At 34.0% G+C, this 137,922-nt stretch overlaps 6 protein-coding genes, 1 long non-coding RNA gene and 3 pseudogenes across 10 annotated transcripts; 6 read left to right on the plus strand and 4 right to left on the minus strand.

Moving 5' to 3' along the window:
• Positions 1-12,396: 12,396 nt before the first annotated feature.
• On the plus strand, positions 12,397-18,523 carry LOC104901973 (putative clathrin assembly protein At5g35200). Of its 2 annotated transcripts, none has more exons than XM_048634636.2 (16): positions 12,397-12,551; positions 13,183-13,287; positions 13,386-13,455; positions 13,590-13,687; positions 13,939-14,080; positions 14,174-14,274; positions 14,445-14,528; positions 14,660-14,710; positions 14,802-14,867; positions 14,957-15,022; positions 15,104-15,184; positions 15,269-15,346; positions 15,950-16,099; positions 16,216-16,291; positions 16,481-16,596; positions 17,813-18,523. In XM_048634636.2, exons 2-16 carry the CDS (start codon positions 13,189-13,191, stop codon positions 18,194-18,196), a joined length of 1,662 nt encoding a protein of 553 aa, XP_048490593.1. In that variant the 5' UTR covers positions 12,397-12,551; positions 13,183-13,188; the 3' UTR covers positions 18,197-18,523. The 2 variants fall into 2 exon arrangements, with proteins under 2 accessions (XP_048490593.1, XP_010687911.2); XM_010689609.4 differs by having other exon boundaries at positions 12,399-12,612.
• A 4,271-nt stretch (positions 18,524-22,794) lies between these two features.
• On the plus strand, positions 22,795-27,529 carry LOC104901974 (uncharacterized). The gene is made up of 3 exons (XM_010689610.4): positions 22,795-23,535; positions 25,757-25,941; positions 26,833-27,529. Exons 1-3 carry the CDS (start codon positions 22,983-22,985, stop codon positions 27,322-27,324), a joined length of 1,230 nt encoding a protein of 409 aa, XP_010687912.2. The 5' UTR covers positions 22,795-22,982; the 3' UTR covers positions 27,325-27,529.
• Positions 27,530-28,042: 513 nt separating this feature from the next.
• On the minus strand, positions 28,043-42,576 carry LOC104901975 (hypothetical protein). 3 transcript variants are annotated; one of them, XM_010689611.4, is made up of 5 exons: positions 42,471-42,576; positions 39,868-41,606; positions 38,749-38,869; positions 29,960-30,019; positions 28,043-29,888 (listed from the first exon to the last, which is right to left on the minus strand). In XM_010689611.4, the coding sequence occupies exons 2-5, from the start codon at positions 41,490-41,492 to the stop codon at positions 28,227-28,229; spliced, it is 3,468 nt and encodes a 1,155-aa protein (XP_010687913.2). In that variant the 5' UTR covers positions 41,493-41,606; positions 42,471-42,576; the 3' UTR covers positions 28,043-28,226. The 3 variants fall into 3 exon arrangements, with proteins under 3 accessions (XP_010687913.2, XP_010687914.2, XP_048490440.1); XM_010689612.4 differs by having other exon boundaries at positions 39,868-41,601; positions 42,471-42,575; XM_048634483.2 differs by having other exon boundaries at positions 39,868-41,659; positions 42,471-42,569.
• A 2,337-nt stretch (positions 42,577-44,913) lies between these two features.
• LOC104901976 (vesicle-associated membrane protein 711) lies at positions 44,914-49,786 on the minus strand. The gene is made up of 4 exons (XM_010689614.4): positions 49,428-49,786; positions 47,434-47,624; positions 46,941-47,104; positions 44,914-45,386 (listed from the first exon to the last, which is right to left on the minus strand). Exons 1-4 carry the CDS (start codon positions 49,642-49,644, stop codon positions 45,299-45,301), a joined length of 660 nt encoding a protein of 219 aa, XP_010687916.2. The 5' UTR covers positions 49,645-49,786; the 3' UTR covers positions 44,914-45,298.
• Positions 49,787-54,317: 4,531 nt separating this feature from the next.
• LOC125492439 (uncharacterized methyltransferase At2g41040, chloroplastic-like) lies at positions 54,318-58,129 on the minus strand (annotated as a pseudogene).
• A 19,574-nt stretch (positions 58,130-77,703) lies between these two features.
• On the plus strand, positions 77,704-83,739 carry LOC104898609 (mediator of RNA polymerase II transcription subunit 32-like; annotated as a pseudogene).
• LOC125492644 (histone H3.3-like) lies at positions 78,481-78,912 on the minus strand. Its single transcript, XM_048635296.2, has one exon. It carries the CDS (start codon positions 78,910-78,912, stop codon positions 78,481-78,483), a length of 432 nt encoding a protein of 143 aa, XP_048491253.2.
• A 1,780-nt stretch (positions 83,740-85,519) lies between the features above and the next one.
• Positions 85,520-87,654, plus strand: LOC130589344 (alpha-1,6-mannosyl-glycoprotein 2-beta-N-acetylglucosaminyltransferase-like; annotated as a pseudogene).
• Positions 87,655-87,925: 271 nt separating this feature from the next.
• On the plus strand, positions 87,926-88,768 carry LOC125492643 (uncharacterized). The gene is made up of 2 exons (XR_008967475.1): positions 87,926-88,177; positions 88,440-88,768. It is a non-coding gene; the product is annotated as an uncharacterized LOC125492643 (long non-coding RNA).
• A 47,120-nt stretch (positions 88,769-135,888) lies between these two features.
• Positions 135,889-137,506, plus strand: LOC104901977 (36.4 kDa proline-rich protein). Its single transcript, XM_010689615.4, has 2 exons — positions 135,889-136,778; positions 137,197-137,506. Exon 1 carries the CDS (start codon positions 135,951-135,953, stop codon positions 136,773-136,775), a length of 825 nt encoding a protein of 274 aa, XP_010687917.2. The 5' UTR covers positions 135,889-135,950; the 3' UTR covers positions 136,776-136,778; positions 137,197-137,506.
• Positions 137,507-137,922: the final 416 nt, after the last annotated feature.

Genomic DNA, 137,922 nt, shown 5'->3' on the forward strand with positions numbered 1-137,922 from the left:
TTCGGTTCAGTTCAGATCAGTTTAGTTCAGTTCAGTTCAATTCAGCTCCATGCTTTTATAACCATTTTGTTAAATATTATTATTATGTTGGTATAATTTATTTTACTAATTACTCTTATTATTATATTATTATTATTATTATTATTATATTATTATTATTATTATTATTATTATTATTATTATTATTATTATTATTATTATATTATTATTATTATTATTATTCCTATTATTATTATTATTATTATTATTATTATTATTTAAATACATATCATTACTATTAAGTATTATTATTATTATTATTATTATTATTATTATTATTGTTGTTGTTGTTGTTGTTGTTGTTTCTATATATTATTTTATTTATTATAGCTTTACTCATTATTATTACTATTATTATTAGGAGGAACATGATTTAGGTCAAAGCACAAATAAACCCACTTTTTTTAGCCCATAAACCAATCAAATCGCATCAAGACGGTTTATGATGTAATTTTCGCGGTCCAACCCAATCATTATTTTTATTACTAAATATTATATTATCAAATCTAATATTAAAATAGTAATATTAATTTACTTCTTAGATATTATTGTTATTATATATCATCATCAAGTATTAATATATTAATACAAATAATATAAAATAATTATTATTAATTATCATTAATTATTATTATTAATTATTAATTTATGATTATTAATATTATTTATTTATAGCTATCATTTAAAAATATCCAAAATACTAATATTATTATTATTCATTATTATTACTTATCAATATAATTATTATGTAATATTTATATAAATAGATCATCCTCCCGGAAAACAAACAGCAAACTTTCCCTCTCTTTCTACTCCGTCTTCTTTTTTATTCTTGCAAACATTTTCCGTCTCTTTCTACTCCGTCTTCTTTTTTATTCTTGCAAACATTCTTCATTTTTTCTTGTAAAACGTGCATTGCGTTTCATATATTTGCATTTCTGTTTCCAATCTTCATTTTCCACAGTAAACAATTACTCCCTCTGTTTCCTAAAGATCTTCCCTCTTTCCGTTTAAGGGTGTTTCCAAAAGATCTTCCCTCTTTTGCTTTATTCCTTATTTGGCAAAGCAAATTTCCCTATTTACCCTCTCATGTCACTATCATATGGTCCACCATTACATTATTAATTCAATTTTACTTCCTTTTTCTCTCCTACTTTAACCCCTTTTTATTTGTTTATTTATCTTAACCCCTTTCTCTCTCCTACTTTACCCACACCATGCCCTACACAACTTGATTTTCCTTGGTATCTGTAGGAACAGTAAGTGGGAAGATCTTTAGGAAACGGAGGGAGTACTACATATGCCTAGTTTCTTCAAATCAATTTCCTGATTTTGTTATTGTATATTGCATACTTTGATGAACTGGGTGAACTAGGTTCCTTCAAAATATAGGTTGTAGATTTAGGGCATGTTCTCTTCAGCATAAAACAGCTGAACTGAACTGAACTGAACTGAACTAAACTAAAATAAACTGAATTGAATTAAATTAAATTAAATTAAATTGAATTAAATTGAATGTAATAAATATATAAATAATATTTTAAACAATAATAATATGAATATTAAATAATAATTATAATGATAAGTAATAATAATGAATAATGATAATAGTATTTTGGATATTTTTAAATGATACTTATAAATAAATAATATTAATAATCATAAAAAAAAAACTAATGATAATAATGATAATTAATAATAATTATTTTGTATTATTTGTATTAATATATTAATACTTGATGATGATATATAATAACAATAATATCTAAGAAGTAAACTAATATTACTATTTTAATAATTAGATTTAATAATATAAAAATATTTAGTAATAAAAATAATGATTGGGTTGGACCGCGAAAATTACATCATAAACCGTCTTGACGCAATTTGATTGGTTTATGGGCTAAAAAGTGGGTTTAGTTGTGCTTTGACCTAAACCATGTTCCTCCTGATAATAATAGTAATAATAATGAGTAAAGCTATAATAAACAAAATAATATATAAAAACAACAATAATAATAATAATACTTAATAGTAATGATATATATTTAAATGATAATAATAATAATGATAATAATAATAATAAGATTAATTAGTAAAATAAATTATACCAACATAATAATAATATTTAACAAATGGTTATAGAAGAATGGAGCTGAACTGAACTGATTGGAGGTGAACTGAACTAAAAATAAGCTGGGGAGAACAGGTCCTTATAGTGAGAGGAGAGAGAGAATGAATAGTTAGAAATGTATTGAAATTTTTAGGCCGAGAGGAGAGAGAGAATGAATAGTTGGAGCATTGTTTTTTTCTTTTATCTGATGGTCTTCAGTTCATTCTCACTCTTCACCAATTTGATCTCACTCTTCACCAATTTACATCCACCAAGTAAGACCATCAGATATTTGAAGTTCCACACTGTTGATTACATATTTGAAGTTGACTGGGCTGATGAGTGTGCGTGGATTTTCAAGAAAATTAGTTAAAGTAAAAAAAAAAAGTAGTTACAACAAATACAATTTTATTATTTATACTTATTTATTAAAGTGTTTTTAAATACTATTTGATTGTATTTCAAAGAATCTTATTCACAAAATGGAGGTGAACTTAAATACTTATAACTTGCATTTTCTTTTTGTTTACTACTTAGGGCCTGTTCTCCCGAACTTATTTTCAGTTCAGTTCAGCTCATTTCAGTTCAGTTCAGGTCCATTCTTTTATAACCATTTTATTAAATATTATTATTACATTGGTATAATTTATACCACTAATTACTCTTATTGTTATTATTATCTCTATTACATAAGGAAAGGGGGACCTATGGTGTCCTCTTTTGAACCGACTATTTTGCCCCCTTCCCTTTCTAAATTACAAAAAGCATATCAATACCAAAATGGAGGTTCAAACAAAGCCACCGGAAATTAAATTTCAACATCACTCACAAATCACTTATATCAGGAAAAATTACGAATCACTCAAAGAATTGAGAAAATCACGTTGAAGAAATCACGTAAATCACTACATGATCAGAAACTTTACAAAAAACTAAAATTAACTTAAAACTAAAACTAATATAGTAGAACGTCAATACATACAAACATTCACAAAATTCACTTACAAATCATTGTTCTAAAAAACCATTCACAATTACATACTCACAAAAATTACCTATAAACACAAATCTGAGAAAAACATAAGATTTTGACAGTCATATCATACATTCATCCCGGCGACTTTCGAACTTTCAAATAGGTACATAATTCTTTTAAATGGATAATAGCAATTAGTTGAGAAGGACTTTTATATAATTTAATTCATTTTCATATAAAATCAGAAAACAAGATGTGTATAAAATTTGATTAATTTATGACACTGATAAAAAGTAACAATTTTAGTTCTTTTTTATCAAAATTCCAATATAAAATTTTTACCCAAAACTTTTGCAAAATATCCATGTTCAATTAAAGGGGGTCTGTACTGTTCGGACAGTAAATAGTATTCTCAATTAAGAGAGGTGAATAATAACTTGGCTCTAAAAACTGCTTCCTCTAAAGAACGAGGATTAAGAATATTTTTGCAAAAAGTATAAAGTATGAATAAAAGGAAATGAAAGAAAAAGGAAAAAGTAAAAATAAAAGAAGTAAAAAGTGGGAGAAAAAAAAAGGAAAAAAGAAAAAAAAAAAAAAGAAAACAGAAGAGTACATCAAAAGCCAAAAGGAGTAAAAAGAAAACGAAGAAAAAAAAAAGAAAAAAGAAAATCGAAATAGAGAAAGGAAATCAGAAATCGAAGCATCAGACCCCTTTTTGCGAACTTTTCCAAAAATCCATTTTCAGAAAAATAAAATTACATTAATTTGCAAAATCAGATTGTGTATGAAAATTTTAAAATTTCATTTCAAATATAATTGAAACTCAAAGTGTTAAAATTTAAAAAAGAGAAAAATAAAAATGACCATCTCATAGAAAGTAGATTTTGTATGAAAAATTAAAATTTCATTTCAAATATAATTCAAACTCAAAGTGTTAAAATTTAGAAAAGGAGAAAAATTAAAATGACCGATTCATGCAAAATCAGATTTGTATGAAAATTTTAAATTTTATTTCATATATAATTGAAACTCAAAGTGTTAAAATTTATAAAAGGAGAAAAAAAACTGAAATTGTATTATACTTTTCGGTTACAAAATTACTGAAATCCATGATTTAAGAAATTACCTTTCTTTGTTACAAAATCGACCCAATTAGATCTACTGCTTCATGAGACTTGAATTGAAATGCTTGATTTTTTTGATGTTGACTTTAAAATCTACTGTTGCATGTATTTCTTTGATGCTGTTCGAAAATTTTCTGATTTTGTTATTGTATATTGCATACTTTGATAAACTAGTGAACTAGGTTCCTTCAAAATATAGGTTGTAGATTTGTAGTGAGAGGAGAGAGAGAATGAATAGTTAGAAATGTACTGAAATTTTTAGGCCGAGAGGAGAGAGAGAATGAATAGTTGGAGCATTGTTTTTTTTATCTGATGGTCTTCAGTTCACTCTCACTCTTCACCAATTTAATCTTACTCTTCACCAATTTACATCCACCAAGTAAGACCATGGAGATTAATCAGTTCCACACCGTTGATTACATATTTGAAGTTGACTGGGCTGATGAGTGTGCGTGGATTTTCAAGAAAATTAGTTAAAGTCAACAAAAAAATAGTTACAAATGCAATTTCATTATTATACTTATTTATTAAAGTGTTTTTAAATACTATTTAATTGTATTTCAAAGAATCTTATTCACAAAATGAAGGCGAACTTAAATACTAACTTGCATTTTCTTTTTGTTTACTACTTAGTAATAATAAGGCCTAAAAATGTCATTTCACCCATCGCGTGCATAAAAAGCTTTTCCAAACAGAAACTCAATTTTCTCATAAAAATTTTGACTCTTATGCGATGCGTGCTTGAATTTTTTTCGAAACAGAAACTCGATTTTCTTCGGCCTAAGAGTCAAAATATGAACATTAGACATACGAAGTATAATTTGTTTTTAGTTGCAAAAATTGATTGATTTAGTTTCTGTCACTTAAGTCTCTCACCATTCTTTTTTTTTTTCTACTTTTCAAAGTTAAATTCTACGAATAAAATAGAAATTTCATTGAATTTATTTATGATTTCTGATATTATAATGTTTTAGTTGATTTTTGAATTAAGTACAGTAGTTCATAAATTGTAAAGAAAGTGGACACTTTTATTTCAAGTCAATTTTTTCATAGGTTGTAGTTTGTAAGTGAATTTTTAAGTTTTTGTAAAGTTTTTTCATTTTAGTGATTTGCATAACGTAAATTATGCAATTTTATGATTTTAGTTGACTTGTGAGTGATTGTTATAATTATATTTTGGTATTTTTGTTTGAAGCCCCCTTTGATTTATAAGTGAATTTGTAATTTAGAATGAGGAGGGGCGCAAAATAGCCATTTCAAAAGAGGACACCATTGCTCCCCCTTCCCTTATATAATATATATATACAGATAGATAGATAGAGAGAGAGAGAGAGAGAGGAGGGCTCTTGTGAGAACACCTCCTCTATGTGAGAACACTTTTTTATGTGAGAATAAATATGGACCTTTGGATCTAATCTAATCTAACCATCCTAAATACACTTATGAGTAATGATATTTTCGTAATTTAGTTTAACCCTTACCCCCTTCTTCCCCACCCCTTTCACGCTACTTTTTTTCTCTCTCTATCTTCTCTTTCTTTCTCCTCTGCATTGTCGTTCATGGAGTTTTAGTTCTTCAAAGTTTTAGTTCGATTATTTGCGGATTCCACATTATTTTTTCTAGAATTTGTGTTGGTTACTATGATACAGCAGAGGGTCACTATGATATATAGCAGAGGGTTGTGTTGGTTACTATGATACAACAGAGGGTCACTATGATGTATAGCAGAGGGTTGTGTTGGAACTATGATACAGTAGAGGGTCACTATGATATAGCAGAGGGTCACCATGATATGGAAATATTAAATAATATTTTTTTTCTTGACTAATTTCTTTAAACATGTGATAGATTGGTTATTATGATATAATACATGGTCACTATGGTATTTTCTCATAGTTTTGCAGGCTTAGTTGCTCAATGTCGTTTTCTTGATTCTCTTGGTAACCTACGGACGAGATTCATTCTCACATAAAAAAGTATTCTCACATAGGGACCTATTCTCACCGGATCCCAACCTATATATATATATATATATATATATAATATATATTATATATATATATATATATATATATTAATATATATATATATATATTATACACTTAACAATACACATTCAAACTCATATCCAACATATTCATACATTAAAATCCATATTGATTTGCATTGAAGCTTCAAGTAAGATTGCTCATCATGTATGTCGTTACATAAGACCAAAGCGACAAAGGTATACTATCCTAAGGGTCAATTCCAATTTAATTTCAACAATTTATTTTTCATAACGTATATCTTAAGAAAATTCACGCTATTCCGTATATTCTTATCCCATCTTTTTAGTTCCTTTTTTTATTATATTTATATCCATATCCACACAAGATTGTATGACTTAATGGTTTTATCCCTTTACATGTTTATTTTTGTTAATCAAAGACCTAAATATATTCCAATGCTAAATGCAGATACTTTGGACAATTGGATTAGGTTCACTGTAAATTGATTGCATAATAACATATCACCAAAAAAAAATAGTCTTTTGTGTGTTTAGTGAACCAACATAGATTAATTTTTAGACTACATTAACATATTATATGGCTGTTTAACTGCATAAATCTTGACATGAATCAATATTAAGTAGAGGCCAGCAATGAGTGAATTGATTCCTGATCATACTCGTACTCTCACCCCCCAGCTCAATCTTTGGTTAATTGACCATGCATGCAGTCATGATGGGGAAATCTACATTGGTTAAACCCTAAGTTGTCCCTATGATTTTCCAATATCCAATTAGGTTTATAAGTCTTCCTTTAAAGACTTGTTGGCGACTTCTTCAATTTAAAATATTTTTTAAAACAAAATCTTTACAATAAGGTAATCAATTACGCATTCATCCTATGTAGGCAATAAAAACATGCCTACAACATATTACAATCAACTTTTAATAGATAAAAGTTTCATTTTTGATATTTTGTTGATAAATACAAGAGATATAACAATTACAAATTATAAGAACTACAACCATGAGTGTGAATATGATAGTCCATCACCAAGTTCTTTGACTTTTGCAGTTTCCATGATTTTCCCTTAGATTCTAATTGTAGAGTAAACAATCAGCCAATTTTTCGGGGGTCGAAGGCTTGGGAATAGTACCTTGCAAGAAGCCCAATTTACGTTTAGCATTTAGAGACATGCGAATTGCACGTGCCCATTCATCAAAGTTGTCATCTTTCAACTGAATCAGAGTGATTAAGTTGCCTGAATTATCATTGGAGCCAAGAAAATAGGCGGGATCTGGTTTGGAAATATTGGTTTATGTAGATTCTGTCATGGTTGTGAAAAATAATTCGAAGATCACGTTGTTTTTGGTTTGTTTTGGTTCGAGTGGTTTAGGGTTTCGGTGTTTTGATTTTTTTTTTCTTCTCGTCGATCTGTTTGATCGATTCTAGGTCGTGGGTGGAGAGGATTTTTCTCAACCTCTGGCTCTTGATACCATGTTAAATTTAGGTTAATGTTACGTGTGTCAATCTCATTCATCAATCAAGTATATATATACATCCTGCATCTAGAGGCCTATTAGGGGGAAATGTTATCCCTCAAATCTATCTTAAACATATAAAGATAATTCCTAACACAACACTACCACCACCACCTCCACCACCTCCATCACCACCACCAACACCACAACCACCACCTTCACCACCTCCAACCACCACCCCCAACCACCACACACACTACCACCACCACAACTACCCACCTCCACGGCTCCACCACCTCCACCACAAGATATGGTCAATACCTCAATCAATGCGGCTGTCTTGGTCTTCACCATCGCTTCAGTGCTTTTATCCAGCTATTCAAACCATGCAGTTGCTGTTATGCTTGTTTGGAAGTTAATAGGATTAGCAATAGCCGCATTGTTTGTCATTTTTGTTTTGCTTAAAAATATCCAAATACTAATATTATTATTATTCATTATTATTACTTATCAATATAATTATTATGTAATATTTATATAAATAGATCATCCTCCCGGAAAACAAACAGCAAACTTTTCCTCTCTTTCTACTCCGTCTTCTTTTTTATTCTTGCAAACATTTTTCGTCTCTTTCTACTCCGTCTTCTTTTTGATTCTTGCACCTCTCTTTCTACTCCGTCTTCTTTTTTATTCTTGCAAACATTTTTCGTCTCTTTCTACTCCGTCTTCTTTTTTATTCTTGCAAACATTTTCCGTCTCTTTCTACTCCGTCTTCTTTTTTATTCTTGCAACTCTCTTTCTACTCCGTCTTCTTTAAAGTACAAAGAAGAGGAGGGGGAATTCGAACCTGTGACTTATCGTACACAACACCTCAATCTTAACCACTAGGCCAAGACATCCTTGGTTAAACAAGATTTTCATTTATTCTGTGTTACATTAGGCCGAATTGTTATATGTTAAGATTTTCTCTCTACCTAGTTTAATTAGGTAGAGTTGGCTGACTTGATATGTATATGTATTTTTAGAAAGTTATAATGAGAAGCACAAATATAATTTAGATATCCAACAATTTTTGCACAATTTCAAAATCTAAAACACCATAACTAGTGATATTATAAAGTGTTGTTGAACTAACTATATTAAATATAGATAACATTTGAGACACAATGGCCATAATTTGTACTCATAAATGTGAGTACAATGCAAAGGATGAACTATTAAAAATTTCCCTTAAAAAAACTATTAAAAATTGACTTGTAAGTTTACTGATCTCAAAATGAATTATCACCTTCAATGTTCAATTTTTGATACTCCTAGTACAAGTAAGGAAATCTTATGCAATAATTGAGAAAATTTGTGGAAAATAATGTTACTAAGTTGCACAAAGGTCTGAATTTTGATGCTTTTAATGTAAAATACTTACAATACTTTGACTTTTATATTTATCAGTGAAAATTTTTAAATATTGATGTATTTAAATTTATTAGTAAAAATTATAAAATAAATAAATTTTAAACATGTTCCTCCTAGCTAATCCAATAATGTTAACATTCATAACAAAACTTTTTATTAATAAATTAGTGCAAATAAATTGTCAAAGTAATTAATATATGAATGCATGCATGTTAAATTCAGTATTTTGAAACAAAACAAGTATAATATAACTATTGTATTACTTCCTCTGCTTTTTTCGATTGTACCATGTTGGCTTTGTCACTACTCGTAAGTTTCACTTTGACTTGTTGTTATTGTTATTATTATTATTATTATTATTATTATTATTATTATTATTATTATTATTATTATTATTATTATTATTATTGTTATTATTATCATTATTATGATGTAGATTATGAGAAGATTAATTATTTGTTCGTATTATTTTAAAAGGCACTCCTAAAGTTGAAATTATTCTAGAATATTCATGTTAATTTTTTTCCAATAGGAGTGTCATAATATTGAGATTAATTTGAGAAAATAAGTGAAATTGAGATTATTCATGTTAATTTTTTTCCTATAATATATGCAATTTTGTATCATATTATATACTCCCTCCGTCCCAAAATATAGTTCCCATTTTATTTTGCACAGTCTCCAAGACGTACCTTTGACCTACGAAATCTTCTATTTCTTATTAGTAAAAAATATAAAAAGTTGATATTACGAATTTATACATTGAGACGAATCTAACAAGACCCCTCATGAATATGTTTTTTTTGTATACATTAGTAAGAATATTTGGTTAAAGTTTTTAAAATTTGACTCTCAAAATAGAAATGGGAACTATATTTTGGGACGGAGGGAGTAGTTAGTTTTCTACAAATTTTCTAAGTTAAGAAAAGATAAAAAGAATAAACCTAAGTTGGTTTGTGGAGTGTTGTAAATCCGTAACTAATCTCCACCATCGATAACTTGTTCACATAAGACAAATAAAATGGTTACGTTAATCAATGAGATTACGCATCAACGGTTTACACTTTGTTGTACTTTGACTTCATACGCATCGTACGCTTCCGTATTCTGACACAACCACTCAATATTTTACCCTACTAGTAACTTTCATGAACAAATCAAATTAAATGATTCCTAAAGCATAATACTCGGATGAGGAGCTAGCTCATGTGGTAGAGCACTCCCCTCTAATCTTTGAGGTATGGGGTTCGATTCTTACTCCAACATTATGTTGGGGTATTTCCTTAGCATGTTGGGCTGACTTAATTTCCCAATAAAAAATAAATAAATAAAGCATAATACTCACCCCTTAACGAAATACTAACCATAATTGTTACACTATGATATTTTTACACTATTTGTAAATTTCATTTTTATCATCATTTATGATTTATATGCGGATGAAAATATAGTCATGTAGGCAGTGGCGGATCTTGAAAGATTTGCTATAGGACCCAGATTTCTCCATAATAACATATTATGATGTCGTGTAAATTGTTTTTGTATGCTGGGTTTTGGTCTCTAAACTACAAAGCTTCATTTTTTTTGAAAAAAAAACTACGGGGGCCAGGCCCAGGCCCGTCCCAATGAAGATCCGTCATTGCATGTGGGATCTTTTTAGATTCATCATAACATGTATTTTATTAATATGTACTTTTTATAATTTTTACAAATACAAAACTAAAAATATATATGTCCTCAAAGTTTTGCGTTGGCATGCGTGAAAGGTGTATGTGTGTTGAATAAAATGAAACAGAGGGCGTAATTCGATTATAAGACAAAAATATAAAGATTTTGACTAATATTAACAGGGGAAATTTGATAAGATGTCCATAGTCCACGTTACTTGTGTTGATCAGATCCTCTAGAGTTTTAAAATAAATAATAATTCTACACGGTAGAGTTCGTTAAATATCAGCCGTTGATTAAGAAATCAAAGGCTTGTATTTTCTTTCCCAAAAATCCCCCTTATTTCCCCCCGAATATCCTGCCCATATCTTTTCCTTTTCCACTAATTATGAGCCCTTGATTTTATAATATATGGTCAGGATTCAACTCTACTTTGTAGAGTTTTCATAAAACTCTAGAGGATCCGAACCCATGTCACTTAGGTGGTAAAAAACTTATCTAATTTTTTCAAATTTTAAAATTGATTTATAAAGGGTTCGAAAAGTGCGTATTCCTTCATTCTTATTAGTTGTTACATTGTTATTATTTTCTCTGGTTTTTAATAGAGTTGCTATTATTAACATTTTGAGGTACTTGTTTTTTACCCTCTAGCATTAAATGAGGGAAGAGTCGGGCAAATATTGCAAATAAGAAAAATTCAAACAATAAAACAATTTAAAAGTTATAAGCATTTAAGAAAAATGTGTTAATTTCTTTTAAAGAGGGAGTATTATCTAAAATTAAAAAAGTAGTTATTATGTAGGATGAGGTTCCCCTCAAAAAATGTAGGATGAGGTTTATTTCTGACCGTAAAAGAAAGAATGTCATATTTTATATTATCTCTTATCCTTTAAAATCCTCCTCTTCTCCCATACACATCAACTCTTTTGCAATTTTCGTTTTTCATCTTATCTCTAATTTCTCTTGTAAATAACAAAACAAAAGAAAACTAAATTATAACTTTATTTTTCGTATAAAAAATTCCGCCGAACCAAAAAAACCTTAATGCGTTCACATAAGTATTTGATAGATATATACCACCCAACTAAGAACATCAAAATTAAATGAATAGAGCATTAATTCAATTCATTTAAACCGTACCCATAAAGAGACTAAATTATGAAACTTACGAGGAATCACCAATGATAAAATTACATGTACAAAACTTTCTTTTCTCTTCGAAGATGTCCAGCAAAGTAAGCACATCATTCCACAAGAAAACAAACTCATCAATCAAGTAAAAAAAAAAACCAACATCAAAACACAAACGATTTTCGTTGCAGAAACATGAAATTCAACCAGTGCAACTAATCTAATTTTTCTTTCACTGAAAAAACATATTTGTTTTATAATCAACTCGTCATTTCCCATCCTATAATATACCTTTAGAGAATTTGTTTTCATGCATAACAAAATATATTACATATTCCTTGTCCAAAAATAAAGAGAATCCATTAATATATTTTTATATATTTCTTTTGACCACTTAGTTGCAATTTAAAGTTTGTTTTTTCCTTTGTCCTAAAAAAAGAAAAAGTAGATTTGAAAGAGAAGGAGAAGAATTATTGTCAATGGACTCATAGGACACCGACGAGCCACCCAGACCCCAAAACAAATTATTTTTAACATTTTCTCTCTCCTCTCGAATACTATTCTTCTTCTTCTCCTCCTTCTTCTTTTGTGGGTCGGCTTTTCATTACTTGCAAGGTCTCACTTTCTCTCTCCTCTTCTCTTTGTTCTACTCACAGTTCTTAACTTTGAGTTTAAGGTGAGTTGGGTTTTCATTTTCTTCTAAGTTTGCTTCTTAATTTGCTAAAAAGATTCATTTTTTAGCTTAAATTTGTTGAATTTTTTCCATTTTCATTTCTGGGTACTTGAGTTTTGGATCATTGATTGTTAATTATTGATTGTATAACTTGAAGTTGATGCTATTTACAGTAAATTCCAGCTCAATTGTGCAGAAGCTTAGCTGTTTTTTGAAAATATATAAAATGTTGATAGATCATGTTTTGTGGAATTTTATGTTTTCTGTTTGGCGTGTAATTAACTGTTTGTGTCATTTTTTTTAGCTAAAAATAGGTGTTGTATGTAAAAGAGTATAGAATTATGTGGAAGGGTGTTGGATTTTTCTGGGTGTGTCATAAAAAGTTGATGCTTTTCTTGTTGGCTTTTTCTGTCACTGAAGCAACATTTTTTTTTTTTGATCTGTGGTGTGGGTGTTTTTGTGTATGATGCCAAGATATGAGTAGTTGTAAACTTGTAATAAGACAACTTAGGGTGGTTATAAGATGAATTTGATTGAATAGAATTGAATTTTTGAAGAGATTTTTTGTTTTAGGGAGCCATGGCAGGAGGAGGTACTAATAGTAGTCTGAGGAAATATCTGGGATCCATCAAAGATACCACCACCATTAGCTTGGCTAAAGTTAATAGTGGCTACAAGGTAATCTCGAAAAGAATTCGAGGTCTTTTTGTGATCTTTTTGTTGTTTAGCCATTGTTTTTCTTGTTACATTTGTTTTATATGGATGGGTTTTTGCAGGAGTTAGATGTAGCTATTGTCAAGGCCACGAATCATGTCGAGCGGCCAGCTAAAGAGAGACATATCAGAGGTAGGTGTGCATGTGTTTTGGCTACCCGGGATTAAGTTTTTGTCATGGGTGGATTTGGGTTCTTTTGGGTATTTGTGTCATCTTATGAAGTAAATGAATCCTTAGCGAGTATTTTCTTTTACTCTTGTGTGCAGCAATATTTGCAGCAGTATCAGCTACAAGACCTCGGGCTGATGTTGCGTACTGCATTCATGCTCTCGCTAGGCGCCTATCGAGGACACATAATTGGGCGGTATGTGTCAATGTTGATCCGATGATAGTGTTAGTGATTGCAATGAGAATTGCCATACCTTCTCTTAAACTTGAACTTTAAATTATGCGCTATAATTTTGAGTTAGCTGCTTAAATAGTGGCTTTGAACAACAGTAGTTAATAGAAGTGGACCAATTAAGCTAACTATCGAAGATTTTGTGCAAGGTGCCATCTCATCTGGTTTAAGCTGCATTAAAACACCTTACCTTTTTTTTTCCTTTTCTGTCTTAGGTTGCTTTAAAAACATTGATTGTGATTCATCGTGCCTTGAGGGAAGTTGACCCAACATTCCATGAGGAGCTTATAAACTATGAGAGGAGCAGAAATCACATGCTCAACATGTCGCATTTCAGAGATGATTCAAGTGCAGGCGGTACTATTCCAGTCTCCAGATACCTGATTAATTCAACTAGTTGTTACTTTTGAATCAGAATGTTCATTGCTAAAGTTGTTATAATTCCTTCAGCGTGGGATTACTCTGCTTGGGTTCGTGCTTATGCCTTATTCTTGGAAGAAAGATTGGAGTGTTTACGCGTCTTGAAATATGATGTTGAGACCGAGCGCCCTGTAAGTAATTTAATTTCTTTCCCTCGTTTGCGTTTCCGCTTTCCTGGTTGTTTAGCTTATGACATTCATAACTTTCCATCATGTTCCAACTTGACTTTGGCTAGAACTTTCGGATTATGTCTGGAATTCCAGTAAGATAAAACAACATTTACCTTTTATCTTTTATGCAGAGAACAAAGGATCTTGATACTGTTGAGTTGCTTGACCAGTTACCAGCATTACAGCAACTTCTTTACCGAGTTCTTGGTTGCCAGGTAACGATTGTCTTGTTCTGTATGGCAAGTTTCTTTTATGGTGTAAGTGCCATAAAACATTTCATTTTCTGCAACTTGGATTGCTTTGATCCTGATATTCATATGCATGGACACTTGAAATCTTCCTGCAGCCCGAAGGAGCAGCGATTCATAATCATATTATACAATTAGCACTTTCAATGGTATGCCATACTTTTCCCTAGTTGACTCGGATATAATGTGCTCAGTTGTGCTGCCACCATATTGTTCTGACTTTCAAATAATTTTGAGTAGGTTGCTTCAGAAAGCACTAAAATCTATAATGCTATCAGTGATGGTACGGTTAACCTAGTTGATAAGGTAGGTTTATGTGCCACTCTTTTCCATCTCTACCTTGGTTAATCTTTCTGCGAAAATTGCTTACTTAGTGCAAAATTACTCTGCTACAGTTCTTTGAAATGCAACGAAGTGATGCATTGAGGGCCCTGGACATATATCGTAGAGCAGGACAACAGGTATGTGTCATGTGATTGAGATGCTTTGCTGATGAATCGGCTAGTATTATGTCTAGGTTTTGACATTTATTCAAATTGTAGGCTGAAAGGCTTTCAGAGTTTTATGAAGTATGCAAGAGCCTTGATCTTGGGCGTGAAGATAGGTTTACAAAAATTGAGCAGGTATATCAAAGCTCCTTTTGAACATACCTTCCTTTCTTGTTTGATCTTTAGCTGCTAAATAGTTTCTTCATGTTGATGATATAGCCTCCTGCATCATTCTTACAAGCCATGGAGGATTATGTGAAAGAAGCACCTAGGGGCTCAACTTTCCGCAAAGAACAGGTATGTCAAATGAATTTGTGGCTGATATTGCCATGTTACTTTGTGCCTCTTATTGAGAGTGCGGTGTTAAAATATATGGTTAATGTATACATTGGCAGTTGTCAGATTACAAGTGCGTGAACACTAAACAGCAATGTTATTTAGACTTGGGTATGCAGGTCGGATAGGGGAATGTGTCAAAGTGTCTGACTACACTGTTAACTGTTTTGTGAAAGTTTTGCACGATTATGTGTCAGTGTCTGATACTCTGATTAGACTATTTTGCCAAAGTTTTCCACTAGTTTGGCGCAAAATGAGGTGTCGAGATGACTATACTCTATACCTATGTCAGAGTATCGAGAATTTGACATGGGTACTTGAGGTAAAATGAAGAGTACAAGTAACATAGGTGAACAGTTTCCTGTGGGTTGATGGCATGACTTGATTCTTTTACCCGACTCTTTTGTTTTCTTTCGTTGTTGTCTTCTGCCAGGAATTTCTGATTATTTATTGAAATCTCTGAACAATTTTCTTTTCAATTCATTGAAATTTGGCATGCTCTACTGTAGTACTGTTGCTCGGAAGTTCCTCCAATCTTCTGATTCAATTATTCCAAATAACCAGGTCAAGCATGTGGTTGATGAAAAATCCACTGTAGTTCTAACTATTGAAGACAAGGATATTACCGATGTAAAGGAGGAAAGCCCACCATCACCCCCTCCTCCAGAGCCAGTTAAGGAGGAGAAAATTGTAGCTGAAGTTCCTGATTTATTGGTAAGTTTCACAATCATTGCCTTGAATGTTTGCTCTTACTCTAACCAAAATGTCATGTGCATGAACATTTGCTATCCCCGGTAAATGTATAATAGCTCACCTTTTAATTATTCTAGAGTATGGACGATCCTAAGCCAGTTGCATCAGAATTAGAGGAGAAGAACGCATTTGCTCTTGCTATTGTTCCTATCGGTAAGTTTCATGTTTTATTTGGAATATAGTTTTGCGATCATTTTTATTTTTTGCAAAGGGATTATCCTTTTGATATCACTGTTTGGAATTGGAATATGAACTCGAAAGCTATCTTGTGTTCAAAGTACGAACGGAATCCAGAATTTTTTTAAAAAAACAACTCAAAAGGGTTCATTTATCCTGTTACAGATGATCTATCAACCACTACTCCAGCCCCCAAGTTGCAAAATGGCACAACAGGATGGGAACTGGCACTTGTTACCGCACCAAGCTCAAATGAGAGTTCCATTGCCGCTAACAAACTGGTATTTCCTCACTTATATCAGTGTGTTTATATTTATAGTCCATGTGGAATTCATACAAGCAATGGTTCCCCACCGGTGAATACACCATTGCTATTACTGACTGAGTATGGATAATCTAAGTTCTTTTACTACTTACTTGAGAGGATTTCTCGTGCTCTGTGGGCCGTATTATATTATTAGCTTATTGGATAGAGGCATGGATACTGGTATGGGTTACAGTGCGATCATGGAGAAGTGAAAACTTTGAAGACTTCAAAGCAATAAATGATATGATAATATTTGTGCAAAGTTATTATATAAATACTACTCCCTCCGTCCCAAAATATAGTTCTCATTTCCATTTTAGGTGTCCCAAAATATAGTTCCCATTTCTATATTTAGTTCTACATTTTTCCGTAATTTGTCTAGAAAAACCGTGTCCCATCATTTATTTGCTTCTTGAAATTTGTTTTTTCCTTTGTTTATTCAACCAAAATGTTACAATTAATGCCCTTTCACCAATCATTCTCCATTCTCTCTCCTAAAATCATCTTTTCCCATACAACATTTATTTAAATAAATAAAAAATCTTTACTATCCCTCTTATATTCTACTTGCATAAATTACCGTGAAAAAAGGGAAATGAGAACTATATTTTGGGACGGAGGGAGTACTATACTAGGAATATAGTAGCGTCTAGCCGTTAACAGAAGTAAATAGTAGCGTCTAGCCCTACATATTATACAATTTTATATTCATTAAAATATGTTTTTGATGGGTAAATCCAGAAATTGAGCGTTCATGGATTAGTGAAATGTCTTTGAATACAAAGGCAGAGATCTAAGGAGGAGCCTCCTCTTTTCTCAATTAGATGTCTTTTTAGTTAACCTCTTATTTATTCTATAACTACAAAAGAAAATTATAAATGTGTCGAACACAAGAGTACCGTCTAGGAGTGTAGTTCTCATTGACGTAGGGCTGAGGTGATAAAATAAGATTGCCACCTTGCTCATCAATCTAAAAATTAAACTTTTTTATGTAAGTGGGTGAGGCGACGAAATAAGATTTTTTCGGGACACTATATGAAACACGGCCATACTGGACAGAGGATGCCTATCTATTAACGTAACCAAAAGCATTTCTAGACCTACTCCGATTATTGAATTTTTTTGAATAACTTTATGGTATGTCTTGAAATATGACATGTACTGATTATTCCTAACTTTTGGAACACAAGGCTGGAGGACTGGATATGCTCACATTAGACAGCCTATATGATGATGCAATGAGAAGAACTAACCAAACAGTAAGCTATAATCCATGGGAGCCTGCTCCATTGACCAACTCGATGATGCAGCAACCTGCCCACATCCCGATGATGCAGCAACCTGTCCACAACCCGTATTACGCCTCAAATGCGATGGTTGCACCGGCTTCTGTTCAGATGGCAGCAATGGCCAATCAACAGCAAGCATTCATGTATCAGCAGCAGCAGATGATGATGGGCCCACAACAACAGCCACCGGCAATGAACCCTTTTGGCAACTCGTATGCAGCCAACCCGTATGGTAATCCGGGAATGCCCATGCAAACATATAACTCATACACTGGATTGTTATGAGGTTCCACTTGGATTGTCTCCTAATACGAAATAGAGAACAAATGGCATACGCGTATACCGAGATCTTGAAGCGGAAATGATTGCAGCCTTGCAGGAGAGAAGTTTGTGTACCATATTTTGTGCATGTTTAGGTAGGGATATCAGGTTTATTATTTGATAATTATAGGGAGCATATTTGAATTGATTGATCATTCATGGTGAGAATCTAGATTAATAATTGTTGTAATTATTTGACCTGCTTAATTGCTGAATATTTTGAGCAGGTACTCTGAATTTATCACATACTTAAGATTTGAATAGCAGTTTGTACTGAATTTTCTTTGCTTATGAGTTATGACTTTAGTTCTGTGCCTTTTTTTTATTCTTTCCTGCATGATGCGTTGTGTGATTAAGTTTTCTTCACTTGCTAATCTAGTACTCCTACCATTTTGATTAACTGTTTAACTTGATTAAATTTCATGAGGTTGAAAGTAGCATTCTTGCCACTTTATCCTTACCTTTCTCTTTCCTGTATAATTGTAAATGACATACATTAATGTAATTCTATCAACTCAAATAAGGTAACGTAGGAAAAACCCACTTATAAAAGGTAGGTAGTCATCTTATGTTTAAGGTGATTTATAGCAAATGTCATAAATGAAAGTATATGTTTAAGATGATGCTTAAAGATGGCATGGGGTTTATTCGGTTATATAGTTGATCTTTTACCTGCAAAGTGAAGACGTTAAAAAAAAAATCTCAAATTAATTCTCAAATCAAATAAAAAAAAAAAGATCTTATCATAAACAAGATTAGATATCCAAATTTTTGGCCATGTCAACAATAATCCCTACTATAGTATTATAAACTGATAGTGCACCCAATCTAACACCATTTTTAAGGACATCGATTTGGGTCAACCGACATCTAAATATTAAAATGGTTCAAATCATAAATATTTACTATTTATTATTGCAATTTTCAATTAATAACAAATATTAGTTAGAATTATTCTTACTCTTTTATTTATATAAAATAATAAGAAATAATATAGCATATAAGAACATAATATCCTTGCTTAGGAGTAAAATTATTATAGGGCCTCATGAATGAAAAGTTTTATAGTAAGTCCATATTTAATCAACTAGTACAAATTTATTTATTTTTTTTGATTGGGAAATTAAGTCAGCCCAAGGGCTAATCCCTACCAAGGCTACTAGCCTTGTAGGAACTACCAGCACATTGGCTGGTAAAGCATGCAAAGCATGCTAAGGAAATACCCCAACATAATGCTGGGGGTAAGAATCGAACCCCTGATCTCAGAGATCAGAGGGGAGTGCTCTACCACATGAGCTAGCTCCTCATCCTTTTAATCAACTAGTACATGATTGGCCTAATAAAATACTATACTAATCTTCCCAAGGTAAAAAAGAAACACAAAATTATTAATATCCAAATAATTCAAAAGCACCCAAACTATCACTTAAACCATGATTACATCTACATGTGTTGTATTATTCAATCATCATCTAAGATCCTCCATCCACTTCGGTTATTTTCAAATATTTCATTGTTTTCTTTTTACAAAATATCGAGATGATTTCGGTGTTTGTTTGGTTGCAATGAAAATTAAACTTTCAAGGAATTTACAATTTATGTGAAATTAATTCCCTAAAATTCCTAGAAATTTACTAAAATTGTTTGGTTGACATCAAGGAATTTGAAATTCCCAGAAATTTTAAAATAACCAAGGGAGAGTAGGTCAATAAATTTCCAAGTTTGGTGACAATTACAAATTCTCATGTTTTGTGGGAATTACAAATTCCCAAGAATTTTCAATTATCCCATTTTTCTTAGTTCCTGTTAGGGGTTAATAATGGTAAAATGGTAAATAAAGCTAACAGTGAGTTAACAGAAGTGAGAAAAAGGTATCTGGTGCACGTTTTTGAAAACTCTAGGGTATATGGTGCATTTTTGAAACATTGAGGGTATATGGTGAATTTTTTAATTTGTCGGGGGTATTTGGTGAGAAAGTTAATATTTTTAATAACAGTAATACTAAAGTAATAACTAGTAGGTTTTCAAATTTCTAACTTTCTACCTTTTTTAACATATGAACTTTTTTTCTTACTAAAATAATAGAAATTCTGGTCCAATCAATCGCAACTTTTTGGGTTTGGACAGGACCGGACCAGAAACTCGGAATCGGGAATTTTTGTAGATCGAGGACCGGAATCTCCGGCCCGGTCCAAATTCTGGTCCTGACCGGTTTGTGCACCCCCTACTTCCTACTAACCAAACAACTGACCAGTTTAAAAATTTCTTCCGACATACCGAACAACCATTCAATATAAATAACATTTTATATAATAAGTTAGTTAAAGTAAAACCATGAAAATTCTGTCTAATTAAGGTTCTTAAAACTTGACTTTCTCTCCTCTCCTTTTTTTTTTCTTTCTCTCCCCTCTCTCACAAAACCCTAATTTTCAATATAGGGGCTACCACCATTCTTTTGGACGGTGGTAATCCCCATTTCTTCTTTTGTTACTAGTTTTTATGTTAATGTTTCTAATAAACTTCGGTCTCTCTTTCTATTGTAGAGTTTTTCTACCCATATATTTAGTTTTACTCTCTCTGTGAGATTTTGGAGACTTTCTTTTTGGATTTTTTGTATATTTCAAGAGGTTGATTTGTTGATCGAAATTTGTGCGAGGTTGCAACAGATGTCAGTACTTCGTTTACAATCACTTCATGAATTGAATCTGGTTCTACTTCAAAACTACAAAATATCGACAAACCCCCTTGCAGAAGGCTGTATCAGACATCGACGTGAAAGACAAGGGTTTTCAGAAGTGTTAGATCTACTCAACGATCGTGGTTTTGTCATATTAGAATTGTATTTATTTCATTTTGATATGTATTGGTTTAGTTTTGACTTCTATTGTAGATGTCGTAGTCGTATTTTGAATCATTGAATTAATTTTAATTTTTTTAAAAAATAAAATCATGAAAATTCAAACTTTAGGGATATTTGGTAAAATCCAAAAAACTAGTAGTATAAGATTTAAGATGAGAGGGAGTGTATATTATTAATGTAGAATTCACACAGTCTCTATAATTCATATTTCTATTTTTATGGTATCTCAAGGTCAAAAAGAACACAAACTTATATCCATATCCAAAAATAGGACTTTGCTATTTGACAACCTAATATATCCTACTAACGTCTTAAATATAGATTTTTATACTGTATATTTATACATTCATTTTTTATCTCTTCTTTCCTTCCCCTCCCCCTTTCCCTTCACCACCATTGAAACCACCAACACCACATCCACACCGCTGCCAACAACACCGTCGCCACCACCGTCGCTTTTTTTTGCTAATATTGTATCAATGAATGATTTTTTAAAAAAAAATTATATTAATACTCCCACAATGAGAGAAAATGAGAAAGTATTTGTATTCTAAATCTGAGAATATTTACTGCATTTACATCACCACTAGGCATTATCGGTGCCGACACACCATCACCGCCACACTGCTATGCCACCACCGCTGTACCCCCACCACTCACCCACACCCTTCTTCTCTCCTCTGTTTTCTGCATTTTCAGTGAATTTTTTTTAAAAAGAATATGGAGAGGCGTCCACCATGGACGCCCCACCATCGGTGGAGGCGTCCATGGCAGGCGCCTCACCTTGTGGTGGAGCGCTTGCCATGAACGCCTCCCTTTTTTTAAATTTTTTTTAGAAAAAATCAAAGAGAATTGAACAGAGGAGAGAAAAAGGGGAGAAGGGGGGGTGGGGTGTGCTCATGTCGTCGGAAAATGTTGCTGCCTTGATAGAGTTCCTTAGTGATGGTGATGAGAGAAAGTGGGAGTAAGGGAGTGATGAGAGAGAGAGGGGGTAAGGTATGGGAGTGAGAGGGTGAGAGAAAGTAAAATAGTATAAATACGTAATAAATATAAATATAGGGTGTTAGTAAAAAATAATAGGGCGGTGTTTAGCAAATCAGAAAATATTTCAAGAGGACCTAAACCATCATCTTAAAAAACATGATTAAATGTTGATAATGTGAATACTGAATAGTAATAACAAGAGGAATAATATTGATCCACATTATATTCAATCATCTTCTAAGATCCTCCCCTCCTCCCAAAATAGAAAGAAACATCATCTTAGATTATTTTCAAATATTTCATTGTGTTTATATATATATATTTAGTCATCATGATAAATAATGAGAAAAATCACATATAAAAGTTAGTTAAAGTAAAACCATAAAAAATTTAATTATAGGAATAGTATTTGATAAAAGGGAAAAGCTATATGCAGCCCTAAGGGCTGTATATAAAAAACTAAAAATGGAAATAAGTTGCATTAATTGATCATTTATTACATTGATTGATGCAAAAATTTTCCATAAATTCATAACTTATTTCCATTTTAAGTAGTGTATTTATGTCTTATATGCAACCCTAAGGACTGCATATAGCATAACCCTTGATAAAATCCGAAAAAGTAGGAGTTTGGAATTTAAGATGAGATTGAGTAATATACTATTGATGTACAACTCACAAATCCCCATAATTTATATTTCTATTTTCTAGTAAACCTTTAGTCCTTTACTATAAAAAAGCTCCAAAATATACACACAAAAAAGTGAACAACAAAACAGAACTTCAACTAAAATTCTCCATTATTTATACCTTGAAAAACACCTTCCATCATCATAATTTTCCCCAATTTTAAATACTTTTAAACCCTAATTTTTCGATGTTCATTGTTAACCACTATAATTAACAATGTCTTGGCTTTCAATTTCACTCCCAAACCCCTTTAAATCCCTTCAGATTTCCAACAATGAAGAACAAGAAGATGAAGAAGAACAAGCCCAAAACGACGTCGTATTTCCCGCCGGTGGAGTGAAGGAAGATTTCTCAGCGATCGGAGAAACAATTGGGCGTCAATTTCGCGCCTTTATTTCGCCGGAAACCTCAAATTCCGGCGAAAGTGGGTCCCCTTCTTCTAGAACTTTCGAGGGTATTCGAAGTGATTTGGAAGAAATAAAGGGAACCTTTAAATCTTCACTCTCCCTCCTCTCTAGTAATAGGGCTGTCTCTGAAATTTCTAAACTTGCTTCTAATTTTCTTCAATTTAATGATGAAAATGATGTTGATTATGTGAATAGTAATAATAATAGGAAAAAAAACGATGATGAAGATGAAGATGAAGATGAAGAAGAAGATGATGATGATTATGATGGGGTTGCGATTAATGATGAAGTAATTGAGTTTGCTAATCAGATTTCTAACCGCCCTCAACTTTGGAGTGAATTCCCTTTACCACTTGATCATGGTAATTTTTTTGATTTATCAATAATGGTTTTTTTAGTTGGAATTCATGATTATTATGTGAATCTTTTTTTCTTTTTGAATTTGGGGTGGTTGGTTTGCACTTTATAGGGTATTGGGTGTTTTTATTTTTTTTAAACCTCGTTTTAGGGTGCGTTTTCTCCACCTGAATTTATCCGAATTGAACTTATTAGAGTTGATCAACCGTGATTTCACCTTTTATTTCACTTGATTCGATGTGATTAGACCTAATTTGGGTTTTTGTGGTTGGTGGTGGTGGTGGTGGTGGCCGAGTTTTGGGTGGTTAGTATAATCTATGCAAATAATGAATTTTCTTTTCTTCATTTTTGCTCTTCCAATTTGGGTGTGGTTGTCAAATACGTATACCTTTTTTGTTCGAATTTATATATTGTGATCTTCATTCTGCATTTGGGGTTTGTTTTGCTTTTTGTGGAATTCAGAGTGGTTATATTTACCTTGCTATAATGACTACAATACAGACTTGAAATTATGATGTATTAGTATAATGATTGATTAAGTTGGAAAATGTCGAAAGAAGCTGGTAGAAACTTAGTTCTTTGTGAACTGCGAGTGTTGAATGTGGGTCTCTGAGTAGAAAAGTCGAGTTCTTTCTGATCTTTGAGTGTTGAATGTGGGTATTTGAGTTGGATGATTCACGGTTGATGCTAGAAGGATGATTTTTTCGTCGTGTAATGTAGAGTGGTGGCCATAGATCTTTCATGCTTCTTTCACGGGCCTTTTCCCCGAGTATGTTGCTTGTGGTTAGATGGTGAATGTTGCGTACTTTTGTTTTTATTTGTAAGTTCTCGATATTTTGTCTGGTTTGGTTCCTAATAGATAACAAGACTAGGCATGTGTCTGCAGTAATTGTGAGCTAATTGTAGCAGAGTAGCAGCTATAACAACCTCGGCTGAAAGAAGTGGTAGTATAGTGGGAAGTAGTACTAGTAAAGCAAATTGCAAGTGTGGTAAGTGGGAATACTTAATGCATAAAGACAGTGAGTAACTGAGCAAGAAATCATTACAGGCATATATGAGGTTCTTCACCTCTGTCTCTCAGTTAGCTTTTGAGGAGTTGGGAAATTTCAGATACTTCAAAATTTTACTCCCTCCATACCAGGTCAGGGATACTTAGAGCTGGGGCACGAGTGTAAAGGAGGGAAGAATTTTAGAGAGAAAAAAATTGGTAATAGTAGAATGTTTAAGTTTGAGCTGGGACATCCTTTTCCTGGTAATGTGTAACAATCATTTGGGAGGGAGGGAGTATCTGGATCTTGGGTTGTTCAGTAATGATTGAGACTACTAATGACCTATTTAGTAAGATTGGCTATAAATATATTTCGTTAAGAGTAAGCATTGCAGAAGCTTGACACGTGGGGTAGGCTGCTCAGGTGGGCAGTAGAGCTCTCCATATCTGAAGAAGAGTACAAGCCAAGGACAGCGATCAAAGCTCAAGCCCTAGCGGGGCTAGCAAAGAGCAAAGAGACTGGAAAGCTAAGACCTTTCCCCAACTGGTTGGTTTACTTTGAGACAGAAAAAACTACTCTTGGAGTTTTTTTTAGAATCAATAAAGAGCTTGAGCCAGGGGAAGAGGGAGAGCACCCGACTTGCTTGTTGACACGTGAGGGAAAATAGGAGTCTGAGGTGGCAACACCCCCCCCCCCCTCCATTATGCCCTTCTTATGATGGCAAAACAATGAATCACAACCCATTTTATACTTCATGGGTTCAAACTGGAAACTTCTACAAGAATCAACCATATATATTCCCATCACCACAATCAAAGTAAACGATAGAGTAAATGGATAATCCCCCTTTAAATTAAATAGGTTGACTCTCGGTTAATTCCATGCTCAAGGGCTAAAGCCAGTCGTCGTTCTGAAAGGTCTCCTTCTCTTTAAGAGACTTGATGGCCGGTATCCTCTCATCTTTATTCTTCTTACAATCATGGCAATTTTCATTAATCTCCAAATGAGCAGTTTTACATCTGCTATCAGACATAATGATGACAGTTTTCTATTATTTGTTTGTCAAGTTCAATGAGAGAATGTAAATAATGTTTTCTTGAAGGATAGAATAATTAAATTTATTTTATGTTTGGATGCTTCAAAATTTGCTTCCTGATTTCGCGAATTTTTTTATTACTAGTGAAAATTGCCAAATTATTATAGTTAAGTCCTCAACTTTGTCTTGTTTTACTTGCAGAGTTAGACATGTCTGAAGCTCAGTATGAGCATGCCTCAATTATTGAGCAGTTGGTTCCAAGTCTTGGTGATATCAGAAGCAGTATCAGCAGTAACAAGAGTGAGAAGCAATTTTGGATGATATATTTCATTCTATTACTTCCAAGGTTAAATGAAGAAGATGCAGAGCTTCTATCGACTCCTGAGGCAAGATTTTACAATTCCCTTTCTTTTTCTTAATTAAACTCATTGGGAATTTTTTGCCTCTACTTTTCATGTTATAATGTGCACTATATGGTTTGCGCTTAGAGCAGCTTTAGGCTATTCTGGTTAGCCCTGGGCTAATCAATGCCTTAATTTTCCTGCATTTTTCTTTCTTCTGGTGAAACAAAATAAGCTACTTTGTCTGCAAAATTAGTTGAAAAGATTTGGCTCCTCTTAATCATTGAGATGGTATACTATATAATTTCATTTCTGCTGCCCCTCCTTTCTTCATTCTTTTACCCCATATGCAGATTGTATCCTTGACCCTTAACAGCCCGTATGTTAACCGAGAGTAAACGATATTAATGGTAATAAATTTGTACGTAATTTTGTGAATAATGCCTCATGTGAATTCCATGGTAATATAACATCATCAGGAATGCGCTTTTGTTCAAGCATTTTCAGCACCACTCAATACCACCTCTATAGTGGTTATGGAAATTCTATGAAGAATAAGAGGTATTTGAGGATAGACAAACATTACCGTGGACATCAGCATGAGATCTCCTTCATGATATTACATTAAATTCTTTAACGTTTTCATGAGCATTATTTGTTATTGCCAACCTAATGGGTCATTAATGCTTGTGCTTGGAATGGAATATTGGCGCTTCATTGCTTTTGTGGTTTTGAGGCTTGTTTACTCTGATTGATCTTTTGGAAATAAATTCGTGACAAATCGCATGTAGAAGTGTTGCATGCATAGCTTTCAATTATATCTGGCATAACAGATTAAATGAGAATTATTGGAGATTTAAATATAGTGATATTTGAAGCCAAAGATGAGTTAGGGCTTCTGAGTGAATCATGTGATTTGTCGAATTTCTCCTGCAGATTGTTGACGCAAGAGAGACTCTGCTAAAGATGCTTCAAGCCAAGAAGAGTGAGGAAAATGTAATGACATCAGAGAATCCAACAAGTACCAAAAGCAATGAAACTAATAACACCAAGAAGCTTCTAGAGACAGAAGATGGGAGCAGTTTGATTTCTTCTAATGATCCTAACCAGTTCGATGCTAAGCCTGAGAATTCAAATGTGGATACTAGTACAGGAACTTCTGCTGCTGCTACAAAGGAATTTAAAAGTGAAGATGATGTCTCTTTCAGTGATCTTGAAGATGATAATCTCCTTAATAGAGAATCTAGCTTAGGGCCATCACAGTTACTGAGGACTTCATCACCAGATGGGTCCAATGATTGGGTTCAATTGAATAAAAACGTGGAATCCAGCAGTAGCCGGGTAAGAAGCCAATCAAGTTTACGAGAAAGAGATTCAGAGGGTGAGGACTCGACTGGTTGGCTTACAGTTGATGATTTCGATCCTTGATAGTTTTAGCAATGTTCTGAATCAATGGATATATTTGTAAAGCTTTTATTCGGCTCGTTTCTTTTCATTTCTTTTCTATCTATGCACTAGTGGTGTTTGAAATATTGATCTGTGAAAGATCTTTGTTTATATGCATCAAAGATGAAGTAATGCCATGTTTGCAGCAGCAAAAAAAAGTTGAAAAAATGCCATGTGCCCTTGTCTTTGTTTTGCTTATGGATCTGCTTTGTTTTGGCCTGATATGGAGGAATTATATGCCAACTTGCATATCTGAAGTGAAGGTAAGTGATATAAGTCCAAAATTATGTCAAATCAGCCATAAACATTGGTTTATGATTAGTTTTTGTGCACTTAACATTTAACCATCCAGTTAAACACAGTTCCCCTCAACAATTCTCAATGTACCCTATTTCCCATTTCCCAAATTACCCTTGTGATATCACATCTCAAAGTTATATTTAGGCAGCTAAAAGTTGGCAGGAAATTAGTCGAGGAAGTAGTTAACATCTGATAGTCCTCACCTAAATATTTTTTCTCTCTCTTTTAGTTGGATTGGATGACTGTCAAATTCCTACAGTTCGCAAATTTACTTATTTTTAGAGCATTACATCATCAGGGTTCTATGGCTATGCTGTCATGTTTCTCAGATTTTAAAACCTACTTCTGGCAATTTCTGTTTGCAACAGAAAGGCAACTGATTAGAATCATGCATGAACTGTTGATGTCAAAACATTAGCATTAACACTACCTTTTGAATTCATGTAAAAGTACAGGAGAAAAATTCTATCTTATTTACACAACTTAAAACTACGGTCAGTCATTTGCTCAAACTGGAGTTCCATCTCCTGATTTGAGCATCTCTACAACTTTATAAATTTAACTAGAAAGTTAACTTCAAAATTTCATGGCTTTGAACTCCGAGTCGAACGAGGGATGGAATTCTTCATACCAGGCTGATCAAAACATGGCCTAAAAGCAGGATTTGGATCAAATCCCGGAGGAAAGGCTGAATTTTGATTGATAACATCCTCACTCGTGGGTCTGCCAGCGAATGGTGCAGAAGGACGAGGGTTAGGAGAGTAATTTCTTTCTGCAAACTGCATCTGGGTTGATTTGGCACCTGAACTTTGATGCATGTAATTATTGGTAGCTGAGTTACCAACTCGAGGTGGTGGAACATGAGGGACATAAGGGTACTTTCCCTGTTTGAACGGCATCTTGGATGATATAGCAGCTGAATTTTTGTCTCCAAATTGCATCTGGGGTGATGGAGCAGTTGCACTTTGATGCATGATATTACTGACAGTCGGGTTAACAATGGGAGGCCGCGGGACATAAGGGGAAGAGTTGTAATCTTTGAAATCCATCTGAGATGATATAGCAGCTAGGTTTTTGTCTGCAAATTGAATCTGGGTCGATGGAGCAGCGGGTCTTTGATGAATAAAATTGTTGGCAGCTGGATTACCAATGGGAGGTGGGGGTACACGAGGGGTAGGAGAATATTCTCTCTCATCGAATTGCACTTGCGATGATAAAGTTCCTGGATTTTCGTGCACGAGACTATTTGCAGCTGGCTTAGGAAGATGAGCAGAAGGGTGATTCATGCTTCGGAGCTGTATTTGGGTCAATGGGGGAGGAGGGGGAGGCGGAGGCAGGGGAAGCAGATACCCAGAATCTGCAGGTCCTGACCCAGGAACTTCAGAGCTCGAAGAAAAAGACATTCCTGGCCTTTTTGCCGCCTCTTCCCTAATTTTCATGAAATCTGGTGGGCACCACTCAGGCATATCATCATCATCGAAAAGGTTTTTTGGTTTCAAATGGGATGCACCCTTCTCTATTGGTTTCGGCTCCTGCATAGGCAAACTTGGAATCTTCACATCAGATTGCAGCCCGAAGTTTTGTGGGGCCGTGGCTGGTCCTTGGGAATGTCCTGTTTGTTTCTGTTCTTGTGTTGGGAAGCTTGGTTTATGTGCTTCAGAATATTGCGCTGAAATAGAAACAGCAGAACTTACTGACTTTTGTTCAGCAGAAACAGGTGTCAAGACATGACTGCTCCTAATCTGTTGCATCTCTGAAGTTTTGCTCACTGAAGTTTGAGATATTGCAACTTTAAAATCATATTCAGGTAGATCATCATCATCAGAAAAATCTGCAGATTGTTTTGAGGGAATAGAGGGGATAGATAGAATAAGCTTAGTAACTTCCATTGACTGCTTAGGCTGATCAACTTCAGGACGAGGCAAAATCTCCGGACTTTTCTCTTTTACGTTATTCTCTACACTATCAACCGGCGTCTGAGATTTTCCTTGCTCGGGAAGAGATTCTAACTCGGAGCAAAGAGACGAGCCTGATTTTGTGGGTGGAGCAGAAGATGAGGTTTTCTTCCACACAACACATCCGATAAGTGGGTCTGATTTTTCTTTTATCGCGATCATTCCTTTGAAGAAACCATGTTTCGCAAGAATAGTGATAATTGCATCACTATGAGGACAGATGTACAGATCAACATCAGTAGACAACTTTGCAAATCCGACCCTTTTTCCTTCTTTATATTTTCTTGCAACCTGTAACCAGAAAGAACTGAGAAATTTCGAAAGATCATACTTTTGAAATGTAACAGGTAAGTGCTAATTACCTCCTTCATGCCTTTATGTTCAGCATCAGATGATCCGTCCTTCCAGCAAAGTGACATTACCTGAAATTTTTGAAGATTTTGAGATTTTCCAAGACATTTTAAAAAGTTCAAAAGTTGGAGGAAAAGAAGTATTAATACTTAGTAAACTTCAGTTTCATCTGAGAAAAATGCAAAAGCAATGAAGGATACTTCATAATGCAGTTGATGAATACAGTCCCCAGAAAAATAAACTAAGATTCAATGGCATTTAGGTTGGGCAGGCTGGGAAAGGGGATGTGTGTGTGCGTGTGGCAGCAGCTGACTGTAGAAGAAACAGACACTTCTGAGCTAAGAATCAAATTTTTACTTCGGAGTTGAATCTTTGAGTAGTAGTTTATCCAGAATGCCCGAGACTCACTGCTAAGATCAAAGCCATCAAAGACGACATGGTTGATAACGAGAATTTAAAGAGACAGCCAACATCAGAGTGGACAGCTCCAATGCAGTTGAAGTATTGGTATAGACGTAAAATCTGCCGCATTTTGCTCCATTCTAAGATATCAACAGGCTCAATCCCAAAACCAATAAAACATTCCATTCCCCACAGTTCTTGATGCTGTCAATAGAATCCGCCTATTTGCTAAACATGTTCTTGGGAAACAAAGGCGTATTTTTTGTAATTCTAACTTCGAGTAGGACCCACCATCCTCTTCTCTCTTGTTCTTCACGGAACATGTTTGGGACATAACCTTGTTCCCCATCAATATTGCCTCATTTGAAGCAATAGTGACAAGATATTGACGGATAGATAAGTTTGCATCCAGCCTTCAAACTACATAGTTGAGTTAAAACTATATAGTTGATATATTTAAGAACTTGTGTTTTCTTTTTAGATCTAATTCGAAGTGTAGACGTCAGTATAGTTTGTGAGTATCTGTTTGAATAAAATATACGATTAACAGATACTCCCTCCAGTATAGTTGCATTGTGGCTTGTACCATTCCCCATGATTACGGAATCGCCACGATTTCAGAAAAATTCCCTTTCATAGATGTTTTGTTGATTACTTGTCTTGCTTATCTAATTAGAGTATGATAACTCAAATCCTATAGGAACATCAACAGAACTGAACGCATGTTGATAACACATAATATTCAATAAATGTATTGTTCTGATGGTTGGTTAATATTCAATTCCCACGATACTCCAATTAAGAAAGAGTAGGAGACGTCCCGAAGTTCTAGAGTACTTCATATCTCTACTTGATAACCTTTTTTGATATGCACAACATCAGTTATGGGGAAGCTGATGCTGCTATTAAAATACAGCCTTTTTCCTGATAGAGACACATGCAAATGATGCAATTACATATTTTTTGGTGCTGTACAACTTGATGTTTGTGTAACTTCGCAAATTTTCTCTGGAAGTTTAAAGTCCCCATTTAAGGTAGGTCATCAATAATGAGCTAGGGAAGTTTAGCCAATAACATGTGCAACATGTCTGAAACCTTATCTAGTAAAACCGCTAAGTTAGCAATTCATTCATCTAAAAACTCCGACTTTAGAGGTTTTACTATCCATGTTAGAGGTCATTGGTTCATCAGTGCTCCTCTTGAGCCTAACCACTCGTAAACAGTGCAAAGTAGGCTCAAGGAAGCTTAGTTCAGCCCCACCATGATGTGAATGAGGCAAATCCAAGCTTGAAATGCGCCAAGCTCAAAGTTTTTATGATGTTCAACTTGATAACTTGTGAGCCTAATCAGACCCTACCCAAGAATCATTGTTTTGTTCAAGATAGTATGTTAAGAAGCACAATGGTGCGGTCAGATAGACAAACACATAGTAGAAAGCATCATGTGACAGAAATGATACTTTCTATTAACTTAACAATGATAACAATGAGATCAAATCCAGATATTGTTGTTCATTGCAGTACTTTTTTTTTTTTTTTGAGTGGGAGGTAGGCTAGTTTCATTAAGAATAAGAATTCAGAAAATCACATTGCAGTACACATTAGGTTGCTATTTCTTTCTATTCAAAAAAAAAAAAAAAAAGGTTGCTATTTCTTTGGTTTTGGCTATTGATTGATTAATTAGGCTGCCCAAGATTTAGCAATTTTGAGCTACTAAGTTATTTGATAAATAAGATGATGCTTTTGAATGTTTTGTAACGACAGATTTCAATTAGCATGCACATCTTAGAATAGTTCCATCAATATTCATAAGCACCATGACATTCTTTTTTGAGATTGGGAAGATGAATAACCTGCCCTAGGATAGGACTCGACCCAAAGGCCTAAGCACTTGGAAGGAGGAAGGAACCGTAAATGGAATCCTCCTCCAAGTTACCTTCACTTGGTAGGATTCAAACCCCTGGTGTTGAGGCCAAGTAGAGACGATAATGGATCTTGGACCCGGCCCGGATTCGTGAACCCCCTAGTCTGTTTTTAGGATCTAGATCCCAAAATTTAAGACTCATTGGATACGGTGCCTATCGTTAGAATGCGAATCCGAGTCTGACTCGAATCCCTAGATCTGTTTTTTTTTTAAAATTAACTTGTGAGTGGGCTACTAGGTTGATGGGCTTTAAACATTTGATCCTTTTTCTTTAAAACTCACGCTTTATTGAAAACCCTAACTCGTTACTCCATCCTTTGAAGCAACTCCCCTCTCTCCCGATTCTCTCTCTCCATAAGCCTTCAACCCCACCGACCACCAACCTTCAACGACCACAGTGACCACACGATCTCGCACACCACCCGTCACACGACCCCTGGCCACCTTCCCTCTCTCACCATTAGCTCACCATTAGCCCACCGCTCACTCGTCCCGAGTCATACAACTACTGCATGAATGCAAACTCTCCAGCTTCTCTCGCTCTCTCATTTCTCATGAGCCCTTCTCTCTCTCCCAACGACCGCTCCCTCAAGTCTGATCTCGTTAGTTGGCTCGTCTTGAGGTGAGCGTGCTTAAGAAGATGTAGACATGGACAACAGTTTCTTTAGAGTCTTGATCAATCATTAGGTCTAGAATTGATAAAATGGGTACATGTAATACACCGTAGCAATTTTTATGTTGTTGAATTTCTTTCTCATTAGTTATTAGCTCATACATTACTCATGTTGATTTTAGCATTTTGCAAATTGTGCTAGAATCTTTGTATGATAATGATTGCGATTTTGATTAGGAGTATTCAATATACAAGCGAAAATGTAATAACACTTTCCTAAGAAGGAAATAAATAATTACTTGCAACACTTTCTATTTTTGCTTTTCCTTTTCCTTTCTCTGTCTCTCTCCAATCACATGGGACCCTCTTTTTTTTTCCTCTCTACCGTTCTCCTACCCAAATTTTGCACTGAAGTTGATGGAAAAAAAAGTATTACAAGTAAAAAAAAGCGGAGGAAGTATCTTTTTATGTTGATTCTTTGACATGGGTGAAAAATTAAGATTTTTTTATATTTATGAATTCAACTAATATTTACTGCTTATTAAAGGTGTCTAATTTGAATCGATAACTCCAAAAAAAATGGTTATGAGCTTTGAATTTGCTTACGATATGTTTTGGACCTGAATCCGTAGGATCCGAAGTATCTGGGATCCATGTCTATTTTCCAGACCCATCGGATCAGGGGTGGATCTAGATCCAAACTCTATAATGGATCTGTATCCAAATCCATAAGGACCCGATCCATTGCCATCCCTAGATCCAAGCCAAACTAGGTATAATCACCTTTACGTATGATGATACTTTAGGTACCTTGTATTCCTAATGACTATGGAGATACCATACATATAACTGATATTATAATTAGTTTCGCTAAGGTACCATCGCAATAATTTCGTAACCACTTCATCAATATGTTCATTGTGTCACACAAACCATATCCCAAAGTTCATGGTAATAGTATTTATGACAAAAATTTACTTCCTCCGTCACTAATTTTGTGCTCCATAAGGTTACATAAAAAATTCTCATCCCCAACTTTTATAGCATTTAATTTGAGGTGAAAGGAGTACAAGATTTCGATTTTGAGTTTTGGCTATTTACCAAAACAAATTTGGCAACTAGGAAGAGAGACGGCAATCTAGTGAACCCACAAGATGTTGAATTACTATGTGCCCCCCTATTTCTCTTGTTAGACGTTAGTCACTAAAGGGTTGTATAAAAAGCCTTTAACTGAAGTTATCTTCAAAGGACATATATTCACATTCCTAACCTGCATGAAAGCCCGTCTTATAACTACTTGGCATAGCAACTGCAAGTCTGCAATGCTGCAAGTAAGCCACATATAATTCAAATGGCCTTTGTATCTTACATGGATTTTATTCTTGGTAAACATTTTATGCATGCACTGGCTAGCATTTTTGTGTAGTTACTTCAATTCACAGATGAGACTGTCAATATGGAAACTCATAGAGTCGTAATAGTCCAACAAGCAGAATTAAAAAACATTTCTGCAATGATGCTACTATATGCAATGTACAATTGCATGGCCTCCATTCTCCCCGTCATTATGAATTTTCGGGTTCTAAAAGAGAAAGGAGCACCACGTTCAATAACAAAGATGACAGTGGGTCGTATTGTGGCCTCTGAATGGCATGAACCATGGAGGTTGTGCCTTGCCATCGCAGGGGCTAGTCTAGGCCCATGGCACAGCAGCCCATGCTGTCCCTGGGTTGTGCCAGCCCATGCACCTTAAGACTTTACCTTTTCTGTTATAGATTGATTGTGCGGGGCCTGCCGGCATCGAACCTCATAACAGGTCAGGCCTTCAGTGGACTTCCACTAGCATGGCAGTGAATTTCTTTTCTGCGACTTCATAGTATATTCTAAACGGTTTACCTATGCACTTCTCAGATTCTAGTTACTAGTTTTAAGATGCATCACGCATGCAAATATGCAAGCTCCAAGAAAGCAATGAGTTGATTAACAATAATATAAACTTTCAGGATAAAATAGTGACACAAATAGGAAACTAGCCCAACATCTTAAACACGGAGATAATTTCTGAATCTTAAATATGCACCAGAGGCAAGAAGTAAGCAGGTTAGTTTAGTTATGGTGCTATTGAGTTTCATGAAAACACTTTGAGCGCATAAGCTACACTTCCAGTTACACGGAATGAACCGAGTTTTAAAGGCCTCAAAAATAAATATGACTGATGGAGTTATATTAGTTCTTGGAACATTCATATCTAGTTTAGATATTAACAGCATTCAGCTTCAATAACAATGTTTAAAGACAGACTTTTTACTTGAGAATGAATTCTGTAAGCTTCATTTAGGTGTACAACAGCCTAACACATTCAAACTAGATTCACCTGGTTCTATTTCTAGCATTCACACTGAAACAAAACACCAGATTTGAAGCCATCTGCAGCTAACAACCTCTCCTATTGAAAAATAAACATCTGGTTTTCTAAACTGCGGCTAAGTAGAGAATTAACGATCAATGTGATTAATATTTCTATCTTCTGATGAAAGAATTATTATTTGCTAAACAGGAAACAATCATTTCCTGAAGAGTGAGCACTGTAGCAGTCCACCTTACCACAATAGGTAAAAAGTTTACCGTGCATCAAAAGTATTAACTGTTACTAGTTACTACTATTTGTTGCTTTCTTCAATGCTTAATATGATCATATATTTCTTAGCACTTGATTCATCATAAGTCTCGATTACTAAAATGTGGTCCAGTTTGGGTCTTTCAAATTTTCCTCCTTCAAATGTTGTGCGTGGCTACACCTTCCATATCTTGCTAAGGACAGTATTCCCCTAACTACGATTTGTTCCCATAAAACTTCCATAAATGATTTTTGGAATAACATAAGGTCCTCCAAAGAAAGTGATTACTTGCGAATTTAGCTAATATAAGATGCGAAAGAATTTCCCAAGATGTACAAGCTTATGGTAAGCCGATCCCTTATCTGTTTGATTAAATTGATTGTGTACTCATTCATAGAAGAACAACAAGGCCTTTCCCTTTCCAACTAAAGCAAACTTTGCAAAACCGGATGTGCAAACTCCTCTCTTATGTCAAAGTGGCTAGTAAAGAGAAACACCAAAGCTGAGAATACCAAATCTAGCAATACAATTAGTGAGGACTATTCCTAGTAAATATCCTTATCCAAAGATGAGAGCAATGTAGTTTTTGAGTGGAAAGTTTGGAAATTGCAAGTGTCACCATCAACTAGGTCACGACCAATATGCTTATCTATAAAGGAACCAGCCCTTCAACAGAAGTAATCAAGCAAATTACTTTGAAAACAAAAACATTTCTATAGGCCAAAATAAAGCATAATGTGGTTCATTTCCCTTCAATGAGAAATCATGAGCTGGTAAACCATGTGGATTATTACTTGCCAATTTCTTATTCTAGTGCTTTCATGGTTCCAGAACTTCATGATGATGTGAAAATTTATCATAAACAATTTCAATACAGTTTTGTTTAAAAGTTATCTACAATATTCAGCTAATAGGTTATCGCAGACTAAATCAAAATGTCAATAAACTTCCTGTGCTTTTTAATTATTGTGAAGTTGCAGAGAGCTAATAGAATTCAAGATCAAGGATCTAATGCAATGCAAACAGTTTATTATTTGTACTTGCAACAGTAAGATCCTACATCTAGGTGGGAGCCAGATTGAAGACACTAGCTAATAAATTTTGATTGTGATTAGGATAATCATTATGAGGTAGTTGCCTTTGAATCATTGGAAAACTTACACCAAAGTACACGCAAAGTCAGCAATATTATACCTGCCAACAAATAACAAATATCAAAGTTATTGAGTAAAGTTTGTTTTTCTGCAACACAACTATATGGAAGTGAAACCTACATACTTCCCTAGGTCATAAAAAGTCCTAATCATGCTTGGGAGCATGACACCATAGAGCATTGAAATTCCAAGGAGTTAGCAAATCAAACATTCTACTCCACCAGTCCTCTATTATTTGTCCATAATTTCCTTTTTTATGTGACCCAAAATATGTGTCAATTATCAAGTGTCCACTAATAATAGGCAAGCGTATTGACATTTACAAATAGTGACTGGTTGTATAAAAAGTGAAAGACATCAATAGTAAATGATATCTATGTGACTATGTCTACCTTCTCCTTCGTCCCCTAATAATGACTATCCTCTATTCTAATTCAGTTGCAACTTAGGGTGAGGCACATTAACTCGGGTAAAGACAGATGAAAAGAGGACCCATGTGATAAGGAGAGATAGAAAGAAAGAATATCCAAAAATAATAATGGTGCAAATAAATTGAAACACCCAAAAGTAAGAAGTATTGCAACTATAACAGAACAAAGGAAGGAATAGAAAACGGAGCGAGTATTTTGTAGGTTCCATAGAACTCGAATTTCCCATGGCCAATTTACCAAAGTAGACAAGGACAAAAAGGCCAGAAGTAAATTGTTTCTTTGCCAAAATATTTCTGAGTCCCTTCATCATCTCCTTAAATCTACCATCTCCTAAAAGGCTCAAAGTATTTTCCCACTTATCTTCTTGCATGAATGTTCTCACCAGAGCCCATACCCTTCCCACCTTATAAAGGATTAGACCACTTACGTTTCTTTTCCTCCAAATCTCTCTCCTCTGTCGATCTTTCTAAACCATTAAATAAGCAAACAAAATCGTTGATGCAGGTCTCACTGGTCCCGTACTCTATGAGGAGTTCATATACTCATCAGTTTTCGTTTTCCCCGTTTCTTCTCAAACAACTCTAGACTCTTTAGAGATAAAGCTACGTATATTTGGACCTCCCCGAGCACCAATCCAGCAGGATTCAAACTCTGCTGTTGTTTCTTCTCTATTTATACAGATCCAGTCTTTTGTTTGCTTGCATATCATGTTAATATAGATTGCCATTGATTGCAATACCGTCTGAATCTGTCCACGGCGCATTTGAAAAAACATTCCATGTGTAAATTGTAATATGGCACACATGCATTGAAAGTTCAGATGTGCGTGTACCATGAGTCCACGACCATATACTATTGCCCCCTCCCCCAAATTGGGTTTTGAGGTAGCGAATGCCGAATAGTGTGTTTAGTAGCCATGGTAAAGGGAAGGGAGGGACGGGGAAACGTGGACTAGTGTCTTCCCTTCAAATTATTTTAATTTTGGGAGAATGTATATCACTCCCCAATCCATATCCTAATAAAGGGGGGGAAAAATCTATCACTCTCCCTGCTTATCTCTTCCTTTGAAATTCTCTCATCCAAACACACACGAAGTGTGCCAGTAGCTGCTTGGAGGTGGCACATTAACAGGCTAGATTATAGATGCATTGGGCAGAGTACTGAAGGTGAATGGAGATGCATGGGCTTAGAAATCAAGACCTGTTTCAAATCACCCTACCTTGTGGCCACCACCCTTAAATGATTAAAAATAACTGGCCAAACATCAATGAGAGATTAGGTTGATGTCGATAATGACTTGAGGAAACTAACATAAATCATGCTGGAAGCATATCTAAATTGCAATTTCATAGATTCATATCCAAATACGGATATATGTTGGAAACCTAACATCTATGTCATCTTTACAGAATTTAGGCATTTGAAACCTCTACGTGTGTCCCATTGTATGTAGATAATTGTATGCCTCTGGCATGAAACATAGGCAAGGAACAGATTTTCACTCAAATTTATGGAAATTATTAAGAATTGGAATATCTCCAGACCAATCTAAGCTAGTACCGTAGGACGTTCTACAGCCAGCACTCAAAGACTTTAAATTAGGAGAAGCACCATGTGATTGACGATGACATAACTATAGTGATAGATATTTAGTCTTACCATGAGTCCACGAGAGCGTGAGCGCGGAAGGTCTTGCACATACTTTTCAAAAGCCTCCAGTCTTACTTTCCCTTTTACTTCGACAGATTCAGACCAGCTGAAGTCCTGCATCTTCTCTCCACTACAAAATGAAAAGTACAGTACAAATTATCAGCTAAAGTTATTGACAAAGTTTCTTGCAATCATGCTACCTCTAAACTACATCCTCTAGGATCAATTAAATTAGAACAAGCACAACACAGATACAACTGAAAGTAAGAGCTGCAGTCCATTCCGCACAATAAAAGATGAATCCATATGATAGGACTTGGAAAGAGATTAAAACCAAAACGAGAGTGAAAAAAATTGCATGTAGATAATTACTAATTTCACGAATGAAAGCAAAGGTTCGCAATCAATGAGATATACTTCCTCTGTTTCTAAATAAGTGCAACATTTCTTGTTTGCACGTTTGCCAATGCATTATTTTAACCATTAATATCTTCAATTATCAATAAGTAAAAATTATAAAAAGTTGATATTAAAAAAATTCACATCCGGACGAATCTAACAAGATCCCACATGACTATGTTTTTCCTAAAATATAAATCACCAAAGCTAATTAAAGTTTAAAATGTGAATAGTAAACACTATGCAAATGTTGCACTTATTTTGAAACGAAGGTAGTATAAGATAGACCGACTGACCCCCCCCCCCCCCACAACACAAAAAAAAACAAAAACAAACCAGACCTCCTTTATTGAGTGCTGAAGAGTGCAGATAGAAAAATACAAACCGACTGAACATATCAATCATGGATATTCCAGATGATGCAAATGCTTTGAGTGCATCTATGAACTATAAACCAATTTTTTTTATGCAAAACGACAAAAGGCATCAGCTAATCTTACACCAGATTGGGCAAAGTTGGACCCTGATATAGTAAATTCTTACTTCAGAACAAGCTAAGCTGAATATACTTTCTATTATATAAGGTTCACTATTTATTCAATAATAGGCAACTAATAGAAACTAGCGGATCGTGCATCTTTTCTGCGTCTTAGAACAGATAAACTATACATCTCAAACAACTTATAGCACAATAATATCAGAATAGTATTATCAAGAATATGTAATAACCTTTTAAAGAAGGCAATAGCAGACACCGAAACAGAGGTACTCAGTTGAAGGGTGCCATCCCATAACTTCTCAGCAAATGCTGAAGCTCCATTTTCGGTCTTGCATTCATCGTCTAATTTAACTGAACCCTTCTCACCAGTGGTAGGAGGCTTGTCAAGAATAAAACCATCTTCACATTTCTTGGACAAATTTGTCTCCGCTGGAGGATGGTTTAGATTCTGAACAGTAGATCCTGGTGGTGATTTTATCAATTTAACATCATGACCACAACCTTGAACATTACGATCATTATTATCAGCTAAACCAATACCAGAAGCAGCACTCAAAAGTCTCAAAACATTTAAGAGATTATTAGTTTCACTCTGTAAGTTGTATACAGATGCACTGTCATTGTTCCCAGGTGCTTTACTACTGTCAAATCCAGTAAAATTATCAGTATCACTTTTTGTAACATTAGAGGAAGATCCACCCTTGCAGATATCAGCACCATCAAATCCAGAAAACCGACCAGCGTCACCATACTCTTTGATATTAGAAAGACAGTTCGCTTTGTAAGTTTCTTCTTCACAACGACCTTTTTCATCCAAACCCCCAATAAATGCTCCTGGCTTAATAGTATTTTGTGGCAATCTTGGTGATCCCCCCAATCTTGCAGATGCTTGTGCATAAGGATCTGATGCCATAACCTTAGGCTTTTCATGTGCAAAGCTCCAAAAATCCTGAGAATGAGGACCATTCTCTACCCGTGTCACACGTGCATTAAACTCACGGTTCTCATGGTGTTTAAGGTCTTGAGTCACTAGAAGAGGCCCATTTGATGTTCTTTGAGTCGTTACATGTGGATCCGATTCACAATTTCCATTCTGGGAAAAATCTTGAGTCATCGAAGGTAGCCAATTTGTTGTTTTTTGAGCCAATGCATTTGCATTTGATTCACGGATCTCATGCGGGTAAGAGTTTTGAACTGCTGGAGGCTGCCATCCCAATGCTTTATGAGTCGCTACATGTGCATTTGATTCCCAATTCTCACACCGACTAAAGTCTGTAGTCATCAAAGGGGACCTACTTAGCCCTCTAAGTGTGGCTTCATGCGAATTTGGTTTGCGATTCTCATGCAGGCTGAAGTCTTCTGTAACTGGAGGAGGCAAATTCAAGGTTTTCTGAGTATGAATTTCAGAGAGAGAAGATACAGATGAGGAACTTTTGTGACTGGGAGACTGCAACTGCCCACTAAAAGAAGTAAATCCAGTATATTCAGATCTAGAATCATTAAGAACCCTCTCTTTACGATGTCCATTCACTGCATAATCATTCTGATCCCACTGCTGACTTTGATCAGAATAACCGTTGAAATTCGATGATTCCCTCGGTTGAGAAGCTGGGGCAGAACTATGAATTTCTTTACCTTGTAAATTTTCAGCATTCAGCTTAGGGTACGGAATTACAGAAATACCATGCCTCGCATTTGCAGCAGATACAGTGTTTTGGTGATCAGAGGAATTTAATTTTCTTTTTCTTGATGACTCTGCCGAAACATCTCTATTCGAATGTGGAGGCAGAAAGGTAAACATGTCTTTGTCATATTGGGCACCTCGAAATGGCCGTGGCGGGCCTGGTGGCTGCATTTTATGTGCTTGCCAAATACTTTTCTCTTATCTACATGCTGTTGCTTTTGAAAGCTTCATAACCACCATGCAAAAATAACTCACTAGTAGAGCACATCAACGCCACCAACTGCTCTGAAAATCAGACCATTCACAGCACAAAGCAACATTATTCAAAGGCAGTACACCTACAAATATTGAAGTAGATAGGAAGCGGTCACAAACAGTTAAGGCAGTGACGCAACAAGAGTAGACGATCCACGAAATATCACGAATATTCTTATGTAAGCAACCCGCAAAAAGCAAAAACTCACAAAAATAGTGTAAAACACATACATGAAGACCTCAAAAACAAAGAGAAGATGGGTGAAAAGATGAAGGCCGAGAATGAGGAAAAAGACGATCTTCCAGGAGATATCAACGTAAAACCGCTGAAAGCATAAAGAATGTTTAACGAAGATGACATCCTACATGGTACACGTTTGCCCCCAATCGCCTAGCATTTCATTCAAGTAACTTCTCAGTAAAACCCTACAAATTTTCGATTTAACTACAATTCCAAACAACATTTCAACAAAGAAAAAGTTACTTCATCAAAAGAGCACTAGCAGGTAAAATTCTCATGTATCTTTCCTTATTGTACAAGTAAAAAAAATCCAACCCGTCACTACGTTCAAACAAATTCTCAGTAAAACCCTAGAAACCTTCAATATAATTACAATTTCTCAGCCATTAAAATTTTTCCAATCGAATTCAATATTACACCTCTTCCAATTACATCAAACGAGCAATCTTCATAAAACAAATTAATTTAACATCAAAGAAAGGAAAGCATAAATCTTTCTGCAGAAGAGCAATTCCGCAAAACATTCACAGTAAAAACATTCAATAAATTCAATCGAAACCCTAATTTTATCCTTCATACAAACAAACAATCAAAAAGAGTACAACAACAAATTAATGCATCAATAAATTAGAGAGTAGAAACAGAAGCAAAACCTTGAAAATGTCTTGGATTTGAATTTGCATCTGTTTGTTCGAGAAGGCCAAAAACTAAATTGCATGTAGCAGGAAAATTTTGAAGTGTGTGAAGTTTGAACTTTGAGTAGAAAGTGAGTGACGTGACGTGACTCTGTGAGTGAGGTGATAACAAGCGCAGAGCGTGCGTGGAACTGGAAACTATGTGCTCAACTGCTCATCGTACTGTTCAAATCTTCGCATATACACTTAACTACTCCTATATGCACCCGATAAGTGCGAAAACAAACAAAAGCTCAATTACTTAATAATATATGCGAAAAATTATTCATAAAATTTATTGTTTTTTTTTCTGTTTTTTGAAAGCCAATAAATCAATGATGATCTAAATATTTTGTTAATTGAGGATATAATGATAAAAGATGGTGAATTTATATTTTATTACTTAAGGGTATAAAAAGAATTACCATTTTTGATATCCCCCTCCTCTTCCCTTATATAATAGAGATCAAGGTTAACCACGTGCTCTTGGACTCTTGGTAAAGTGGTTGTTCACTTCGTCACTTAATCAATTAGTCGAGGTTGATATCTTGGTAGGTTAGTTGTTCAAAAAAAATATATATTAAGAATTAAGGTTGACCTAGTTGATCCTTTAAAATAAAAAAAATAGGTTCGATTTTTGAAAATAATTACCAAGATAATCATAATTCAATTTTAATTAGCTACCCATCTTTTGTAGGTGGGTTTTGAAAAAATTACCTAATAATTTACGATAGGCTTTTTTGATATTAATGATATTTTAAAACTATAAAAACCGTACTCATATCAAATATTTTTTTATTATAGATAGAGAAAATATCTAGATATTTCTTGAAGTTTGTTTTCTATTTAAAAACTCTAGTTTTCTATTATGATATAGGGTAGAGCTGGCAATTATCCCATATGAGTGGATTATCCACCCCCTCGCCTCAGATAAATGGGTGAAACACACGATGGGGTGGGTGACTTGCGGGTGGTGGGGTGAGATGGAGATGGCTGAAACTTTTTTGACTCATCACCCACTGCATTGATCTATCCATCTAATATACTAATAAATATAATAATAATAATAATAATATGATTATATATAAGATACTAGTATATATATTATTATTAGCACAAACTTTTGGCATGTATATTATGAATTGACAACTGATATTCAGTCGATTTGTTGGTAATTGATAGCTAAATTTTTATTTTTTATTTTTTTTTAAAGTGTTAAGCTTACATGCAACTTTTTCTAGTATCCCCATTTCCACCTACCTCACTTGCGGTTGATGGGTGGGGCGAATATGGGTGGAATTCTTGACGGGTGATGAATAGTGTGGATGAGAATTTGGATCTCGGATAAATGGGCGGGTTGAGTTTCACCCGCCCTCATCACGATATATTGTCAACCCTAATCTAGGGGATGCCACAACCCTTTTGGGCGGTGGTAAGTCCCCATTTTATTGTTGTTATTGGTTTCTGAGTTTTTGTTTACAACAAACCTCCAACTTCTCTCTTTCAGAGTTGTTCTACCAATATACTACTATTGATTTATATCTATTCATATGCTGGGATTTAACTCTCTTCTTGTGAGAGTTTAGGGATTTTGTTTTTTTTTTCCTTTATAAGTTGGTTTGTTGATGATAATCTTCATGAAAGATGTCAATTAGTTATCCACAATCAGCTTAATCAAATAGTTCTACGTAAATAATACAACTGTTTAATAGAACCCTTCTTAGAAGGATGTATCAAAAACCGATGTAAAAGACGGTTTGCAAATTTGTTAGATCATATCAATGATCGTGATTTTGGCATATATAATTTTACCTATTCGATACAATTTTGATATGTATATGTTAGTTTTGAATTATTTTGTAGATGCTCCACTGAAATAATTTTTTTTAAAAATATATATTTTAAAGGTTATCCTTTCATAATAATCTCTACTAGTTATTGCCTTGGCATGGGCTTAGCTAAGCATTTATATATAAGAAAAAAACACACTAGATATCAAAAAATCTTAACAAAATTAGTTTATACAATATATATATATATATATATATATATATATATATAATTATATATATATATATATATATATATATATATATATATATATATATATATATATATATATATAAGATAATAGATATTTAGAAATTTGGATATATATAGTCGTCAATAAGAAATTGAGGATTATGTATACAATAAAAAGTACTCCTTGCGAATTTGAACTATAAAAAATAACTAAAAGTAACAGATTTGAGATTAGAAAAGGATATCATGTAACTTAGGTAGTCTTTCAACAAAACAACACTTCATTTGCAATTCTATATCGATCATTCTCAATACCCAATTTGAAGTTCATCATGATAAACTTTAATAAACATGTACATTGATAAACTTTAATAAACTAATACATTGATAAAACTTGAAGTAGGAACACCAAATATATGTATTAAAAGAATGTATGACAGATTGCCAGACTACTATTACATCGTTCACAAACAACCTCCAGAAAAATAGCAGCAACAGGCAACGCAAAATCCACCATAATCCGCAACCCACCCGAGAAAAAGAAACAGACAGCCAGAACCAAGAGAGAAAGAGGAAAGAATAAACCTTGCATATACATATATAGAGCAATAATAATTTCACAGCAATAAGTTTTATTATATGCCTTGTTGAACATCTAAAGTACACCGGGATTCAGAAGAAACCGATCATCATGAAAAAAATGTGGAAAATGATCCAAAACTTATCCATCGAGTAACATATCTACTCAAGAGTAATTTGAAAACCAGTCTTTCTCGCCCACATACTTAAAAGCAGGAAGGTAGCAAAGGTCCGTGACAAACAAAGGCGAGCACAATGTATATGATGATCAAGAGTACGATAATCAAAGTAAACCTGCAAATATTGAAAATCTCAGCATTGTTAAGCTTCATATTTTTCAAGAGGTGAGCAAATTTAAGCATTAAGAATACTGTGTAGATTATTTCGTGCACTACGACTAGATTGCTACAGCTTCTTGTTTTACAATATCAAATTGACAGCATATACCAATTGTCAAATATACAAAGAAGCGAGAAGAAAAGTGGTTGTCTTCATATGACATTCATGTTTCAAGATCCTATCGTTTCTCTCTGTTAACTGCAACCAAGCAAAGACCCATAATCTCCAGTCCATTTCTCTAGAACGAGTAAGAACACTTCAGAAACACAAGACCAAGAAAGGCTCTTTCTTCAGTGCGATCAGTATGCAGTATTGGAGTATAAATCAATAACGACCACCATACTTTAACCTAAAAGGTCAGAGTTCTCTCCACTAGGAAGGAGGATTTACCTCGTCATATACTATACCTCATGAAAGAATTGGAACGAGACAAAGAAAGAGAGGAGAGTGCAAAGAAGAGCAAACAGAGATGTAGAGGTGATGAAACAATATCTTTAATCCTAACTTCCTCCATACCCTGCTTTCGACAGTTGTGTGCTAGGTTATTGACACTGTTGTTGCTGCAAGTTTTGGTCTTTAGTTTCACTTCCTAACAACTTCACTTAATTATTTTTATAGTACTTTAGGAGATTTTTCCAGGCTATGTAATTGATACAATATGTAACAATAAAAAGTACTCCCTAGTCCCTGCAGTAACTATCCTGCATTCTATTTTCTGTATCGCAACAAAGATGAGGAGCTAGCTCATGTGGTAGAGCACTCCCCTCTGATCTCTGAGGTCAGGGGTTCGATCCTTACCCCAAGCATTATGTTGGGATATTTCCTTAGCATGCTTTACCAGCCAATGTGCTGGTAGTTCCTACAAGGCTAGTAGCCTTGGTAGGGGTTAGCCCTTGGGCTGACTTAATTTCCTAATCAAAAAAAAAAAAAAAAAAAAATTTCTGTATCGCAACACTAAGCAGACTACCTTAACCGCTTACTCTTTTCTTCAAATAGCACCTCCAATAGGAAGTTCACTTGATACAACGCCTTAATGCTAGCACTAAGAAGTTGATTGTTGTTGTGATCTTCAGTTTTGACCTTTGACTTCATAATGATTATATGTAACATATAAATTGCAACTTCAAGTACTAAGTTTATATACAATAATCGAAGTCTTAAAGATATCATGTACAGATATCTTGAGCTCTTCATATTCTTTATAGGTCCAACAACGTTGAAGATGTAAAAATTGTTGTATGAGATGGAAAGCATTGAAAAAAAAAGTTAAAAACTCTGTTTTTCTTTTCCTTTTTCTTATCCTTTGGTGCAAAGAAAAAAAGTTAGTTGGTTGCACACTTGCAACATCATAAGATAACGTCACACATGTAAGGAAGTTTAAGCAGACAACCAATGTGCCCCGCTGATTACCCCTTAAGTTCCTCTCCATCCAATACAGCATAAATAGCAAATGTGCAGTGAAAAGCATAAACACAGATATCAGAGCAAATTTCACAATAGTTAACTCACATGAGCCTGCAATTTCTCCACCAAACAGTGCTTCTGAAGCGGCGAGCTTGCCTTCTAAAGCGAAGAGTATTGCCTTGCAATGTGGCAGTTTTATCAACAAGCAGCTCCAGGCGCTCCCCCCTATCCAAAACTTTATCGATATTCTCAATCATGACATTACGCACCTACAAATGTTGCACGAGATAACATTATTGTAACATCTACAGAACATCGAATTAAAAGCAGATACAACTTCCACTATCCCTAGAATAAATTCCAGACTCCAGAATTCACTTAAAAACAACCTTGATCTTTTGCTGCAAAGATGAAATAACAGTAAGTACTAGTCACACCAGTTATACTTTTCATAACAGAAACCTCAATCATGAAATGGTTTCAAACATGATGCCTTCCTACATCACCGCCAAGTGAATTGAGATAAAGAGCCCCCAACAGGGCATTAATTTGGGCCACTCGAAATACAAAGAAGAATGGTTGGCAATGAACACAATACCTGAGTCATTTCACCTTTCAATCTGTTCAGCCTGTCAGCATTCGGATCATTTGAGTAATAGTCCATTTGTTGGTTTAACACCCTTGAAAATTCATCATTCATTGCATATGCAGGTGAAGTATGTATAGCACGACCATAGGTCTTTACAAACCTTTGATGTATTTCTTCAAGAAACGCAAATGGAATTCTTCCTATAAAAGGTTAATGTGTATCAGTATAAAACTACAAGGCCTTGGAAAGAATACAGAGAAAAGAAAGCCTTTAATTATCCTTTACAGTTTACAAATTAGATATTATTAACCAAGGGATTGACACAGATCACCAGCATTCAGCACTGCCATTACTTATTCCCTGAGCATACCAAATTACTCATCTACCACTTATATACATCAAGATATAAGCATATGTACCAATGAAACATCAAATATGTGAATTCCAAACATCATATAAGAATTGCATGCTATATCATTTTGTAGGCCAAGATCTAATCAGCATCCGTAAACTTCACATAACAAGTAAATTCTCCCTAGAGGTTCTCGAAGATAATAACATATTTCATATCAAAATCAAATATGTAGTGACATGGTACATATCAAATAAGGATGGGGAAAACATACACTATATCCTGCAGTCAAAGCATATTAGGGACAATAGAAAAAACCCGTGATATTGGCATTTAGCAGTTCAAAATTCATTCAAAATGTACATTTTAAATATTCCTTTCAATTGAAAACAAAACTACACAACAAAGTAATAGTGGTTCACTTTTCACTTTTAAAAAGATAGACAAGGAGAGTAACCAAAATTGTTACTGTCATCCAAGTTTTCTCAAGAACCAAATATTCTCAACTTTCCCAAATCACACTTGCCTGGGAATATCACACCACATAAATCTCCTCAAGCTTAGCTTTCAGGACAATCTATCTCTTCATTCTCCTCCCCCCCCCCCCCCCCCCCCCCCGGCGCTCTTCTACGACCTCTTACACACATATTTTCTCTTCCTCTTCGCCACCCATACATACTACAACAACACACAAGTAATATGACTAATCCAATCCAACTTCCTAAATTATGTCATCTGCAAACAATAAGTAATCCACACATAAAGAAAAATAAAAAAGAACTACTAATAACCAAGTTGTTGCACCCTTTCTTAATCAAGTATATGACATAATTTCACTCTGTCATCACTCATTCTTTTTCTTTTTCCTTAATGCTATGTTTGGATAGCAAGATTTCATTTCAAATCCTGGATTTGGATGAAATCTATTGTTTGGATGGCATGGATTTGAAAGTATGGAATTTGTCCAAATTCTTATCAAAAGCCTATATTAGTAGAATTTCAAATTTAAGCTATTACCTTGTCGTTTGAAATTCTCTCCTCATACATGTCCCAACTCCATGAGTAAACCCACACTTTCATACATTTATTTCTCTCTCCTTTAGTAAACCCACACTTTTTCCCTCTCCTCCATTAAACTTCTATTTCTCTCTCCTCTATCAAACCCCCTTTACAAAATAGTGATCAGGAATTGAAATACAAACTTTAAATTTCAGATTTCAATTCCATTATTTGAAATGAAATACAAGTTTCCAAACACTACCTAAGTTAACTATCCCACTCAAAGTAATGTCATCTTGCCGTCTTTAGAAATCCAATCAAACCAATACTATTTCAGGAAAAGTGACATTTTTTTCCCCACATTCCAGAATTAGAGATCATATACTGTAGTATATTATACTACTATTTCCGGATTAAGGAAGTACAACTTATGCAGCAAATCACTTAAATTCAATTGAACAATCATAATCCACAATTTTCCTCATCATCCAATCTCAACGCAATTCATAACAACAATAATAACTATAATCAATCATCATCAACCTAAAAACCCTAACAAAAACACAATCAAACTCAACAACATCACAAAATCAATCAACAAAACACCTAAAATTCAAACAACAACAAAAATGAAAAAAGAGAGAGAAATTACGTCCGACATTATCCTCAGCCATACAAAGTACAGTGAGACCATCAGTACGCTTAACATGGAAAATATATCGATCTTGCGAATACGAAACATTCGTATCGCTATCTCCTGGAATCTTCTCGAGAATCTGCTTCGAAATTGTACTAGCATTCGTCGATGTTCCGCTGAATTCCGCTAAAACTACAGATCCTCGAGCTACTAGTGCGTAAAGTATCGCCATTAATGGTGGAAAAAAAAGCTTGATTTTCTCTCTCCTCTGCAATCGCCGGCGAAAAAAATAATCGCGAATTGTTGATTCGGCGATGCAGAGGATGGAGAGAAATTTTGATAATGATTTTGATTGAGAAAGAAAAAGATATTTTTTTGAAATAAAATTAAGGCGTTTACTTTTTGTTAATTGTTAAAATTAAAAAAATAAAAAAAGTTAACGACTTTTTGGGGAAAATTGAGATGACAAGCTGGAAAAGTGATTAATTTTCCTTTTCTTTTATAGTAATAATATCTCGTTTTCCCTCCTTTTTTTTGTTTAACTATATTGAAGTGGAATTTAGTTTGGAAACTTCTTTTGATTTATTAATCTCAAATTGTTCTTTGTCCCATATCTTCCAAATAATAGATGGTATTCGAAATTTCCAAGACTGACTTGTAATATTCCTGACAAATATTATCTTGCAGAGATAACACCATGTTCTAGGATCAGCATTAGAAACAAACTAGGTCATATTTTAGGTAAATTTGTTGGAAATAATTTTTTAAATATAAGTTTTTGTGAGAAATAATTTTTTTTTAAAAAAAATCTGGAAAAATAAGATCTTACATATTTATTTTTACGAGGGACTATCTTGAGCCATATTTCAGGCGTTAACCAAATTATTTCGAGGCTTCAACTCACTAAAATCAAACATGGCAAGACAAGTAACCCATGTTTCTTATGTTTCAACTCAATTTTCTTTTATATACTGATGAAGTTAATATCGGAAAATACTTGGTTAATGTCGGAAAAAAGGAGAAAACATGGTTGGTTTTAACGAGCCAACGCTGAAAAATGCTTGGTCAATATCGGAAAATTGGTCGAGGTTATTCCTCACAAAACTTTTTCTTTTTAAGGTCTTCTTTTGCAATTTTTTTTAAAAGATGTTTCTCGCAAGAAAATGTATTTAGAATGTTGTTTTTGACAAATTTTCCTATGTTAAATTTGTAATTCACATCTAGAGCTGTCAAAAAATGACCTAATCGGATAACCTAACCTGAACCTATGATGACCTGTAAAGGACTTGCATATGAAATTTTGGTAAATAGGTCACATGTAACCTGACATGTACCTAACCTGATAATAACTGATACCTAATCTCGACCCAATACTCTATGACTTGAACTGACACTCGCCCAAAAAAGACTGATAACTGAAGTGGTCCGATCTGAAAACGATCTGAATCCGATTCGACGCTTGACTTGATTAGAACCTGAATCCGATTATAACTCGACGCAAACTGTTATTGTCCAGACATGTTGCGACCTATTACCTGATTTACTAGACATGGCGCGACCCGATACAGAAGGAAGGACCTATTAAGGGTCCTGGGTGGCACGTGCCCCACAAAAAAATACGAGTTCTTTTTACTTTTAACGTTAAGCAGATTTTACAATAGGTTAAAATTGAAACGCGTGCAATAATTGCATATACTGCAACTTGCTCCGGTGGTTCTCTCAGTAACATGTGCTTGCTGTTGCGGCGGATTCGACTTCCCTTGCACACATTTTCGACTTTCTGTTTTTCTTTTCTTTCTTATTTGCTTAATACCTTTTGTTTTATTTTGTTTTGTTTTTTTATTTTTCTTTTTTACTTATGGCTCTTTCTCTTCTTTATTTTAGCATTTTTTTGTTCTCCATTTTGGATCTTCATTTCATATATTGAATATTATCCATCTCTCTGAATTCTAGCTCTAATTTTAACCTTTTTTTTTGTGATATAACAATTACTTTTTCTTCCGTTTACAAATAAATGCAACAATTTGACTTTGGACATTATTCAAAATATTAAATATGACCAAGATTTATTTACAAGTATTTAAAAATAAATTTTACTATTTAAAATTTTGTTTTGATTTCTATTTACATTTAATAAATTTATATCAGCTTCTTATAAACTTTAGTAACAAATTGAAGCAAAAGTTGCATCTGTTCATTGTTTTTCTTTCTTATTTATTTGTCTTTCTTACTGAATTATGTTGGAGCTTGAGGTGTCCTTTTTCATGCTCTTGCCAAATTTGGTAGTTGATCTCGATTGAGAGTTGGTTATGAGCCATAATAATTATGAGGGAAAATTTAGGAGAGTTTTAGTTTCGGTAATGCGTCCGCATGCCCTATACCATGCGGCCGCATAGTGTGTTGTTGCACAATGTTGCCACTTTCCAGAAAGTTTTATGCAGGCGCATGACTTTCTACATGTGGGCGCATAAGAGTTCGTTTAAGTTATGAGTTTTAATTTCAAATCATGCGTCTACACGCTTTCACCCATGCGTCCGCATATCGCTTACGGCCCCCAATAAGCTTTTCATGAAGTATTGGTTTTATTTATTTTTTTTAAAAAAAGGAAGAAACAGAACAGCACACACGACAATACTTATTATTCTCCTCAATTCTCATTCATCTTTTCCATTTAACCCAACCCCTTCTTAGTTCCTCCCATCTTCAATTCCGATCACGCTCTTCATCAAATCAAAACACATTCCTCAACTCTACTCAACTCAAGGTGTTGCTCATATAGTTCGAATTTTCAAAAGAATTGGGCTTTGCTCAACGATGCCCTAAAATTTCCTACTAACGCCTTAAATACGGTATTTTTATACCAAATTTATACCCTTGTCGTGTCATTGACTCACTGAACTTGGATAATTTCAGAAAATAAACTTGAATAATTTCAGAAAATAATGTCGTTGCCCTTTAAATTTATACCCTTTAATTCTCTCCTCCCCTTTGACTCACTTGGATAACAATCTTTCCAAGTTTCTGCACCACCAATTGGATAACAATCTTTCACTCTCCTCAAACCCAGAAAACATGCAGCTCAACAATCTCTCCTCGAAATTATGGGTTTGAGGAGAGAGAAAGGTTTGATTCACTTGGATAAAGATTGCAGAAACTTTGAGCAGAGAGAAAGATTGTTATCCAATTGAGCAGAAACTTTCTAAATTCTTTTTTTTTTTTTTAAAAATAATGGGGCGCCCACCAAGGACGCCCCATTATTTTCTAATTTTTTTTTTTTAAAAAAATAGGTAGGCATCCACCATGGACGCTCCACCACCGGTGAAGGCGTCCATAGCAAGCGCCTCACCATGTGGTGGAGCGCCTGCCATGGACGCCTCCACCGGTGGTGGGGCGTCCATGGTGGACGCCTCCACCGGTGGTGGGGCGTCCATGTTGGACGCCTACCTATTTTTTTTTTTCTTAAAAAATTCAGAAAAGAAATAAAACAAAGGAGAGGAGGGTGTGGGGCTACGGCGGTGGTGCTGTGTCGGTGGTGGTGCTGTGGTGTGGCAGCGGAAATGCGGCAACGGTGGTGCGGCAGCGGTGGTGAGCTTTGTCAACTTGTTTGGTTTTTTTTCTCTCTTTTTTTTTTTAAATAAACATTATGAGAGGTGGTAGTGTTGGTGGTGGTGGAGGGGGCATGAAGGTGATGGTGGTGTGGAAGAAGAAGGGAAAGTGAGGAAAGAGGAGAAAATGAAAAAAAGAAATGAAAAATACAAAAATACAGTATTTTATACAAATACAGGGCATTATAAGGAAATCCAAAGACATGCCGACTTAATGTAGTTATGTCGTCAAGATGAAGAGTAGCCTCAGTAAAACTGACAGATGAATAGAGTTCAGCATAACCTGAGTAAATTTACCATATGTTTCGACAACAGTTTTCCATGGAGGAGCAAGGATGGGAAGATTTCACTTAAAAATATATTCAACTTAGGAAGGAGTGCAATCATTAGAACGAGGGATATGATCCCTTTTATTCTATACCTTTCAGTTTCAGAATCTAACATCCAAACGAGAAAATTCAATACCATACTATCCCTTCCCCTTCTGTCCAACTCCCCTCCTCCAAACAAACTATTAATGCACATAATTCCCAATTTCTTGTTGTCCTCAAAATATAAGAGTAGCTTCAGCAAAGATGATCAAGTGAGTTCCCCGTTACTAGATAGAGGATTTAACAATCGATACAAGGCTAGCAAACCAAAAGAAAGAATCACAGCGAGAAAATCTTAGGAGTCAAGTACTCACAATAAGAAAGGAGGCAACTCGAACAACATATAGGTACAAGCAAGAGTTACAATTCAAGCAACGAAATTATTACCTCTCTTAAAGGCCTTAGTAGAGGAGGTGTTGAAGCTGTGTATCTGAGAAAAGTTGAAAGGAGAGACTTCTGTTCCATACAACATACCATAGGAAATACTTGATCTCATCTTGCGCAGTATGTGGCACAGAAGGGAATACTTGAGTTCACTCATGGTACACCCGGGTGTACCATGAGCATGGTACACCCAGGGGTATTTTTATAATAAATTAGAACTTCAGGTGCTCATTTGACACCAAATTTGCTCATTTGGGCATTCTGCTCATTTACTCATTTGCTCATTTTGCTCATTTTGTAAGAAAAGTGTTTGCTCATTTGCTCATTTGTTCATTTTGCTCATTTGCTCATTTTGCTCATTTGAAGAAAATAGTCTTGGGTGTACCATGCCCAGGTGTATTATAAATATTCTCTGGAATACTTTCCATTTTCTTCATCAAACATACATGTTTTAGAAGAAGAGAAGCAAGAATACTTGCATGGGTACATCTTAAGTCATATTTAAATCATCTTTATGAGGATAGTCCTAAATGGACCTGAAAAAATCAGTACGGCAACTTGCAAGATGGAGAACTTACAACATTTGAAGGAGATGGCCAGCAATGTAAGGCAGCACCAGCATGAACGACATCAATTGAAGCTGATGGAAAGGGTAGCCTAGCAACATCTGCCCTCACAAGAGCAAGATTACTGCAAAGTTACTTGTGACTAACAATAAGCAAAGCAGCCATGGTGATTAATAATCAAAGCTAAATCAATATAGACATGCAAACAGTGGCGGATCTACTGTTGGTCCCGTGACCAACTATTATTTAAAAATTTTTTTTTTTTTCATTTGCAGCGTTTCACTTCTCACACGCGCATAGAGAAAACCCTTCCTTTTTCTCTCTCTTTCTCCTTCGCGAACAAAAACTCAAAAACCCTAAGTGTAGCAGCGCCGCAGCCGCACGGACCACGATGAGTTTTCCAGTGACTTTGCCGACCGCCCGACGCACAGACGCACTTCAGTCTTCAGTCAGATAACCCTAACAAAACAAAGTCGAGTAGCAGTGCCGTGTTCGTGTGGTCTCACAATTCGCAAAACAAAGTCTAGACTTCGAGTAGTCGACTCGATTTGCTGGTGAGTTTTCCGGTAAATTGTTATTTGCTTGATTTTGTTAGCATTTCGATTTTGTTGTTTTGATTTTGTTAGGGTTTTTTTTTTGTCTCAAAAAAATCTGATTTGTGCCTTTGTTTTGCGAATTGCAACAAACCAAGGACCAACACACCAACAGAGGGCGGCAGGCCGACAGCAAGGCGGGCGGCAGCAGCAGGCAGAATCTTCAGGTATTCTTCTAAAGTTCTAATTCAACCTTCTTAATTGAATCATTCTTGAAAATTGTTGAATTATTCTTCATGAATCATTGTTGGGTTGTAAATTGTTGCTGATTATTCTTCATGAATCATTGTTGCTGAAAATTGATGTTTATTTGTGAATTTTTGTCAATTTGATTTCATTCTTTATTGAATCATTCTTGATTGTGTTGTGATTTGGAAATTAGATTAGGATGCCATTACGATTGTGTTGTGATTTGGAAATTAGATTTGGAAATTGATGTGAATTTGTGATTTATGAAATATGTTACTAAGGATAGGAATTAGAATGTTTTAGAAATCATTTGCAAGTGAAAGATAATTTGCGTAATAGCATGGGAGATCAAATGTTGAATGATTAATTGCTTGATTACTTATGTGGAGAAAGAAATGTTTTTGAAGGTTAGCAAGGATGATATTATAAATCGATATCAAAATATGAAAACTCGTCGAGAACAATTGTAATATTTTCTAAGTACTATTTGGTTGTAATAAGTACTATTTTTAGGTACTATTTTATCGAATATGAACTATTATTAGTCATAAATTGATTTTATTTGAAGTAGTTTTCTTTAAATTCATGGATTATCTTATATGGATACGCATATCCGAACCCGTACCCGTAGCCATTTCTGTGCAACCTAGTCGGTAGTGACCAACTATTCATAAATTCCTGGATCTGCCACTGCATGCAAACAAAGAAAGATAAACGTTACTTGGGTAGAGCGGGACCCTCCTTAGTAAAATCATAACATTGGCGAAGCATATTTTCAGAGAAGTCGAGAGCAATCACCCCAGAATAGGTTCCACACTCGGCGAATTTTCGAGAGAACAGCCCACTTCCACAGCTAACATCAACTAGTAGGCCACCTTCAGCTAGCTGGTTTGAAGTATTCTTGAGCCATTTTAAACTGCAATTGATGCAGAAGAAGAGTATTCCATGTAATAGACTATGTAATGACTGCATAGAAACACCTCAGTAAACGGTGATCTCTAACAGTCCTGTAATAGCTAATGAATAATGTAGTATTGTAACATACATTTCCTCTGAATCTCTCTGTCCACTATAAAAAACAAACTACGCTTTGGAAATAAGTTGAATGTTGTCTTTTTGCAAAGAGGTACAAGAACGAGGACTAACCTCTTCCTCTGGATCGGACCTGGAAAACCACTTCGGTTAAAATTTTGACGCTAACCCCGTTCATACAGAAAAGACACAACTGGACTCCTAACTGTATTGTTGAAGAAGTGGAATGACAATTAACTCAGAGAGCTAACCAAGTCGTTGGCTTGAGAATTAAAAAGGCGGAAAATTACAAGGACAAAGGAGGATGAATAATCTAAACAACAGATGACAAAAGGCTAAATTTACTTGTTCTCATGAAAGGTTAAGTCAAAGAAAAAGATGCAGAAGAGAGCTGTATAACATCACAACTTAAGTTTAAAATAAGTATGTTATGCGTTAATCATAAAGGGAAATTCTACATGGTATCCCCAAGGTTTTTAAGTTTCTACATGGTAGCACTTTTCAAATGCAATTACATGTGGTAGACGTAGACACAAGGTTCTTAATTATCCTACCATTTAGCCTTATTAGCTGATTAAAGGTTAAATTGGGTTATTTTTGTTTTTAATTAATTAAAGTTGTTGTCAAGTTAGGGTTTTTCATGATCTTTTTGTTATTGGCAATTGTCTTATATAAGTGAAGTGTAGTTGGTAATATGAAAACTAATGATGTGTATGTTAGTATTGGAAGTACTAGGATGCTACGTAATAATGCAATGAAATGTTCATTGGCTTGTTATTGGAACTTTCAATAAATTGCACTCGGCTTACAACTTACACTTTTGTATTGAACTAAGCTTTAAAAATGTACTTATTACTGATCTGAGTGTCGTGGGTGGGGATTTGATAGTTCTTGATGCTGATGGTGGTTCATGAAGGATTAAACATCAGTAATATATGAAGGAGAGGAAGATGAACGATCAATTGAAAGAGGGAGTTTGAGTTAGATGGGATGGGATGGGTAGTGGGCCACGAGCAATTAAAAGTACCAAATACATATCAGCTTAGGTTAAGTCATTAACCTTGGTTAAGCAATTAAAAACAAATATAACCCAATTTAACCTTTAATCAGCTAATAAGACTAAATGATAGGATAATTAAGAACCTTGGGTCTACCACATGTAATTGCATCTGAAAAGTGCTACCATGTAGAAACTTAAAAACTTTGGGACTACCATGTAGAATTTCCCAATCATAAATACTATCAAAAGTGCCTATCTATCAAGTAGGAAAAAACTGGCGACAAGCTATGAAGCCGAAATAGTTCTGTGCTAGTTGGTTTATTTTCTGAATACTCCTCTGAGCCTGCAGTTACTGTAAGATCCAAGTAAATGTTTTTACTTGAGTATGACTTGTTGCACGTTTGGCATTTAAATCCAGACCTATAAATTGCTTCCCTGAAAATCAGAGTACATGATGAATTAAAGGCCTCACACAATTAACATGCATGGCTTAACAAACAGAAATATTATCAACCTTTAGTTTCTGAGACCATCATAAGGTAAATCATCGACGACCTGCTTCCCAGAAGTAATGAACACTACATTTACCACAATGTCAAGCATTACATTTCTAAATGAAAATTTTGATTCTCAGGCTCCACAACCATGCAACCACATCATGTTTGACTACAGTGTTTCACAAGTAGGACATACTCAAACTATTGGATAATATTATATGTAAAGGGATAATATTACATTGTAAAGGGTAGAAGGGTACTTTCATAGTCATAGGTCTGTATTGTAAACCCTCTTTATACTAGGTGTAGTTCTGTTGTAGTTGGTAATGGTACCTTACTCCCAATTAAAAGTACTGGACATACTCAAACATCCATAAAAAGATCCTGACACAACCTCGGAACCTCCCTTATCCATAAACAGTTAGCCACTACCATAGTAATGAGCCATAAGCAGTATGCCTGTAATCCTGCAAAAACCATTACTGCCCTTTTCCGTCAAATTCTCACTCTACAGAAAATACTGATGGAATGGGTTCGAGATTGGTTCGACTATTACAAGGATTTTCCTTTGATGATATCATGTCATATCCTTAATTATGAGGAACTAAAATAATGCGGCAACTATCAGTAGAAGAGGGACAAGCAATTTAGTTAGCACAAAGTCAGTATGCTTATTTGGTAGCTTGACGAATTGCATATTCAACTAACATAGTGGCTCGAGAAGCTGTTGATTTGGGTGGCCCAAATTCCTCATTGGCCCAAATCATATGCTGCACACTTATATCCAAAGCTAAATACCTATATGTCACTAAGCTTCACATGTTCAAGAATTTTCTAGTAAAATCATGATATAGGTGATGCTAGCATGCTACGTTGTTTGCTTGATGATTCTAGAGCATTCCACTAACCTCTTGTTCCTAAGCTAATAACCGACATATACACCTATAAATAGAGGTGTTGTAGTTCATTTTGCCATCCATAAAAAACTACAAAAGCCATCCACATATACACACAACTACTCCACTATTCACTTTAATTTTCTCCTTTGTGAGTTTGTAATTAATAATTGTGGGAGTTGTAATTTTATCTTTAACCTATTATTTTGGGGTACTTGTACTCTCATAATTTTATATAGTGGATTTCGGGTACTCGTCGTCCGTGGGTTTTTTACCTCTATTTGAGGATTTTCCCACGTTAAATTTTGTGTGTCCTTTATTGCTTTTCTTGCATTATTTTTCTTTTTAATTTCTCGATCTTATTACGTTTCCGCTACGCTCTTATACCTAACAAGTGGTATCCGAGCTAACGGTTCAATATGTCGACTGTCACTAAGTTCGACATTGAGAAATTTGATGGCAAGATAAGCTTTAGCATCTGGAGGATCCAGATGAAGGCCGTTCTTACCCAGAACGGATTAAAAAAGGCTTTAGAAGGAAAATCTAATTAAAAAGCCGGCAACAATGACTGACGAGCAATGGGAAGAGATGGATGAAAAAGCAATGTCGGCGATCCAATTGTGTCTAGCCAAGGAGGTGTTACGCGAGGTCATCCATGAAGAGACCACAGCCGGGTTATGCTCAAAGTTGGAGTCTCTCTATATGACCAAGAGCCTCGCAAATAAACTCCGTCTCAAAGAAAGGTTATACACAATTCGTATGGCGGAAGATACTTCCATTCAATCTCATCTAAATGAATTTAATTCTATTCTTATTGTCTTGAAAATTTAGAAATCAAGATTGATGATGAGGATAAAGCTGTTTTATTAATTGTGTCCCTACCTCCCTCTTACAAGCACTTTAAGGAAATTATGTTATATGGTAATAATGATACTTTATCTTTTGAAGATGTTAAATCTAATTTACTCTCAAAAGAAAAATTTGACCTTGAAGTGCATACTAATGATAAAGCCGAAGGTTTAAATGTAAGAGGGAGATCACAAGAAAGAGGAAGTACCCAAAAAAGAAATTTAGATCTAAATCGAGGGGACATAAATCAAACATAACCTGTCGTTATTGTAAGAAGTCAGGGCATGAGATTTCTGAGTGTTATAAGTTGAAAAATAAAAAAGAGAAAGAAGAAAAATCAAAACAACCTCAAAAATCCGCCGAAGCTAGTTTCATTGAAACTGACTCTGAAGGTGACTCGGTATTATTGGTAACTTCTGAAAAGAAGGGTCTTCATGAATGGATTCTTGATTCTGGTTGCACCTATCATATGTGCCTCATAGGGACTGGTTTACCACTTATGAATTTGTAGATTGTGGTACTGTCTTAATGGGAAATGATACTCCATGCAAGGCTATTGGAATAGGTTCAATCAAAATCAAGACTCATGATGGTGTTGTCAGGACTTTAACTAAAGTTCGTCATATTCCTGACTTAAAACGCAACTTAATTTCATTGGGCACTCTTGAGTCCCTTGGTTATAAATTCTCAGCTCAAGGTGGAGTTATAAAGGTTACTAAAGGTGCCGTGATTGTCATGAAAGCCTGTAGATATGGCAGTCTGTATGTCTTGCAGGGACATACAGTGACAGGTTCAACAGCTGTTTCATCCTCACTCTCTGATTCAGATCTCACTCAGCTGTGGCATATGCGCCTTGGCCACATGAGTGAGAAAGTATGGAAATCCTGAGCAAGCGTGGTCTTCTTACACCTGGTACTGGTAAGCTGGAATTCTGTGAGCATTGTGTCTATGGGAAACAGAAGAGAGTAAGTTTCTCTACAGCTACTCACAGTACCAAAGCTATTCTTGATTATATTCATTCTGATTTATGGGGACCTTCAAGGGTCACATCTTATTCTGGTAAACGTTATATGATGACCATTATTGATGACTTTTCTCGTAAAGTCTGGACATATTTCTTAAGACAGAAAAATGATGCCTTCCCTACTTTTAAAAAGTGGAAGGCTCTTGTTGAGAACCAGACTGGCAGAAAAGTCAAGAAGCTTAGGACTGATCGAGGCTTGGAGTTCTGTGATGGTGAATTTGAAGAGTTCTGCGCACAAGCCGGTATTGCTAGACACAAAACATTACCCGGCAAGCCTCAACAGAATGGTGTAGCAGAACGTATGAACAGAACTCTTCTCGAGAGAGCTCGTTGTATGCTCTCTAATGCTGGATTGTGGCATCGCCGTGATTTATGGACGGAAGCTATCTCCATGGGCCACGGCTGCTTATATTGTCAACCGTTCTCCACACTCTTCTATTGACTTCAAAATTCCAGAGGAAGTATGGTCAGGTACAACTATTGACTATTCTTCTCTTAAAGTATTTGGTTGTACCGCTTATGCTCATATCAATGATGGGAAATTAGCTCCCAGAGCTGTGAAATGCATTTTCATCGGTTATTCATCTGAATCTAAAGGTTATAGATTGTGATGCCTTGAAACTAAGAAAATTATTCTTAGTAGAGATGTCACTTTCAATGAAAATGCTATGTTAAAATCTTCTGGATCGGAGTCTTCTATTTCTTCTCCTAGCACAGGTGATCAGGAAAGTCCAGGCGAAAAGGTGGAGTTGGAGACAAGTAGCCAGTCTCCCATGGTTGATGCTCACTCTTCCTCGACCCCACAATCCAGCCATGATGCACACGATGATGATCGTGCTACAGGTAACACAGACACTATCCAGCCACAACAATCGGATTATAATCTCGCACGAGATCGTCCGAGAAGGCAACAAAAGAGATCCACGAGATATCCAGAAGAGGAGTACGTGGTTGCCTATGCTCTCACAGTAGGTGAAGAAACTCCAGTTGGGGTCGAGCCATCTACTTATTCTGAAGCCATCTCAGACCAAATCATCTAATTGGCTCGTGGCTATGAACGAGGAGATTGAAAGTCTCCACAAGAATGGCACTTGGGATCTGGTAGAGCTACCTAGAGGCCGAAGAGCGCTTACATGTAGATGGATTTACAAGCAAAAGGAAGGAATTCACGGGGTCGAACCTGCAAGATGGAAGGCACGCCTTGTTGTCAAAGGCTGCAATCAAAGAGAAGGTATTGACTTTAATGAAATTTTCTCTCCTGTTGTACGTCATACCTCTATTAGAGTCCTTCTTGCATTAGTTGCTATGTTTGACATGGAGTTAGAGCAACTCGATGTCAAAACTGCTTTTCTTCACGGAGATCTTGAAGAAGAGATATACATGAAGCAACCCGAGGGATTTGTTGTTCCTGGAAAGGAAAACCTTGTCTGTCGCTTGAAGAATCCTTATATGGCCTCAAACAAGCTCCCAGACAGTGGTACAAGAAATTTGACTCTTTCATGATTGGACATGGCTACACACGCAGTCAATATGATCACTGTGTTTATTTCCAGCAGTTTGATGGAGTATATGTCTATTTGTTATTGTACGTGGATGACATGCTGATAGCATCTTGTGATAAGTCTCTAATCAACAACTTGAAGTCTCAACTAAGTAAGGAGTTCGAGATGAAGGATCTTGGTACAGCAAAGAAAATTCTTGGCATGGAGATACGTCGAGATCGACAAGCCGGAAAATTATACTTATCACAGAGAATTATATCAAGAAAATTCTTGATAAATTCAGCATGAATAACTGTAAGTCTGTCTCTACTCCTCTTGCTGCTCATTTCAAATTATCATCTACTTCATGTCCACAATCAGAGGAAGAAAAAGAAAAAAATGTCTAGCATTCCCTATGCTAGTGCAGTTGGTAGTCTCATGTATGCCATGGTCTGCACTGATCTTGCATATGTCATTAGCATGGTGAGCCAGTATATGCACAACCCCGGAAAGATCATTGGAATGTCGTTAAATGGATATTTCTTTACCTAAAAGGTATCATAGATCTGGGTTGGTCTTTGATAGGACCCTAACATCTTCAAGTGATGTTGTTGGGTTCGTTGACTCTGACTATGGTGGAGATCTTGACCGTCGAAGGTCACTTTCAAGTTATATCTTCACTCTATGTTCTGGTGCAATAAGTTGGAAGGCTTCTTTGCAGTCTAAGGCTGCTCTCTCTACAACAGAATCAGAATATGTTGCAGCTACTTGAAGGTATAAAGGAGGCTACATGGCTGAGAGGCCTTGTTATAGATCTTGGAGTTCCACAAGGTGTTACCACAGTATTCTCCGATAGCCAAAGTGCTATCTTTCTCACCAAGAATGATGCATATCACTCCAAGACTAAGAACATTTCAGTCAAATACCACTATGTCAGAGATACAATTGCTGAAGGTGAAATTATTGTCAAAAAGGTTCACACTTCAGATAATCAGCAGATATGCTTACAAAGTCACTTCCTACCACTAAGTTCGATCATTGCTTAGACTTAGTGGCATTCATGCTTGCTAGGCCGCTGGGGCTCAGACGACGAGTGACTAGGAATTTGTTCCAAGGTGGAGATTGTTGATTTGGGTGGCCCAAATTCCTCATTGGCCCAAATCATATGCTGCACACTTATATCCAAAGCTGAATACCTATATGTCACTAAGCTTCACATGTTCAAGAATTTCTAGTAAAATCATGATATAGGTGATGCTTAGCATGCTACGTGTTTGCTTGATGATTCTAGAGCATTCCACTAACCTCTTGTTCCTAAGCTAATAACCGACATATACACCTATAAATAGAGGTGTTGTAGTTCATTTTGCCATCCATCAAAAAACTACAAAAGCCATCCACATATACACCACAACTACTCCACTATTCACTTTAATTTTCTCCTTTGTGAGTTTGTAATTAATAATTGTGGGAGTTGTAATTTTATCTTAACCCTATTATTTTGGGGTACTTGTACTCTCATAATTTTATATAGTGGATTTCGGGTACTCGTCGTCCGTGGGTTTTTTACCTCTATTTGAGGATTTTTCCCACGTTAAATTTTGTGTGTCCTTTATTGCTTTTCTTGCATTATTTTTCTTATTAATTTCTCGATCTTATTACGTTTCCGCTACGCTCTTATACCTAACAGAAGCTAATCCCTAGAATGCTAGTTCAAATACAGTCTCTCACGTAGACTATGAGTGCTTAAGGGTAAGACCATATACATTTAGATCCAACATGCTGAATTGATACGGTAGTTGTTGACATTCCTAGTTGCATTATAAACCATCAATTTGGGTATTGACTTTTGATATCACAAACATTACGAACAGCCGAACATGCTTATTGAATTGCTCATTAGACAAGCAAAATTTATGTCAGTAATGTTGAAGTTGAAGTTTAACTTGTTTAATTTAGTTTTAGGTAGCTAATAGTTAGTAGCTATTCAACCCCACTCCAATCATTATGCCAAACAAGATTGTTGACCCTTGAGTTTTGAAGATGACCTAACCACAAAAGACATAGTATATTTTATTTATGTTGATTGCAAGGTAATTCATGCTCGAGGTAAGAGAATACTTGATTGAAGATTAAAGCGGAGAATTAATCAAGATCGAAGTAAAGATGTTCGAGAAATGAAGAATCAAGCATGGAATGAAGATTAGAATACATTAGAGTATTTATTAATCTTCTTATTAAGGTTGAGTAATAGCTTTATTAAGTTCGTGGTGAATTCTCAAAGGAACTTGGTTCTGTTCCCATGAAAGGAACAGACCTGGCACTATAGAACAAGGCTTAGGAACAAGACTTAATAATTAGGGAACAAGGCTTTAAACTAATTTAGGAACTACTAAGTGACTAATATTGTGCGCCTAAGATAATTGTGTGCCCAATATAGTTTTAGAGTTTTTAGGGATAATTTGACTAAGATCCATAATATTCTAGGAAGTTAGTTTAAGTTTGTTAGGAAAGATTTTAAATAGATTTTTTGTTTTTAAAATAACTGATTTTCAAATCTTATCTTTTTAAAATATATATATTTTATCTTTTATATTTTATTTAAAAGATTTTGTTTTCGAAAATATATATTTCCGGTTTTCAAAATGTTTCGGATTTTTTTGAAATACAAAAAACTGTTTTCCGGTTTTATAAAAGATTTTGAAAAAGATATTTTTTTCCTAAAAACTAGCTAATGGATTTATTATTTATTTATTTCCTAATTCAGATTACACGCCTAAAGGTTTACTGCTACATGTTTATGTAGTTAGTGGATTTAGTGGCTTAAGTTAATTATCCTCCAAGTATTTATTAAATTAAATAAGATTAATTATTCTCCAAGTTTGCAAAAACCACGTAATATGTTACTGCTTCTATGAAGTAAAGTAGTGGATTAGTGGATTAGTGGATGATGTACATGACATGGAATAATTAATTTAATTTAATAATTATATTAAAAAATCATGGAGAAACATGTGATAATGGTTAAGTTTAGTGAAATCATGTCTTGTCTTAATGGTCTATAAATAGGCGCCTAATTCATTTGAATAAAATTGTGTCTGACTTAGTTAATTTGTCTTAAGTTATCTAAAGTGTCAGTGCCTTTTCTTAAGAGAATTCATACTTACATTAATCGAGTTTTTATTACTCTTCCATTGTTTTACAAAGTGTATTTTTGAGAAAAAGGGTTTGAGTGAACTCTTGTAAGTGTGAGAAAGCTTTGAGTGAAGCAAGAGAAAGAGAAAGAGAAAGAGAAAGGAACTTCGAGTGAAGTTTGAGAGAAAACGTCAGTTGTTGGGAACTGTCGTTGGGAACTTGAGTTGAGTAACTTAAGTTGAGAATCGAGAGAAAAGTAATAGGTTGTAATCAGAGTTGTTTTGGCCTATTATAGTGGAAAGTTGTTTAAAATCCCTTGTGGTCGAGGTTGTTTCTTCCTACTAGGCCTAGGAAGTTTTTCCTCGTAAAATCTCTCGTGTTCCCATTGTTTGTTCTCAAGTTTACTTTTAATTCCGCGAAAAGTAGTGCTTATTCTCTCACTATAATTCACCCCCCCTCTTATAGTGCTCATATTATACAACAAAGATTACCAAAAGCATAGGACATTATCTGTAATATTCCGAATTTTGAACTAGTTTTATTATTTACTAATTATGTTTATTAGCTTAATTTGGTCCTAAATATTTTTCGAAATGATAATGTTAAGGTTATTTTCTAAAATATACTACATTTAGTTTGATTATGATTAAAAGTTATGTTATGATGGTAATGATTTACTTATAATAATGCAGTGTATAGTTTTCATATTTTCTTAACTTTAAAAGTCACATCCATACGCTCCATCTTCTTCATTAAGCTCCTTCCCTTGCTCCCCAAGTCTTCTAGAAGTACTTGCTCTCCAAGGCTTCTATAAGACCTTCCTCCCCAAGTATTCTTCACCATTAAGTCTTCATTAGTTTAATGGAGTTTTTCTTCCTAAAATCACTATAAATAGTGGGTTAATTTCCCCATTTCTCACCCACTTGAAAATTACAAACTATAAACACAACCTCTATTTATACCATAAAATAAAAATCTGAATTTCCATTGATGCGTCTTATTCTTTTTGAGTACCCACGAATAGCCCTAAATACCCACTCTATTTCTCCTTTAATTTTAGGTTATCATACTGTATTTCCCCAATATATTCTTCTTACAGTCAGAATCTGCATATACTTCCTTCATGAAAGTTGTAGATCGTGAAAAGTTATTGAATTTAGACTCAAAATCATCTGATTCGGAGTTCGGAGTAAAGAGTTAGACCCTCTGTAAGTTTTATATTGTTTTAAAGTCCATTTTTCTTCATAAAATAATCATACAACCTAATTATAGTTTAAAATAGATTATGACATAGTCTCTATTACTACACCTTAACTACATGAGTGGTGTTTTAGTTAATAAGATTTTAGTTTCATGCTCATATAGTTATAAATTAAGTTTATGTATTATAAAGTAATACTAATTAAGTACACTTGGATTTTTAAGTATAATGTTAGTAAGCTTAATCTATAATTATAGTCCTACTTTTTAGCCTATTAAAATGAGTATATTTTAAGTTGTTAATTAAGTAAGTCACTTATACAAGGACACTAACTAGTATGAAATATCACTAATACAAATTAGAGTTTAACAATGAGTTAGATATCACTTTACTATTAAAAGTCTAACTAAAGTATGAAAGTTCTGTAATCATACCTTCAAGTCATTAAACATGAATTTCATGAATCTTATAAGTAGTGGTTGTTACTAATAAATAGTTTTACATAAGTTAGTGACCAAGTTATAAAGTCAAGAATTATAGTTTAAGTAATAAATGGTGATAATGAGGTTCCATAACTATTAGTTTCATAAACTCGCTATAAAGTCATAATGAAGAACTTCCCATAATGACACATGATGGAAATGGATTGTAGAGCTTAAAGATTTAGAATAAAATATTAATAAGTCGTCTTTATTAATTCTTGAATAAATTAGAAAGGAAAAGGAATATTACAAGCCTCCCCATACTATCAAGTATAATAATCGCGACTCGAGGTAACGTCTACTGCTAACACCCGCACTCCACTTTTCCAACTATGTTTTATGACGCTTTTACATAATGTTTGATGATATGTGTTTACGGATTGCGGGATATGAAATGTTTTGCTTAATGATGTTTAGGATGATAAATTGGTTTTCATGATGCTTAAGAGATGTTTTATGACATAAATATAAAAATAACGAAACATGATAAATGAAAGTGAAAGATGGTTTATGGCAGTACTATGTTCTCTGGGCCATGCACGTGTCATTCTGTTATATGGCGGCTACGCTACCTTCTGATGGGGGACAACGTCCTCGGTGGTACCCGCAATATGTTTGGCATTATATGCCACCTTCTGATGGGGGACAAAGGACCTCGATGGCTTTGCCTTATGTTTGGCATTATATGCCACCTTCTGATGGGGGACAAAGGTCCTCGGTGGCTTTGCCTTATGTTATGATGGCTTTATGCGACCTTCTGATGGGGGACATATGTCCTCAGTGGCTTAGCCTTCTGTTGTACTCGCCAAATAACCAAAAGAAGATTTTTGATAATTAATATGATATGATGATGAATTACGATACGTATCTTTCTTTTAATTTCCTGATATGAATTATGAAATGTTTTAACTATATTCTCTTCTCTCTGTTTGCAAATAAAATGAGTTGAAATGAATTTACATTGTTAGAGTAGTATGTTACTGAGCCTCGGCTCATGATGTTTTGTTTTCTGTTTTAGGTGTGGCAAAGCATATGCAAGGGTGATATTATGGATTATGTTGAAGTGACTCTACACATATTTGGGATATTTAGAATACTATGTATTATGAGTAATCATTATTACTCTAGTTGAGAGTTTGTATATTTTTAGAGACCATTTTAAGGCTATTATTTTATTTATGGTCCCATAACCCATAGTTTAAGTTTGGTTTCCGCTGCCAATCATGAGTAATTAAGGTTACGGATTTTCGGGGCGTTACATTATCATACCTGTACAAGTGTGGGAAATAATTGTGTTAACCTGTTGTAGGTTAACCTGACATTCAATATATATAGTGTTTACAATACAGACCTATGACTATGAAAGTACTATTCTACCCTTTACAATATAATATTATCCCTTTACATATAATATTATCCAATACACCCCCTCAATCTTTACGAGGTGAAACAACGGATAGATTGGTACGATGTTTAGTAAACAAGTCAGTAGATAGGCCTTTGGTAAAAATGTCTGCAACCTGAGACTGTGTAGGAACATGTCGAACAATAAGACCTCCCTTGGCAACCATTTCTCGAACAAAGTGATAGTCAACATCAATATGCTTGCTACGATCATGATGATCTGGATTAGTAGTGAGATAAGTAGCAGAGACATTGTCGCAATAGACAATCACAAGACGACGGAGAAAATGGCCAATGTCAGCAAGAAGTTGCTTGAGCCAAATAGTTTCTGCAGCTGTGTAGGCAACTGCCCTATTCAGCTTCAGTGGAGATTTGGAGACAGTAGGTTGCTTTTTAGAACGCCAGGAAATTAAATTCTTCCTAAGAAAAACAGAATAACCAATGGTAGAACGTCGAGTGTCAGGACATCCTTCCCAATCTGCATCAGAATAGGCAATAACAACAGTAGGAGAACTGTTGCTATATAAATAAAGTCCATAATCCAGAGTACCCTGCAGATATCTGAAAATTCTTTTCACAGCATGAAGGTGAGTAGTACGAGGAGCATGCATAAACTGAGACACCATATTAACATCATAAGCAATACCAGGACGAGTCATAGTTAAGTACTACAATGCACCAACCATACTACGATAATTTGTGGGATCAGCAAGAAGTTTTCCATCAAGGAGAGACAATGTTACTCTAGAGACAACAGGAGTGGTAACTGGTTTAACAGTATGAAGTGGAATTTACGAAGTAAATCAGAAACATACTTATGTTGAGACAAAAATAAACCAGAGGAGTACGCACAACCTGCATACCTAAGAAATAATGAAGATCCCCTAAATCCTTCATAGCAAATTGAGAAGAAAGGACAGAGATGAATTGGGCAACAAGAGGAAGACTACTACCAGTAAGGACAATGTCATCAACATATATATAATAGAAGAATAATGAGATGACCACGATATTTGAGAGTGAACATAGAAGTGTCACAACAGCTGCACTTGAAACCAATAGATAAAAGAAAGTTGCTAAACCTGGAGAACCAGGCCCAAGGAGCCTGTTTCAAACCATAAATGGACTTTTTGAGACGACAAATATGAGTAGGTTTAGATGGATGAATAAAACCCGGAGGTTGACGCACATAAACCTCTTCATTAAGAAAACCATGAAGAAACGCATATTTTTACATCTAACTGGCGAATAGACCATTTTAGAGAAACACCAATAGTAAGAACCAAACGAACAGTAGTAGGTTTAACAACAGGACTAAAGGTTTCAAAGTAATCAATACCTGCCTGCTGATGATTGCCAAAAACAACAAGTCTGGCTTTGAACCGCTCCACAGAACCATCAGAATGATATTTAATCTTGTAGACCCACTTACAACCAAGTAAATTCTTATCATAATTGCGAGGTACCAACTCCCATGTGTCATTTTTAATCAAAGCATTATATTCATCTAACATAGCTTGATGCCAACGTGAGTCTTTAGAAGCTTGCTTAAAATTAGTAGGTTCAGACTCTAGAATTTCAGTGTTTAGATTCATTAAGACACGAGGCTTAGACACACCATCTTTAAGACGAGTAACCATGGGATGACGATTACTTACAATACTCAGATCAGGAGAGGAAGTGGGCGAAGATGCACGAAGAGGAGAGGGGGAGGGAGTGGGGGACTCAAATGAAGACTCATGACCAAGCAGCACAGGAGAACCAGAAGCCGCGCGTGGCGGGCTAGGGAGCTCGCGGCGCACAGCAGGAGAGTCCGACGAAGCGGACGACTCAAAGGGACGAGCAGCAGGCAGAGTGGCCGAGGCTGCGATAGGTGAGGGGCCAACGACAGACGACGAGGGAGATGGGGAGGTGGGCTGGCGTGCCAGCACATCACGCGCTATGCCGACAGCAGGCAGCGCAAGATTCGTAGGGGAAGGATGCGCCAAACTCAGTGAAGCAGGCGGAACAAAACGCGACTGAGGAGACACATTTATGGGAGACCAGTCCCAAGTCAGGACCAAGGGTGAGGTGTAAGGCACGACAGACACTGGACCAACTAGAGCACGATACGGAAACTTATGTTCATGAAAAAGAACATGACGACTAGTGTAGACTTTCTTGGTAGTAGGATCAAAACATCGATACCCTTTATATTCCAATGCATATCCAATAAAAACACAAGTTTTAGATTTAGGTTGTAGTTTGTGATTTTTAGAGTCCAGAAACAAGGGAAAGCATTCACATCCAAATGTTTTCAAAAAATGATAGGAAGGTGGACGATGAAATAATTTTTTAAAAGGAGAAACACCCCCTAAAACCGAGCTGGGTAATCGATTGATAGTGTAAGTGGCAGTATATGATGCATCCACCCAAAATTCCGCAGGGAAGTCAGAATGAATAATCATAGTACGAGCCATTTCAATGATATGACGATGTTTGCGTTCTGCAACACCGTTTTGAGCTGGAGTGTGGGGACAAGATTTTTGAAAAATTATACCAGTGTTAGAAAAATGTTGAAGAAGAGGAGAATTGTCAAATTCCCTTCCTCCATCACTTTGAAATATTTTAATTTTGCAATTAAAAAGATTTTCAACCATCTTTTGAAACATAAGGAATTTAGAATAAGCTTCCGATTTTCGACGTAAAGGATAAATCCAGGAATAGCGCGAAAAATCATCAACAAACACAACATAGTAGCGAAATAATTAATTTGACAAAACAGGAGATTGCCAAAGATCACTATGAATTTTATATAATGGATATGTAGAAATATGTTCAACAGAATCAAAAGGTAAACGATGTCTTTTGCCTAGCTTACATCCTACACAATCATCATAAAATTTAGAGGTACATGTGATGTATTTATTTGAACATAAGGTTCCTAAAATGCTAGAAGATGTATGGCCCAGACGAGCATGCCACACGTCACCGGACTCCTTAATGGCTAGGAAAGCAGGAACTGAAGGCTCAGGAGGGACAATGCTGGGCTGAAGAGGGTAGACACCTTGCTTACTGGTTCCCTGAAGCAGATTTTCCCCCGTTATCTGGTCCTTAACATAAACAGAATTTTTATTAAAACTCACAACACAATCATTTTCATGACACAACTGTTAACTGATAATAAATTATGTTTTAAATTAGGGACATGACAGACAGATGATAAACAGAGGGGACGAATTGCTGTTTTTAAAGTTAAATGTCCAGTACTTTTTATTGGGAGTAAGGTACCATTACCAACTACAATAGAACTAGACCCAGTATAAGGAGTTTTAATAATAGAGAACGTACCATCCTGAGGAGTCATGTGAGATGCAGCTCCCGAATCCGGGTACCAGACTGAGTCATTAGCTTCACCACCAACAGACAGTGCAGCTAAGGCTCGAGTGACACTTTCTGAGGAGGAGGGAACAAAGTTATGATTAAAACGCTGGGGACAGTAGGCAGCTTGGTGACCTGGATACCAACACAAACCACATGTACTGGAAGTAGGGGTAGAGGTAACATTGTTACTATTTGATGAACTACTCCCATTTGAGCATCCCCGATTATCATTGTTGTTGTTGTTTCCTCCAGGGCCACGATTATTATTGTTTCCACCATTCCCACCATTATTATTCCGAGCATTGTTGCCCCCACGATTATTATTACCACCTCTGTTTCAGTTATTCCTTCCCCAATTTCTCCCTCCAGAATTATTCTGGGAGGAGGAATTTGAACCAGTACCAGTAGATTTAACGGCAAAAATGCATGATGGGATGATGGATCAGATGCATCCTTAGAATTTATCAATCTTTGTTCATGCAGTAACAAGTTGGGATGCAAATCATCAAAACTAATTGGGAATGGATAATGCAGGAGGGTAGTAACTATATGATTGTACTCAGAATCACGATCTAATAAACCAAAAAGAGTATAATGTACTAAATCCTGGTTCGACACAAGACATTGAATAGAAGCAAGGGAATCAGCAATCACCTTAATCTCACGTAAATATCCATCCATGGTCTGGGAAGCAGCCTTTTTAATACGAGTTAACCGACCCTTTAATTCCATTGATCTGGCCATACTAGCATGCATAAATCTAGATTGTCATCTAGTCCAAATATCCACAGAGGTATGTAAATCATGAACATCCACAAATACATCCCTAGAGAGGGTGGCAAAAATCCAAGATTTTATTTGTTGATCCAGACGCAAATATTCATAGAACTGATTATTAGGAATAGGAACACCATGTTCGTCAAGAACTGTTGCAGGGGGAATTGTAGCAGAACCATCAACCATACCAAGCAGATTATGAGAAAGTAATAAACAAGTAATTTGGGTTTTCCACAATAAATAATCTTCGGGAGAAGGAAGAGTAATAGTTACCAAATTACTGAGATTAGGGGAGGAGATTTGCGGGAGGGCAAATACCGATGAACTGGACGGCATGGAGTAGGCCGGAAAATGTCCTGGAGGGGTCGGCTGTGGAACAGCGCCGGTGGTGGAGGGAAACCCCGGCGGAAAACGCGGCGAGGCGCGGGATGAGGTGGCCGGAGTTGCCCAGACGTGTGGCTGAGAGGCTGAGAAACCGGCAGAAAAGGAGGACGGCACAGCAGCAGTCCACATCGCAGAAAGAGTTGGCGGGACGCGCGACGGGGTGACCGGAGAAGAGCCAAGGTGGTGCAGGCTGGAGGAAAGCTCGACGGCACGCGATGAGGTAACAGCAGCAGACCACGTTGTGTGCAAAGAAGGCGCCGGAAAAGGCGTGTATATGCCGGCGGAGGGTGGGACTTCAGTCGTCGACGAATAGGGGACGGTGGTCGGCGGCGCGAAAGGCTGTGCGAGAGCAGCGCTGGTGGCGGAAGAAGGGATCGAAGGATCCATCGCAGAGAAGAGAAAGAAAAACGTTTGAAAAAAAACGAGTGTTTGAGGGATTTTTTTTTCTCTTAGAAAATCTCTGGCTGTGATAACATGTACAAGTGTGGGAAATAATTGTGTTAACCTGGCATTCAATATATATAGTGTTTACAATACAGACCTATGACTATGAAAGTACCATTCTACCCTTTACAATATAATATTATCTCTTTACATATAATATTATCCAATAATACCATATCGGTAACTATAGTATGTAATCTACATTGCTAGAAAAAAAACCCCAATAACATAAGGTGTTGGCCTAGTGATTAAAAGTTACAACTACAACTACCATTGCATAAGCAAGTTGGAATTCTACCACTTTTTAGTCATTAAAAGGCACTATTGAAAAACAACAAAAAAAATGAAAAAAAGCACCTAAGGCTAATACAATAAAAAGCCAAACAAAAATCACTACATCTGCATTGTAGGAAAAGCTTGATAAAATGACTGCTCCAATAGTAAACACCAACATCGCGCCGTTAATGGACGTGCTCAGCATATCACGTGGTGGAGGTGGTGGTGGAGGTGGTGGAGGAGGTGGTAGTGGAGGTGGTGGAGGAGGTGATGGAGGTGTGGAAGATTGAGGCCTGAAAGGAAATGACTGAAACAGAGAAAAAAAATTTAATTAGAGAATAAAAGTCATCATGATTTCTGTGGTGGAGGTGGTGAAGATTGAGGCTTTCTGATATTTCTCTAATATCTTGTAAGCTGAGATTTCTGTTTTCTCTCTCTATGATGAATGAGAATTCTCTCTAAAGTTTTCATTCTACATTTCTTTACTAATTCACAATAAAGTCCACCGCATTAAACTCCACCGCGTTAACGTCAACATAACACCAATTGTAAACTCTCTCACGAAGGAAAAAAAAAAAGTAAAAAAATGCACTTAACGCTATTAAAATAAACGCCCAGACAAAAAGTACTTCTTCTTTCTTGTGTGAAAAGCAAGATAGGATTACTGCGGCAACTGTAAAAGTTAACATAGCGCCATTAAGTGCAGTGTTTAACTTCTCAATGTAAGAAGGTTGTAGAGGTGGAGGTGGTGATGGAGGTGGAGATGGTGGTGGTGATGGAGGTGGTGGTGATGGAGGTGGTGGTGGTGATGGAGGCGAGGTGGTGGTAGTGGTGGTAGTATTGGTAGTAGTGGTGGTGGTAGTGGTTGACAGTGGAGGTGAGGTGGTGGTAGTGGTTGACGGTGGTGGTTGACGGTGGTGGTTGACGGTGGTGGTGGAGGTGGTGGTGGTAGTGTTGGTGGTGGTGGTGGTAGTGCTTGTGGTGGTGATGGAGGTGGTGGTGGTAGTGTTGCTGGTGGTGGTGATGGAGGTGGTGGTGGTAGTGTTGTGTTAGGAATTATCTTTATATGTTTAAGATAAATTTGAGGGATATCATGTTCCTCTAATAGGACTCTAGATGCAGGATGTATATATATACTTGATTGATGAATGAGATTGACACACATAACATTAACCTAAATTTAACATGGTATCAAGAGCCAGATGTTGAGAAAAAAAATCAGATAATATTACTCTGCTGGGACTTATTATAAGGGCCGGCCACGGGCCACACAGAAGATTATAGATGTAGCCGGCGACATATATGAAATTCTATTTTTTTAAATGTCCAAATACAACTTCAGTCGGTGTGAATGACTCACTTCCTCTTTAAGCATGGTTTTAGACTTTTAAGTATAACTTCAAGTCTTCAACATGTAGGACATGGATATTTATTTTTAACGGCTTAACGTCCACATCAAATGTTGCCACGTAGAACTTCAACATATAGGACATGAATATTTTTTTTGGAAAAATTTATCAAAAACAATCATTTCTAAGCAGCTTTGTTTTTTTAAAATACCATTTTAATTTTATTGACAAGCGAAACCTTAAACTTAAAAAAAAATTGTCACATAAAGCCTATTGATGTCATGACCTATATTTTACGACATTAACTCCGTTAAAAATTTGGTAGATTCAACATTTTGTAATGGTGTTTTTTGTCAGAAACAATCTTTTATATTTTTTTGCAAGTTAAACTATAAACTAAATTTTTTTCTGCGGGATGAAACTTTATGTGATTTTCAGACAACTTTATGAAAGATTGTTAATTATGACAAAAAAGCCATCGTAGAAGGTTGCTTCTCGAAAATTTTTTTAGGTCATTAGCTAAGTGAATGGCGGACAATATTGGTCAATTCTGAAATAACACTAGTAGGTTTTTCTGATAATATTTTTAGGGTTAAGGTTTCTCTTGACAAAATTTTAAAAGATTATTTCCGACAAAAAGATGTTTATGAAAAGTTCTGACAATTTTTTCTTGTTTTCTCAAAGGAAGGGCATGTACATTTGGGACTTAGTCATTCCAGTATTCCACTATTCCACTATTAGTTTGGAAATTAAGCTAGGATTTTAACCAAAAATTACGAGATCTATTCCAGTATTCCATAATCATTCTTAACTAAAGAAAAGTAAAATAAATCGATTTGCAACAAATTGTCAACTCAAATAAGCCTCTAACAATCAATATTAGTATCAATATCAATAATAATCAATATTATTATTGAATGGGAGTAGATTAGTGAAACCAAACATAAGCTAAATCTCCAACAGTTCAAGTATTCGAATACAAATTATACACACAATTATCTACATCATTTTTCAAAATCAGAACATGTTACACAATATCCCTATCCCTACCCCAACCCCAAACCCAACCCCAACTCCAACCCCTCACATATTTGGCATATGAATAAATGAGCACCAAAAATATAACCAAGACGACTGCTATTAAAACCCATACAAAGATCACCACACCTACATGGCAGGTAAAACTAGCTATTATGACGCCAGAAGCTGTAAATAGTAGCACAGTCGCATTAATGGCAGTGTTGAGGACGTCAAGAGGTGTAGGTGGGGGATAGGGTGCTGCACGCATTAATGGCAGTGTTGAGGACGTCAAGAGGTGTAGGTGGGGGGATATGGTGCTGCAGCCTGCAGATGGTGGTGGAAATGGTGGTGGAGAGGCTGGTGGAAAGGGTGGTGGAGAGGCTGGTGGAGAGGCTGGTGAAAAGGGTGTGCGTAGTATGTATGTCCCTCCCTTGTGCTTCTGACTCCCCTCATCTGCAATACAATATTATTTCTATGATTACTGCTGTGGATGAAACTTCCAAAACAAAATATTAAAATGTTCTAGAGGAGTTATTTACATTTTCCCACCCGACATTTGAGCCACAGCCAACCCAGAATATATCTACCACCGTATGCAATCCTGTCATCATCACACTGAAATCGAAGTAGTGCTGGTGGTGGTGATGGAGGTGGTGGTGGTGGTGGTAGTGCTGTGTTAGGAATTATCTTTATATGTTTAAGATAGATTTGAGGGATATCATGTTGCCCCTAATAGGACTCTAGATGCAGGATGTATATATATACTTGATTGATGAATGAGATTGACACACATAACATTAACCTAAATTTAACATGGTATCAAGAGCCAGAGGTTGAGAAAAATCCTCTCCACCCACGACCTAGAATCGATCAAACAGATCGACGAGAAGAAAAAAAAATCAAAACATCGAAACCCTAAACCACTCGAACCAAAACAAAACCAAAAACAACGTGATCTTCGAATTGTTTCACAACCATGACAGAAGCTACATAAACCAATATTCTCAAACCAGATTCCGCCTATTTTCTTGGCTCCAATGATAATCCAGGCAACTTAATCACTCCAATTCAGTTGAAAGATGACAACTTTGATGAATGGGTACGTGCAATTCGCATGTCTCTGAATGTTAAACGTAAATTGGGCTTCTTGCAGGGTACTATTCCCAAGCCTTCGACCCCCAAAAAATTGGCTGATTGTTTACTCTACAATTAGAATCTATGGGAAAATCATGGAAACTGCAAAAGTCAAAGAACTTGGTGATGGATTATCATATTCACACTCATGGTAGTTCTTATAATTTGTAATTGTTATATCTCCTGTATTTATCAACAAAATATCAAAAATGAAACTTTTATCTATTAAAAGTTGATTCTAATATGTTGTAGGCATGTTTTTATTGCCTACATAGGATGAATGCGTAATTGATTACCTTATTGTAAAGGTTTTGTTTTAAAAAATGTTTTAAATTGAAAAAGTCGCCAACAAGTCTTTAAAGGAAGACTTATAAACCTAGAATTTTTTTGCACGCGATGCGTGCTTGATAAGTGACATTTATGTCACTTTTAGGGGTAATTTTTAGAGTATTTTTGTAGTTTATTTTCATTTATTTTAACTTTTTAAACCTTCAATTCTTATTTTTCTATTTTATGGATTAATTAGTTATTTCTACTAGTTTTTAGTTCTTATTTTTTTATTTTTTTATCTCTCATTATCTCCCCTTGTGTTTTGATGTTGCTTGTAGGTGAGCATATTGGAGCTATGGTGTGAGATTTAAAATCTTAGACCTTTTAAAAGTAGGAGTTGCAACACTATTCCTTTTAATAGTGTTTTGAGTGGTAAAAGTATGAAATTCACTATTCCTTTTGCACCAGCATGTGCTGCTCACATGATATGCTTCACTTTGCTCCCACGCACCCCTCACGTGATGCACCGCCTTATCTCATCTCCCTCTTCTTCACTTCGTCTCTCTCCTCTCTTATCCTCCTCACGTCTCTCTCTCTCTCCTCTCTCCTCTCTCCTCTCTCATCTTCTTCACGATTCTCTTGATCTGCATCAATTTTGCTCCCAAATTTTCATTGCTAATTCTTTCGTTAATGTTATATTGATTTCTTTGATGATTTTTTTGGTTAAGTTGATATGAAATTGAGTAATTTTATGGTTGCCCTGTGAACTTAGGGTTTCATTGTTGATTCTTTGCAGGAACTGTGTAATTTGGGAGATGAACAAAGATCGACCATCTGCTCCTCTTGATTTCTTCATCTGCACTGTTGAGGTAACGATTGAATTTTCACTGTTTATTTTTTTTCCACTCTCAAATTGGCGAGTTTGGAATCGGATTTGCTTCTTTTAATGGTTGATACTATTTTGAAGTTACTTGCATTACTTATGGTTGAATTAGCATTTAATTATGGTCTTTTAATCGGGGTAGGATTTCAGTGAATTTTGGGGTTAGGGTTAACTGGGGATCGATTTTTAGGGGTTAGGGTTAACTGGGGATCGACTCCCTTTCATTATATTACTCAAATATGAAGAAATATGAGAAAATAAGCATCTGAAAGGCTGGATTAGCTATAAGAAAGAAACATACGTGGATGTTTGTGCATGAAAATGATAAAATCCTAGGGAAGAATGCTTCTACCGCTTATTAATTGACTAGACTAGATAGTACTAGAAGAGATAGTGAACTAGGGATAGGATTGACATTACAATCTTGAACTCAGCAAATATATTCGACATTTAAGAGGCTTAAGCACCTTGACACCTGATCCTCTTCGCGAGCTGGATGTCCTTGGACATTATAGTGACTTGCTTGGCATGAATAGCACAGAGATTGGTGTCTGCAAATAAACCAACAAGGTATAAATCGGCTGCTTCCTGAATGGCGAGAACAGCATGGTTCTGGAAATGCAGATCATTCCTGAAGTTCTGAGCGCGTTCACGAACCAACCTTTGGAAGGGGAGTTTCCTGATCAATAGCTCTGTGCTCTTTTGATACTTACGAATTTCACGGAGGGCGACAATGCCAGCCTTGCCAGGTCTGTACATGTGAGGCTTCTTCACCCCGCCTGTGCTGGGAACGGACTTGCGTGCTGCCTTGAAGGCTAATTGTTTCTTGGGGACCTTTCCGATGGTAGACATGCAGGCAGTTTGCTTAGTGCGAGCCATCTGTGTCGTCATCCTCCGCTGTGGCTTTTCAACAGCAGCAACAAAAGCAACATTAGAGACATGTCGGTTTTTATGATACATGACACTCTTTCATTGGTTTAAGTAAACTGAAATTAAGGTCTTTGAGAAGAGTATCATGCGTCATAATTACCCGATTTAACAAAAATAAAATTGAGTTATGGATCCCTTTGTGGAGGGACTAAAAGTTGGGACGGTTCTCCGATAATCAAAAGTTGCGACCTTGTAAAGCAATCCAGCCACTGTAGGGACTAATGAGTAATGATATCATTTTTTACTTCATAAAATTTTATATCTTTTTGGCCTTTCGAGCCTATCTTTTGTGTGCCACCTTTATCATAATGAGCAGCATTAGACGATAGCTTCGTATTTATTGTGATTTATCTTTTGATGTGCTTCTGTGGTTCTATTTCTTCTTTTTACCTTTGCTTCCCTTTTCTGTCTTTGTACTGGCATGTCTTCGGCTTTCATGCACAAGTATAACATAGTTTACCTTGTCTCTTTATTCTACCAGGTCTTAGTTCTATTAATTTTCTTCATGGCACTGCTCTTAACCATTTATCCACTGAATTATTGTTTATATAATATTCTAATTTCTCCTAAAGAAATTGTCACATTATTTATTTGGATATGTCTATAGGTCTGATATAGCTGAACAGAGTGGAGAAGTTTCAAGATCAATTGCTGGCCCAGGTTTTGTCAAGTATCTTCTGCTTATTGTTTAAATGCATTCTTTTGCCCTGTTGGCTCCTTCGTATCTTCTGATGTCTTTCTTGCATTAGTCCAGTTTTAAGTTTTTCATCTACTCATCTGTTTGTTTGTTGTAATTTTTATTGGGTTTTGGGGGAGTGATTTTCATGTTCAAATAAAGAGAAGATGTTTCCCCTCTAGGCTGTAATAACTATAAATGTCATGATTTTAGGAACTACTCCTAGGGCTTTTCTAATTGTGCACTTTATGCTTACCAAGTGTTTTTTAGTTCATGGATTTGGTAGTTTGATACTATGAATTTGTATATGATGAGATTATCATTTTGTTATTTTAATTGTGTAAAGTATGTTATTTTATATCCTTCTTGAATCTTGAAATGATTAAATATGATGAGTTACTGTCTGAATCTTTCTTGGTGTTTGGCTGTTGATTTATGCAATTTATTGGTTATTGATTTTTGATATTATGTTGAGTATGAGTTGAATAAAGTTAGTCAGATTGAAAACTTGGCTCTTTTTCCTTGAGTTTGTTATAAGAGAAAAGAATCTTCCGTTGATGAGACTAATCTGAAGAATGAAATTTAAGGTCTTGGAGTATATTGTTTAAAAGAAGGTTACTAATTTATAATAGAGTATCCTTAACATAAGTGGTTTGTTTTCATTTACTAAATGCGATCTGACTGGTTATACTGAATGAAATCAAGAACCCTAGCTTAAACATAGAACTTAAACATCCTTATTGTTTATCCCCTTTTTGGACAGTTCTACCTCTTATTGGGGGCAACTAGAGTCTAATTAGTACCCCACCTCTCCAAATATCCTTATTAACTATTATTTTTCTTCTCAATGTGCATGTGTCATTTATATGAGGTTCACTTTTGTTGATTTATCTAATCTTTTGTATTGCTTATGTATGTTTCATCTGTTTTTGTGCTTTTGAATTCATCCATGTAAGAGAAATCCACCTTAGTTATTGCTCTCTCTTTTGCAGGAAAATCTCTATTGATGAATTTTAGACAGCAAGAGGTAGGAGTGAAATTAGCAGCGGATGACATGCTAACTTATCTCCAATTATGTATTTCTATTTGTTTTTCGTATCAACTATTATTTCCTTTTAAGTCGTTTTTGCCTTCTTTTCTTAGCGAAAGAATGAATTGAATTGTGGGTTTTGTTTCCTGCAATTTATTTTTGATGTTATTCCGCCGCGTTATCTCTCTTTTTTTTTACATTGAAAACTTGGAGCTTCTCAACTTGGGTTCAATTCAGCTGTAGTGGACTTCAAGTTTCCAAGGCTTGGTTTTTTTGCTATGCTTCTACGTCTCTTGCATAGATGTGAGTGAGTTTTCATCTTTTCTTCTCTATTTGCTCATTCGCTAGGTGATCTTTGGGTCTTTTTTTTACTTTGTTTCTTTTGTTTGCGATTTAGAGCTTTCTTTTAACTTTTTTCACAAATTTTACGACTGTTTTTACTCTTTTGGGGAAGGGAATTATTGTCTTGCTGTAGTTTCGAGCTGTTGTTACATCAGTGCCTTATAGTTATAGAAGTCGGTGTCCTTGCTAACTCTGTTAGCCCTCCCCCCCTCCCTTGATCTCCAAAAGGTAACTTTCAATTTCCTAGTGTTCGATTGCCTTGCAGAAATGCATTCTTGTACTAATTTACAATAAATTTTTGTGCTGCCCTACTCTTTTCAATTAATCTATTTTTCATAATTATTACATGCTTCTAAACCTTATTGGTCCATTAATTACGAAGGAATTTGTCCTCCAACTGTAAGTTTCAGGTAAGAAAACATTTATAGGTTAGTTAAGAAACTGACCAACAATTTTCATGTACCTGTTTTGCTATTGTGATTAATTAGTATTACATTTAGGCGGCAAAATCCTTTCTCAATTTGATTTTGATGTTTTCACCTATGTATGCCTGATTGTTATTCTTCTAACTCAAGTAGCTTTGAGCTTTCTTGATCATGAGTATGTCCATTGTGATACTCTTCCGTTTGTTTGAGTTGAATTTCTCGAGAATTGCACTTTACCCTTCTCATAGGCCATAGCTATTGTACAAATCATGGGTCACCATATGACATCCCATTCCCTTCCCTTCCCTTCCCTTCCCGTCCATTTGTATTATGATCATATCTGTCATGTGTTATATTTTGTACCTATATTATCTTTTTTTTGGGTATCCATGTCTGCAGGTGAAGATTGTGCCAATGTACAATATTGTAGATGCCCTAAATAATGCATATCAAGATTTTCTTGCTGCTGCTGCTGGGGTCTATGAAGCAAATGAAGCATCTGGAAGTCAGAAGACAGCAGCTACAGATACTTCCCTGGAGAAGTTTCAAACAGCATTGGGAACTATTGACGGTTGCTTGTGATCAAGCTGAGGAGTTCGTAGAGTCTGTTAAGCAAAGAATAGGATCAAAATGCTTGGTGGATGAGGCCACTGGCTCTGTGACAGGGAAGCGTGGTCAGCCTGTTGCTGGTTTTCCACCCATTAGTGGTGTAAGGCTAAAACAAATGAGTAAAGCAGTGAGATGGCTTGTGATTGAACTGGAGCAGGGTTCTGGAAACAGTGGTGGATCGTCACATCCCAACACTCTGCTCCCTTCGACGCCAGATTCGCAGAGGATACAACTCGATAGGTATCTCTGCTGGCCAATTTTCTATTTTCTTTGTCTGAATTTCAGAATTTGGTTACCTAATTCTCAGAGTGTTGAGATTTCCACGTAGGTTATTATGCATCACTAATGCACTTCCATGAGTATACTCATACATTTATTATACTATTCTCTGTTTTTTTAGATGCAGCATTTGATTATATCTAAATCTTAAACGTATTAAAAGCAAGAAGTGGGATGAAATGCTTGTGAATAGTAAACTGAGTGTGTAAAGTATGAAGAAATAAGATTACTGTTCATCATCATATTGCTCAATTTTCTTCCATTTTTTCCTCTATCCTTTTCTCCTTTGTTTTATTTCCTCAATCTCTTTGCCGGAATTTTCTCTGATCCGCTTCTTTTTTAGTCTTGTCTCTGGTTTGAGGTATTCTAGGCATCCTCTTCTGAAATCCTCTTCGCCAACATTTGGGTCCTCTAATTTTTCAAAACGCCATTTGAGAGCACAACAAACAGATGAACTATCTTCTTTCTGCTCAACTCAAACAAAACATCTTTTGTGCAGCAGTACCACTACTTTCCAGTTGGCCTCCTTCGCTGAGCACCTTAAGCTCTTTGCCGGATAGTGGTCATTCTCTGGTATGATAATACAGTCACAACTTTAAGCCCTTATTCAAATTTTAGGGGTTTTCCCTCATTTTCTGAAATTGCTTTCTTTTTTGTTGCTTGTATTTTGTGATGATTTATGTCGAAGTTAGATGCTTTGTGTAATTGGTTGCTGTGTAGTTTCTTTCTACTGCCTGGTTGTTATTTTTGATTGTATGTTTTGTTTGTGGTGGAAATAAACAAGCTGCATTTGATTTTTGGATGTGTGTTGGGTTGAAGTTGATGGAATCTTGGTTTTAAATTCGAGTATTTGTAGGCTCAAGTGAGGTTTTTTTAACCCCCCACAGAGTGAGAGTAGTTTGTTTCTTCTCTTTCTAAGGCGAAGATGATTGAGAATACGACAACGAGAATGAAATGGTTTGTAGTGATTTTGTGCTGATTTGGACTTCATAGATAGTTTAGGTGACTTTAATGTGATTACAAAAATTTTGAAATTTAAGAAAGAAATTAGTAAACCATTTACCAGAGGACAATAACTTCAATGTGATTAGTTAGGCCATTGTTGGTGCTTGTCTGCTAAGCACTCGGATTCCTATTTTTATTTGGTATTTGGTATTTGGTATATGGTTTAAGAAGATACATTTTAGCTAATGAAGTACATATGGTTTAAAAAGATTGAATTTTATTGAATGATTTTTTTACTGTTTTGATGCTCACTTTTGGTTTAATTTCTATGGATTTTGTAGATTTGTAGCAACTCCAATACTTCTGTTCCAAGGATGCTACATTCAGGTTTTTATTTTTAGTTTTTGTATTTATAATACTAATTCCTTGTTTAATTAGTGTTTTTGGGTTACAATTTGTTAATTGATAATTGGCTTCCCCTACCCTACCCAGAATATACCTTCATCTGAGGTATTGGTGCACTAATTATGATCTGATAGAACTTTGGCCAGTTGGTGTAGGTGGGATTGATTTAATATGGTTATATAATGTACGGGGGATTCTAATCCTATATTATAATGTACGCGGGGACTCTAATCCTATATTTTACTGATGATAACAATGTTCGTCCTTCCAAATGAAAATGTCTTTTAGCTTGTAGGTAAATTGGACGTATCTATATTGATCTCTGAATTAAGAAGAAATGAAGGTAGTTTCATACCCTAACGTTATATATAATCTCATTCGTCTGCACTCCTTATCAGGACCCTTTTTTTTCTTTTAATTTCATATCGTCTTTGAGATTCTTGTTTTCTTTGGCCATATTTTGTGGAATGGTCTTTTATGTAGTACTTCCTCCGTGTTTTTATTCTTGCTACATAGAGAAAGTGGGGGGTTTTTAAGAAAGGTAGAGAGAGAAAGTTGGGGACCACCACTTTTTGAATAAAAAACCATTTGTTAAGGAAAAAGTATGAGTATTTTAAAAGAGAAGGTGGGGAACCACCAACTTTTTAATAGTATTTTAAGATTTTTATGGTGAAAAGGAATCCATTTATGGTATGTAGCATCTATTATGACATTTTCATTTAAGAGAAATGTAGCATCTATAAAAAAACGGAGGAAGTATTAATTACTAATTTTGGTTTCATTATTTATATTACAAACTTCAATAATTACCTTGGTGTCCTTGATACTGTCTACCAGTTGCTTTTGCTCGTAGACCTTGTGCACTCTTGAATTTGTCAATGGTTCTTTAGAGAGCATTCGTAGTTGTAGCCTTATAGGTAATTTTGAAGTGTCCCTGGATTAATATCCTAGGAACTAATCGTAGTAAGCCTTTTTCTACTATTTATATAAGATAAAATTGCAGTTACTAAGTAGCCCATGGTCTGTTACTAAGTAGCCCATGGTCTGTTACTTTTTTGGTGGAATAATTTCTTTTAGTCTCCTATAAAGACCAGAGATTATGGACATAATGCATAAGACTACTTTCAGTATCACATTTATCTTGCTAGAACAAATTTTTTGCTTTGCATGAATTCTCAAAATTAGCAATAGCGAATAAGTGAATAAGTAGCAGTAGTAATTGCTGGTTGAAATAATATGAAATCTCACAATTTTATCCTATTACAACAGGTAATATTCTGATTCAGTCTGATAAAAATCATGTACTTTTTGACGAATATCAAATACTTTCATTTTCCATGCTGTGATTATGTATCAGAATCTACTTGTGATAGTGATCATTTGTCTCGTGTTTGATTTATTGTCTAGATTCTTGGTCTTGTGTTATATGTGTCATTTTGTCTAGATCTGGAACTTTTTTTCGTTAAGCTCAATAGGTTTTATCTTGTCACAGGGGAGATTTAAACCTTACTCTTCTTCCATCATCTGATTTGCGTCTCTCATTTGTTGGGGACAATGGGCAGACAAAAAGACTGCAACCTTGAGTGATTTTTCTAAGTGTTCTGCCGTGATAGTTGAGGAAATATATTCTTTTAATTGGCATTTAAACCAAACATAAAAGATACTACGGAAGAAGTGCAACTCAAGACTGCCTGAGGTTACGTAAGTTATGGTCATATGATATCTCCTCTAAATCAAGTAACTCCTACCTTTCTTGGCCATGAATCTGACCACTGTCCTACTCCTGCTTTTAGTTCCATATTCACTTCCATATGATTACCTTAAGCCAATGTCTATCAACTAGCGCACTTACATACACACACATTCACACACACACTATTACATTTGCTTCCTGTTGATCTTTGTGAATTTTTTAAATTTAATGTAACGGTGTTGTGTAAACGACGGGTGATGCACCCATGCACATTTTTAGAAACTGCTTCCAGGATGCTCAGGAATCTCTAAGAAGTGTGGGTTTGATTAGTAGCCCTACTAAATTGCAATTTCACGATGTTGTCTTAGTGTAGATGTGAAGATTTGCTTAGCTCCTAGGTCACCTATAATTGTTACAAAAGTAATCATGCATTGAAAATTGAAGCACTTCAAGACACTTATACGTTATATCCCTATGGAAACCTCATTGTATATGTCTTTCTGCAGTTTGACTTGGAATATAGTTTTCCACTCCTAGGGAAAGCATGTGTTCATGAATATGTCAATATGGAATCAGGAATTATGAATCCTGTGCCTTTAGGTTCTTAAGGCTGATGATTTTTTTTCTTTGACGTAATAACTAATAATTTTACTTGCATGTATATGCGTCTATCTTGGACTTGACAGCTCCTCCCCTCTTCAGAGCCTAACTAATAATCTTTAGTCAATCTTCAGAGCCTTTAGTTTCTTTAGTGAAGGAGAGAAGGCAGTCAATGGTACTTTTATGGCCTGTCTCACTGATTAGAACTAATTCTGTAACAAATTATGCAACCGGGTCTGATGAGAATGTATACAAAGAATTACCTTTGGCCTCTTTTCATAGACGTCGAAACATCGAATTTTCGAAACAGAATGAACTGTTGAAATCTTTGGAGGAACGGAACCATTTGCCTCCAAGGAACTTGGATCTGTATCCGAATTTACCCAAGGATCATGTCGTGATCGTGTTGTATGTTCATAATAGGCCACAATATCTCAAAGTGGTTGTTGAGAGCTTGTCTCATGTTGAGAGGATTAAGGAGACCTTACCTATAGTTAGTCAGGATGGGTATTTTGAAGAGATGAATAAGATTGTGGAAGGCATTAAATTCTGTCGGGTTAAGTAGATATATGCGCCTTATTCTCCACATATATTTCCTGATAGCTTCCCTGGTGTTTCTCCTCTAGATTGTAAGGATAAGGATGATGCAAGTGAAAAGAAGTGTTCAGGCAACCCTGATCAGTATGGGAACCATCGGTCTCCGAAGATTGTCTCTTTGAAACATCATTGGTGGTGGATGATGAACACGGTGTGGGATGGATTGAAGGAGACTAAAGCTCACTTAGGTTATATTCTCTTCATTGAAGAAGACCACTTAATTCTTCCAAATGCTTATAGGAATCTCCAGTCTCTTATAAAGCTGAAACCTGAAAAGTGTTGAAGCTATTATGCAGTTAATTTGGCTTCGTGGGATGTGAAATCTAGAGGAGAAGGTATTTCATCATTGGTTGCAGAGAGGATGGGGATATTAATCGAATTGTTTGGAAGAGAATCCATACAAGGCTGAAGAGTTTTTGTTATATTGATGAGTAATTGGGACATAACAATGTGGTCTGAGGTCTACCCTTCATTTGGAAGTCCTATATATACATTACGAGGACCTAGCAGTAGTGCCGTTCACTTTGGAAAATGTGGGCTGCATCAAGGCCAAGGGGACATAGATGCTTGTATCGATGATGGCTCTGTCAACATTGATGTCCAGAATGATGACAGAGTCATGAACATTAACTCACAGTGGGATGTTTCTTTCTATGACCATCAAGCAGGATATAAAGCTGGATTTAAAGGTTGGGAGGGCTGGGGAGATACAAGGGACCATCAGCTATGCCTGAATTTTGCTTCCATGTATCATAACTACTAACAAGTTCATCCATAGTTTTGAAGTAAAAGAGTTGTTATACCTTATATTACTCTCCCACTTTAGATGCTTGTGCTGTTCTGCCAATTTAACACAACAATCTCAGTCAATCACTCTCTTCTGTGGCATTGTAAGAGTATCTCTTATGTTCATTTACAGCGTGTTCTTTTTGGGCAGTTGTGATGGTGCTTTCATCATTATTTTTACTTGTATACTTCTTTGTCTCTTTCTTTTAGATTTTTTTTCTTGAATAGAGCCTTTTGTATTTAGATTTATCATAGAATCATCTTGAATACAATTACCTTATTGGATTCGCTCATGAGTTTGTCATGCCTTCTTTCATTCTGCATATCATCCTCAGTAGAAGCACTGAAGTCGTGGCTTGATCACTTTCTATCTATTAATGTGTGGCGATGTAGTTTTGGTATGTCTCAAAACTATTAAGTTATGCTTATTATCTTCCTAGTGATAAACATTTTACTTACTAAATGTTTGTCTTTGTACTCATTTCATAGCTACAGATTGTATCTAATCAGTGAGACAGACCATAAAAGTACAGATATCAAAATGACTTAAATCATGTTTTTGAGCATTACCTGGATGATCAGTGAGCTTTTCTTAATCTCTCTCATTCTTCTTCTATTTTGTCCAATTTTTCTCTCTTCAAAACAGAGGAAGAGTATTTGCATAAATTTTTATTTATTTATTATGATTTCATGTTTTTTTTAGCTACAACTCCCTTTTATCTACCTCAATATTTATGTTTTTTTTGTTCTCGATTTCCGGTGGTTAATTTGTTTTCCTGGGTTTTATGAAGGAAATATGAATTAGAGGAGAGAGAAATTTAAACGATCGAGTTTGGAAGGTGAGCGATCCTCAACCTTCCGCCAACGAATTTCTTCACTGTTACGACGAATTGGAGCTATTCGAATTCTTATCAAACTGGTTATCCTTTCTCTCCAAAGACTTCTGTCATCATTGCACCTTCACTCTCTCTATCCGCTCTCTCTCCTCATATATTTTCTTGCATCTCCGCCTTTTCCTTCTAAAATTATAATCTTTTTTTCTTTGAGGGGATTCTAAAATTAAAATCTTATGATGTTGTTTGCTTTTGTTTTTTGAATTAGGTTTAATTTACTCGAGTTTCTTGAATTTCTCTATTATATATGAGAAAGCCCAAATGACAGCTGCCATTTCATATATGAGAAAGTAGAGAGTAGAAAAGGAAGGGAAGATAGTGATGAGTCCTAACAAAATCTCAGGGTTCTTAAGAAGGAAGGGAAAGTTGAGTATATCATTGCCTTGCAGTGCCTTTTCTCTGTAATTATATTTTTCGGTTCCTAGAAGAGGAAAGAGATCTTTAGTTGACGAACCTTTCTTCATCCCTTGTTTATTGTATCTGAATATATGATTCTCTCATCAATCTACAAGTGCTTCTTCGAAGCTCTTTTTATTATGTTTGTTACTGTAGTACTCATTTTATAAAGCCCTCTCTTTTAGAAGTTTTATAGGCTAATTGTTAGTGATTGGGAAGCAAACATTATAGTTACTCTTTTTTCTTTGATAAGTAAAAAAGATATTGTTACTTAAGCGTAAACTGTTGGTATTACGTGGGTCATCGACTTATCTTTTCGACGAATTTAATTTACATATGACCACTTCGGTTATACACTAAGACTTTGTTCGTTTGGATTGAATTAAATTGAACTGAAATGAATTGAATAGATTAGAGGTAAAAATGGAATTCTGGAATTATAGAGAGAAACTAAACTAAATTAAAAATGTCCAAAATAACAAGGCCTAAGTCAAATTGATGATGTCTATGTTCGATGAGTGTTAAAGTAATTGGGCTCACTTAAAGTAATGATGAGATAGTGAACATTGTAAATGCTGGGTGGTTTAAATGTAGAGTATCTAAGGAGTTCTCCGTTTAGAAAATAGTTTTAAACGTCAATGTAACCTAACCGACTACGAATATCACAACATAGGTATGATTGGTTTGAGTGAAATCTAGAGGTGGATCCCTGACGTACCCGTTCCTTCAACAAACATTTCAAAGATACTGCAAATTTTACAATACAACCTTACACCACAATCTCTGATTCAACTAGGACGTCACATTTTTTAGAAGCCAGGATATTTGGTTTTGCTTGAGTTAGTTTTTCCTTTTCCTTCCTTTGCTTTTCTGCTTCTTTCACCAAATTTTGCATATTAAGCTATTCTCCACTCACTTGTAATATAATTGAATTATAAATTCTCCCTCGACTTTAGTTTAAATTTTTTTTCTCTCTCTACAACCAAATTGAGAAGAAGGTGACATGAGGTAAATAATTAAGTGAATTTCTACTAATTTTAGGTTAAAAAAGGCTAAATTATATAACCACCCTTTTTAAGATCAAGTTAGTTACCTTCTAAAGCATTCTAACATTTGCTTGAAATTGTTTGGCCTATGAAGTTACCCTCATATTTCACTTACAAGTTAGTTATCCTCTAAAGTTACCCTCATATTTCACTTACACATTGATCTCTTCTATTGTATTGAAAATTTGGGATATATCAAAAAAGTTCTTGACTTATCATTGGTGGTGTTTTTAAGGGTTAATGAAGTTTTAATTCCTTCTACTGGTTTCATAGTGCCTCCTTTCTACGTGATATTTCTTCATTTTATTTTAACTTGCACGATGTTGAGACTTGAGATATTAGTGTTATGCCTAAACATCACTTATAGTTCCATTTCAAAAACACTTCAAAGGCACGCGAGAAACCTACAAGTTAACAACAAGTTCTAAATCAAAGTTGTTACCTTAGCTATTGGAATTGCACTTCAAATAAAACTTAATTATGTATTCTCTTTTCAAATGAAATTAACGAGTAAATAAATCGTGTTTGCACACCGTACTTCATTTGTTTGCCTGATGCAACTAATACAATGTGTGTACTCAGCGTCTGTTTGGAATACGTACTAAATAGATATTTTACCACTTAAGGCTAACGGATTACAAATATCACAATTATACTATTTTGGGGCGCCGTGCGCGTAGGCGCGCGGAGCAACAACTAGTTACAATAAAAGGCATATCCTACACCACACCCCAACCTTTCCTACACTCACTCCAACTCCCTTATTCACCTTAACCTACACCACACTAACCCTTTGCTACACCACAATAGATCACCACCATCTTCCTAACCCATAACACAAACAGCACTACTCAACAGCTAGCATCACTCCACCGCAGCACCGCCATCACCCACGCCAGACACCACCTCCGCAATCTGTCCAAGCCGAAGGGAGCGGGCGCTCCTCTGTTAAATGGAGCGGTCGCTCCGTTTGAAATTGCCACAAAACAGAAGATGAGCAGAATGTATGAGCGACCCATGAGCGACCTTGGAGCGGGCGCTCAAAGCAAAACGTGTTAAAAATTCATTAAATACATCAATGGTTGTGATTGATTGAAGCTAAATCTATGGTTGAAAGGAGATTTTACAGCAGAACATATTGATTTCGACAAAAAATCAGATGCCTAGATGGATTATGATCATGCCGTTGATGAAGATTTACGATGAGGATGGACCATGGATGATGAGTGATGATGCAGCGAAGAAGACGATAAATAGGAAATGAGGGTCTGATGCTTTGTTTTGGGGGGTTTACCTTTTTTCATTTTCTTTCTTTTTCTTTTCCCCTGTGACTCTACTTCACACGTTTTTTTTCATTCTTACTTTTTTTATTTTCTTTTTCTTTTTTCTTCCATTTTTTTTATTTCATTCTTTGTTTTATATTTTCTTTTTAGGAGAGAGTTTTTTCTTTTTAGCCTAGTTTTTTTATTTGGAAAATTGGATTTTAATAATCCAACCTTTAACCGGTCTTCTTAAAACAGTCAAACTTCTCACTTTTTTTTGAACAACACAAACTTTAGGACCCAGCCACTTTCATTGGACCTAATTACTGGTGACCGGGAAAAAAAGTCAATGTATTCAGTTGACTCTTATTTTTTTGGGGGAGCAACATTTCCCCTCCTAAAACTTTAGGACCCAGCCATTGATGCTCTCTTCCTCTCTCTCTCTGAAATTTCCAACCACCACCTTCACTCTTTCGTCTTCCATGGTAGCACTTCGCTCTTTCTCTCTCTGAAATTTCTGCAAAGTGAAGTAAATTCCACAACCACCAAAGTACGAATTACAGGTAAGAACATCATCTCTAATTATTGTAGTACTGTAATCGTTTATTTTTGGAACTAAAAATTCGATCTTTACTTTGCAAGTTTAGGTAATTTGTTATTTGAGGAGATTATTCACTGAACTTGAAAATGTAAAACCCTAAACATGATTTCAACCTAAAAATTGGAAGTTAGTAAAATTTGAACCTGAAAAGTGACGACTTTGAACTTGTAAAAAAATTGTAGGGCATAATTTTGTTCTTTGATGATGCAATGACATGTAACCAATGTTGTTAAAATCGAGATTCTACTTTGAATCGAAAACAACCTTTAGAATCGAATCGTATAATCGAATAGTAGAATCGTAAGATTCTACAAACATGTATAATCAAGATATTGCACTCAATCTTCATTGAATATGCTAAAATTATAAGTTAAAAGACCTAAAAATTGGAAAAAATTGTTGTTTACTCACTATATTGGCAATAACTAACAATATTTATCTCTTATTTTCTTTGTTAGCATGATTTAAACTTGCGAGGTTTTCGCTAGCCAACAAAAATGTATAGAATCGTCTAGAATCGCGAATCGAATCGTCTATCATATTTTGAAACGTAAAATCGTAAGATTTTAAGATTTGAATCGCGATTTTAATAACTTTGCATGTAACTATTTGTGGTAGGTGAAATTTTCAATTCTTTGTTTTGAGGTTCAAAAATGGATGATTGTACTTTGAGATTCTGGCATGGTGGGCGTTTTGTCAAAGATAGAAATGGGTATTTAGTGTATATGGGGGGAATGGGTAGGACTTTCCCCATTGATCCAGATGAAATATGTATTTGGGATCTAATTGAGCTAGGTAGAAAGTGTGGTGATTACACTGACCAAGTTAGATTATTCTACCTAGTTCCTGGCATGACATTATCAACTGGATTGAGGAAGGTTTATGAAGATGATGAGGTTTTGGAAATGACTAAACTTCTTGTGCAGCAAAAGTTTATGGAGTTGTATGTCTTGCATGGTGAGAGTGATGACCCACTTAGTACTAACATCCCTATGGACACTGATGACACAACAAGCCCACCCTTTCCACATCAGCCTAAAGCTAAGAAATTAACCCCTAGGAGGGGCCCACAAAAGCCAACTCTTGCCAAAGATATTGGGCCCACAGAAGATGCTGCCACATCATCCACACCTATTCAACCCACTAGTGCTAGTCAAACATATTCCTTGTCAACACCTCTCACTGTTACCCAAACATCAACAACCAGTGACCCAAAACAAATCCCCACCTTTGCAGCTTCACCTTGCACAAGCAACCCAGAAAAAACACCCAACCTGCCCCATACTCTCACTGACCACCATAATAAAACCCCACCCACCATAAAAAGAAAACCAAGCAAAGGCAAAGCTACCCAGCTACAACAAGCTGAACCTGAAGTTGCACTTATAGGTGAATATGACTTCTATGACAATAGACCAGAAGAGCCCCTCACTTTAAGAGAACTTATAGGTGAGTATTCTAGTGAGGATTAGCTTGATCCAGATTATGTGGATGATGGTGTAAGTGATGATGAGTTTGATTCAGAAGATCTTGATTTAGATCTAGAGGATGAAGTGGTACTGAGTGAGGAAGATGATGACATTCATGAGGACTATGTACATGAGGTTCTGGGTTATGAATCTGAAACTAGTGATGATGAGTATAGGACTGCAAGGGATAGAGTAAAAAAGTGCAACAGTAGGCTGCTTAGCATAGCTCAACAACTTCAAGAAGAGGCTGCAGAGGATAAACTTGGTGCACAACAGCAACCAAATAGAGCAGTAGCTGAACAAGTGCATCATGATGGTGGATTTGTTAGTGAATATGAAGAGAGTGATGATGAAATACACACTCCACCTGATAGTGGAGAAGAAGAAGATGGGATTGGTGCAAGGAGGACTGCTAGAGCTCTTTTAGTGAGTAGTGAAACTGATTTCTCTAAGTTCAATTGGAAGGTAGGGCAGAGGTTTGCTAATAGGGTAGAGTTCAAGAAAGCTGTTGCTAAGTATGGGATATTACAAGGGAGGAATGTGAGTGTCACCATTAGCAATAGAAAGAGGGGCCAAAGGATAGGAGTCAAGTGTGTTGAAGGCTGCCCATTTTACTTGTATTCATCCTGGGATTCAAGGAGAGCAACTTTTGTGGTGAAGACAGTGAAAGGCGATCATAATTGCCATAGGAATATGAAGAAAAACAAGCAATTAAAGAGTACTTGGTTAGCTGAGCAGTTCTTGGAGGATTGTAAGGCTACACCACACTGGCCTACAAAAGAGGTTGTGGAGACTGTAAGGAGAGCTTACAAGCAGATGATCACAAGAGATTTGGCCTATAAAGTTAAGTTCTATGCACACAGGATGTTGCATGGTTCAATGCAAGGCCACTACAAGAAGCTCCTACCCTACATGAAAGCTGTTGAAGCAGCAAGCCCTAGGACTAAGTTGGAGTTAGTCACTGATAACTCAAAGTCTCCTCCAGTCTTCCAAAGGTTATTCACCTGCTATGAGGGTCTCCAGAGGGGTTGGTTAGAAGGTTGTAGGAGAGTAATTTGTGTAGATGCATGTTTCTTGAAAACATTCTTGGGAGGTCAATTACTATCTGCTGTGGGGAGAGATAGTAATGATCAAATGTTTCCCATTGCCTGGGCAGTAGCTGAAGGGGAGAATAACAACAGCTGGGAATGGTTTTTCACCAACCTTCAACAATGTCTTCAGCTTGGAAGTGGAACTGTTTGACAATAATCTCAGATGAGCATCAGGTATGTGGTAGTTTTCTGCTTATCTTTTTGTCTACTACTGCTACTAATTCTGTGAGATGCTATATTAGTGTTGGTTAGTGCTGGTTAATGCAACTTAATTAGTGCTGGTTAATGCAACTTGATTAGTGTTGGTTAGTGCTGCTAATGATGCTATATTAGTGCTGTTACATGCTGCTAATGTTGTAATTAGTGCTGGTTATTACTTGTAATGTTGTTGTAATTAGTGTTGGCTAGTGCTTGTAATGTTGTAATTAGTGCTAGTATAGTGTAGTCCCATGTTTAGTCATCTGTTTTAGTGTATAATTAGTGTTGTTTGTTTTTTTGGAAGGCCATCTTGAATGGAGTTGCAAGTGTACTGCCAGATGCAGAGCATAGACATTGTGCAAGGCACATCTTTGCTCTGTGGCACAAGTCCTTTAGAGGGGATGAGATGAAACTCTTGTTTTGGAAAATAGCTAAGGCTTATAATGTTGCTGACTACAATGATGCACTAGAGGAACTAGCTGAGTTAAACCCAGATGTAGCTACTGCATTCAAGGCATACAACCCTAAATGCTTCTGTAGGGCTTTCTTAGATACTAGTGTGAAGACAGATGCCATAACTAGTAATATGGGTGAGACTTTTAACGGTTACATCATAAATGCTAGGACAAAGCATCTGATATATATGTTAGAGGATATAAGAGTTGCTTTAATGCAAAGATTAGTCCTGAAAAGACAAGAAATGACCAAGTGTACTTCAGTGCTTTGCCCTAGGATCCAAGCCAAGTTAGATTTGGAGAAAGTTAAGGCTGCTGATTGTGATGTGTTGCCATCAACAGATACTTTGTTCAATGTGCAGTATTACCTTGATAAGTTGAATGTGGATTTGGAATCCAAGACTTGTACCTGCAGAAAATGGGATATGTTAGGCATCCCTTGCAGGCATGCCATAGCTTGCATCTACTTTGTTCACAAAGAAGCTGAGGACTTTGTGCATGACTGTTACAAGAGGGAGGTCTATTTAAGGGCATATGCTGGTTCCATACCTCCTGTGGAAGGTGAGAAGCACTGGCCTAGGATAGAAAGCAATATCAGCTCACCTCCAATTAAAATTGGACCTGGCAGACCTAGGTTGAACAGGAGAAAGGACCCATTTGAAGACCCTAAAAAGCCTGGTAAGCTTACTAGGCATGGTATGGAGATGACATGCAGTCTCTGCCATACCAAGGGCCATAACAAATGAAGGTGCCCCAATAGAGACACTGCTTCAGGTGTTGTGCCTCCACCAAAAAGGGCTAAGGGGAGACCAAGAAATGATGGACCAACCACTGCTTCAACATCAGATGCTACTGCACACTTGGATTCTACAGCACAACCATCAAGATTAGGAAGAGGTGGGAGAATGATTAGAGGTGGCAGAGGTTCTAGAGGGGGTGGGAGAGGAAGAGGAAGAGGAAGAGGAAGAGGGGAAAGTGGAGGACATCCTGAAGATAATGGAGGAAGGAGAGGCAGAGGAGGAAGGAGGGGAGGTAATGGAGGCAGGGGAGGTGTCCCTCATGCTAGGACTGCATCAATCAATAATGTGAGTCCTACATTTTGTTAACTTTCTTTTATCATCAGTTTGTGTAGTATGTATTTCATTGAACTTAAACTAACTGTTGTATTATGTATTTTTTGAAGCTATCTCAGGCTTCCACAGTTGACCAAGCAACACAGTAGCTACTATGGATCTCAAGGAAGCATATGAAGCTTCCATAGTTGACCAAGCTTCTTCAGATCATTTTTTGCCAAGTTCATTTACTGTTGCTCTATTTGTTAATGATACAATGAATTGAGATCATTTTTTGCAAAGTTCAGTCCTACATTATGTTGTTGTTTTGTAATGATACAGTGAATTCTATTTGATACCCAATTTAGGGTTGGACAATGAAATGGTTTTTGAGACAAATTTTTTTCCATTACCACAATAACAACTTACACTTCATTTCATTATCACACTTACAATTTTGCATCACTTCTACCCAAACCCCTTAATTTGCATTCTAACCCAATCATAATTTTGCATCAAACCTAGCCTATTCAAACATAACTACTTCAAATAACATATCAAAATGACAAATAAAATCCAAGAATACATCAAAGCCATAGAGAAGTTCTTCTCATTCCTATTGCACCTCAACACCTCCACACGCAATTCACTAAGTTCAGTCTTCATCTCCTGCACATCTTCTTCCAGGCTTTCCTTCTTCATCTTCATTTTTTTTTATTTTTTCATCAAGTAACATCTTCTGGTACTCCAACTCAGCAATGGTAGTATCCCTCTCTAGAAGTTGAAACTGGAGGTCCCTAATATCATTCCTTTCATCCAGATTGGACTCATTCACCCACCTGAAAAAATCGCAACATTGATCAGGCCACTTAGGGCATCCAAGGAACTGCCTCCCACAATTTGAACCTTTCTTTGCAATTCGCACAACAGCAGCAACCCCACATTTGCACTTCACCCTTTCACTCAGTGAGTTTGTTGAAGAACCTGAGTCATTACCTTTCATGGTGCGATAATTTTTTGTGCAGAAAATGTGAGAAGAAGAGAGAGAAAGAAAATGGGGAAATAAGACTTCTTTTAGGGAGATAATATAAAGGAAAGAAAAAGAAAAGAGAAATAAAAGAGAAATAAAGGAAAGAATCAATATTACCGTTATTTTACCTGCTAGGAAGTAATGGTAACCTTTTGTTTCAGGTAATCATTTAATGAGGTCCAATAAAAGTGGTTGGGTCCTAAAGTTTGTGTTGTTCAAAAAAAAGTGAAAAGTGGGACTGTTTTAAGAAGATCGGTTAAAGGTTGGATTATTAAAATCTAATTTTCCTTTTTATTTTCACCACTCTTAGTTTTTAGGGTTTTAAGGAGGTTTAGCCTCCATAGATTAGTTTAGGAAGAAAAGGGAGAAAACTCAAAGAAAGATGGAAGATTGTAGATTCAAGGGTGACATTTGTATCGAAACTTTCAACCATTAATCAATGAGCATTTCTTACTCTATCTCCTCTTTTATTGTTTTATTTTCATTGTTTTTCTTAGATTAGTTGTTCTTGATTAGTTTAATTATTTATGATTTATTTTATTTAGTTTAATGTTAGATTAATGATTATTATCATGTTATTAAAGTTTAATTTCTCTAACGTCCTCATTTTTGTATTTATGGAGTAGTTTGTTGGTGTTTGGGTGAAAAAACCCAACCATGATTGAATTGGGCATTTGAAATTGGATTTAGAGATTTGTGTGATTAAATTATTGCTTGTTTAGCTCTTCTAATCTATGTTGCATTCTCTTTGATCACTTAAATGTCGTATTAGATGGAGTTGATTGATTTAGGTTGGCATGAGAGTGTGACCTATTGATTTCTATTATTGACTTGGGTTACCTTGAACCTCGGGATATGTTAGTAATGGATGAGAGTCCTTATTTGATGTCTTTGAGGATTTCTCCGCCTATGAGAGTAGGATGGGAGTTGTGTGTTGGGTCAATAGCTAATTCAAGTAGTGTTCATGTATTATCTCTATGTTTGATATTCTTATGCCTGTTTCATGATTGGTGTTTAATCCCATCTCCTAACTTTAGTTATCTTTGATATTTAGCTTTTTGGTAGTTCTTAGTTGGTTATTGACAATTTCCGACTTGATTCCGCCTAGCTTATTGTTTTATCAATACATTTTGGTGTTCCTTACTCCCTGTGGATTTCGACCCTTACTTATCACTTTACCTAGTTTAGTGATTTAGTTAGGTTTTGTTTGATTTTAGGAGGCTAGTAACGACCTAGTTTTTCCTATACCAGTGCTTGAATTTTTTTCGAAACAGAAACTTGATTTTCTTCGGCATAAGAGTCAAAATTTGAACATTAGACATACGAAGTATATAATTGTTTTTAGTTGCAAAATTTGATTGGTTTAGTTTCTGTCACTAAGGGCTTGTTCTCCCCAACTTATTTTCAGTTCAGTTCAATTCAGTTATGTTCAATGCAGTTCAATTCAGTTCAGTTCAGTTCAGTTGTTTTATGCCGAAAAGAACAGACCCTAAGTCTCTCACCAATTATTTTGTTTTTTTTTTCTTTTCAAAGTTAAATTATATGAACAAAATAGAAATTTTATTGAATTTATTTATGATTTCTAATATTATAATTTTTTGGTTGATTTTTGAATTAAGTACATTATTTCATAAATTGTAAAGAAAGTGGACGCTTTGATTTCAAGTCAATTTTTTCATAGGTTGTAGTTTGTAAGTGAATTTTTAAATTTTTGTAAAGTTTTCTCATTTTAGTGATTTGCATAACGTAAATCATGCAATTTTTTTAGTTGACTTGTGAGTGATTGTTATAATTATATTTTTTGTATTTTTGTTTGAAGCCTCCTTTGATTTGTAACTGAATTTGTAATTTAGAATGGGAAGGGGGTAACATAGTCTCTTCATACGGGGACACCATAGCTCCCCCCTTCCCTTATATAATAGAGGTATGTTGTACTTTAGTTCTTGAATGATATTTTACATAAACCTTTTTACCTTGATAATAAATCGTTATTATATAATAGAAAAAGATAGGTCCAAATATATGCAAAAGTTTCATTATACATAGGGAACACTATAAAAGTATAAATATTTTTTTTCCTTGTCTAATTTCTAAATTTCAATTTCACTACAAATACACCTTTATTTTTTTTATCATGACCCACCATTAATTGTGAATGGTTCTTGAAAATAGTGATTTGTAACTAAATTTTTGTAAATGTTTTTGTATGTATCGACATTCTAGGTTATTAGTTTTAGTTTGTATGCTAATTTTAAGTTTTAATAAAGTTTCCTGATTATTTGAGTGATTTGCGTGATTTTTATAACGTGATTTTCTCAATTGTATGAGTGATTTGTAAAAAAATTTCTTCTAAGTGATTTGTGAGTGAGTGTTGTAAATTAATTTTCAGCAGTTTTTTTTTAGTGCCGATTATGATTTTGACATTCCTTTTGTAATTTAGAAAGGGAAGGGGGCAAAATAGGCATTTCAAAAGAGGACACCATTGCTCCCCCTTCCCTTATATAATAGAGGTGAGGTGGTGGTAGTGGTGGTAGTGGTGGTAGTAGTGGTAGTAGTCATGACTCTACAATTTTTTGCACGCGATGCGTGCTTGAATTTTTTTCAAACAGAAACTCAATTTTCTTCGGCATAAGAGTCAAAATTTGAACATTAGAGATACAAAGTATAATTGTTTTTAGTTGTAAAATTTGATTGGTTTAGTTTCTGTCACTTAAGTCTCTCACCATTCTTTTTTTTTTTTTTTTTTTTTTTACTTTTCAAAGTTAAATTCTATGAATAAAATAGAATTTCTTTTGAATTTATTTATGATTTCTAATATTATAATTTTTTAGTTGAAGTTTGAATTAAATACAGTACTTCATAAATTGTATAGAAAGTAGACACTTTGATTTTAAGTCAAATTTTTTATAGGTTGTAGTTTGTAAGTGAATTTTTAAGTTCTTGTAAAGTTTTCTCATTTTAGTGATTTGCATAACGTAAATTATGCAATTTTATGATTTTAGTTGACTTGTGAGTGATTATTATAATTATATTTTTGATATTTTTGTTTGAAGTCCCCTTTAATTTGTAAGTGAATTTGTAATTTAGAATGAAAAGAGGGTAAGATAGTCTCTTCATTCGGGGACACCATAGCTCCCTTCTTCCCTTATATAATAGAGATGTGTTGTATTTTAATTCTTGAATGATATTTTATATAAACCTTTTTACCTTGATAATTCATCGCTATTATATAATAGAAAAAAACGTCCAAATATATGTAAAAGTTTCATTATATATAGGAAACACTATAAAAAAGTAAATAATTTTTTTCCTTGTCTAATTTATAAGTTCTGATTTCACTACAAATACACCTCTATTTTTTATCATGACCCACCATTAATTGTGAATGTTTCTTGAAAATAGTGATTTGTAAGTAAATTTTTGTAAATGTTTTTGTATGTATTGACGTTCTAGGTTATTAGTTTTAGTTTGTATATTAATTTTAAGTTTTAATAAAGTTTCTTGATTATTTGAGTGTTTTGCGTGATTTTTATAACTTGATTTTCTCAATTGTATGGGTGATTTGTAAAGTTTCTTCTTTTAGCACCACCACCACTACTACCACTACTACCACCATTATCCAAATTATCCAAGGACAACTTAGGGTTTAACCAATGTAGATTTCCCCATCATGACTGCATGAATGGTCAATTAACCAAAGATTGAGCTGGGGGTGAGAGTACGAGTATGATAAGGAATCAATTCACTCATTGCTGGCCTCTACTTAATATTGATTCATGTCAAGATTTATGCAATTAAACAGCCATATAATATGTTAATGCAGTCTAAAAATTAATCTATGTTGGTTCACTAAACACACAAAAGACTATTTTTTTTGGTGATATGTTATTATGCAATCAATTTACAGTGAACCTAATCCAATTGTCCAAATTATCTGCATTTAGCATTGGAATATATTTAGGTCTTTGATTAACAAAAATAAACATGTAAAGGGATAAAAACATTAAGTCATACAATATTGTGTGCACATGGATAAAAATATAATAAAAAAGGAACTAAAAAGATGGGATAAGAATATACGGAATAGCGTGAATTTTCTTAAGATATACGTTATGAAAAATAAATTGGAATTGACCCTTAGGATAGTATACCTTTGTCGCTTTGGTCTTATGTAATGACATACATGATGAGCAATCTTACTTGAAGCTTCAATGCAAATCAATATGGATTTAAATGTATGAATATGTTGGATATGAGTTTGAATGTGTATTGTTAAGTGTATAATATATATATATATATGTATATATATATATATATATAATATATATATAATATATATATATATATATTATATATATATAAAAGTGAGTTCATATGAGAATGCATACTTACGTGAGAAATGAGAATGAATTTTATGTGATATAACTCTTATGAGTAAGTGATGTAATTCTAATGAAAAAATGATGTAACTCCAAAAAAAAGAAAATTAGAAAAAAAAGAAATATATATATATAGGGTTGGGATCCGGTGAGAATAAGTCCTTATGTGAGAACACTTTTTTATGTGAGAATGAATCTCATCCGTAAGTTACCAAGAGAATCAAGAAATCGACAGAGCAACTAAGCCTGCAAAACTATGAGAAAATATCATAGTGACCATATATTATATCATAATAATCAATTTATCACATGTTTATAGAAATTAGTCAAGAAAAAAAATATTATTTACTATTTCCATATCATGGTGACCCCCTGCTATATCATAGTGACCCTCTGCTGTATCATAATTCCAACACAACCCTCTGCTATATATCATAGTGACCCTCTGTTGTATCATATATAGTAACCAACACAACCCTCTGCTACATATCATAGTGACCCTCTGCTGTATCATAGTAACCAACACAATATCTAGAAAAAATAATGTGGAATCCGCAAATAATCGAACTAAAACTCCATGAACGACGATACAGAGGAGAAAGAAAGAGAAGATAGAGAGAGAAAAAAAGTAGCGTGAGAGGGATGGGGAAGAAGGGGGTAAGGGTGAAACTAAATTACGAAAATGCCATTACTCATAAGTGTATTTAGGATGATTATATTAGATTAGATTCAAAGGTCCAGATTTATTCTCACAAGAGCCCTCCTCTCTCTCTCTCTCTCTCTCTCTCTCTCTCTCTCTCTCTCTCTCTCTCTCTCTCTCTCTCTCTATCTATATATATATATATATATATATATATATATATATATATATATATATATATATATATATATATAAATATATATTATATATAAGGGAAGGGGGGAGCAATGGTGTCCTCTTTTGAAACGCCTATCTTGCCCCCCTTCCCTTTCTAAATTACAAAAGAAATGTCAAAATCAAAATCGGCACCCAAAGAAAACTACCTAAAATAAATTTACAACACTCACTCACAAATCACTTAAAGGAAGAAACTTTACAATTCACCCATACAATTGAGAAAATCACGTTATAAAAATCACGCAAATCAATCAAATAATCAGAAAACTTTATTAAAACTTAAAATTAACATACAAACTAAAACTAGCTAATAACTTAGAACGTCAATACATACAAAAATATTTACAAAAAGTTATTTACAAATCACTATTCTCAAGAACCATTCACAATTAATGGTAGGTCATGATATAAAATAGAGGTGTATTTGTAGTGAAATCAGAATTTAGAAGTTAGACAAGGAAAAAAAATATTTACTTTTTATAGTGTTTCCTATATATAATGAAACTTTTGCATATATTTGGACCTATTTTTTTCTATTATATAATAGCGATTAATTATCAAGGTAAAAAGGTTTATGTAAAATATCGTTCAAGAATTAAAGTACAACATATCTTTATTCTATAAGGGAAGGGGGGGAGCTATGGTGTCCCCGAATGAAGAGACTATGTTACCTTCTTCCCATTCTAAATTACAGATTCACTTACAAATCAAAGGGGGTTCAAACAAAAATATCAAAAATATAATTATAACAATCACTCATAAGTCAACTAAAATCATAAAATTGCATAATTTACGTTATGCAAATCACTAAAATGAGGAAACTTTACAAAAACTTAAAAATTCACTTACAAACTACAACCCATGAAAAAATTGACTTGAAATTAAAGTGTTTACTTTCTTTACACTTTATGAAGTATTGTACTTAATTCAAAATCAACTAAAAAGTTATAATATTAGAAATCATAAATAAATTCAATGAAATTTCTATTTTTTCATAGAATTAACTTTGAAAAGTAAAAAAAAAAAAAAAAGAATGGTGAGAGATTTAAGTGACATAAACTAAACCAATCAAATTTTGCAACTAAAAACAATTATAATTCGTATGTCTAATGTTCAAATTTTGACTCTTATGCCGAAAAAATTCGAGTTTCTGTTTCGAAAAAAATTCAACCACGCATCGCGTGCAAAAAATTCTAGTAATATATAAAGTAAGGGGGAGCAATGGTGTCCTCTTTTGAAATGCCTATTTTGCCCTCCTTCCCTCTCTAAATTATTAAAGGAATAATGTCAAAATCAAAATCGGCACTCAAAGAAAACTACCGAAAATTAGTTTACAACTCACTCACAAATCACTTAAAAGAAGAAACTTTACAAATAACTCATACAATTGAGAAAATCACGTTATAAAAATCACGCAAATCACTCAAATAATTAGGAAACTTTATTAAAACTTAAAATTAACATACAAATTAAAACTAATAACCAAGAACGTCAATACATACAAAAACATTTACAAAAATTTACATGCAAATCACTATTCTCAAGAACCATTCACAATTAATGGTGGGCCATTATAAAAAATAAAGGTGTATTTGTAGTGAAATCAGAATCTAAAAGTTAGACAAGGAAAAAAATTATTTACTTTTTTATAGTATTTCCTATATATAATGAAACTTTTAAATATACTTGCACCTATCTTTTTCTATTATATAATAACGATTAATTATCAAGGTAAAAAAGTCTATGTAAAATATCATTCAAGAATTAAAGTACAACATATCTCTATTATATAAGGGAAGGGGGGAGTTATGGTGTCCCCGAATAAAGAGACTATGTTACCCCTTTTCCATTCTAAATTACACATTCACTTACAAATCAAAGGGGATTTCAAACAAAAATACCAAAAATATAATTACAACAATCACTCACAAGTCAACTAAAATCATAAAATTGCATAATTTACGTTATCCAAATCACTAAAAGAAACTTTACAAAAACTTAAAAATTCACTGACAAACTACCACCTATGAAAAATTTGACTTGACATCAAAGTGATCACTTTATTTACAATTTATGAAGTATTGTACTTGATTCAAAAATCAACTAAAAAATTATAATATTAGAAATCACAAATAAATTCAATAAAAAATTTTATTTTATTCATAGAATTTAACTTTGAAAAGTAAAAAAAAAAAACCAAAAAAATGGTGAGAGACTTAAGTGACAGAAACTAACCAATCAAAATTTGCAACTAAAAACAATTATACTTCATATGTCTAATGTTCAAATTTTGACTCTTATGCTGAAGCAAATCGAGTTTCTATTTCAAAAAAAAATTCAAGCACGCATCGCGTGCAAAAAATTCTAGTATATATACAGAGGCAGGATCATGTGAGAAAAGAAATTAGGTGAGAAATGAGAAAGAATCACTGCCCTTAGATTAGATCCTGTCAACGGCCAAGATTTAGAAACTAATGTTAACTTTAAACTACCTGTTTTCATCCTTTCCGTGCAAAACCTATTTTTCTCTCTCCTCTAAACTCCTTCTTCCAAAAACGTCGTATATTCCCTCCCATCTCCAACTGCACATCTCTCTTCTCATATTCTTTTTGTCAAGAAATTTCATGGAATCCATTACCGCATCGCAGGAAGGTTAGTCTATATTCATGAACATGTATGCTTTTTTTTTTCCAAAATTTAAATGAAATTTTCGCAATTCGTATTTAGTGTATATCAAATGTTTGTAATCTGAAATTTTCGCAATCAAATAGCTGATGGTATTATTTCGCAATTCGTCTTTAGTGTATATCATATGTTTATAATCTGAAATTTTCGCAATCAAATGGTTGATGGCTGATGGTATTATTTCGTGCAAAGAAGTTAATGAATTTATCGCAGTAAAGCTATTGCTTCGTTCGCATTCATGAACGTCACCAAATATTAGAGTGTGATTTTTATTTGGATACTAGCAGTAGACTCACTTGCTTTTCATAAGATTTATGCAATTTTTGGATGTAAACAGTGAATCAATTTTGAGGATGTAAAACAGTGAATCAATTTGGTTTAGTAAGGAATATCAACTTTGAGGATATTTGTGTGATATTTTTACGTAGGAAAAGGGGAAAAAAGGGAAGGTTTGTTCATATATTTCATACTAGCATTTTTTGCACGCGATGCGTGCTTGGATTTTTTTCAAACAAGAAACTCGATTTTATTCGACGTATGTAAAAGTCAAAATTTGAACATTAGACATACAAAGTATAATTGTTTTTATTTACAAAATTTAATTGGTTCAATCTCTGTCACTTAAGTATCTGACCAGCCTTTATTTTTTTACTTTTCAAGGTCAAAATTCTATGAACAAAATAGAAATTTTATTGAATTTATCTATGATTTTTAATATTATAATTTTTTAGTTGATTTTTGAATTAAGTACATTACTTCATCTATTGTGAAGAAAGTGGACACTTGGATTTCAAGTCAAATTTTTGTGAGTATGTATTGACGTTGTAGTGTATTGGTTGTAGTTTGTAAGTTAATCTTTTGGTTTTTGTAAAGTTTCATCATTTGAGTGATTTGTATAATGTAAATTATGCAATTTTATGATTTTAGTTGACTTGTAAGTGATTGTTATAATTTTATTTTCAGTATTTTTATTTGAATCTCCCTTTGGTTTGTAAGTGGATTTGTAATTTAGAAAGGAAAAAAGATAAAATAGTCTCTTCATTCGGGGATATCATAGCTCCCACCTTCCCTTATATAATAGAGATATGCTGTACTTTAATTCTTGAATGATATTTTACATAAACCTTTTTACCTTGATAATTAATCGATATAATGTAATAGAAAGAGATAAGTCCAAATATATGTAAAAGTTTCATTATATATAGGAAACACTATGAAAAAGCAAATAATTTTTTTTCTTGTCTAACTTCTAAATTATGATTTCACTACAAATACACCTCAGTTTTTTTTTCCTTGTCTAACTTCTAAATTTTGTTTGCACACATTGATTTTTAAAAATTTCCATCATTTCAAACTTTGTCCTTTTCTAAATTTTAAAACTTTGAGCTTCAATTATATTTGAAATGAAATTTTTATTTTTTCATACACAATTTGATATTGGAATTTTTTTTAGAAAAACAAAAATCGTTACTTTTTGCAAATTAATTTTGTTTTTTTTTTCTGAAAATGGATTTTTGCAAAAAATTATTCGCAAAAAGTTTGATATTGTTTTGTTTTTCAAAATTTATTTCTGAACATGAATTTTTTGCAAAAGTTTCGCGCAAAAATTTAAATATTTTATTTTTAGAAAAAACTAAATTTGTTTTATATGAAAATGAATTAAATTTAAGTCTGATTGTATAAAAGCCCTTTTGAACTCATTGTTGTCATCTCCATTTTTTTTAACTACATAACAGTCAACTAATTTTCTATTGTTTATTTCAACTAATGTGAAATAATTTTGAAGGTTAAAATAATTCACTAGTGGAAAAATGAAGAAGGGTTGCGCTAAAAAAGGCATGTAGGGCTGCGCTTTTTGACAGCAGCCCTTTCAGTAGCAGCCCTTCACTTTTTAAGTAGGGCTGCGCTAGAAAGCGCAGCCCTTAAGCTAGAAGGGTTGCGCTAGTTAGGAAAAAGCGCAGCCCTTCTAGCCCAGAAGGGCTGCGCTAGTTAGGAAAAATCGCCAGCCCTTCGGGCTAGAAGGGCTGCGCTTTTTCCTAACTAGCGCAGCCCTTCCTACCAAAAAAAAAAATAAAAAAAACAAAAAAAAAATTTGTCATTTTTTTACTCATAATCTCACATTTTCTGAAATTAAACAGAAAAGAAGAGAAGCGAAACGAAAATACTAAACCCAAAACAATAAAAAGAATGAAACGAAAATGAAAAAAAGGAACAAAAACTAATATACAAAGAGAAGTATACAAGAAGTATACAAGAACATTAATCAAAACAAATGAAAATACAAGAAATTATATACAAAGAGAAGTATACAAGAACATTAATCAAAATAAACAAAGAGAAGTATACAAGAATAACATTAATCAAAATAAACAAAGAGAAGTATACAAGAATAACATTAATCAAAATAAACAAAGAGAAGTATACAAGAACATTAATCAAAACAAAGAGAAGTATACAAGAACATTAATCAAAATATATAAACAAAGAGAAGTATACAAGAACATTATAGATCTGAAAAAATACAAGAACTACAACCTAATAATGTTTAAATACATAAAACAAAACCCAAATACATAATTTAAAAAAAAAAAAATTCGGAAAAACTTAAAATGGCTATTTGGAGGCTTAAACGAACTCGGATGGCTTAAAAAGCCTAAACGTCACAGCATAGCGTGATGTGATTTGGACTCGTTCCGCTTCCGAAAAGGTATCACAATAGGCAATCGGACTCCGTCGCCATGTTTAGTGCAAATCATTTCAAGGTTTTTGTCGCAAATGTTTATGGGAGTTTTTGAGAGAGAGAGAGAGATGAGAGAGAAGATAGGATGAGAGAGAAGGAGGAAAGGAATAATGAGGGACGTGAGAGAATGAGGGATAATATATTTGACGAATCCCCGCTCAATATTTCAAAGCCCGCGATTCCGAAATTTCAAATTTTTTCAGGAAGGGCTGCGCTTTTTTAAAAAAGCGCAGCCCTACTAAGCAGAAGGGCTGCGCATTTTAAAAAAGCGCAGCCCTTCACTTAGTAGGGCTGCGTTTTTATAAAGCGCAGCCCTTCTTACCTACAGAAGGGCTGCGCTTATTTAAAAAAGCGCAGCCCTACTAGTGAAGGGCTGCGCTTTTTTTAAAAAGCGCAGCCCTTCTGCTTAGTAGGGCTGCGCTTTTTTAAATAAGCGCAGCCCTTCACTAGTAGGGCTGCGCTTTTACGAAAAGCGCAACCCTTCCTGCGCAGCCCTTTATGTTTTTTTCCCTAGTGATTATGTACCTTTTTGGAAGTTCCCAAATTGTGCCGATGGATGAATGTGTGATATCACCGTCAAAATCTTATGTTTTTTTTCAAATTTGTGTTTATAGGTAACTTTTGTGAGTAATTGTGAATGGTTCTTGAGAACAGTAACTTGTAAGTAAATTTTTTGTAGTAAATGTTTTTGTGTGTATTGACGTTCTAGGTTATTAGTTTTACTTTGTATATGTTAATTTGAAGTTTTAATAAAGTTTCTTGATTATTTGAATGATTTGAAACATGATTTTCTTAATTGTATGAGTTATTTGTAAAGTTTCTTCTTTTAAGTGATTTGTGAGTGATTTGTGAGCGAGTGTTGTAAATTAATTTTCGGTAGTTTTCTTTGAGTCTCGATTTAATTTTGAGATTCCTTTTGTAATTTAGAAAGGGAATGGGGCAAAATAGTCAGTTCAAAAGAGGACACCATAGTTCCCCCCTTCCCTTATATAATAGAGATTTTGCAAACTAATCTTCACCTTCTAATTAGAGTTGTAGTAGTATTTGATAAGAGTTATACGAATTACTAATTAGAGTTATTTTGAGTAGTCATAAGAGTTATAATTATAGGTATAGCATTATTTGGTATGTACGTCTTATTTAGAGTTATAGGTTTATTTGATAAGAGTTATAGGAATTACTAATTAGAGTTATAGGAGTATTTGACATGTCATAAGAGATGTAATTATAGTTATGGCATTTCTTATTATGTAGGTTCTAATTAGAGTTATGGGAATATTTGATTAGAGTTATATGAAATAATTCGTATTTTGCAAACTAATGTTAACCTTCTAATTAGAGTTGTAGTAGTATTTAATAAGAGTTATAGGAATTACTAATTAGAGTTATAGGGGTATTTTGAGTAGTCATAAGAGTTATAATTATAGTTATAGCATTATTTGGTATGTACGTCTTAATTAGAGTTATAGGTTTGTTTGATAAGAGTTATAGGAATTACTAATTAGAGTTATACGATTATTTGACATGTCATAAGAGATGTAATTATAGTTATGGCATTTCTTGATATGTACGTTCTAATTAGAGTTATAGGAATATTGGATTAGAGTTATATGAATTACTAATTAGAGTTACATGAATATTTGACTAGTGATAAGAGTTCCAATTATAGTTATGGTATTACTAATTACATGGCAAGACTTCTTTTTATGACTTAAAGTGAGCTTATACTTTGCTTAATACTTTGCATTCTTGGACTGGAATCAAGTGTTTAGTGCCTATGCTTAACTAACTTTAGCAAGTTAGTTTGTATTCTTAGAACCTTTTAGATTACTTTGTGGTGTGACTTATTCAAGTAGTTTAGAAGTTGCTCTTCAGTCGAGCTTGTGGATTCAAGTCATTGATTGTCTATTTTATTAAGTTTCCGTCAAGGCTCAGTGCGATACTCAGTGCCTTGATCAGTGCCACCCTTAGGCTCCGTTTGGTAGGGCGTAAAACGTTTTACCGGAAAACTGTTTTCCTCTATTTTCAGTTTTACATTGTTTGGTTGGCAAAAGAGTGTAAAACCATTTTTCCTTGGGGTAAAATTACTCTCTCAATGATGGAAAACCATTTTCCTTTCAAAATGAAGGGAAAACTATTTTCCTTATCTCTCTTGTACACTTCTCTCACTACCTCCTTACTTTCCCTTTCATTTTTCTTTCATTTCATCATTTTTCTTACATTGAACCAAACAACGGAAAACTAATTTTGGAATTGTGTTTTTCATTGTAAATTGTTTTCTATGAAAATCATTTTACATTGAAAATATATATATATATATATATATATATATATATATGAACGAATTTTATCCTTTAAAATTCGAAATTAACTACATTTGGGAATAAAAATTTGATTTTCGAAATATCTTTTAAAAATTAATTATTGAGAATAATTAATATTAAAATATAAAAAAATTCAATTAATTTTCAGGATAATTAATACAATCTATCCAAAGAACTAGAGTTATATGACTTTATATCTGTATTGCTGTACATTCCTTAAGTGAGTTATATGACTTATATGACTTACATTCCAGTTCAATTGAATAGTTGCTCTTCAAGCCCATATCAATTATTGGGAGTTATGTTTGCTTTACAATAGATTATATAAGGGCGAGCCTGGCCCAAAAACCAGGTTTGGGCAATTCTGCCCCAAACTGACTGCCCCACATTTTTTACATTTTGGGCCTGAAATATGTTAGTGCCGTGTAGAATCGGAATTTCAAATTAACCTGACCCGATTTTAGCGAATTTGGATTGGAATTTTCAAACCGAAAATTAAGCTAAAATGCTGACTGTCACTCACATTATATTCATACTAGAATTTTTTGTACGCGATGCGTGTTTGATTTTTTTTTTGAAACATAAACTCAATTTTCTTCGGTATAAGAGTCAAAATCTAACATTAGACATACGAAGTATAATTGTTTTTAGTTGCAAAATTTGATTGGTTTAGTTTCTGCCACTTAAGTCTCTCACCATTCTTTTTGTTTTGTTTTTTTTTTTTTAACTTTTCAAAGTTAAATTCTATGAACAAAATAGAAATTTTATTGAATTTATTTATGATTTCTAATATTATACTTTTTTAGTTGATTTTTGAATTAAGTACAGTACTTCATAAATTGTAAAGAAAGTAGACACTTTGATTTCAAGTCAATTTTTTCATAAGTTGTAGTTTGTAAGTGAATTTTTAAGTTTTTGTAAAGTTTCCTCATTTTAGTGATTTGCATAACGTAAATTATGCAATTTTATGATTTTAGTTGATTTGTGAGTGATTGTAATAATTATATTTTTGATATTTTTGTTTGAAGCCCCCTTTGATTTGTAAGTAAATTTGTAATTTAGAATGGGAAGGGGTAACATAATCTCTTCATTCGGGGACACCATAGCTTCCTCCTTCCCTTATATAATAGAGATATGTTGTACTTTAATTCTTGAATGATATTTTACAAAAACCTTTTTACCTTGATAATTAATCACTATTATATAATAGAAAAAAATAGGTCCAAATATATGTAAAAGTTTCATTATATATAGGAAACACTATAAAAAAGTAAATATTTTTTTTCCTTGTCTAACTTCTAATTCTGATTTCACTGCAAATACACCTCTATTTTTTTTATCATGACCACCATTAATTGTGAATGGTTCTTGAGAATAGTGATTTGTAAGTAAATTTTTGTTAATGTTTTTTGTATGTATTGACGTTCTAGGTTATTAGCTAGTTTTAGTTTGTATGTTAATTTTAAGTTTTAATAAAGTTTCCTGATTATTTGAGTGATTTGCGTGATTTTTATAACGCGATTTTCTCAATTGTATGGGTGATTTGTAAAGTTTCTTCTTTTAAGTGATTTGTAAGTGAGTGTTGTAAGCTGATTTTGATTTTGACATTCCTTTTATTTGTAATTTAGAAAGAGAAGGGGGGCAAAATAGGCGTTTCAAAAGAGGACACCATTGCTCCCCTCTTCCCTTATATAATAGAGATCTAGTAATCTAACTGAGTATATTAACTAATTATTTCCTCCGTTTAATAATACTCGATACACTTTTTATTATGGGATGTTTCATATTACTTGCTACACTTCTTTTTTGGTAATAAACTCTCTCTATCTCTCTTCTCTCACATGGGTCCCTTCTCTTTTTTTACTCTCTACCTCTCTGTTCTCCAAAAATTGCCTACAAATCCGTGAATTGAGAAGTGTAGCGAGTAATATGAAATGGAGGAAGTACATGGACTTTGGAGTTATTCAAAGTCAAAATTAAAATAGACAAAAAGCAAGAAAGCAACACATCACTTGTTATGGTGCCTACACTAGTATCATATACTCCATTACATTTCTAATCTTATCTTATTCTTGTCATCTTGTATGGTGCCACACCATGTATGAAGACTCATCTCTCTGGCCATGTGCTTTTGCAAGCTGCATTATACAGAATGTTTCCCATAAATTAACTATGATGTTTAAACATTTGTTTTTTTTTTTGACAGTTTAAACAAATTTAGTATTTTTTTTTTGTATTTGGGCATTTGGCTAAACAAATTTAGTATTTTAGCAAATGAAAATTGATTCAAACAGGACGTTACTGTTATATAACAGCACGATTCAAGTTTTTTAATTTAATAATTTTTACTTGTATAATAGTATTATTGTAAATATATTAGGAATAATTGTCAATGATAAGTAAACCTTTATCCTGTCCGAAAAAAATAAGTGATTTTTTGATTATTTCCTGAATAAGTCTACCTTTATTTCTTATCAATTTCAAACAAGTTCAATTACAAATAATATGACTTTTTTCTTTCTTTTTTGTAATTTTTAGTTTCTTTTTGTTTTCTCTCTCATTCATTTGAAGAGTTACACCTACCATATCAAGCGGTTAAATAAGTTAATAACAGACAAAGACTTGTTAAAAACAAAAGAGTGACTTGTTTTTAGCGGACGGTTAATAAATTAACTTATTTTTTACAATTTTTCCTATATATTAATCATATTAGACAAGTTTTGGATAGCTTCTTCTCTCTCTTTTCTTGCTCAAATTCTAGTCTTGTTAGTGATTTTTGAAGGGACTTCCATCGATTTTTATCAATTGAAATCCCCGATCTTTGAATTTTGCTTTGTTCATTCGATTTTCCCTCGAAAGATAAGGTTTTTGTCCTCTCTTTGCGAGCGATCGATCTGATGAAATTGGTCTGGCGCAATGTATAAGCATGGTAAGTGATAAGAATCACTAAGGTTATCATAACGAGGTTCTATAAAAAAAAGGTTATTATTTGATGGAGTCTATATATAGATGTAAATATATATTTACCATATCGATTTAAGATTTATATTGTGTAAATATTTACCCATATCAAACAATTTCAAGACAAAATACAGTTGAAAAATTGGCAATTTATTGCTCTGGACATATTGCGTTTAATCCCTCTAAACATTGTCATATACAAAATTATTGTTTTTTAATTACAGCCTAAAGATCATGAAAAAGTATGTGTTGATCATGACCTATTTAATATCACGTGCATAACTTTTTAATATAAAAAAAAGGGATAATATATATATATATATATATATATGATATATTGTAACTCTATGAAAAATTATTAAGTAACCTTTAGATTTAAAAACTAAAGCACAAAACTTTAAAGTCACGCACGCATCGCGTGCGTAAATTGCTAGTGTGTGGGGATGGGGTTTTTTTTTTAAAACTCTCCTAATTAGGAGATTTATCCAACATTATTAATACATATAAGGGATTCTATCATACACTTGGGTCTACCGTGAGCATGATACACCCAAAGTTATTTTTTTTGGCTTATTCCTCATTTGAAATAATCCAGATGACAAAATGTATAAAAGAGGAGAGTTACAAATAAGCAAAGGAGTACAAATTAGTCTTAAATGTACCATGTTCATGGTACATTCGAGTATATGCATGACCAATGAACTCTAATTGACAAACATATATTATGATATGGTTGCTTATTGATTGTTCCACAAATATCATTATTTAAGCATCCAATGTATTATAAATTAAAGGGAGATGTATTGTATACTTGTATAGTTGTGTACATAGGGTTGGTGGGTACTGGCCACGGTGGGAGCACCAAGAGAAGGAGAACCCACCAAATCATAAGAAGCTATTGGAGCCACGCATACGATTTCACTCCTTTGCTAGATTTTACCAAGAAAAAGTATGAGCCATTTGATTTTAGTCTTTTACTGCAATGTAGTAAGATGGAGTACTTTTTTTGTTTGAGAAATGAGAGGTAGTAAGATGCATGGAGTACTTCATAAAAGGCTTAATGACAAGAAATGCTAGCCTAGTTTTCCTGTCAAAGAGGTAATAATGGACGGGACAAAAGCAATTAATAAGGCCTATCATCTTAGTTTGGCTGAGATTTGATTTTGTGTGGGTCGATTTTCTTGGGGGGATTGCAAATCCTACTTGAAGAACAAACGAGGCTGCATCAAATTGAGCAAAATCTCAGATTTGGCCAGCTAGATAATTTTCCCAAACAAAAAGCTATACTTGCTTCAAATAATTGACATCAACGGTGGAGTCAGTTAGGGGCATGGGATGCACGCGCACTCCCAAATTTTTTAAAATGAAAAAAAAATTGTCGTGTAAAAAAGATATGGCACGCATACACAACATCAATGCTTTCCACGCAACTCTTTTTTTTTTTTTTTTTTTACAACGGGTAAAATTTGCATTAAATAAAAAAGAAATTACATCCTAGCGGTATTACAACCGGACATAAAAAACAACAAAAAGAAGCTAGAAGGGCTTCTTTGTGTACATATTCTAAGGAACATGAGTAACTTATTACATATCCACACTGACTTAAGATTAGCATAAACAATGATAGGAGGAATTGGGGACAACGTCTTGATGAAGAAGACACAAAATGAACGGAAATCTGATGAGAGACGACACCCATACGATCTTCCGAAGTAGATTGCCGCGGATCCGAAAAAAGAAACCAAGAAGCTACGTCCATTGGTAACTTCTGACCCTGTTTAGAGGGTACTGAGAGTTTAGTCTCACGAGACTGAAACTCTAAGGGGGTGGAGGTCGAAACTTGCCCCAAATAGATTGGGGGCCTCTCACAAGATGCAATTTTTGAGTGTGATGACTATGAAAGTCATCACAAGAACTTGGTGTGAATTATGATAAAATAATTCACCCAAAAAGAAGATCCGAAGATCCCACCACGGCCTCTCTACTCTAGAAGATCGAACCAAACCAAGATTACTGGAACCATTACCTCTCATTTTACCCAATACTTGATCTCGTACCAATTCAAAGCTGGATCTGAAAAGACCTAAACTAAAACTTAAACTAGGAACATAAACAAGACAAAGGATATAATCCCAAAACATAATTCTACGCCGTTATCAACTCCGATTAAACTTCAGAAAACTGCAAGACACACAACAAAACAGAATAGTAAGTGAAAAGGGGAAGGGGGACACTGACTCAATTTACTAGAGGGACGGGGGACACCTAAACAGTTAAGTAGGGGAAGGGGATAGGGGAAGCCCAACGGACACTAAAGTGGGGATGGGGAGGGGGAAGCCCAGACTATACTAAGAAAAATTAATCAGGGGAAAGGGAGGGGAGACACTTACCGGTACCACAGGGAAGGGGGAGGGGGAGCCCAGATTTAAGCTATTAAAACACTAAGCAAGGGAGGGGGAGGGGAATCGTTAACCGCTAACACTAACGGGGATGGGGGAGGGGGAGCCCGGACTTGACGAAACCGACTACGAAAAAGGGGAGGGGAGACAATAACGGCTAATACGGGGATGGGGAAGGGGGAACCCAGAACCACCGAAAACAGACCACTAAGAAGGGGAGGGGAAAACCGAAGGCAGCCGGAAAAGATAATCGACCGAACGACTACAAAGGGCGGTCGAATGATGCAAATCCACGAAGAAAACTGAAAATAAATTGAAAAAGGAACTCGCCGGAGATCCCGCCGGAGACCTATGCGGCGCCGGAGCTCCGGCGAGTTCCTAGGGTTAGATGAGATTGGGGTTTTGTGTTTAGAGAGAAGGCAAAGGATTTAGAGAGATGTTTTTCGTGTTGTTATTTTGTTCCCACGCAACTCTTTTACGCCCAGCGTACTAGCAACCCGCACGACCGCACCTCACGTACAAGCTCCGCGCCCTACGCATTGGCTTCACGCCGCGTCAACTGGCTTCGTGCCTTACAGTCTACAAAATTCCTTTTATGTGTTTACAGTTGTGCACCTCCAAATTTAAAATTTTGGATCCACCACTGCTTGACATAGGACCTGTTCAATAAATTAGTTCTTATAGTAACTCCTTTATTATATTCCGCTCTTCCTACTTGTGTTATTTGTGGTGGTTGAATATCAAACTTTCACAAATTTGATCACTAAGATCTTCAAATGAAAAAATGATTTTAATTGTAAAGATATAGTAATTATCATGTTGTTTTTCAACAATATAAAATGTGAAGCTCAATGAGCATTTTAGGCTACAACTATATATAGATTACACACGCATTTCCTCCGTTTTTTTCATAAGTGTCATTGTAACTTTACACCATTCATCTAACTTTAACTAAACTTCTTTTTTTTCTTTTAATATATATATATACTTTTTTTTACTATGTAATAATATTATATATTAAAGGTTAACGTTGTGAATGGTCAAAGTGTTACATTTTTAGAAGCATAGGATGCATGTACTTTCAAAGAGATCTATTAGCTTAATGCGAGTCTCCGTACAAGTACATAAATTAATTAATTGATACATATATGTTCGATATTACTTCCTCCGTCTCAAAATATAGTTCTCATTTTATTTTGCAGTCTCCAAGACGCATCTTTGACCTACGATATCTTCTATTTCTTATTAGTAAAAGAAATATAAAAAGTTGATATTACGAATTTATACATTGAGCGAATCTAACAAGACCCCTCATGAATATGTTTTTTTGTATACATTAGTAAGAATATTTGGTCAAAATTTTTAAAATTTGACTCCCAAAATAGAAATGGGAACTATATTTTAGGACGGAGGGAATAGTAGATACAACTTTTTGGGCTACCGTTCTTGCCCACACATTTTCATAATAATAGTGGATGTTTGTAAGAAGTTAAAACTCTTGACTCCTAGTTCTGCAAGCTAAGTGAATATCCAAACCACCATGGCTACCAAGCTATGTTTTTACTTGTGGAAAAATACCAACCTCAAATGATACATCTTTTTCCCTTATTTGATAATTTATCCCAGTCATCACCCTAATCCGAACAACTACTTCCTCCGTTTCATAATACTCACTACACTTTCCATTGTGGGAAGTTTCATATTACTTGCTTTTTTTGGGCAATAAACTCTCTCTATCTCTCTCCTCTCACATAGGTCGTCTCTTTTCTTTTTACTCTCTATCTCTCTCTTCTCCAAAAATTGCCTAGGAATCCCTGAATCAAGAATTATAGCGAGTAATATGAAACCGAAGAAGTAGCTTTTATTCAATTTATGAGTAATAGAAGAGTTTTTAAAGTATTTGAGAGGGAAGAGAGACGCGTCACACGTGAATTGTGGCAAATTACAATACTTACCTATGCGTCTTAAGGTGCGTTCTGCTTAACTTAAAAAATTTAGTTTCAGGTCCAATAATTTCAGATAAGTTCAGATAAGTTGCAATAAGGTCTAATAAGGGCAATAAGTTCCAATAAGGTCTAATAAGTTCCAATCAGGTGCAATAAGTTCCAGTCAGGTGCAATAAGTTCCAATCAGGTCTAATAAGGTCCAATAAGTTCCAATTAGGTCTAATAAGGTCCAATAAGATCCAAATAGTCAATGTTTAATAAACATTTGTATTATTGTCCATTATTTTGTTATTCATAATTTCATATCACTATTAGCTGATTATGTTATTATTAGAATTTTAATTAAAGTACCACAATGATTATATAGTATTTATACTTATATTAGTGTCTATTATTTTATTATTTATTTGTATTATGTCTATTATTTTATTATTCATATTACTATAGCTGATTATGTTATTATTAGAATTTTTTATTAAAGTACCACAATGTATAGTATTATACTTGTATTATTGTCTATTATTTGATTATTCATATTGCTATTAAATAATATTATAATCATGGTCAAATAATAAGGTTAACAATAATAATAATTATAATTACAATATTTTGCAATTCATCTTTAAATAACTAGGGATAACATGTTTTCGTTACTAATAACAATGAAAGATATAAATGTTATAATTACATTAATGAAAGTGAAGTGAGAATTTTTATTATTGTGGCCAATTTTATAACTTTGTTAGCAATAAATGTTAATTAACTTTTGATTTTCTACTAGTGTTTTATAAAATCAAAACAAGACTATTAGATATATTAGTGGTGAAAGTTATGTATAGGCAAATATATAAATAGTAAATTTTTTTAAGAGATAATTAATAATTATTATTTTTTAAAGTACGTATTATAATAATTATTATTACTCCATAAAAAAATTTGAGGGGTAGTATTTACGTTAGTGGTAATATTTATGTTATTCATGGTCAATGTTTTTGTCTAATAAGGTCAAAATAAGTTTCAATCAGGGCCCAATAAGTCTAAATAAGTTTCAATAAGGTCAATAAGTTCCAATAAGATCCAATAAGTTCCAATAAGGTTCAATCAGGTCCAATAAGTTGAATCAGGTCCAATCAGGTTTAATAAGTTCCAATAAGTTCAGTTCAGGTTCAATAAGTTCAGTTCAGATAAGGTCCAATAAATTCAGGGCCAATAAGTTGAATAGAACGCACCCTTAGTAATAACGGTAGAAAGCCTACCTATTGAGGGTCCTAACATCCGTGATCCTGCATACACATATACCTTATTTTTTCAAAAGAAGATAAAAAATTACATTTTTCCTTCATATCTTTTTTCACAAACGTACCATATTTCTTGTCTTTCAGGTCTAATATATGCATAGTATACTTTGTTCACAGTGGATTGTGCTGCCATTTTCACATGCTTACCTCGTTGTAGTATGGTACGCTTATGCTCAAGCACCCATTGCTTTCTCTACATGTGGAGAATTAGACAATTGGAGTATTATTTCGAGGTGAACATTGGAGTATTATTTGATCCAATGGCGCGCAATTATTGAAGGTACGTACGTATGGTGTATGCATGCAAAGAGGAGATAGGGGTATTTGGTAATCGACAATATTTTTTGAAAGCTTTAATACTTCTTTTGTTCTACTTTAAATAAAATATAGGACCTTGACGACGGATTTAGAAGAAGAAAAAGAGAACTCATATAGATGTAGAGAGATCGAGAGAAATTAAATAAGACCCTGGCCCGTTCTTTTGGATATGAGAGAAATTGAACTGAACTGAACTCAACTGAAACAATAATAATAAAAATAATAATAATGATAATAAACATAATAATAATAATAATAATAATAATAATAATAATAATAATAATAATAATAATAATGATAACAACAATAATAATTAAAAAACTATAATAGTAATAACTATTCTTATTATTAATATTAATAATTATTATAATAATCATTATTATTCAATAATTATTACTACTAAATAATAATATTATAATAATAATAATAATAATTAATAATTAATAATAATAATTAATAATAATAAAAATAATTAATACTAATATTAATAAAATGATAATAATAATAATTAAATTAATTAAAAATAAAGATTCTTGTCCTTTTGAGTTATTCTATGTTAGGCAACTAATGACACAAAAAGTTTGAGTGGTAAAAGAGTAAAATAACTACAACTAGTGTAAACACATTTGTTACTCTTTGAGTTACTCAATGTTAGACAATCAATCTCCCTTCAACTTTTTTTTCTCTCTTCTCTCTCCTCTCCCACAAAACCCTAATTTTCAACCTAGGGGCTACCACCACCCTTTTGGGTGGTGGTAAGCCCCCTTTCTCCTTTTGTTACTAGTTTTTTATGTTTATGTTTCTAATAAATTTTAGTCTCTCTCTAATGGAGAGTTTTTCTACCCATATATTGGGTTATATCTACCCATATGTTGGGTTTTATCTCTCTCCATGTGAGAGTTTGGAGACGTTGTTTTTGGGTTTTATGTAATTCTAGATGTTAATTTGTTGATCGAAATTTGTGCGGAGTTGCAACAGATGTCAAGCTTCATTTACAATCAATTGAATTAGATCCAGTTCTACTTCAAAACTACAAAAGATCGACAGACCCCTTGCAGAAGGCTGCATCAGACAGCGATGTAAAAGACGAGGGTGTTCAGAAGTGCTAGATCTACTCAACGATCGTGGTTTTATCATATTAGAATTGTATTATTTCATTTTGATATGTATTTGTTTAGTTTCTACTTCTATTGTAGATGTCGTATGACTTTGAATCAATGAATTAATGTTATTTTCAAAAAAAAAAAAAAAAATGTTAGACAATCAATTAGGCAAAAGCTTGAGGGGTTAAAAGGTAAAAAATGACTATTATATAGTGTGAACATATTTATTGCAACATAAAACTAATAAAAATTTTAATTCATAAATTATACTTCATCCCGTTTCTTAATAAGTGCAACATAAATAAAGTGGGGGGATATCAAGGAATATATAGAGAAAAAGTTAGAACCACAATAAAGTAGAGTAATTAAAGTAATGATGAAACAGAAAAGTTGTGGTCCCCTCTTGCTTTTAGGTGGTATATTTGTAATAATACTAAACTTTTTATACCATTTTGAGCTTGGTTGCACTTATTGTGACTATTCTAAATAAGGAAAGTGTAGCAATTATTAAGAAACGAATGTAGTATTATGTATAAAGATTCAAAATATGAACAACATATTGAAATTTCCCAAAACGAAAAATACAGGAACAACAAAAGAAAACAGAGCGATCGAAGTAGTCTAATAATAATGATAATAGTAATTATATATAATAATAATTATCATTAATAATGTAATAGTAATAATAATTAATAATAATAAATTATCATGATGATAATAATAGTAATAATAATAGTTATAGTGAATAGGTATAGTAATAGTTATAGTAAACAATAATAATAATAATAATAATAATAATAATAGTAATAATAATAATATAATAATAATATAATAATAATATAATAATAATATAATAATAATAATAATATAATAATATAATAATAATAGATAGTATAATAATAATATAATAATTATAATAATAATAATAATAATATAATAATAATAATGATGATGATGATGATGATGGTACTCATAGTAAGAATATAATAACAATAACAATAACAACAACAACCTGAACTAAATGAACTGAACTAAACTAAACTAAACTAAACTAAAATAATTCCAAAAAAACAGGGCCTACATATCAAATATAGTAACTTTTTTATTTTATTTTAAAACAACCTAAAATACTAAGTGCTTCATTTATTTTGAAACAACTTGAACCCCACATGCATGCGTGCACGCATGCATGCACGCGCGCACACATATATGTATGTATGTATGTATATATATATTAATGTATGTATTTACTTTCTCTATATTTTTTAATTGCAACATTTAATTTGTTTTTACATTTTTGTGAGACGTTTATTTGAATTTCAATATCTTTAATTGCGTATAAGTAAAAATTACAGATGTTTGATATTTAGAGTCATTACATAGTTGCATTGAGATGAATTTAATAATACCCCTCTTGACTATGTTATTTCTTATATAAAAAGGCGAGATAGCTTAACAAAGTTGGTTGAGTAATAGTGTCAAAAACTAAATGGTCCAATTGAAAATAAAACAGAGGAAGCTTATATATATCCTTTTTGTTGAGTAATTTGACCTTTGACATTATACATATATGTCATATCCTACTTTGACCATATAGTCTTGATTAAAATAAAAAAAATTAAAGGATGTTATCTTAGAATATGTTAATGGATTCATCTCAATGTATATTGTCAAAAGATAAATTTTTTAATACTTTTTCTTATAGATAATCAAAATTATTAATGGTCCTAGTTGTGTAATGACCAAAATAAAGCAAATAAAGTGAAAAACTAATGATAGATACTAATAGTAACAGACACATAATTTTTTAGAATAAAAAGGCCCTTTAAGAAAATATTCTTTTGGAATTACCTTTTTCACTACAAGACACAATATGGTCCATTATCCGATTGTTCTCCAGGTCAGCACGAATCATGTGATTGATGTTCATACTAGTTTGTAGTTCTATTACGTAAAAAAAACATTATTGTTAATAAAGGAATCTAATTAGTGACATTTGTATCAAAAAATAAGTGAGTGATGCTCATACTAATTTGTAATTCCGTTATGTAAAAAATTAAAAGACATTGTTGTTAATAAAGAAATAATCTAATAACATTTGTATCCAAGAATTGGGAGTAATACATACATTTGCCATAAAACATGTCATAGCACGAGCTAACTGAAAAACTTTGAATCATAAACTGTCTTACATGTTGTTTTATTATGATTCAAGACTACTTATATATAGCACAATGGTGGTCGTAGTTTCATAGACTAGTATGGTTGGTCCAAATACCTGAATGAGATTGTTTTTTTTGCCTATGTTTATTTTCTTGGACGTAGATTTAGGGCTTAGCTTAGAAGTTTGATCTATTTTACATAGGCTACCTGTGGAAGTATAGCTTTATCTCCCCTTTAAGTTGGTCCCTAATCTTGGAAACATGACGTAGACGTAAAGAACAATTGCTCTTACTTGCAATTTCCATCTTAAGATGATACTTCTATAATATGCATCGTTGATCTTGCATGCATGGTTGAAGAAATTCAGACTTCCATTATACATAATCCTGCATGCATGGCTTACTAAGAAACTTTTGTCAGTTCGTATATTTGATACTTAGAAACTATTACTCCCCCATGACCCCATGTCTTTAGGCTCCCTCCGCTAGCTCCATGATACTGCATCATACATTTTCACAATGTATTTTCACGAATATCACGGAAAACATGTAGTATCTTGTTAGAATTGTCGTCACAAAGTGTAGTTTAGAAATATCAAATTTTAAAAAAAATCATAAAGATATATATAATTAAAGATATTGATGATCAAAGATGTGTCGTACCGACCGTGTAAAGTAGAAATAAATTCAACATCTTAGAATGGAGAGAATAGATTGTTTATTTATATAATATAATTTTTGAAGGAACCCAAACAAAGATTAATTTAATAAATCACACGAAGCAAGTAAATCAACATCATTGACTTGATAACGTTGGCTAATTGTCTAAGGTTGAAAATGATGAGCTAACTCATGGGTAATTTTGTTCCTGGTACGTTTAACAAACTACCAAAATGCATTTTCAAATTAAAGTTAAGGGCCCGTTCGATATTATTACTGTGGTTTTCTGTTTTTTGGTTTTTTGATTTTCAAAGTCATGTCATGTATGTCCTGTAATGAATAAAAAATTAGTCAAATTTATTAGAAACATGATGATTTTGAAAACTGACAACTAAAAAGTGAAAACCACATTTTCTGGTTTCTTGTTTCTAGTTTTTAGTTTCCAGAAAAACTGAAAATAAAAAACGATAACGAAGGGGCCCTAACATGTCGTCAATAACTAGATGGAACTCAGCAGATCCCCTATATTCTGTAGAGCTTGGATAACCAACAAACTTGCTCCCTCTACTATAATGTGATGCAAGCCTAACTGCAAAGCAACATGAAGACCCCAAAACACTGCCTTAGCATCCGCAATGTGAACCTCCCATTGGAGGGTGTTTTATTCAAATAGAGAAATGGAAAGGGAATATAATCAAGTAGAGAAGAGGAATGGTAACAATGATTGTTATTTTTATTTGGTGTTTGATTTAACAATTGGAAAGAAATCAAAGGTTACTCCTCTAATTTGGAGGGTAACATTTTAAAGGTTTGAGTTACTCACTAGTAATGATAATGATTAGCCCACTATCCAAACCAATCAAGGAGTAATGGAATTAGATTATTGAATCCGTTTCCGAACCAAAAAAAAATTAAACTCAACCAAACAAGATCAACTTGGTATGACCTTGAATAGTAAAGCAAGTTTTAATCTCGCCCGTCCAATTATGACATATGATTCCGATATATATATATATATATATATATATATATATATATATATATATATTATATATATATTATATTATTATATATATATATATATATATATATAATATTATATATATATATATATATATATATATATATATATATATATATATATATAACTTAATTATAAATTAACAAAGAATGATCGTTATGAAATTTGAACTCAATTCCTTGAAATTGAACTTTAATTGTACGATCCTATTTGGCAAAACTGATGGTTGTAGTAGTTATTAGCTGTAGCAGACTTGTATTAGTTGTTGATATAGATGTTAGCAGTTGAGATAATTGTTGTTAGCGGTTGAGATAGCTGTTGTTAGCTGTTTTTAGAGAAGCTGAGTGAAAATTTTCCAAGTAGGGGAAACTTAAAATTAAATCACTTTATGCAATATCTTATTATAAATTATTGTTGGAAAAAAAATTGAAAAAAGAAGAAAGAGAAGATCAAAAGCATAATGCACTGCAAGTTTAGTGCAAACACTACCTTTTGTGTTTCAAACATTTGATACTGTAACGTTTTACAAAAGCTACTCGTAATTTATACTCATTTTAAAAAAAAAATTTAATGAACTAGCGTTTTGACCTTGTCCAACCTCTATCTAAAACGCTAAATAGGATCGTACTCATCTCACAAATATTTACTCACTTTGATTTTGATCAAAATCAAACAAAGAAAAGGGTGTGGGGGTAAGGAGAGACATACATTTATAAAGTAAGAAAATGTGAGCATAAAAGTAAAAAAAAAATATATATATATAATGGGTGTCATACCCTAAAATAGAAAAAAAAAATAGTGGGAAAATCTTTATGAAACATATGTACCAAAAAGGAAAGAGAGTAAATCTTCAAGACTGGTATTAGGTATAGTTTCTAGCTAGTTAAGTAGTTAATCTACTTGATTGACCATCTTATAATTACTTACTCCCTTTTTTTAAGAATAACTAGCTTTCCACCCGTGCAAAAATGCACGGGAGGTTTTATGTAGAAATGGTTTGGAGTTGTATATAATGTACGACAACATTATTTTGTATATTAAGTAGTTGTTTTTATTTGAAATATATTGAATCCGTGATTATTAGAATCCATGTATTTAAAATTAAAAGAATATAAAATGTAAAATTATATTAAATATACATATAAAATTCTTTGTTATAACATTTTAAACTTTAAAAATATTGTGATCGTGATATATACATTTATAATTACGTAAATGAAACAAAAAAACACATTAAATGTGGGGAATACTTTGTTTATAAATTTAAGATTTTAGGATGTTTCTCCTAAAATCATGATTTGAATAGTAGCTGATTGATTTCAAGTTTTCATAATCATATGTGTATTAAAAATAAATTTTAAAACCGGCTTATGACCCGTATGTTGTATGATTGATGTAGCTAAATCATGATAAAACATGTGACCAACCAGCTTTTTTTTTTTTTGCTAAGCAAAGGTTTGCTTTCTCTTAGTTGGTTTTAGGTTGTAACTGTTTGCTCTAATTAATATAATTACTTGCTTAGTAAAAAAACTTTCTTAAAACAAAATAAGTTGAATGAAGAAGCTTTTGTTCTGCCTATCGTTTTATACAGAGGCTCATATAAAAATACAATACGCAACACTACTGTCACTCGATCATGCAACAACTTTCACTCCTTGCTTTCTGCAGTCCGCTCAACTCCTCTCTCTTATTAAACTATCTTATTACAAATTTTTATTTTTTTATGATATGATTATCCAAATTGTATTAAAAAACAATCTCAAAGTTTTATATAGCATGTTTTCATCAAAATGAAGGGGTTATCTCTAAATTTCTAAGTAAAAAATTAATTTAAATAGACAATCACTCAAGAAAATTATACAAATATGGCATATTTTTGTCTTGATTTGCCTTTTATTTCTTAATCACCATATGACCTGTGTTCTTTTCCATATTCTTTTCGATTTTTAGAATTGTATTGTAGAACAATTTCAAACTTCTATATTTACATTCCAACATACTCGTGAAAGAGGTGATCTCGTAATTTTAGGTTGAAATATTTATTATGGCCTTGTGATTAAAAAATTTAGAATCTTGTAATGAGAATAGTTTAAAACTGGCTTACGACCCTTATGCTGCAATATTATGACTTGTGAATTATCTATAATTAGTAGTATGATTGTTCTTTTTTTATTAGAAGGGCCTTATAAAAAATATTCTAAGTTTTAATTAGAGAGAAAAGAAAATTAGAGAGAAAACTTCAGCCTACGTGGCAAGACATGAAGGTTCCTCTGCTCTCTTTCATCCTAATTTTCCTGTTACCTCTTTGCTTTTGCCACGTGTCATCTTCATTTGAACCTATTGCTTTGCTTTACCACGTGGTAATTTTAATGTAAGGACAATAATATTACTTTAGGAAAGAATATGATGATGATATTACTTTAGGAAAGAATATCACTTCGGCCATCAGTTCAAGCAAATCGGTTTTATAGGTGCGATAATATTACTTTATTTAATTAGAATCTTTACTTTAGGAAAGAATATGATAGAAGCAATAATCTATGCAAGCAAATCGGTTTTTTCAAGCAAATCAATTTATACACTATGTAGACCATGATGAGGCAATAATCCCATTATTTTATTCAAGAAATCGGTTTTTTTTATATTATTCTAAAAAAACACAATCGATTATGGGTCCTATATAATACCGATATCAATTCTTTAACGGTCACTACAATACAATACATAAATCATCTCATTACTAATAAGATTTTTTTTTTTGTTATAATAAGATTTTATAAATATAAAATTCTGAAAAATAAAGTAAAATTATAATAAATCAGATTTTTTTTTTGAAACATGTTTTTATTTATTAAATCAGATTTTTATCTTTTAAAAAATAAAATTTTCAAAATCAGAATTTTTTTTGTAAATCAGTTTTTCGTCCAAAAAAGAAATTAGAGAGAAAAGAACATTCCGAAATTCATAACTTGAGTTGTTTTGGGAAAGGATTAGATTTATTACAGTTAGTGATGAGAAATATATTGAAAAAATCAAGATTGTAAGTTTTAACAGTTAGTGAAAATTAATTAATATATTAGTAGTATAACTGTCATTTAGGAATTTATAATTGTGATTGAAATATGGATGAATGAACATTTTTATTTTCTGGACAATCAGTTTATATTAGGGTGTGATTACATGCATCTTATATAATAACATTTTTTACCTTTATTTTCCCGCAACTATAATAACAATTCTTGGTGGGTGAATTTTGAATTTTAAATAAAAAATATTTAATTATATTTGACCGGTAGCTATAATTTACGCAGTTGTTTAAAACTTCCCACACTAATATCATTGTTTGATTTCAAGGTAGTTTTTTTGGAAGGAAATTATCACGCCATGTGATATCAGATTTTTTGGATGTGAACACGTTATATAATAGAGTGTCGAATTTGGCGATGACACGTGGCAGATGTAGTAGTAGCATGACACGTAGGCGAAGTGAACATTGAATAATGCTGGCTTGACACATAAGCAAAATAAACCTTGTTTTATATATCTCTATTACATAAGGGAAGGGGGGAGCAACGGTGTCCTCTTTTGAACTGACTATTTTGCCCCCTTCCCTTTCTAAATTACAAAAGGAATCTCAATACCAAAATGGGGGTCAAACAAAGCCACCGGAAATTAATTTCAACAATCACTCAGAAATCACTTATATGAGGAAACTTTACAAATCACTCATAGAATTGAGAAAATCACGTTGTAAAAATCACGCAAATCACTCAAATGATCATAATACTTTACAAAAACTAAAAATTAACTTACAAACTAAAACTAATATACTAGGACGCCAATACATACAAAAACATTCACTAAATTCACTTACAAATCATTGTTCTCAATAACCATTCACAATTACATACTGACAAAAATTACCTATAAACACAAATCTGATTAAAAAACATAAGATTTTGACAGTGATATCATACATTCGTCCATCGGCGATTTGCGAACTTTCAAACAGGTACATAATTCTTTTAATCTTCAAAGTTATTTCACATTAGTCGACTGTTATGTAGTTGAAAAAATGGAGATAAATAGAATTAGTTGAAAAGGGTTTTATATAATTAGACTTAAATTTGATTCATTTTCATATAAAATCTAAAACAAGATGTGTATGAAATTTGATTCATTTATGACACTGATGAAAAATTACAAATTTAGTTCTTTTTTAAAATTCCAATATAATTTTTGGCCAAAATTTTGCAAAATATCCATGTTTAGAAATAAATTTTAAAAACAAAACAATATCAAACCTTTTTGCGAACAACTTTTGCAAAAATCATTTTCAGAAAAAAAAAATACATTAATTTGCGAAATCAGATTGTGTATGAAAAAGTTTAAATATCATTTCACATTTTCACCTATAATTGAAACTCAAAGTGTTAAAATTTAAAAAAGGAGAAAAATAAAAAATGACCATTTTATGGAAATCAGATTGTGTATGAAAAACTTAAAATTTCATTTCAAATATAATTGAAACTCAAAGTGTTAAAATTTAGAAAATGAGAAAAATTAAAATGACCATTTCATGCAAAATCAGATTGTGTATGAAAATTTTAAAATTTCATTTCAAATATAATTGAAACTTAAAGTGTGAACATTTAAAATGATGAAAATTTTTAAAGATCAATTTGTGAAATAAGAATTTAGAAGTTAGAAAAGGAAAAAAAACTGAAATTGTCTTATACTTTTCGGTTACAATTTAGGGATCATAGAGAAATTACTGAAATCCATATCAAAGACTATTACAAAATACAAAATTGAATAACCCCCCCCCAAAAAAAAAAAAAAGAACATGACGATATTTAGTAAAAAACATCATATTGATTATAAAGGAACATGCACATAGACTTGAGAAACAAAAAACTATTCAAAATCACAAAAATGAATAACAACATAAAAAGAACATGAAAGAATCTTATTCACAAAATGGAGGTGAACTTAAATACTAACTTGCATTTTCAGTTTGTTTACTACTTAGGGCTTGTTCTCTTCAGCATAAAACAGCTGAACTGAACTGAACTGAATTGAACTGAAATGAATAGTGATATGTGAGAGTAAAAGTATTATCTAGAGCTGAATTGAACTAAATTGAATTGAACTGAACTGAATTGAACTGAACTGAAAATAAGTGTTGGGGAGAACAAGCCTTTAGTATTAGGCCTAAAAATATCATCGCACGCATCGCGTGCTCAAAAGGCTAGTATATATAGATACAATTATTTGCCTTTAGTTGCTAAATTTTGATAGTTATTTTTCTAAAATTATAAAAATTATAAAAATATTACAAAATTCATAATTAAGTACCTTTATAATATTACTTTGTTTAGTATACTTGGGAGAAATCAGAATGGACTATGGTCAAAGTTCAGATGCCTCTTCTTTCATTTAAATAAACTCGTATGAACCCATAGACGTTATGTAGGTTATTGTAATGATTACAACTTCTATTATTTTGTTGTTCTCTCTTTTCAAATTTCCTTGCCTTTTAAGTTTCTCTTTCATAACTGCTTCATTTTCTCGCTCTTCAAGTTTTTACTTTGTTTTTTAATTTTTGTGATATAGTTGATTGTACATTTATATCAGTTATAGAATATTAGGATTATATTGCCAGTTTCGATATAGTGTGTTTGTGCATGGTATAGTGTGTTTCTCTGTGTTATAGTATGTTTATTTGTGATAGCGTTTCTTTTGTGCTATAGTGTATTTTGTGATATAATGTATTTCTTTATGATATATTGTATCTATTTGTGATATAGTTTGTTTTCGTGTAATATAATTGATTGTACAATTAAATCTGTTATACAAAATTAGGATAATATTGTCAGTTTCGATATAGTGTGTTTCTCTATGCTATAATGTTTTTTCTTTGCAAGATCTATAATATTTATTTGGGATAGTGTATCTTTGTGTTATCGTGTGTATTTGTTTGTGATATTGTGTATTTCTCTCTTATATAGTGTATCTGTTTGTAATATGTGGGTTTCTGTATATTATTAATAGTCTTTATCCCGATTCATGTACATGAGTTTGGTGCACACTAAGTTTACTGTGAACCAGGTCCACACAAATCGAATTGTCTTTCATTTCATTTTCTCTTCTTTTGGAAAGTCCCTTTTCCAATTTCATTTGTAAATATCTGTTTTCCTTGATATTCATCATCAATCATTATTACTCTTTAAAGAAATGAAGATATTTTTATATTTGGAGAAAATATATGTATCTAAGAAGCATAATTATATTTTGATGTCGGCCTATTGAGTGTGGACAAGTGTAAAGTAAATATGGATATTCTTTCCAAAATTTCGTATCCAATTGCATGTTACATATAGATTAGAGACAGAGGTACAATTTTTGGTTTTCTCAAGCTCATTGGTTGGATGTATTTTATTTTTTTTCCCCATTTACTAAATCAACTGCAGAAGAAACAAAAGAGAAATTGAAACGGATTATAGAGGAACTATGAAGAAGCAAGAATAATGCAAGTTGTAGCTCGAGCTGGCCCATCAACTTGTCTGTTTCACCATTCACCACATATTATGAAGGAAACAACTTTTTCATTTATGAAGGTTCTTTTTAACTACTCATTCTGTCTCAAAAATATTGCTACATTTGCTTTTTTGCAGTTTACGAAATATAACTTCAAATTTTGATATCTTAAGTTATATTTATGAAAAAAATATAAAAATTTATTTGGAAAATACAAATTGAGACAAATCAAATAAGATCCAACATAACTATATTTTTTCTCATATATATCAACTAAAAGACAGTTAGAGTTACCAAGTGAATAATGCCAACGGTCAAAATGTAACAACATTTTTGGGACAGAGAGAGTAGTTGACTAGTATTTTAATTTGGGCGATGTCTTAGATTAGTTATAATTATTAAATATATATTGTAATCCATAAATTTCAAAAGTGATTTAATTAGCTTTTTTTTTGTAATACCCTGTTTAGTGTGAAATTGAAAAATGAACGTTATGATATGATAAGTTGTTTAAAATAAGCTTTCAAGAGGAATTAGGGATAAAAAAAATAACAACTACAGTGGAATTAGGTGTAAGAAAATGTTATTATCTTAATAAAAGTGTTAGAGATTAAAAAATTTGTTTATCTCTTTATAGTTAAATATAGGAAAAATTGTTAGAAACTACCTATTAAAGACACTTTTTTTAAAAAAACTACCTAATATCATGTTTATTTTACAAAACTACCTTATAAGTGGAAAAACTTTAAAAAGCACTACCTAATTCAGAATTTACTAACCATGGTTAACTATTTCCTTCAATTGTCACTCTAATATAAGATTACTAAAATACCCCTTAAAGTACCCAACCCTCTTTGTTAATTTCCCTCACAGCGGCATTTAACTATTGAATACCCCTTAAATCGTTTGTGTAATTTCTTCTCCCAACCTTTTGCTTCACCAATTATTCTTCATTATGAGTAATAAAAGCAGATAGAAATTGGGTTTTGAGTCATTAATTGATGTCGTTGATGATGATGAAGAATATGGTTTGATGATGGTGCAAAGCTTGCTCTACTCGACACTTATACTGCTGGTTTATTTTTTGGATTGACTTTTGAGGAAGAGATAGAGCATCAAGTGATCAAGAAAGTGATGATATCATAATTGTAACGTACTGAATTTAGGGGGTATTTTCATAATCTTATATTAGAGGGATAATTGGAGGAGTAGTTAACCATAGTTAGTAAATTCAGAATTTGGTAGTGCTTTTTAAAGTTTTTCCACTTATAAGGTAGTTTTGTAAAATAAACATGATATAAGGTAGTTTTTTTAAAAAAAGTGTTTTTAATAGGTAGTTTCTAACAATTTTTCCTTAAATATAATTATAAGACTTTATTATACTTTACTTTGAAACATTAAATATTGAAATTGTAGTGAATTGATGGTTAAACTCTCACATTTTATTTCAAAAGTTATTGTATTCGATTCCTAGTACTTGCACATTGTTTAATATTTTAAAATCAAATCATAAACATGTGAATTAAAGGTTTGAGAAGAGTGTCACGTGACACATACATTGGAGACCAGAGTGACATGTGGCATTGTTCCTGTGATAGAAACATCTTTTTATATATTTATATAGATATTACAATATGAATTAAATACTAATCTATTTTAAAAGAAATATAATCTTTTCTTAAAGATATATCATGGTAATCCTATTTCCTAAAAAGATATCCTTTTGGAAGATTGGTCCTATAAGAACAAAAAAAAGTGGTTACGATTTAGCCAAAATGGATTACATGTTTGTTCAAAAGAATCTATATGAAGTGTGTGTTCACACATTCTCATATAAGGATTGTGTTCATGAGAGCTCACATATAATTTATCCAAGTATTTTTGAAAAAAATCTCTTTGATGATGATCTTTTTTAATAGTAATGAACTAATGATAGTGTTACATATATCCAAATTACCTTCATATAAATTATACATAATTGTCTTTGAGCACAATTCACAACAGATAATTATACATTGGTAAACCTACCTATGTCTTAAACAAGCACAGTTTTAGGTTGTCTTTGCTTAATTAATTAGTGAATCCCAAATAAGCCCAAATCCTAAATAAGTGAACTTTTATAGTACTATATATGGTTGTTCATGTACTACTGTATACCTAATATAGGTCACTGCTATGGTGTGTATTTAATTTTACCATGCCTCTTTAATGGGGGGGGGGGAGAGACTACTATTTTCCCTAATTATATTCCCCATCAACATCATTATTGTGTTTGTTGATATATATTTTGAATTATCTGACGGTAGGAATAACCAAACACAGGATTTCGTTATCCTGTCAACGAGTCGAGGTCCAAGGGTGAAATTTTCAGGTGGGGGGCGAGCAATGCCCCTGAAGCTTTTTGGTATATGTTGTTTAGTATATGGATATGTTTTAGTTTCGGGTTTCGGTCCATTTGTTTAGGTTAATTAGTACAATATTATATAAACCCTATAAGGGGGCGTTTGGTTCATATGGTGGTATGATTTTGGAATTAGGACTGAAATCAAGGTGGTACAGGTTTGGAACTCGATACCTAATACCATACGTTTAGTTTTATTTGGGAATGAAATATTTTCTTTTATTTTATACCGAGAGGTATTGCTATGAGCCATACCCACATCCCCCTTGGGTTTCTAAACCCCATACCTTATGAATTTGAGATATGGATTTAAAATCTATCAATTTATTAAACAAATACTAGGTATTGGTTCTGCTCATTTTAAACACATAACTCATACTATAATCTATTAGTAATATTATATGTAAAAGGATAGAAGAGACTTTTTCTACTCTTAAGTCTGTATTGTAAACAATATATATGTAAAATGCTAGGGTTAACCTAATGAGGTTAACACAATTATTCTCCACACTTGTACATGGTATCACAACCTAGTATAAACTAAATTACTTTTTTCCTTCCTCTGGCATGCCGCACGTCGCCCACCACCATGGACGCCGCCTCAGCCGCCGCCGCCGCCTCCTCCACGATGCACCAACCCCGCGTCTCCCTGTTTTCGGCCACCGTGCCACAGGGGTCGGCTGCTGCCACTGGATTTTCCAGCCCCTCGCCGACGGTGCCGACCTCCTTCTTTGCCACCACAAGCTTCTCGCCGGCGCACAACCCTTAACCGAGGGCCTCCCCTCGTTTTCCTCCTGGTTTTATACATCCGGTGCTGCAGTACACCACTCCTTCCTCGCCTACGGTCGGCTCGTCCCTCCCAACGTCGGTGTTCTTCCTCCTGCAGTTGTCTGCGCCTACAATATTACTCTAATGAGGTTAACACAATTATTCTCCGCACTTGTACATAATCATATGAACCAAACGCTCCCTAATTAACTTCTACCTTCATATTCTGTAATTTGTACTATCTCTCTTATAGATAATAAAAGTATTCTCCTCTGCTAGTAGACGTAACTAATACATTATTAGTAAACCATGTTAATTCTTGTATCGATTGTTCATTATTAGTAAACCATGTTAATTCTTGTATCGATTGTTCTTTAACTCTTCGTTGCCTTATTGCGTGCGTTACAACTTAATTACAACAGCGTTGTTGCTAAATGCTAGCCCTTGCAAGTTGCAAACAAGAAGAAAGAAATAAGCTGAGTGGTATTTAACAACTAAATACCAGAAACCACGCAATATATATGCTGTCAAAATTGTTTTCTTTGATACCATGGGCAGTCATTTCAAGCTTTCAGCTCCAGAAGAAAAACTACAATGCTTTTGTTTTGTCCATTCTCCCTACCAACTTTTCTAGATTTGAACTAGGATGCATTACCATATATATATCTCCCACAATCCTAATGAGCTTTAACATTTGACTGACTGAAGTTAGCAATGGTATAGCAAGAATGGTTCATTATTTATGCAAAAGTTGTACATGTAGGTCCCTTGTTTTCATTTCTTTTTTTGGGTCTCTGAACTATGCAACTAAATCAATGTCTAATGGTTAGACATCTATCACTTCTTGTAATGAATTTATCTTTCTTATACCCACTTTAGAAAGATAATACATTTTGATCGATTAGCTATATTATTATTATAGGCTGTATACATCTAATCTTTAGACTTATGTCCTCGTTAGGAAGAGATTAATGACAATAGACTAACGCTGAATTGTCAGTTTCTAGTAAGTTTGGTTTTAGTTTAGGCCCCAATTAAGAGGCCAAGAGTACTATAGGATAGCTTCAAAATAAGCTACCTAAATGCCTTCCTGACCTCGATCTACTGCACTTTATTTTTTTTAAGTAAGGAGAAACCATAACAAGTTCGGGAAAAATAAAAGGGATCCTAACTTGACAAGGTCTAAGGATGAGAATGGATTCCAAGATCTGTAACCACTGAGTTATCTCTCATGCTTATCTACTTCACAAATTTACTAGAGCCTTTTTCACGAACTTTTGCAAGGTTAATATCATGATGCATGAACAAAATATTGTGATTTATTAAAAGTCTTGCCTAAGAAAGTCTATGTGCCATATGACACTCTGCTCAAACTTCTAATGCAAAGGCCTAATGTCCATGTATACTCCTCAAAAAAAAAAAAAAAAACTATTGTGTAATTGCAAGGTCTCGAACATGTGACTTTTGTAATGAAAAGTAAGAGGTTAACCATTATTACATTATGACTTTATTGTCTAATGATTGAAATAAAATATAATAAAGTTTTATAATAAATATACTTGACTAAAAAGACTTAAATAAGTATATACATCTCTAACACTCTTATTACGTAACAAACAAGACACTATTGATTAAAACATGATCATTTACCGTAACATGATAGCCAATAAAATAAAGTGGCTCACCAATTGCGGGGCCAAATATTCTTATGCATATTGATTTATTTAAAGTTGAAATATAATTAATTTATTATTATCTCCAAAATAAAAATAATATGTCTAATGCATGATAAGTGAAGAACAATTCGTCTTCAAGATGGTTAGTGACATGCTTAAATAATGATCATACCATATTAGCCAAAAGAAAAGATATTGAGGAGTCTCATCTAAGATAACCTCATATATACATTATTAGTAATTGCATTAATGCTTATTAGTTACCTTATAATGTGGATGTCAACTAGTTTAGTTGGTTAAAGTCTTCAGAGGCGATATGATACCCGAAACTTGAGATCAAATCCTCTTTACATCATTTGTTCTTGTGGCTCTCTTTACACCAAAGAAACAAAATTAACCTCATAAATACATAAGCGCGCAATACCTACAAGTTTAGTAATTCTTACTTCATAGTATCTACCAAGTAACTCAGATCACATGCTACAATATTATGATTCTTTGACATAGTAACTCATGTTACACGAGTAACTAATAATTTGGCAGATGAATTATGAAAATATGCGTAAGAAACAGTAAGAGTAAATAAATAATGGAAAAACAAGAATGAAAGCAACTCTGTATTAATGCATATGTAAGGTTGTTTTTTGCCAACTAGCAGTGGGGAATTTTTTTGGCAGGCTCTTCTTGGGGCCTTTCCCTAAGTGTCAATCCTTTGTTCACGTGATATGCTGCTTCAGTGTTGTTTTGTTCTCTTCTAGTGCTTCTTACCTTAGTTTCCCTCTATAAAATCAACCCTATTTTTCTTCACTATTATCATTACACTTCCACACATACACTCCTATTTTTCACTCTACTAATATTATGGACTCCTCAAAGTCCTCAGCCCTTCTTTTCATATGTATGCTTTTTATTTCTTCAGTTACTCCCATTTTGGGCTGTGGCTATTGTGGTGAGCCCACTCATAAGCCTGGAAAGGGAGGCCATCACAAGCCCGGTAAGACCCCACCCGGTTCGGTTCCCAAAGGCCCTCTCCCACCCGTCACGGTTCCCAAAGTCCCTATCCCACCCGTCACGGTTCCCAAGGTTCCAATCCCACCCGTCACGGTGCCCAAGGTTCCAATTCCACCTGTCACCGTTCCTAAGGTCCCAGTCCTCCCACCGGTCCTCCCTGTCCCACCGGTCACCGTTCCTAAGGTCCCCGTCCTCCCACCGGTCCTCCCTGTCCCACCGGTCACCGTTCCTAAGGTCCCTGTCCTCCCGCCGGTCCTCCCTATCCCACCGGTCACCGTCCCTAAAGTCCCGGGCCTCCCACCTCTCCCATTGCCACCAGTTTTGAACCCACCTTCAGGCCCAAGTGGGAGCCCACCTTCAGGCCCAAGTGGGCCCTGCCCACCAGGCACCCCAGGCTCTACCCCATCAGGTCAGCCCACATGCTCTATTGATATCCTAAAGTTGGGTGCATGTGTGGACCTTCTTGGAGGCCTAGTCCACATTGGGCTTGGTGATCCAGCTGTGAATAAATGTTGTCCAATCTTACAAGGCCTTGCTTCAGCTGAAGCAGGAGTTTGCTTGTGCACTTCACTCAAGCTTAAACTTCTTAACCTTAACCTTTATGTTCCCATTGCCCTTCAGCTCCTCCTCACTTGTGGCAAAACCCCACCTCCAGGCTTTACTTGCTTTGTCTAGATGGTATGTTCATTCAACCTACTTATTACCATCTCAATTTTTATAATCGAAAAAACTAACAAGATTCTGCCTGACTATATGTTTCCCTATACATACAAAACCAACGAGGATCAAAGTAAACTACGTGAATAGTGCATAAAATTGCAAAGTTTGGAAATTAAACAAATAAAACACCTAATTACATATACAACAATTTAGATTACCAAAACATTTTCTTGAGAAAATTTTCAAATATTGCAAAATTCATATACAGGATTACAATGTTAAATAACTACTTCAACTATGGTGCCATGAATGGCCATCCCACTCAGGGATATTTAAGTAACTTAATGTTTGCATGTACAAAAAATTTCAACTTTTTTCTAAGCAAATTGTGACCAAAAGAACACAAGTCTTATCTCATTTTTGTATTATATTGCAGGTTACTAGATCATGAATGAATAGATGAACATGGATGATTTTGACATGAGAGGATGTTGAGCTTCCATTTCTCTCTCTCTCTCCTTTGACTAGATCTACCTCCTCCTCTTTTTATCTTTTGGATTTATTGATTCTTCTTGTTCATTGAAATTTGGTAGGATGGTATTTGGGTTTTTATTGAAAACACAAATTTATTTGTAATGACTCGTGTGTTATGAGTTCAAACATTACTATATTCAAGTGTATGTGTTCTTATTAATGTTATTATTGCAACCAAGTAATGCAATGGTATCTCCCTTTAATTTTCTCAATCTACTTTATCTATTAATAGTATAATCCATAATCACAATTCATCAAGTATAAATTGAAAAAGAAAAAAAAAGAGATCGAGATGGAATATTTTGTATCCATAAGAAATCGATGAAAGTAGCTAGTTTTCTAATAGGATAAGGTGTAGCATGAGCTTGCTTTATCTTTTTGGTGTAAGGATAGTCACAAACTGTAATTTAAAAATTGAATTCGACTTCTAACCTTGGATACGATGGTCGAGAGTTTAATCATTTAAGATAGTTGATATCCACAATGTACTTTAGTAGCGCAATTGAAACTTCAAATTAGTATTGTTCAACAAAGTAGTGGCAGGTGTAATGAACATTAGTTGCCCTACTTTTAAGAGGGATCTATATTAATGTTCGAGCAATTTACGGATAAAAAATGATTTATCCAC

This window comes from Beta vulgaris, chromosome 8, assembly GCF_026745355.1.
Source record: "Beta vulgaris subsp. vulgaris cultivar EL10 chromosome 8, EL10.2, whole genome shotgun sequence".
Classification (NCBI taxonomy): Eukaryota; Viridiplantae; Streptophyta; class Magnoliopsida; order Caryophyllales; family Amaranthaceae; genus Beta; species Beta vulgaris.

What these genes read in the sequence shown, in the direction of transcription:
- LOC104901977 (XM_010689615.4), top strand. Translation starts at nt 135,951, where the DNA reads ATGGACTCCTCAAAGTCCTCAGCCCTTCTTTTCATATGTATGCTTTTT.
- LOC104901974 (XM_010689610.4), top strand. Translation starts at nt 22,983, where the DNA reads ATGTCTTGGCTTTCAATTTCACTCCCAAACCCCTTTAAATCCCTTCAG. An exon ending in CCCTTTACCACTTGATCATG is followed by an intron (nt 23,536 to 25,756) that starts GTAATTTTTTTG and finishes TTTTACTTGCAG; the next exon opens with AGTTAGACATGTCTGAAGCT. An exon ending in AGCTTCTATCGACTCCTGAG is followed by an intron (nt 25,942 to 26,832) that starts GCAAGATTTTAC and finishes TTTCTCCTGCAG; the next exon opens with ATTGTTGACGCAAGAGAGAC.
- LOC104901975 (XM_010689611.4), bottom strand. Translation starts at nt 41,492, where the DNA reads ATGCAGCCACCAGGCCCGCCACGGCCATTTCGAGGTGCCCAATATGAC. An exon ending in GCTATTGCCTTCTTTAAAAG is followed by an intron (nt 38,870 to 39,867) that starts GTTATTACATAT and finishes TTCATTTTGTAG; the next exon opens with TGGAGAGAAGATGCAGGACT. An exon ending in CACGCTCTCGTGGACTCATG is followed by an intron (nt 30,020 to 38,748) that starts GTAAGACTAAAT and finishes CAAAAATTTCAG; the next exon opens with GTAATGTCACTTTGCTGGAA.
- LOC104901973 (XM_048634636.2), top strand. Translation starts at nt 13,189, where the DNA reads ATGGCAGGAGGAGGTACTAATAGTAGTCTGAGGAAATATCTGGGATCC. An exon ending in GGTTTACAAAAATTGAGCAG is followed by an intron (nt 15,185 to 15,268) that starts GTATATCAAAGC and finishes TTGATGATATAG; the next exon opens with CCTCCTGCATCATTCTTACA. An exon ending in TCTTGCTATTGTTCCTATCG is followed by an intron (nt 16,292 to 16,480) that starts GTAAGTTTCATG and finishes ATCCTGTTACAG; the next exon opens with ATGATCTATCAACCACTACT.
- LOC125492644 (XM_048635296.2), bottom strand. Translation starts at nt 78,912, where the DNA reads ATGACGACACAGATGGCTCGCACTAAGCAAACTGCCTGCATGTCTACC.
- LOC104901976 (XM_010689614.4), bottom strand. Translation starts at nt 49,644, where the DNA reads ATGGCGATACTTTACGCACTAGTAGCTCGAGGATCTGTAGTTTTAGCG. An exon ending in GGCTGAGGATAATGTCGGAC is followed by an intron (nt 47,625 to 49,427) that starts GTAATTTCTCTC and finishes AACCTTTTATAG; the next exon opens with GAAGAATTCCATTTGCGTTT. An exon ending in TGAAAGGTGAAATGACTCAG is followed by an intron (nt 47,105 to 47,433) that starts GTATTGTGTTCA and finishes CAACATTTGTAG; the next exon opens with GTGCGTAATGTCATGATTGA.